The sequence below is a fragment of the Procambarus clarkii genome, chromosome 50, assembly GCF_040958095.1.
Source record: "Procambarus clarkii isolate CNS0578487 chromosome 50, FALCON_Pclarkii_2.0, whole genome shotgun sequence".
NCBI classification, from domain to species: domain Eukaryota; kingdom Metazoa; phylum Arthropoda; class Malacostraca; order Decapoda; family Cambaridae; genus Procambarus; species Procambarus clarkii.
In genome coordinates this window covers 17,065,884-17,210,062 of record NC_091199.1, presented here as the reverse complement: position 1 = coordinate 17,210,062, position 144,179 = coordinate 17,065,884, and the positions used below count along the sequence as shown (strand labels likewise).

Genomic DNA, 144,179 nt, shown 5'->3' with positions numbered 1-144,179 from the left:
AATATCAAAACTGTATTTATTTCTGGTGTGATGCTCATGGGTTCTGATACAACCTTCTATGAAGCTTTTGAGATCAGGATTGGCATTATAGTTTAGCGTTTTATATATGTATAATACACATGAGAGAATGTGCAGTGACTTAATGTCTAACATATTCAGAGATTTAAGTAGGGGTACCGAGTGGTGTCTGGGGCCAGAATTGGATACTGTCCTAATAGCAGCTTTGTGTTGAGTAATTAGAGGACGTAAGTGATTTTGGGTAGTAGAGCCCCAAGCACAAATACCATAGTTGAGATATGGATAGATAAGGGAGTAATAGAGAGTCACCAGGGCAGGGCGTGGTACATAATATCTGATCTTAGAAAGAATGCCCACAGTTTTTGAAACTTTTTTTGATATGTTTAGAATGTGTCCCTGGAAATTAAGCTTGTGGTCAATGAGAATGCCAAGGAATTTGCCATCTAATTTGTTACAAATTTGGGTATTGTTTATTTTGAGATTTATTTGATTAGAGGATTTATTGCCAAACAGAATATAAAAGGTTTTGTCAATGTTAAGGGTGAGTTTGTTGGCAGTTAGCCACAGATGGACTTTATTTAGCTCAGTATTTACTGTGGCATTTAGAGCAAGGGGATCAGGACTGGAGTAAATGAAGGTTGTGTCGTCAGCAAATAGAATTGGTTTGAGGTGTTGGGAGGCATTTGGAAGGTCATTAATGTAGATGAGAAAGAGGAGAGGGCCAAGTATGCTGCCCTGGGGAACACCAATGTTGATGGGTAGGGTGGGAGAAATTGTATTATTCACAGAAACATATTGGAGCCTGTCAGTAAGGTAGGATTTGAGGTATTGTAGGGAGTGTCCTCTGACTCCATAATGATGTAATTTAAGAAGAAGGTTTTGGTGGTTGACAGTGTCAAAAGCTTTACGCAGGTCCACAAACAACCCAACAGAGAACTCATTTTTATCAAGAGCTGTATGAATCAAGTTAAGCATACTAATAAGTGCATCGTTAGTGCTTTTTTTGGGTCTGAAGCCATATTGGCAAGGGCTAAGTATATTGAGTTTGGCTAGATATGAGTAAAGCTGCTTATAGATTAGTTTTTCAAAAATTTTTGACAAGTTTGGCAGGATAGATATAGGTCTGTAGTTGTTAACATCTGTGAGATTACCACATTTGTGGACAGGCGTTACTCTCGCTTTTTTTAGAATATCTGGGAAGGTTTGGAGTTCAAGTGACTTGTTGAAGAGCAAAGCAATAGCAGGGGCTAAAGATCTGGAGGCTTTTTTGTAAATTAAAGTTGGTATCTCCTCAAGGGCACCAGACTTGGTTTTAAGGGAAAGGATTATCTCATTGACGTCAGTGGAATTAATAGGCTTTAGGTACAGAGACTGTGGATAGTTACCTGAAAGATAGTCATTAATGTCTGTACTGGAAGATGGAATATCATTTGCAAGGGATGAACCAATGGAAGAGAATAACCTATTGAACTCAGTAGCAGAATCAGAGGCTGAAAGCTGACCATCGTTATTAGACAGGAGAGTCGGTTTGTTATTTAAAGACTTCTTTGATCCCAATATTTGAGAAATTGTTCTCCAAGTTTGTTTAATGTTGCTCTTTATTTGGGTAAATTTATCTTCATAGTATTTAGTTTTGGCTCGTCTAATTATCTTAGACAGCAATAATGAGTAATTCTTTGAGAATTCTTTGGAGACAATTCCTAACCTATACTTCTTCTCAAGGTCATGTTTTTTATTAATAGATTTAAGTATTCCCTTTGTAAGCCAGGGATTGTTAAGCCTTTTGGTTGTGACTTGTTTTGTAAGCATAGGACAGTGGGTATTATAAAGAATGTGTGGAGGGAGTTAATATTTAGCAAGTTTAGGGATTTAAACAAGGGAGATGAGTGTTGTCTGAAAGCAGAGTTAGTTATTATTCTGATAGCAGATTTTTGCTGTGTGATGATGGGCTTAAGGTGGTTTGCAGTGGCAGACCCCCATGCACAGATACCCTAATTAAGATAGGGGTAGATTAGTGCATAATATAGTGAGAGGAGAGCAGAGTTAGGAACACAATATCTGATTTTGGAGACTATTCCAACTGTTTTAGAGACTTTCTTAGTTATGTGTTGAATGTGGGTGCTGAAGTTGAGTCTCTTGTCTAGGAATAAGCCAAGAAACTTTCCGTCATTTTTATTACTGATGTTAATGTTGTCTATCTGTAGCTGAATTGCATTCGATGATTTGCTTCCAAATAAGATGTAGTAGGTAATTTCTATGTTAAGTGTTAGTTTGTTAGTTGATATCCATAAGTGGATTTTTTTAATTCATTATTCGCAACATTATTTAGTGTATGTGTGTTGGGGTCTGAATAGATGAGGGTAGTATCATCAGCAAACAATATAGGTTTAAGAATATTAGAGACATTAGGCAGATCATTGATATATATAAGAAATAGAAAAGGTCCTAAGATGCCACTACTACTAAGTTACTGCTACTTCTACTCTTGGCCCACCCATCATCATGGTGCCTGTAATGTAGTCTCTTAACCCCGCACAGCCCAAGATAACCATCTTGCCATAATGTAATTGCCTTTTTTGCCTTGTTTTCCTACAACAAGCCCTCTTATGCAAACAAGTATAGACCCAGAACTAAATCTCTTATCCAGTATCTATGACAATCATCACTTTAATAATCAAAATTGCAGATATTATACAGCACATGATGTAAACAATGTATTAACACTTTTATATTAATTAACATTAACTTTCGGCCTCTCAGCAAACGAAAAAAAACTTGCCCCATGTGCGCGCGGCGTTTCGGGCGACCGAGCGGCAACACTGAAAAGTGTATATTCTTTTCACTGTCCTGACCTTAATTTTCAATGTACGTATTTAATTTTTGTACCAATATGTTCGCAATAGAAAGTTCTAAAAGAACATAAGTATAAAATGTCCACAAAGATGGGTTAGATCGGCACCAAATAAAAAACTACGTCGATTACACGCGTCGTGTCAACAATACAATAATCTTACCACGATGATGCAATGCAATGCCATTCTCTCAAACAGGCTATGCGGCTAGTAAAGAAAACGAAAATTTCATGGCAAACAATTGTAAACTATCCCCAAGTCAATTGGATAAAAATTGGATTTTATAAAAATATTTTTTCTCATGTCGCTTGAGCGCGATATTATTGTGACTTCAAGAGCAAAAAAATGTCGCTCTCAAGTAAGTATATAATTATCAAAAAGAAGGCACCACACCGGGAAGGCTATGTAGCACCATCAAATGCGCAGAATAATCAGAGGGCGCTAAATATCACCAAGGATGCCAATACGAGAACAAAAACGCATAAGGCGAACGATATCAAAAGTATCCGAGTCACCAAGAATTCTTTTGAGGGACAGGTGACCGCGAGGGGTCACCTGTCCCTCAAAGCAAGGAAAGCAAGACACACGCTCGTCCTGGAAGTCAGGACATTCAAGAAGGACATGCACGACCGTAAGAGGGACAATGCAACTAGGACAATAAGGAGCCGGGCGGCGCTCCATCAAGTGACCATGGGTTAAGCGAGTATGGCCAATACGCAACCTCGCCAGAGCTGTTTCCCATCGTCGGTTACGGTGGTAGGAGGAAGGCCACGAGGAAACACAACATTTAAGAGTACGTAGTTTGTTACCAGTAACAAACGACCAAGAAGCCTGCCAACGGGTAAGGAAGGAGGAATGGATAACCGGGTAAAAGTTGGAATATGGAATACCTTTACGAGAGATGGGACAAGAGCGGACAGCTTCCTTGGCGGCAGCATCCGCACGCTCATTTAAAGACACACCAATATGGCTGGGAAGTTACCTTACCTTGAGGTTACCTTGAGGTGCTTCCGGGGCTTAGCGTCCCCATGGCCCGGTCGTCGACCCGGCCTCCTGGTTGCTGGACTGATCAACCAGGCTGTTGGACGCGGCTGCTCGCAGCCTGACATATGAGTCACAGCCTGGTTGATCAGGTATCCTTTGGAGGTGCCTATCCAGTTCTCTCTTGAACACTGCATGTGAGGGGTCGGCCAGTTATGCCCCTTATGTGTAGCGGAAGCGTGTTGAACAGTCTCGGGCCTCTAAAGTTGATAGAGTTCTCTCTCACAGTACCTGTTGCACCTCCGCTTTTCAACGGGGGTATTCTGCACATCCTGCCATGTCTTCTGGTCTCATGTGATGTTATTTCTGTGTGCAGGTTTGGGACCAGCCCCTCTAACATTTTCCACGTGTAAATTATTATATATCTCTCTCCAGCCTGCGCTCAAGGGAGTACAGATTTAGGCTCTTATAGTCGGTCCCAATAGTTTAGGTGTTTTACTGAGTGAATTCTAGCAGTATATAGGATCTCTGCACGCTCTCCAGGTCGGCAATTTCTCCAGCTTTGAAAGGGGCTGTCATTGTGCAGCAGTACTCTAGTCTAGAGAGCACAAGCGTTTTGAAAAGTGTCATCACCGGTATAGCATCTCTAGTGTGAAAAGTTCTTGTTATCCAACCTGTCATTTTTCTTGCAGTTGTGACGGCTACTTTATTGTGTTCTTTAAAGGTAAGGTCTTCCGACATGAGTACACCCAGATCCTTTACATTGCCTTTTCGTTCTATGTCATGATTTGCCTGAGTTTTGTACGTGGTTTCCGTTTTTATATTTTCATTTTTTCCATAGCGCATGAGCTGGAACTTATCTTCGTTAAACACCATATTATTTTCTGTAGCCCATAGAAAGACCTGATCTACATCTGACAGGAGGTTTGCCGTGTCCTCTATGTTGCCTACTCTCATGAAGATCCTAGTGCCATCTGCAAAGGATGATACAGTGCTATAGGTTGTCTTCTTGTCTATGTCCGATATGAGGATGAGAAAAAGTATTGGAGCAAGCACAGTACCCTGTGGGACTGAGCTCTTCACGGTTGATGGGCTGGATTTTATTTTGTTGACTATTACACATTGGGTTCTGTTGGTCAGGAAATTGTAGATCCATCTGCCTATTTTTCCGGTAATTCCTTTTGAACGCATTTTATGTGCAATAACGCCATAATCACATTTATCAAAAGCTTTTGCGAAATCTGTGTAAATTACATCAGCGTTTTGTTTGTCTTCCATAGCATCTAATGCCATATCATAGTGGTCCAGCAACTGCGACAGGGAAGAGCGCCCTGTTCTGAAACTGTGTTGTCCGGGGTTATGGAGATGCTGTGATTCCATGAATTTTGTGATCTTACTTCTTAGCACTCTCTCAAAAATTTTTATAATGTGCGATGTTAGTGCTATGGGTCTGTAATTTTTTGCCTCTGCCTTATTTCCTCCTTTATGAAGTGGTGCTATCTCTGCTGTTTTTATAATAATAATAATAATAATAATAATATTTATTTAGGTAAAGGTACATACATAAAGAGATTTTACAAAGTTTGTTGGCTTTATAGATAGAGCTAGTACATACAATGCCTAAAGCCACTATTACGCAAAGCGTTTCGGGCAGGAAAAAACACTAATGACTAAAGCTTAAAACTAATGGGTAAAAAGAACAAAATGTGTTGAGTACAAATAAAAATAGAGGTAAAAGAGGGGGGAACATTGTTGAAAAAGCAGCACAAATACAATTACAAATTATTACAGAAAATTACATTCAAACAGCGTTGATATGAAAAACAAGAAAAAACAAAAAACATACATGGGTTGACAACAGAGGGGTAAGGTAGGTTACAGGGAATTTATTAGGTATAGCTTCGTTTTTAACTTAAACTGGTTGAGAGAGGTACAGTCTTTAACATGGTTGGGAAGGTCATTCCACATTCTGGGCCCCTTGATTTGTAGAGCATTTCTAGTTTGATTAAGTCGTACTCTAGGAATATCAAAACTGTATTTATTTCTGGTGTGATGCTCATGGGTTCTGTTACAACCTTCTATGAAGCTTTTGAGATCAGGATTGGCATTTTATTTTATTTTATTTTATTTTATTTATGCATATACAAGAATGTACATAAGGAATGTGAGGATACAAATATGGTAATTACAGTCTTGTAAAGCCACTAGCACGCGCAGCGTTTCGGGCAGGTCCTTAATCTAAGAAAATTTTAAGGAGGTAAATACTTGCAAAATTATAGACAAAAAATGATAACAGATTACATGAAATGAAAAAAAAGATGAGAGAAAATTGTAGGTACAGTATATTAAAGCACATAGGTAGCTAAGATTGATTGCAATGACAGCTTGAATGGTAGTTGACAAAAATTGGTAGTCACAATACAGCATATGGCTAGCACATAAAAGAAGACAGCAATGAACACAATGATAAGGTTGTTTGAAATTACATAAAAATTAGGAGATTGGGTAACACTAGGTACAGAGCAAATTTAAAGCTCAGTGTAGGAAACTAAGAAGATGAAGTTAGGTACTTTTTGGTTTTGCTTTTAAATAAGGCAAAAGTTTTACAGTTTTTCAATTCACTAGGGAGTGAGTTCCATAAACTAGGTCCCTTAATTTGCATAGAGTGTTTACACAGATTAAGTTTGACCCTGGGGATATCAAAGAGATATTTATTTCTGGTGTGGTGATAATGGGTCCTATTACATCTGTCCAGGGAGAGTTTCAGAGCATGGTTTGCATTTAAGAACAGGGTTTTGTAAATGTAGTTGACACAAGAGAATGTGTGGAGGGAGTTAATATTTAGCAAGTTTAGGGATTTAAACAAGGGAGCTGAGTGTTGTCTGAAAGCTGAGTTAGTTATCATTCTGATAGCAGATTTTTGCTGTGTGATGATGGGCTTAAGGTGGTTTGCAGTGGTAGACCCCCATGCACAGATACCATAATTAAGATAGGGGTAAATTAGTGCATAATATAGTGAGAGGAGAGCAGAGTTAGGAACATAATATCTGATTTTGGAGAGTATACCAACTGTCTTAGAGACTTTCTTAGTTATGTGTTGAATGTGGGTGCTGAAGTTGAGTCTCTTGTCTAGGAATAGGCCAAGAAACTTGCCATCATCTTTATTACTGATGTTAATGTTGTCTATCTGTAGCTGAATTGCATTTGATGATTTGCTTCCAAATAAGATGTAGTAAGTCTTTTCGATGTTTAATGTTAGTTTGTTCGTTGACATCCATAAGTGGACTTTTTTTAATTCATTATTCACAACATTATTTAGTGTATGTGGGTTGAGGTTTGAATAGATAAGAGTAGTATCGTCAGCAAACAGTATAGGTTTGAGAATATTAGAGACATTAGGCAGATCGTTTATATATATAAGAAATAGAAGAGGTCCTAAGATGCTGCCCTGTGGCACTCCAACGGTAATTGGTAGAGTGGACGAAGTTGTATCATTGATGGTTACATATTGGTGTCTGTCACTAAGATAGGATCGGATGTAGTCAAGGGCAAGGCCTCGGATTCCATAATGCTGGAGTTTAAGTAAGAGGTAGTTGTGATTAACAGTGTCAAAGGCTTTTCTTAGGTCAATGAAGAGTCCAATCGGAAACTCATTTTTGTCAAGGGCTGAGTAGATAACGTCAAGGAGACTAATGATTGCATCGTTGGTGCTCTTTTGGGACCGGAAGCCAAACTGGCAGGGGCTGAGTATGTCGAATTTTACGAGGTAGGAATAGAGCTGTTTGTTGCATTATAGTTTAGCTCGAATTTACTACTAAATTACGAATTTACTAATTAGTTTAGCTATATACTCGAATTTTACGAGGTAGGAATAGAGCTGTTTGTTGCATTATAGTTTAGCGTCTTATATATGTATAATACACATGAGAGAATGTGCAGTGACTTAATGTCTAACATATTCAGAGATTTGAGTAGGGGTACCGAGTGATGTCTGGGGCCAGAATTGGATATTGTCCTAATAGCAGCTTTGTGTTGAGTAATTAGAGGACGTAAGTGATTTTGGGTAGTAGAGCCCCAAGCACAAATACCATAGTTGAGATATGGATAGATAAGGGAGTAATAGAGAGTCACCAGGGCAGGGCGTGGTACATAATATCTGATCTTAGAAAGAATGCCCACAGTTTTTTAAACTTTTTTTGATATGTTTAGAATGTGTCCCTGGAAATTCAGCTTGTGGTCAATGAGAATGCCAAGGAATTTGCCATCTAATTTGTTACAAATTTGGGTATTGTTTATTTTGAGGTTTATTTGATTAGAGGATTTATTGCCAAACAGAATATAGAAAGTTTTGTCAATGTTAAGGGTGAGTTTGTTGGCAGTTAGCCACAGATGGACTTTATTTAGCTCAGTATTTACTGTGGCATTTAGAGCAAGGGGATCAGGACTGGAGTAAATGAAGGTTGTGTCGTCAGCAAATAGAATTGGTTTGAGGTGTTGGGAGGCATTTTGAAGGTCATTAATGTAGATGAGAAAGAGGAGAGGGCCAAGTATGCTGCCCTGTGGAACACCAATGTTGATGGGTAGGGTGGGAGAAATTGTATTATTCACAGAAACACATTGGAGCCTGTCAGTAAGGTAGGATTTGAGGTATTGTAGGGAGTGTCCTCTGACACCATAATGATGTAATTTAAGAAGAAGGTTTTGGTGGTTGACAGTATCGAAAGCTTTACGCAGGTCCACAAATAAGCCAACAGGGAACTCATTTTTATCAAGAGCTGTATGAATCGAGTTAAGCATACTAATAAGTGCATCGTTAGTGCTTTTTTTGGGCCTGAAGCCATATTGGCAAGGGCTAAGTATATTGAGTTTGGCTAGATATGAGTAAAGCTGCTTATAGATTAGTTTTTCAAAAATTTTTGACAAGTTTGGCAATATTGATATAGGTCTGTAGTTGTTAACATCTGTGAGATCACCACATTTGTGGACAGGCGTTACTCTCGCTTTTTTTAGAATATCTGGAAAGGTTTGGAGTTCAAGTGACTTGTTGAAGAGCAAAGCAATAGCAGGGGCTAAAGATCTGGAGGCTTTTTTGTAGATTAAAGTTGGTATCTCCTCAAGGGCACCAGACTTGGTTTTAAGGGAAAGGATTATCTCATTGACGTCAGTGGAATTAATAGGTTTTAGGTACTGAGACTGGGGATAGTTCCCTGTAAGATAGTCCTTAATGTCAGTACTGGAAGATGGAATATCATTAGCAAGGCATGAACCAATGGAAGAGAAGAACCTATTGAACTCAATAGCAGAATCAGAGGCTGAAAGCTGACCATCGTTATTAGACAGGAGAGTCGGTTTGTTATTTAAAGACTTCTTTGATCCCAATATTTGTGAAATTGTTCTCCAAGTTTGTTTAATGTTGCTCTTTATTTGGGTAAATTTATCTTCGTAGTATTTAGTTTTGGCTCGTCTAATTATCTTAGATAGGAATAATGAGTAATTCTTTGAGAATTCTTTGGAGACAATTCCTAACCTATACTTCTTCTCAAGGTCATGTTTTTTATTAATAGATTTAAGTATTCCCTTTGTAAGCCAGGGATTGTTAAGCCTTTTGGTTGTGACTTGTTTTGTAGGCATAGGACAGTAGGTATTATAAAGGCTAAGAGTTTTTTGAAGAAAAGATTGAACTGCTAGGTATCAGGAATCAGGTATCAGAATAGGTATCAGTTATATCAGGAATAACGCCAGTATCTAGGCTTTGTCTCCACAGAATCTGGAGGGCCTGCGATAGTGGTTTTTTACAGTTCTTGATGAATATGGAGTTCCAAGAATCCGGGCCTGGTGCAGAGTGCATAGGCATACTGTTTATGGCTTCTTCAAAATCTAGCGGGGATAGGGTGACGTCTGATATATGATTTGATGTTGGTATCATATCCATGAAAAATTCATTTGGGTTATCAAACTTTAGTACGTTTAATGACTCACTGAAAACAGAGTCGTACTGCTTCCTCAGTAGCTCGCTCATTTCTTTGTTGTCATCGGTGAAAGTTTCATCTCCCTTTCGCAGGGGCCCGATGCTAGATGTGGTTTTTTATCTTGATTTTGCATAGGAGAAAAAATATTTCGAATTTCTCTCTATTTCACTGATGGCCTTTTGCTCTCTTTGCCTCTCCTGGGTTTTGTATGATTCTTGTAGCTTGAGTTCAATTGTTTCTATTTCTCTACCTAACCTTTTTCGCCGTTCTTGAGATAAGGTGCGACTCTCAAGTTGTTCCGCGATTCGTTTTCTTCGCCTATATAGGGGACGACGTTCCCGTTCCTATCTGCATCTATTTCTCTTTTTTCTTAGTGGTATGCGATTTGAACATATTTCTAGTGCTCCTGAGCTTATTTTTTCCAGGCACTGGTTCAGGTTTGCATTTTCTAGCTGTTCTTCCCAGTTTATTTCTGTGAAGTCCTGGTTTATTTGCTCCCAGTTTATCTGTTTATTATTGAAGTTGAATTTGCTGAAATCTCCTCCACCGGGAATCTGGACTGGTTTTGAAGGTCTACTCCCCATGGTTGTCATAACTTCAATTAAGTTGTGATCTGAGTAACAGGTATTTGTAATCATTATGTTCCTGATCAATTCATCATTATTAGTGAAAATGAGGTCCAGCGTGTTCTCCTTCCTAGTTGGTTCTACTATTTGCTGGTTTAAGGCAAACCTGTCACACATCCGTAGCAGGTCATTTGCATGTGCATGTTCATTTAGGCTACTTCCTGGTATTCTTTCTGATATTACTGCATTAGCCAGGTGCTTCCATTTCAGGTGCCGTAGGTTAAAGTCCCCAAGCAGGATGATGTTCGGAGCTGGATTAGTGAGGTTTTCCAAGCAGTGTTCTATTTTCATTAGTTGGTCTTTAAACTGCTGAGGGTTTGCCTCCGGTGACTTATATACAAGGACAATAACTACATTTAGAATCTCTATTTTGATTATCAGCACTTCCACCATATCATTTGAGGTGTTTAGCAGCTCAGTACAGATGAGTGTGTCTTTGATGTAGAGGCTGACCCCACCCTGAAGCCGGTGTTTTCCATTCACATCTGAAAAGATTGTACTCTGAGATCCATATTTCACCATCAAGGTAGTCCTTTGTGTGGGTTTCTGTTAGGGCTGCAAACACTGCATTTGCCTCATAAAGGAGACCATCAATAAAGTGAACTTTGTTGGATTTGCGTGTTTTTATACCCTGGATGTTGGCAAATATAAATGATGTTATCGTATTAGTGGAAGTGCTGAATGCCTTACTTGGTGTTAATATCTGAGGCTCTGGTAAGGAGGCCACTGTGTTTGCGTCCAGGGTGTGTTGTTTTGGAAGTGATTCGTCCAGTTTTGGTAGTAGGACGGGTGTTGTGTGGTGTAGTACCTGTGTGCTTGTTGATAATTTGTATTCCAGTCTTGTGGGTATCTCCCTTCCCCTCTGTAATCCTGTAGTGGTTCCATCCGACTGTTCCTCTCTCTTATATTTACTACTATGTTTCTGCCTTCCTCTAAAAAATTTCCAGTAGTGTCATATTGATCTTCCCGTCTATAACGCTGTGTACCTCTCACGTGGAATTCCGGACACTGAAGATTGTAGCATTTTTTGTCCGTAATTAAAAATTGACATAATTTAGGGTGAAAGTATCTACACCCTGTTCCAAAACGGCATGTACCCCTCTCAAACATGTTCCTGCATTTTCGAGGATGCAGAAAATGGCATTTTGCTCCTAATTTTCCATATTTGCATATTCCTTTAGCGTAGAATTTGCAAATATGTTCCGGTTTTACGTTTTTCAAGGTATTTATATCTCTGTCTGTCTTGTCTACCTCTTTATTGGAACCATCTCCGTTTTTCGTCCCAATTCCTTCATCTATGCACTCTGTCTCACTGTTGCTCTCATCGTTTGTATAACCTGGCTCTGCAATATTGCTGTTATTTTGTACCACAATACCCTATTCCTCCACACTACTGCTGCGGTTCTCTAAACTATTTGTTCCTGAGTTTTGGTCGTTATCCAATGTTGTTTTTTCCCAGTCCGCATATATCAATGGTAGCTTTTCTGTGAATGATAATCTCTCTGACTCGGGAATGTTTTTCATCAGATGGGGGGAACCCAACAAAACTCAACCGACTTAAATTTACTGTGAACAAGAAACAGCCAATGCTGGATCTCGACAACTACTGGATGAACCGGATTAAAGGACCCGAGAGCCATGAGGGCACTACGAGAGTCAACAACAACTACAAAGGAAGACTGACAATGAGAAAGCAGGAGACGAAGAGCATAGAGAATAGCATAAAGTTCCGCTGTAAAGATGCTAGTCTCCGGAGGTAAGCGACACATATAAGTGCGATCAGGAAAAACAACACAGTAGCCAACACCGTCCACCGACTTAGACCCATCGGTGAAGACAGAAACGGAGCGGGAGTGGGAAGAAAAGTGCTCAAGGAAAAGGCGTTTTAGAACTGTAGGAGGGGTAAAAGCTTTAGTGATACGGGTCAAGGAAGTACAACACCGCGGAAGAGGGACTCTCCATGGGGGCAAAGAAGGAACAACACGAGAAGAAACATTAGAAATACGAACGGAAAGAGAATCCTGGAGGCGAGATAACCGGACAGAAAGAGGGAGGTGGTGAAGAGGAACAGGAACCGCAGGAGGGGTAAAAGTTAAAGCACGACAGAGGCGAGAGGAAGGATGTTGTAAGGACCGCGCAAGATAGCGAAGACAGTAGCGATCATGGCGGTCCTGGAGAGACAGGAAGCCAGTGTCAACATACAAGCTAAGGACGGGAGTCGAACGAAAGGCACCAGAACTGAGGCACAACCCAGAATGGTGCAAAGCATCAAGACGGCGAAGAGTAGAAGGAGAAGCAGACGAGTAAGCAGGGCAACCATAATCGAGCTTAGACAGGACAAGAGAGGAATGTAAAGCAAGGAGAGTGCGCCTATCTGCCCCCCAGGAAGTATGGGACAAGACCCGAAGGAGGGTAAGGGCCTTAGAGCACTCAACACGGAGGTAAGAGATATGGGGAGACCAAGACAAACGAGTGTCAAGGAATAACCCCAAAAGCTTCGCGGAATCTTTGTATTCAAGGGGATGACCATAAAGTGACAAAGAGGGACGAAGAACAACCCGTTTCTGCGTAAAAGTCATGGCACAAGTCTTAGAAGTAGAGAACTTGAAGCCATGATCGGTGGCCCAAGACGACACGGCATCTATTGCAAGTTGAAGCCGGCGTTGAAGGAGAGGCGAATCATCACCCTGACAGCAAAGGGTAAGATCATCGACATAGAGAGCGGAGAAGACACCAGAAGGAAGAGAGGAAAGAAGATAGAAAAAAGAGTAGTGCTCAGAACACTACCCTGGGGCACACCTTCGTATTGCTGAAAAGAGGCAGATAGAGCGGTACCAAGGCGCACCCGAAAGGAACGACGGGAGAGGAAGCTGCGGAGAAAGAGAGGGAGATGACCACGAAGGCCAAAAGAATGAAGTTGAGATAGAATATGATATCGCAAAGTGGTGTCGTACGCCTTTTCCAGGTCAAAAAGGACGGCAACAACGGAGGTCTTCGCAGCAAAAGCAGTACGAATATAGACCTCCAAGTTCACCAGGACATCTGTCGTGCTGCGGCACTTGCGGAAACCAAATTGAGAAGGGGAGAGGAGGTGATGGTGTTCCAGGAACCACATCAGACGAACGTTAACCATATGTTCAAAGAGTTTGCAGACACAACTTGTGAGAGCAATAGGGCAAAAGTCCTTAGGGGAAGTACCCAGAGACCCCGGTTTGCGAACAGGGAGGACAACGGCATCGAGCCAGTCCTCAGGAACTGACGACGACTCCCAGATCCGATTATACAGACTCAGTAAATACTGAGACGTGCACGGAGGGAGATGGCGAAGCATCTCATAATGAATACCATCGGAGCCCGCCGCCATAGAACCGCAGAGGGCCAGGGCAGAACGAAGTTCAGAGAGAGAGAAGGGATCATTATAGGGAAGCTGAAGATGAGTGCAGAAATCTAAAGGACGAGACTCAAGGACAGGTTTACGAAGAAGAAAAGATTGGGGAAGATGAAGACCAGAGCTAACAGAAGAAAAGTGGGAACCCAGTTCAGAAGCGACCTGCAATGGGTCCGCCACAAGAGTATCATGGAGGTGAAGGACCGGTGAAACATCGGGAACGAACTTACCCGCTATCTTGCGGATACGCTTCCAGATCTGGACCAGAGGAGTTTCGGACGTAATTGTCGAGACATAAGATGCCCAACATTCACGTTTAGCCATACGGATGGCCCTACGGGCCACCGCACTCGCTTTCCGAAAGAAAAGAAAAGAATCGGTCGTCTGCCTACGGCGGTGCCTCTTCCAGGCTGCACGCTTACAGTGGACAGCCCGAGCACAGTCCGCATTCCACTAGGGAACGCACTTCCGTGGACCCAGAGAGGAAGAGCGAGGGATAGAGAGGAGGGCAGCGTTGAAGACAGTGTCATGAAAAAGGAGGAGAGCGCGAGAGAGAGGCAGAAGGGAGAGGTCAGAGAGAGTAGCACTGAGGGTAAATAGGGTCCAGTCCGCCTTAGCAAACTGCCACCTAGGGAAAGAGAGGGAAGGGCGAAAAGAGAAAAAGGAAACAAGGATGGGGAAATGATCACTCCCATGGAGGTCATCAAGAACCTGCCACTTGAAATCTAAGTAAAGAGAAGAAGAGCAGAGAGAAAGATCAAGACAAGAAAGGGTGCGAGTCCGAGAGTCCAAATGAGTGGGTTCACCAGAATTCAGAAGAGACAGGGAAGAAGAGAGGAGAAACGGCTCAAGAAGGCGACCCCGGGTATTCGTCAGAACGTCACCCCAAAGAGAATGACGACAATTAAAGTCACCCAGCAGGAGTACAGGCTCCGGCAAGGAGTCAAGGTGGTGTTTCAAATCAGGAAGAGAAAGCGGGACACTCGGGGGGAGATAAATGGAACAAACTGTGTACCATTTCCCCACAAAGATACGAGCAGCAGAACAATGGAGAAGTGAAGGAAAAAGTAAAGGAACAAAGGGAACATCAGCACGAATCAAGAAAGCAGAAGAATTAGAAGCCCCAGCAACGGCTGGGGGGGGGGGGGGGGGAGGGAGAGAAAGGAATAGCCACGAAAACGACCAGGACGAGCACCAAGCATCGACTCCTGGAGACAGACACAAAGGGGCAAAAACCGCAAAATCAGAAGTTGGAGTTCAAGGAAATTGGCGTAATAACCTCGAACGTTCTATTGAAGAATGGACAACGACGAGAAGAGAAAGGACAAAAACATAGAACAAGGAAGAAACAAAGGCGAAAGAGCAACAGAGCACGTTAAAGAATATCAGGGTCGGGATCAGGGTCAGCAAAGTCAGGGTTAGGGGGCATGGGTAAACTGAGCAAAGACGGAGGGAAGGAAACGGGAGAACAGATCAGAGGTGGGCGGGCGGGGTCCGGAGGAGGAGGAGGAAGAGGAGGAGGAGACAACGGAGAGGAGCAGTCAAGGACAGCAGCAGGAAGAGGGGGGGGGGGGTAGAAAGAGGGGAGCGAACCTCAGCGAGGGGAGCGAACCTCAGCGAGGGGAGCGAACCTCAGCAAGGGCAGCAACCGAGAGGGAAGCGGGGTCTAAAGAAACCTCCATAGCAGGAACAGGGGGCGCAACCACCGAAATGGGAGGGGAAGGAGCGAGAGAGGCAGAAGTAGGGGCCGAGGAAGAAAGCGAAACCTTCTTACCCGCCGGGAAGGAGGAAGGAGAGGAGCCAGGCTTACGCTTCTGACTTAAAGAGACAGGTGTCCCAGCAACCACGTACTGGGCAACGGATTCTAGCGTCTCAGCAGGAGAAGCCGAACGAGAGCACACATGATGGCCGTTTGGAGAGCGATGGACATCAGCCCGCACTGACAGGCGGCGGGGAGTGTCAAGAGATGGAGGGGAAGGATGGGAAGGAGGAACGGAGGGAGACGAGGAAGAAGACACAGGAGACACGACAGACCGGATAGAAAGAAGGGGAACCCCAGACAGAGGACCAGGAGGTGGATCCTTCGGGAGAGAACCCAAAGGAACAGAGGAGGGGGCAGTGGGCGTATCAGGGTCCAAGGCCCGGAGACGGTTGTGAGTCTGAGGAAGGCGGGAAGGACGAGGAGAGGAAGAGCGCAACACGCGAGCATAAGAGATATTAGCATAAGGCGGGAGCCGGCGAACCTGGCGTCTCGCCTCAGGAAAAGATAAACGCTCCCGGTGCTTCAAGTTGAGGACGGCTGCCTCAAGCTTGTAATGGACACATGCACGGGAGAAGGTAGGATGGGCCTCACCGCAGTTGAGGCAACGAGCCTGGGGAGAAGTGCACTCCGACTTAGAGTGACCTTCGCCACCACACAATGGACAGAGAGAGACAGTCGCAGAGCAGCGGAGGGCACCATGCCCAAACCTCCAGCACTTGTTACAAAGTCGAGGAGAAGGAATATACTCCTGGACAGAGCACCTAGCACCAGCAAGAATGACAGAGGATGGAAGGGTCCTACCATCAATGGAAATCTTCACAACCCGTAGGGGTTGACGGCGACTACCACGAGGTGGACGAGTAAACGTGTCCACCTGGAGAATAGAATGGCCCTGGGCAGCAAGGATATGTCGAATATCGTCGTGGCAGTTGCGCAGGTCCCGAACACCGGTCGCAACATGGGGCGGGAGCAGAATAGTGCCAACACTGGCATTCAACTGAGCGTTCTTCGAGACCCGTACAGGGGTCTCGCCAAGGCAGGATAAGGCAGCCAAGTGGGAAGCAGCATCCTGAGAAGGAGCAGCAACGACACGTGTACCAAGACGAGTGGGGTTGAAAGTAATGGAGGCATCCACGGAATCAACGAGATGTCGACGGAGGGAGAAATCGTCAGGAGGCGCAGAATCAAGAGGGAGGAGATCAAAATATTTGGCCCACGAAGTGGGACCAAACAAGGCTTGATAGGTAGCAGAACTGGAAGGAATCGAGCGAGGGCGGCCGTGACGAGGACAGCGGTGAGAACCCCCAGAGAGAGAGGGGTTAAAAGGTGCAATAGTTACAACTAGAGAAGGAGCCGTGCCAGGGGACGAGGTAGTCACCACTGGGGGCTTGGGGCTCGACCCAACCACAGAGGAGGGAGGGGAGCCAGGGGAAGGAGTCAGAGAGGCCAAAGGAGGAGCAAGGTCGGGGCCCAATGCAGCTGAGGCTACAGAGCCCGGTCTTCCAACACGGACCGACTCGGGGGCTTGGTCGCCCACCCCACGAGCCTGAGAAGGTAAACCAGAAACAGCCGAAACAGCGGTCATCATCATTACGAAAAAGAAAATTCATTCACGAATGTGCCCCCACACCCACCATGGAGCCACAATTAGAGGCAGGACACCCAACAAGAAGCTATCGCCGATCTTGCCCGGGCCTCCTAGGGGTGCGTCGTGAGTATACGCCCCACAAACGCCACCTTAAGAAACCGACACTCCGTCAAGATCGGGTTCAGTGACGAAAGGGGGATTGACAAGAAAAGGTTCCCCTCGCTCTCGACGTCGGGTACTACAGTTCTACGGGTGCAAGAGTATGCCTCCTCAAGCACCCGGGCGTCAAAATAGAAGAAGTTCAAAGAAATAATCCAAAACAAGCAAAAGGTCGGCAGGAAACGACAAGCAGATAGAAGAAGAGGGGGGAGAAAAACGAAACATAAGGCAAATTAAAAGCGATCCGGCACAATTAGAGAAGACAGCAGCAGGAGTGCAAGGCCAGAAAAGGACAGAGGACTGCCCCACGGAGCATCACACTCCGGCAGCCGTCCACCAAGCCCCCTCACGACGCCAACGGGCCGGATGGGGAGGGCCGCTCACTGAAAGAAACACCAATATGGCTGGGAACCCAGCAAAACTCTACTGATTTAAATTTACTAGAAATAAGAAACAGCCAATGTTGAATCTCGATGACCACCGGATGGACAGGATTAAAGGACCCTAGAGCCATGAGGGCACTACGAGAGTCAACTACAACCACAAAGGAGGAATAAGAATGAGAAAGCAAGAGACGAAGAGCATAGAGAAAAGCATAAAGTTTTGCCGTAAAGATGCTAGCCTCCGAAGGGAGGCGACACATATAAGTACGGTCAGGAAAAACAACAAAGTAGCCCACACCGTCCGCAGACTTAGACCCATCGGTGAAGATGGAAATAGAGTGGGAGTGCAAAGAAAAGTGCTCAAGGAAGAAGCTTTTCAGAATTGTAGGAGGGGTAAAGGCTTTAGGAATACAAGTCAAGGACGTGCAAAACTTGGGAAGGGGGACTCTCCACGGAGGTAAGGAAGGAACAATACGAGGAGATACATTAGAAATATGAACAGAAAGAGAATCCTGTAAGCGAGATAACTAAACAGAAAGTGGGAGACAATGAAGAGGAACAGGAACTACAGGAGGAGGAAAAGTCAATGCACGACAGAGGCGAGAGGAAGGCTGTTGGAAGGACTGCGCAAGATAGCAAAGACAGTAGCGATCATGGCGGTCCTGAAGAGAGAGAAAGCCAGTGTCAATATACAAACTGAGGGCGGGAGTCGAATGAAAGGCACCAGAGCCGAGACGCAACCCAGTATGGTGCAAAGCATCAAGACAGCGAAGAGTAGGAGGAGAAGCAGAAGAGTATGCAGGGCAACCATAATCGAGTTTAGACAGGACAAGAGAGGAGTGCAAATAGAGAAGCGTGCGCCTATCCGCTCCGCAAAAAGTATGGGGACAAAACCTTAAGGAGGTTAAGGGCCTTAGAGCATTCAACTCGGAGGTAAGAGATATGGGTTGAACAAGACAAACGAGTGTCAAAGACTAACCCCAAAAGCTTTGCGGAATCCCTGTACACAATGGGATGACCATAAAGCGACAAAGAGGGACAAAGAACGACATGCTTTCAAGTAAAAGTCATAGCACAAGTCTTAGACGCAGAGAACTTGAAGCCATGATCGGTGGCCCAAGACGACACGGCATCAATCGCAAGTTGAAGCCGCCGTTGAAGGAGAGATGAATCATCACCCCGACAGCAAAGGGTAAGATCATCAACATAGAAGAAAAGACGCCAGAAGGAAGAGAGGAAAGAAGACCGTTCAGGGCAACTGGAAAAAGAGTAGTGCTCAGAACACTACCCTGGGGTACACCCTCATACTGCTGAAAAGGGGCAGAGAGAGCAGTACCAAGCCGCACACGAAAGGAACGACGAGAGAGGAAGCTCTGGAGGAAGAGAGGGAGGTTCCCACGCAGGCCAAAAGAATGAAGTTGAGACAGAATATGATACTGCCAGGTAGTGTCGTAAACCTTTTCCAGGTCAAAAAGGACGGCAACAACGGAGGTCTTCGCAGCAAAAGCAGTACGAATATAGACCTCTAAGTTCACCAGGACATCCGTTGTGCTGCGGCACTTGCGAAAACCAAATTGAGAAGGGGAGAGGTGGTGATAGTGTTCTAAGAACCACATCAAACGAACGTTAACCATACGTTCAAAGAGCTTGCAGACACAACTCGTGAGGGCAATAGGGCGTAAGTCCTTGATGGATGACCCGAGAGACCCTGGTTTCCGAACAGGGAGGACAACAGCATCGAGCCAATCTTCAGGGATTGACGACGACTCCCAGACCCGATTGTACAGACTCAGTAAATACTGAGACGTGCACGGAGGGAGATGGCGAAGCATTTCATAATGAATGCCATCGGAGCCCGCTGCCGTAGAACCACAAAGGACTAGGGCAGATTGAAGTTCAGAGAGAGAGAAGGGATCATTATAGGGAAGGTGAAGATAAGTACAGAAATTTAAAGTACGAGATTCAAGGAGAGGCTTGCGAAGAAGGAAGGATTGGGGGAGATGAGAACCAGAACTAACAGAGGAGAAATGGGAACCCAGTTCGGTCACAACCTGCAATGGGTCCGCCACAAGAGCACCATGGAGGCGAAGGACCAGTGAGACATCGGGAACGAACTTACCCGCAATCTAGCGGATACGCTTCCAGACCAGTGGGAGAGGAGTTTCGGACGTAACGGTGGAGACATAAGACGCCCAGCAAGCACGTTTAGCCGCACAGATGGTCCTACGGGAAACCGCACTCACCCTCCGAAACAAAAGAAAAGACTCAACCATCTGCCGGCGGCGATGTCTCTTCCAGGCTGCACGCTTACAGCGGACAGCACGAGCACAGTCCATACTCCACCAAGGAACGCACTTCGTTCCCCGAGAGGAAGAGCGAGGAACAGAGTGGAGGGCAGCGTCAAAGACAGTGTCATGAAAAAGGAGGAGAGCGCGAGGGAGAGGCAGAACGGAGAGGTCGGAAATAGTAGCACGGAGAGTAAAAGAGGCGCCAGTCAGCCTCGGCAAACCGCCACCTAGGGAAGGAGAGAGGAGGGCGAAAAAGAGAAAAAAGTGACAAGGATAGGAAAATGGTCACTGCCATGGAGGTCATCAAGGACTCGCCACCCGAAATGTAAGGAAAGGGATGACGAGCACAGAGAAAGATCGAGACAAGAAAGGGAGCGAGTCCGAGAGTCCAAATGAGTGGGCTCACCAGAATTAAGAAGGGACAGGGAAGAACAGAGGATGAAAGGTTCAAGGAGGCGACCCCGGGTGTTTGTCAGCACATCACCCCAAAGGGCATGACGACAATTGAAATCACCCAGCAGGAGCACCGGCTCCGGCAAGGAGTCTAGGTGGTGTTTAAGATCGGGAAGAGAAAGTGAGACAGTGGGGGGGAGATAAATGGAACAAACCGTGTACCATTAACGCACAAAAACACGGGCGGCAGAACAGTGGAGAGGCGAGGAAAAAAGTAAGGGGACAAAGGGAACATCAGAGCGAATCAAGAGAGCAGAAGAATTATGGACCCCAGACAAAGCTGGGGGAGGGGAGAGAAAAGAATAGCCACGGAAGCGACCAGGACGAGCACCAAGCATCGGCTCCTGGAGACAGACACAAAGGGGCGAAAACTGTGAGATGAGAAGTTGGAGGTCAAGGAAATTGGCGTAAAATCCACGGATGTTCCATTGAAGAAAAGACATCAGCAAAGAGAGAGAGGAGAGCAACAGAGAGCAAAGAAGAAACAAAGGTGAAGAAGGAACACAGAACGCTAAAAAAGCACAGAGTCAGGATCAGGGTCAGCGAAGTCAGGGTTAGGGGGCATGGGTAAACTGAGTAAAGGAGGGAAAGAAGCGGGAGGACGGGCCAGAGGTGGACGGGCCAGAGGTGGACGAGCAGGGTCTGGAGGAGAAGGAAGAGGAGGAGGGGGGTGCAGAAAGAGGGGAGCGCACCTCATCAAGGGCAGTAACAGAGATGGAACCGGGGGCTAAAGAAACCCCCACAGTAGGAACAGGGGGCACCACCACCGAAGCGAGAGGGGAAGGAACGATAGAATCAGAGATAGGGGGTGAAGAAGAAAGCGAAGCTTTCTTACCGACAGGGGAGGAGGAAAGAGAGGAGCCAGGTTTCCACTTCTGACTCAAAGATACGGGCGTCCCAGCAGCAACGTACTGGGCAACAGACTCCAGTGTCTCGATAGGAGAAGAAGAGCGAGAGCGAACAACACAACTATCAGGAGAGCGATGGACGTCGGCCCGCACAGTCAGGCAGTGTGGAGAGCCAAGAGACGGAGGAGAAGGATGGGAAGGAGGACTAGAGGGAGAGGAAATAGAAGACACAGGAGACGTGACAGACTGGGTAGAAAGAAGGGGAGCCCTAGACAGAGAACCAGGAGGGGGACCCCTTCAGGACAGAATGGAGGGAAACAGGGGAGGTGGTGGTGGGCGTGTCCGGGTCTAAGGCTCGGAAACGGTTGTGAGACTGAGGAAGGCGAGAAGGACAAGGAGAGGAAGAGCGTACCACGCGAGCATAGGAGACACCGGCAAAAGAAGGGAGACGATGAACTTGGCGCCGAGCCTCAGGAAAAGACAAACGGTCCCGGTGCTTCAAGTTGAGGACAGCCGCGTCAAGTTTGTAACGAATACATGCACGGGAGAAGGTAGGGTGGGCCTCACCGCAATTGAGGCAGCGGGCCTGGGAAGAAGTGCACTCCAACTTAGAGTGACCCTCGCTTCCACACAGGGGACAGAGAGAGACAGGACAAGAGCATTTGAGGGTACCATGCCCAAACTTCCAGCACTTACTGCAGAGCCGAGGAGATGGAATATACACCTGAACGGAGCACCTGGCACCAGCAAGAATGACAGAGGATGGAAGGGTCCTACCATCAAAGGTAACCTTCACAACCCGAAGGGGCAAACGGCAATGACCACGAGGGGGACGAGTAAATGTATCCACTTGGAGGACAGAATGGCCTTGGGCCTCGAGGATATGCTTGATATCCTCGTGGCAGTCCTTGAGATCCCTAACACCGGTCGCAACATGGTGCGGGAGAACAGTGCCAACACTGGCATTAAACCGAGCGTTCTTCGAGACCCGAACAGGGGTTTCGCCAAGGCAGGATAAGGCGGCCAAGCGAGTGGCCGCATCCTGAGAAGGAGCAGCAACGACACAGGAACCAAGACGAGTGGGGTTGAAGGTGACAGAGGCATCCACGGAATCGACAAGATGCCTATGAAGGGAAAAATTGTCAGGAGGAGTTGAATCCAAAGGTTGGAGGTCAAAGTACTTAGTCCACGTAGCAGGACTAAACAAAGCATGGAACGAAGTAGGATGGGAAGGGAGCATACGAGAGCGGCCGTGGCGGGGACAGTGATGAGAACCCGTAGAGAGAAACAGGTCAAAAGGTGCAGTAGTCACAAGAAGAGATGGAGCCGTGCAAGGGGACGAGACGGTCACCACCGCAGGCTTGGGGCTCGACCCAACCACAGAGGAGGGAGGGGAGCAGGGAGAAAGAGTCCGGTCTGGGCCTAAACCGGGCCCTGTAGCGGAGGCCACAGATCCCGGTCTTCCAGGACGGTCCGACTTAGGGGCCTGGTTGCCCACCCCATGAGCCTGGTTAGGAGTAGTCAAGTTGTCATCCATACAGCAAACCAATATATAAGGGATGGGACCCGGAGCCAAGGGATACCACCTACCAGGGTAGCCAGGGAGGCCGAGCGCGGGCCAGTGCAGGGTGTGTTGTCCCCAGCAGTGCTCCCCTTTTTCAACAGGGGAGTCCTACTACTTTGTTCATTCTCCCACACTGGTGCCAAGACTCCAGTCCCCCTATCTTGCTAGCCTGGACACCCAACCATCCACTCAGGGCGGCCTCTCACAAGCGACCCCTCCAGCGGGTGGTCCGATGGCTCACAAGGCCCCTACATGGTGCCCTTCAGCACGTACACCACCCAAAGAGGGGCCAGGAGAGGGGGGGCAGGAGAGGGGGCACAGGCAACCCACACCTGTCCCAGGGAGGTGTACGTGAGCCCCTCACCATGGGAAGGAGGCACCACGGAAGGGTGGCTGCTTGAAAACTGTGCATGACACCTCTGGGATGCACATTGCATGAGCGTGCATGTTGGGTGTGACGTCATCGCTCATCTTGTCGGCTCATTTACGTCATTGGTAATTCAATTTTTTTCTCGTAGTCAGGGAACACACATTAACAGAATTATAACAAAATTTTATTTTTTATTTTTTTTGTGTCTGTGGGTGTTCAAGACCAAATAGCCCAGAGCAGCTTAGGGGTTAAAGGACATAGTGGCACGTGTTTTGATATATGACACTATTTTGTGCAGTCTTAGTGTTAGGTACGAGACTGAAAGCCGTACCCTAGATTATAAATAACAAAACCCATTCTTACTTTCTTATAAATAATGGAAGATTATATATATATATATATATATATATATATATATATATATATATATATATATATATATATATATATATATATATATATATATATATATATATATATATATTGTGACGATAATTTCCCTCAAGAGATTGAGCCTGCTGTTCCCTCCTAAGTTCGTCACTATACATCCCTATACAACTAATATGGAAGAAATATCAACAAGTACAACTCCAAGGTTTGCCAGAGAGCAAACGTATTCAGCACCAGGAACACCTGCTCCGCCTCCACCACTCGAACCACCAAACTACCTGTCCGTCGCCTGCTCATCGCTGATTGGCTGGTGGTCAGTTGCACCCGCTCCTCCACCGCCACACTACCTGATGTCTGGGGCCGCCACGACCTGCAGACCTCAGAATATCCAGTGCTTTCAACAAGTTAACACGTCTCGTTGGTAGACTAAGCTCTGGCTTACGTGTACTAAGAGAGGTGGCAGCTTAAAGCCAATATTCCTGCACCCATATTTTGCATTGTATATTGTTCACTTGTTATTACTCACTTGTCTTAACGTAACTTTTCATTTTGCCATTTGATTATTCTTATTCTTTTGATTGATTGATTTTATGTTCCAATTTGTATGTCCATTTTATTCATGTTTTGCTTTTCTAATGTAATTAAAATCTCATTGTTAAATTTACTTGTGTTTTGTGTGTCTTCCCATTACCTTACCACAGACGAAGTTCCAGATTTTCTCTTTTTTGTTTCTATATGTGACGAGGCCATACCCCTAGCTTTTGAAACAGCCGAACACCAACGCGTTACCGTCACAATATATATATATATATATATATATATATATATATATATATATATATATATATATATATATATATATATATATATATATATATATATATATATATATATATATATATATATATATAGATGTCGTACCTAATAGCCAGAACGCACTTCTCAGCCTACTATGCAAGGCCCAATTTGCCTAATAAGCCAAGTTTTCCTGAATTAATATATTTTCTCTAATTTTTTTCTTATGAAATGATAAAACTACCATTTCATTATGTATGAGGTCAATTTTTTTTATTGGAGTTAAAATTAACGTAGATATATGACCAAACCTAACCAACCCTACCTAACCTAACCTAACCTATCTTTAAAGGTTAGGTGGCCGAAAAAGTTAGGTTGGTTAGGTAGTCGAAAAACAATTAATTCATGAAAACTTGGCTTATTAGGCAAATCGGGCCTTGCATAGTAGGCTGAAAAGTGCGTTCTGGCTACTAGGTACGACATATATATATATATATATATATATATATATATATATATATATATATATATATATATATATATATATATATATATATATATATATATATATATATTATATAAAATATATATATATACACACACACACACACCTGTACAATGGAACCTCAACTTATAAATGCCCCTACTAACAAATTCTTTGAGTTATGACCCCAATTTTGTCGGAAAATTCTATTCGACCTACTGCCTTGATCTCTACTTGCGACTTTGTTGATACAAGTATGGGTCGAGCGAGCGCGTTATTCCTGGTGGCAGAGGCGACCGCACTTCAATTTACCATTGTCACCAGCCTAGTGACGATCACACTTGAATATTGTATTTGGGAAGACAACGGGATGGAAGGATGGTGGGGGGACCGGATGGATGTAGGGGGAACTGGATGGATGGTGGGGGGACCAGATGGATGGCAGGTGAGTGGGACAGGGAGGCTGATTAAGGAAAGAAAATCTTTTAGAAACATCAGCACTAGAATCGTGTAAGGGAAGAACACGTGGAGGGCGAGTGTGTGGGCAGGTGATAGTGGATGGATGAGTAGCAGGGCGGGCAGAACAGAACAAGTTGGTGGCAGATGGAACTGCCACCTCCTTCGTCTATAATAGACTACCATGGTGACTGATGGTAGACTAAGAAGATGGGTGGCAGATGATAGACTAAGGAGGTAGGTGACTGATGGTAGACTAAGGTGGTGGGTGGCAGATGGTAGACTAAGGTGGTGGGTGACTGATGGTAGACTAAGAAGGTGGGTGGCAGATGGTAGACTAAGGTGGTGGGTGACTGATGGTAGACTATGGAGGTAGGTGACTAATGGTAGACTAAGGTGGTGGGTGGCTGATGGTAGACTAAGAAGGTGGGTGGCAGATGGTAGACTAAGGTGGTGGGTGACTGATGGTAGACTAAGAAGGTGGGTGGCAGATGGTAGACTAAGGTGGGGGGTGACTGACGGTAGACTATGGTGGTGGGTGACTGATGGTAGACTATAGAGGTGGGTGGCTGATGGTAGACTAAGGTGGTGGGTGGCTGATGGTAGACTAAGGAGGTGGGTGGCTGATGGTAGACTAAGGTGGTGGGTGGCTGATGGTAGACTAAGGTGGCAGGTAGCTGATGGTAGAGTAAGGTGGTGGGTGGTTGATGGTAGACTAAGGAGGTTGGTGGCTGATGGTAGACTAAGGAGGAGGATGGTAGGGTGGGCACAGAGCGGGTTGATAGCAGGGCAGTCAGGAGACAGTGGGGCGGCAGGTGAGTAGCAGGACAGGTGGTCAGAGTGGGTGGGTGGGTGGTGGCATGAGTGGACCAGCTTCTGGCAGGGACTAATGCAGGAGCTGGTCACCCCCGGTCCCGCCTTGCTACCTCCATCTCCTCATCCCCCACACTGCCCCCCATCCCCCTAAGCTGTTCCTCCTCTCAGCCATATGAACGGTATTAATAAAAAGGGCTTCCTTGTTACTGGCTTATAGATCGGGAGGCAGACTACCTGAGCACCTGACATTAAACTTATTGTTTGCTGATTACTTACGACTGTGAAAGCCTGATTGACTGTGAATGTCTGATTAACTGTGAATGCCGGATTGACTGTGAATGCATAACTGGTTGCTACTACAACTGTGAGTGCTTGACTGCCTGTGACTGATCTTGACTGAATGCTTGATTGACATGTTGTGACTGACTGGTTCTGACTGGCTGCCACATAACAGAGGCAGTGAAATGTGTGAAAGGAAAATCTGGAACAAGTGATGCAGATATGAAAGTGTTTAAGGCAAGCAGGGGATGGATGCAGAGATCCTTTACTTCTAGAATCCACTCTGTAAATTATCTAAACTATTAAGAACGACTAAAATGCTTAAATCTGTATTCTCTTGAGCGCAGGTGAGAAAGATACATAATAATTTACACGTGGAAAACAGTAGAGGGGCTGGTCCCAAAGCTGCACACAGAAATAACACCACATGAGACCAGGAGGCAAGGCAGGATGTGCAGAATACCCCTAGTTGAAAAGCGGAGGTGCAATAGGTACTCTGACAGAGAACTCCATCAACATCAGAGGCCCGAGACTGTTCAACACACTTCCACTACACATAAGGGGCATAACTGGCCGACCCCTCACAGTGTTCAAGAGAGAACTTGACAAGCTCCTACAAAGGATACCTGATCAACCAGGCTGTGACTCATACTTCAGGCTGCGAGCAGCTGCGTCAAACAGCCTGGATGACCAGTCCAGCAACGAGGTGGTCTGGTCGATGACCGGGCCGTGGGGACGCTAAGCCCCGAAAACACCTCATGGTATGGTCTTGCCGCCTCCTCCTTCCTCCTCACCCTCACCTCACACCAACACCGCTCCTCCCTCCCTCCTCCCTGTCTCCCATGCGCTAACAAGAGTCATCAGTAAAGGTAGAGTACAGTTAAATGTTCACTTATTTTATTTATGGTTTATATTTACACATGAATGTTTTCTGTATGGAAAAATATGAGTAGTATTCTGTACAAAATGTATTTTAAAGTTAATATTTTTGGGTGTGTGGAATGGATTAATTCAATGTACATTATTTCTTTTGGGAAAATTTGTTTCGAGTTACGAACTTTCGAGTTACAACCCATCTCTGGAAATTGATTAAATTCGTAAATGGAGCTACCACTGTACAGTATATGTACTCAGCAAAAGCGCTGAAGCTGAAACCATCAATCTTATTGTATATAGGACAAGAAATACACCATGGGGTACAATTTCACAACAGGGTTTTATTGGACAACACAGGATTATTTTACACTATATAGATATGGAGGGGGGAGTGGGGGTTACTTTGTTAGGTCACAGGATTGTTGAAAACAAGAGTGATACCTTCCAGCAAACATAAGCCTTAGGGATGACTTGTCTATTGGACCCACACAAACTGGGACTTAAGGTCATCACCCTACTCCACACTTCCTTGGTAACTACATAGGTAGCATGGGTTTTAACAGTACAAGGTCCTGACCCTTAAGACACAAATGGGGATCACAGTTGATGGGGTATAGACCACGTGTTACAGGAATTTGAGGGAAACAATCAACGTAACACAAACACCACCTACACACAGGGTTCTATAAATATAGTGGCAACTTGGTTTACAAATTTAATCTGTTCCAAGAGATGGTTCGTACACCAAAAATTTCTAAACTGAAATCGTACACCAAAAATTTCTAAACTGAAATCGTACACCAAAAATTTCTAAACTGAAATTAATTTTCCCCAAAGAAATAATGTAAATTTAATTAATCTGTTCCAAACACCCAAAAATATTAACATAAAAATACATTTTGTACAGAATACTACAATATTTTTTACTATACCTTACCTTTACTGAGGACTCTTGTTGACGTAAGAAAGACAGGGAGGAGAGGGGGAGGGGTGGTGTTAGTGTTTGGAAGGGGCGTCCCCTTCCATTGTAACATCAGGCAGTGATGACATTTCCGGGGTACGTTTCTTTCTTTCTTTCTTTCTCTCTCTCTTTCTTTCTCTCTCTCTTTCTTTCTCTCTCTTTCTTTCTCTCTCTCTTTCTCTCTCTCTCTCTTTCTCTCTCTCTCTTTCTCTCTCTCTCTTTCTCTCTCTCTCTCTTTCTCTCTCTCTTTCTTTCTCTCTCTCTTTCTCTCTTTCTTTCTCTCTCTCTTTCTTTCTCTCTCTCTTTCTCTCTTTCTCTCTCTCTCTCTTTCTCTCTCTCTTTCTTTCTCTCTCTCTCTCTCTCTCTCTCTCTCTCTCTCTCTCTCTTACAGTTTGCAGGCATACCACTAGGACCTAGTTATTTGTCTATAGACACTTGTTTTTCCCGATGTTTTTAACACTTGTCTGTAGTGAGACAGACATCACAGTGTCATTACCAAGGTTAACACAACGCCCTGCTACAGCTTTATCTGGGTGAGTCTTTTCAGCAAAACTTTGCAGTTTTTACCATACTGCACACATTTTCTTAATTAGGAATGGACATTCTCTACTGCCTCGTCTTCCCCTGAAAAAATTTCAGAGGCTGTCTCTTATTGTTGCTCTTTGTAAAGGGTAGAAGTTCTTCAGTAGTCAGTTCTTCGCTGTGTTCCTCCAACTCCTCCTCTGCGTGATATATAATAAAAACTTTTATGTTCAGAAACCAAAAAAGCAGAAAACAAAATATTCTGTATTGTACTTCACAAATAATTTAAACGCAGTCGTCACTAGGCGGGATACATTGGAAAACTGAGAGTGCCTCGCCCCGCGCCTAGTAGAACCCACGTGCTCGACCTATACATGTAAGTATCAACAAAAACTCGTATTCCGAGGCAAACTTTGTACACCGAGTTAAATTTTACGAGGAAATTGAATCAGCCATCCGGTTCCACACCTCACATCTCCCAATAGTTCATTTATATGTCTTATAAAGTTCCAGGCTGATTTTCAACATTTAACACTGCTGTTTCTATATTGCTCTATTGCATTATACCCTCCACAAGGGTCTCTGTCTTACATTAGTCCCCTTCCTTTATCGTCTTCACCTTTAACACTTGATCCTGAAAAACATAAACAATTAAAAAAATACAGGTCTCATGATGACTCTTTCAGTATCATAAAATATAAAACAACCCTTATGATAATTGCTGCAATGCAATTTTGATTACCATTATGACAATTATAACTATCATGTGAAAGATGTGGAAAGTTTGTCTGTGAATCATAAAACTGAGATTGGTTATTATGGTGAAGAGTGAGCAAGTGAGTGAAAAAACCAGCGTTGAATGTAATGAAACGCCATTTTCTGGGCGAGTCCCGGAGGCTCCCCGGAGCTATCCAGGCTGAATGGATATGTATAACTTTCTGGCATCAGTCAAAGTGCTAGGAGTTCTTGCCTACCGGGGACCACAAGCCAGAACCTGGCCCCCTCAGAGAGGCACGAGGAGCAATGGCCTATAGAAACCCCCTTGTGATTGGGAGCATTCTATGTCTGCCATCGACCGGGACAGGCACCCAGAAAGGTAGGCGCCCCAAAACAAACCCCTATTCTGGTGAAATTATTGCTACCGAAAGCCGAACGAGAGGACAGAACTCCCCAAACAAAATTATCAAACTAGCATGACGTCATCACGTCGCCGCGCCACCGTCTGCACAACCCCCCCTCCCCGAGATGGGGAAGGGGGAGCCCCAGACCCTCCACGCCGGCAATCCAACTGGCAGTTCTTAGGCTGGATGTCAAAATACGTGAAAAACGCCGCCAACCGGAGGGAGGGAGGGAGGGATGCCGGGGAGCCTCCGGGACTCACCCAGAAAATGGCGTTTCATTACATTCAACGCTGGTTTTCTGGGGGGAGCCCCGTCAGCTCCCTGGAGCTACCTCACCAAAGATAAATAAAACAGGGAAGGAACCGGGAGGTGGATACCACACGTCCTAACTGAACAACCAAAACCACAGACAAAACAAAGACCAAAATGAGAAGAAAAAGACCACCCAGGCCAACGATCAGGACGGCCCCAAAACTCAAGAGCAGGCCAGAGGGGAAAAACGCCCAGGACAGCAAGTGGAAAGGAGCAGACGGAACCGCAACACTGAACACAAGCAGGAGCGGCTCTGCCAGCACCATCAAACATGAGGTGACAGAACAATCCCAGACAGTCCTAGAACAACCCCGAAGGGAAGACAAGCCAACCCTATCAAAGACCGAAGGACCCTTCGCAGTGATAGGAAAACCACACACCGCCCCCGAGACGAAACACACAGGTGGGAGACCAATAACGAACCCACCTGTGCCGACACAAACGACGAGAAACGAACACCACGATCGAAAGCGCAAAACGCGAATCTAAAAACAGCGACCCCGCAACCCAAAGGAGGAACATAACCAGCTCCAGCAGGGAAGAATGATACACGCATCCCCGAGGCATCCAAGAGGAGAACTACCGAGGACGAGAACCGCAGGAAAGCAAACACACCCAGTCCGGAAAAGGAACAAAGAAAAACCGAAACCAGGACCGGAACCCGGCAAATCCGGTTCCAAGAAAAGGAACCAGGAAGGCAGGAGTGGCAGACCGAAAAGTCCACACCCCCCCCCCCCACAGACAGCGCAACCCGAAGCTCTTGAAAACCACCCAGAAATCGCAGGAACTAGGTACCAAAACGGAACACCGGAGCAGTCCAAAAGCAGGACGTGGAACATGGACAGAGGCCCACCGGAGCACCAAACAGGATAATCAAGAAGGACTGACCCAGATACACAAAAAAGTGTAGCATGGGGGAGGAAAAACGGAAATAGGTAAGGAAACCACGAATACGGCCCAAGGAGCGGCCGGGACACGACCAACCACAAAATGTGTAGAGGAGCACGTACATACCTGAGGGACCTTAAGGACAGCAGATTGCAGTCAGGCACCGAAGATAGGCAAGGAAAGTGTCCAGACAGGGAAAAGACCCAGGGGTCGACAACGAAAACAAAAGCACCGAAATGCAGTGCAGAGCCCCACAGGACAACAAAGAACAAAAGATGGAAAAAAAAAAGGCACTAAAGACACATGCAAGGTGACCAAACACCCCAGTCAGGAGCCATCGACGCAATCCCGCCAAGCGCGGAAGAGTAAACAAGGATGGAACAGTGAACAAGGGTGGCAGAGTGAGTAGAGTATCCCAAGAAGATACTCACTCCAAATGCATGAGCCTAACTAGAGAAGCAAAGCTCTCCAAAGTACCAACAATGGAACTCAAACCGTTCCGTACGTCCAAGGAAAAGTCCTGCCCACCTGTGGAGAACTGAGGCGGCGCCCAAGCATATAACCAGCAGAGTAGCGAATAATAACTAGTCTACCTGCAAGTGAGGTCTAGAACAGACATGCAAGACACCGTACCGACACTCAGTGCGCCCAACCCGCACCATTGCCTGCCAAAATATCACCCGCAACTACTGTATACACAACAAAAGATAAGTAGTTCCTTAGTGTTTGTGTTTATTGACCAATCTCCACGAAACAATAGAAACTGGGATAGTGGCACACGCCATCCTTGCGGCACATTGTGGGCACGAAGCAATGGGCATAAAAGGGAGAAGCGCAGAATCAGGAAAGACCGGAGGAATGACCGGCATGGTAACAGGCCCGGTGATGCGCGGAACCAATTACCACGTAATGTGGTGGTGGGGCCCCACGATTGTTGGACATGTATGTGAGTGGGAATGGATGGTAAGAAACAGTAGCTCCCTCGCACGGGCCAATAGGCCCTCCGCAGGTCCACTGTACTCATGTCCGTATGTTTGTACGCACAAGGGGACACAGGAGGTAGTGAGCACCCAAAGAAGCCACAGACACTAAAAAGAACCTGATTAATGTCAGAGGGGAAAGGAAGCGAAAAGCACCAAAAAGCCACGTGGAGGAGGCAGACGCCCCCCACAGGAGCAAACGTGAAGACAGAGCCCAGAAGGCTCAGGAAACTGCACAACCGTCAACTGACAGGAAAGACGGGGCCCAAGAGCCAGAGCTCAACCCCCGCAAGCACAACTAGTTAAGCACCCCACCAAAAGTGAGAACCAGCACTAGGCCGACAGAAGCGCCAGACAAAGACAACCTCACCTGCAGAACAGACACACGACCGTGCCACAACACAGGCGAGCCAAGTAACATACTAAGAGCAGCGCTAAAGGTGTGCCTGAAAGCCATGCATACTCGAGGCAGTAGGCAGAGTATGTACCGTTACCTGAATAAAATGCGAAGTCGAAGGAGAAATACGGCCAGAGGCGCGAACCCTGCAGAAGATGAAGCAGTACAGAGAGTGAGGCGGCGCCACGCCAAACCATCCCACACCAAGAAGCAGAGGAAGAACAAAGTGACACCCCCAGATATAAATCCAAAACATCCTCAGCATCCAGAGGGCCACGACTGGAGGGAGAAACAAGCAAGAAGCCGTAGAAAACCACGAGAAATGGCGCGAACACACGAGCACACCACCCGTAAACAAAACGCACACCGCGGCCCCAGCACACGAGGTACGAAACGCACCACCCATCCACCAGGAGGCGTGGCTCGTACACCAGGCAGACACACAAATCGTACACACAACGTACAGAGATCGTACAAACACCAGGAAGGCGTGCGGAACGAAGACAAAAAACGCCGAAACTGTAAGTAGAGACGACGTGAAAACAAAACAAGGCGAAAACGAAGCAAAAGAAAACAGATGATGGAAGGGAACCAACAAGGCCGACAAAAGACCTGAGGGAAACCACATCGAAAATCAACAGACATCCCAATAATATTGGAAGGTACGAAGAGACTCGCGAACCAACGAGAATCACGACAAGCACCCCTGACCAAGGATCATGCATGGACAACGATACGAAGCGGTTTAGGCACTATGTACTAGGTCAATATATAAATTCATCAATGTTTGTTTCACACCTTGTATGGATGTACCTTACCTGAACACTTTTTATTTTTTTTTGTGAACAGCATCGCGACGTAAGTGCGAAAAGGGTAAGGAAAAGAGGGTGAAACACACCCCCAGGAACGATGGGACCGACGAACTTGAAGGAACACGGAACCGAAACCAGGGAGGGGTATACTCAAAAACAACAGGAACACAGAGGGAAGTAACAACCCCACTGAGGAACTACCAGCCCCACACCAAAGGTACAACGACCCAAGAGGGGCAAACGGGGCCGAGGCCCCCCCAGGCAACCCCTCCCTAACCCCGGGAACCTCTATGGCATGACCCAGGGCCGAGCCGCACCCCCAAAGCCCCAGCATTAACAAGGAAAAGCCGGGGCAGCCGTGCAAACACTAATGAAGGGAGCCCACTGGTCAGACCCATACGGCACGGCTGGAGGAACCGACTCGAATGCCTCCGCCACCATCCCGGAAGAGGAAAATCCCCGAGACCGCCCGAGTCTCAACCTAACCAGACCCCGCCCCAACCCCAAAACCCGCCTATGGTTCGGAGCAGGAAGCAAGGGAGGAAGTGAGTAGAACAGAAGGGGAAGAACAAGAAGCGGAAGGAGCCAGAGCCGAAGCGACCCCCACCCCAAAGTCCAGACCCCAACCACCAAAACGGGGCAGCCTCAGGGCATCCTGGGCCGCAAACAACCAAAAGCATTGCAGCAACATACACCCAGCAAGCAACGCCGCAGCCGCCTGCACCCGATTATCAAGACCAGTGGCCTGGGTGAAGGAGAGCACGTACCGACAAAAATCATCGGACAACTCCGGGTCACAAGAACAAGGACCCAACAGGCAGCATGGCGGAGGCACAACCGGTGAGTGTCACCCTGAGACAAGGGGACAGATCAACCGTCAAACTCGCAGGACGTGAGGGGGACTCCGGGGACACACCTAGAGGACCATGGAGCCCCATGGGGATTCCCAGGGCCCTTAGCCTTTGGTACACGCTAAGGGAAGCCCAGGCAGGGTACTGCGAACCGGCGCCCAAATCTACCAACAAACTGCTAAAGCTGAACCCCCGGGACGTGTCCACTCATGGGGGCCAAGCAGGGAGTACTGCCAACAGAAGAATTCGAAAGAAAATCACCTAGAACAGGAAAGGGGGGGGGGGGCCATAGGAAAGGCAGACCCCCACCAGGCAAAAACAAAAGAAAAAGCCCGCAAGAGGACAACGTACCCAGGCGGAACAGAGCTGGCCGCTGTTAATGGTGAAAACTAGCTGTGCAGTACCCCGCGCCCCTACCAGTGACGAAAACTACCACCTACCCAGAGACAAACCAGGGCAACAAAACCCCAGCCGACTCCAAGGGCGGCCCAGTACCGAGCAGAAAAGGACACAACGGAGGTAGAACCCAAGGCGACTTGTGGAAGGTGGCCCCAAGCCCCAAGGGCAGTACTTACAGGGCACCTTGGGAAGATAGCCCTAGGCACATGCAGCCCGAATACCGTGGAATCTTACTCCTGTCTCACACCCCACCGGTAGAGACAGTCCACACCACAAGGCACAGAACTGAAACAAAAACCGGAGCCAGAGGCACTCGACCAGCCAGTAATACCATCAGCCAAGAACTGATCGCTGGCTGGTTGGATCGCTGGCGTGGAGGGTCTGGGGCTCCCCCTTCCCCCTCTCGGGGAGGGGGGGGTTGTGCAGACGGTGGCGCGGCGACGTGATGACGTCATGCTAGTTTGATAATTTTGTTTGGAGAGTTCTGTCCACTCGTTCGGCTTTCGGTAGCAATAATTTCACCAGAATAGGGGTTTGTTTTGGGGCGCCTACCTTTCTGGGTGCCTGTCACGGTCGATGGCAGACATAGAATGCTCCCAATCACAAGGGGGTTTCTATAGGCCATTGCTCCTCATGCCTCTCTGAGGGGGCCAGGTTCTGGCTTGTGGTCCCCAGTAGGCAAGAACTCCTAGCACTTTGACTGATGCCAGAAAGTTATACATATCCATTCAGCCTGGATAGCTCCGGGGAGCCGACGGGGCTCCCTCCAGAAATGGAATACAATGGACAAATCAAAAGAGAATACGAGTGCACCAAAACATGCATCTGCCTGGACAACATTTTAACTATGTACATGCTCATTTTCTAGTTGGCATCACTCCCCCATCAATACTGGATCTATTATTCACCAGGAAAGAAGAAGAAGAAGAGATATTTGACATCCAATACCTTCTTCCCTTGAAAAATAGTGATCATGCCCTGTTGAAAATTAAATATGCTTTGCGATATAATCTGGAAGAGAATGGGGACATTGGAACAGTTGATAAACTCTATTTCATGAGAGGACACTATGAAGAACTTGGAAAATTCTTTAATGAGTTTAATTGGACAGACTTGTTGCTAGGCAAGGAAGCAAATGCTAAATTTTGTGAAATATACGATGAAGGTACAAAACATTCATACCAAAACAGAGATGCAGGACCAGAAAACAGGACTGGTTCAACAGAAATTGTGAGAGGGCAATAGAGAATGAAACAAGAAAATGGGTTCAATTTCAGAAGAGGTCTAACATGCACGCAAACATAGTAGCACTACAAGCAAGCAAGAAATATTACACTGCGGTGAGGAGAGGGGCAGAAAGGAACTTTGAGAAAGGTATAGCGGACAAATGTAAAACAGATCCAGGCCTTTTCTTAAAATTCATTAAAAGCAAGCTGTATGTAAAGGATAAAATCCAGAGGTTGAGAACAGGGAACAGGACTACTGAGAATGAGAGAGAAATATGTGAAATGCTACATGAACGGTTTCAAAGTGTGTGTGTACAAAATTAGGATTTCAGAGAGCCGGACCAAATACCATTTCCAATACATAGATGTATCTCAAGACGAACTGAAAAAATTACTCATGGGGCTTGGAAGAAATAAAGCAGTTGGACTTGATGGAGTTTCACCTTAGGTGCTGCAAGAATGTGCAACTGAGCTGAGCATTCCATTCCAGTTAATATTCCAGATATTCTTGTGCACAGGAATCTTAGCAGATATATGGAAAAAGGCCAACATAGTACCAATCTATAAAAATGGTAGTCGAGAGTAACCTCTAAATTATAGACCCGTATCATTAACAAGTGTGGTAGTCAAAACACTAGAAAAAGTAATTAAAGCTGAATGGATTGAACACCTAGAGGATAATGACATAATAACAGACAAACAGTATGGCTTTTAAACAGGAAGATCCTGTGTAACAAATCTTAGTTTTTATGATAGAGCCACAGAGATACTACAGGAAGAGGTGGTTGGGTTGACTGTGTCTATCTGAATCTAAAAAAGGCTTTTGATAGAGTCCCCACACACGAGGCTGTTATGGAAACTGGAACACGCTGGAGGGGTGACAGAAAGACTTATGACGTGGATGAATAATTCTCTAACTGACAGATAGATGAGGGCAGTAATCAGAGACAATGTATCTTACTGGAGTAGTATTACTAGTGGAGTACCACAGGTTCAGTTCTTGCACCAGTAATGTTCATCGTCTACATAAACGATCTATCAGATGGAATACAGAATTATATGAAAAATGTTTGTGGATGATGCTAAGATACTGGGAAAGATAGGAGACACAGACGATTGTAATGCCCTTCAAATTGATCTAGATAAAATAAGTGCTTGGAGCGACAAGTGACAAATGGAATTCAATGTGAATAAATGCAATGTTATGAAATGTGGAATTGGAGAAAATAGACCACACACACAACTTACAATGCAGGCGATGAGTCACAATAACATGGCTAAAGTATGTTGACCAGACCACACACTAGAAGGTGAAGGGACGATGACGTTTCTGTCCGTCCTGGACCATTCTCACAATCGACTTGAGAATGGTCCAGGACGGACCGAAATGTCGTCGTCCCTTCACCTTCTAGTGTGTGGTCTGGTCAACACAACTTACAAATTATGTGGAAATGAAATTACAGAATTCTGGTAATGAGCGAGACCTAGGGGTGGTTTTGGATAGTAAGCTGTCGCCAGAGGAACACACAAAGAACATTGTGAGAGGAGCGTATGCGTCGCTTTCCAACTTTAGACTTGTTTTTAATTGTACGGCTGGTGAAATACTAAAGAAACTGTTCATGACTTTTGTTAGACCAAAATTGGAATATGCAGCAGTTTTATGGTGCTCAAATCTAAAGGACATAAATAAACTGGAAAAGTTACAACAGCATGCTAAAAATGGCTTCTGAAACAAAAAAAAAACAAGAGTTACAAAGAGTGACTAGAGGCATTAAACATGCTAAAACTAGAATATAAAAGAAAAAGAGATGATATGATCACCACTTACAAAATACTAACAAGAATCGACCAAATTGTCATGGAAATTCCTGAAAACAGCATCTTCACGAACAAGAGGATACAGACTGATGCTAAGGAAACTAAGGTCCCCCCCCCCCCCCCCCAAAAAAAAACAGCATTGAATGTAATAAAACGCCATTTTCTGGGTGAGACCCGGAGGCTACCTGGAGCTTACTAGGCTGATATGCTAATGTCAGACTTTGGCATCAGTCATGTGTATGGTGTTCTTTGAGCCTACCAGGGACCACGAGCCAGAACCTGGCCCCCTCTAGAGAGGCAAGGGGAGCAATGGCCTATTGAAACCCGCGTGTAGTTGGAAGCATTCTATGTCTGCTATCGACTGGGTCAAGCATCCAGAAAGGTAAGCGTCCCAAAACAAACCCCTATTCTGGTTAAAATTGCTACCAAAAGCCGAACTAGTGGATAGAACTCCCCCAACAGAAAGAAGCAAACTAGAATGACGTCACACGTCACTGCGCCATTGTCTGCGCAGCTCCCCCCTCTCTGGGAGGGGAAAGAGGGAGCCCCAGACCTCTCACGCCGGCTATCCACCCATCAGTTCTGAGGCTGAATGTCAAAACACGCGAAAAAAACGCCGACCGGAGGGAGGGAGGGTTGCCGGGGAGCCTCTGGGTTTCACCAAGAAAATGGCGTTTCATTACATTCAACGCTGGTTTTTTGGGGGAAGCCCCATCGGCTCCCCGGAGCTAACTCCCCACAGAGGAAGAATAGGGACAAACCCAGGAGGCGGTCACTGCTCACTCCCGACCCGAAGCCGAGACAACTGGCTGCATCCACTGACCCAAGCGATACAGGCCCGACCTGGCCCAGGGACGTGAACAAGGCAACGAGCAGCCAGGACCCTGTTCGACCGCCAAAATCCCCAGACCCAAAAAACTGCCCAAGACACAGTCCCAGAGAACAGCAGCAAGAGCATCGAACTTGCGAACGTCACGGGCACGGGAAGAGACCACAGGCTGGCCAGCCTTAATAACCCTGCGGATGACTTGGGAGACCTGCACCTGCGAACAGGGAAGAAGTTAGCCGGATCAACCCAAAGCGCGACGACAGACACAGAAGCTGTGGCGCGCCAGTAACGGCAGAGAACCGCAACCGGGCACGAAACATGATGCACCCCTGGCCTAACCAACAAAACAACAACCAAGGGACCCCTCTGGAAAGCAGCAGTCTCATTATTCGCCAGAAAAGAAGGAGAAGGCTGCAGAGGAACAAAACGATCGCCATGACAGAAACAGAAGCAGAAACCCCAGCACCGGAGGAGAGCATGAAGCTCACCAACCCAGAATAGGATTTCTGAATAGGATGACTAATACGAATAGGTCCAGTATTGGACCTATATGTATTAGTGAAGGTTCATACACTGAGGATGACAAAGAAATCAGTGAAATCCTAAAAAGCAGTATGAGGACATGTTTAGCACTCCGATACACAGCATGAAAGTGGAAGATTCGGACAATTTCTTTATGAGTGATATCCAAACACCTGCAAATATAACTGATATCAACACGAGCGTGGCAGATTTTGAAAGAGAAATTGACAATATGCCCATGCACTCAGCCCCAGGTTCAGACTCATAGAATTCAATATCTATAAAGAAATGCAAAGTGCCAGTAGCACAGGCACTCAGTATAGTGTGGAGGAAGAGCTTGGACACGGGGAAGATACCAGATGCACTGAAAGCAGCAGACATAGCCCCTCTACACAAGGGAGGTAGCAAAGCATTGGCAAAGAATTATAGACCAGTTGCACTAACATCCCACATAATAAAAGTATTTGAGAGAGTGATCAGGAGTCAGGTCACTAGATTCATGGAGACCAATGACCTCCACAATCCAGGCCAACATGGATTTAAAGCAGGAAGATCATGCCTCTCACAGCTACTTGACCATTATGACAAAATCACTAAGGCATTAGAAGAAAAACAGAATGCAGATATTGTATACACAGATTTTGCAAAGGCATTCAACAAATGTGACCATGGAGTGATTGCACACAAAATGAGGTCAATGAGTATAACTGGTAAAGTAGGATGCTGGATACTCAATTTCCTATTGAACAGAACACAAAGAGTAACAGTCAATCAAATAAAATCGAGTCCGAGCGCAGTTAAAAGCTCTATACCTCAAGGTACAGTCCTTGCACCACTGCTGGAACAGCAGTCTCTTATTCTCATATCAATGACAGTCAGCAGTCCTATTCTCATATCAGATATCGACAAAAACACAAGTCACAGCTTCGTGTCATGCTTTGCAGATGATACAAAAATCAGCATGAAAATTACCTCTGCTGAAGACATTGAAAAACTACAAACAGACATTAACAAAGTTTTCAATTGGGCAGCAGAAAATAACATGATGTTTAACGGTGATAAATTCCAGGTACTCAGATATGGCAAAATTGAGGATCTGAAACATATTACAGGGTACAAAACACAATCGAATCTGCCCATAGTAGGAAAACAGCATGTCAAGGATTTGGGAATAATGATGCCCGACGACCTAACGTTTAGAGAGCATAACCAAGTATTGCGTCAGCCAGAAAAGTGATACGATGGATTGAGAGAACCTTCAAGTCCAGAGATTTTCACCAAGAAAAGCCCCCACAAAGTCAGCAAAGCTTTATAGACAACTGGAAGCTTCACAGAGAATGAAGCGTTGAAACCGTCAAGCAACTCTACACACTATTCACACAAAACAAGCCATTCATTCAAAACATGTTAGTACTGATTACCCCCCCCCCCACCAGGCAGACCAGTGCCAGCCCTCAGCTGACGCCCCATCTCAGTTCTAGAGCTGATGAACAACCCCAAGACAAACCCTCCTTTGAGGGGGGGGGGGAATCAGGGAGCCACTGGGCCTTCTCCAGAAACAAGCATCTCACTACGTTCAATGCTTGGTTCCCTGAAGCTAACTAACCACAGAGAACAAAAATGGAACTCACCTGGGAGGAGAAGTAGCAGGTACAGTACTAGGATGAAGAAGAGAACCCAGGCCGGGAGACTCTTGCCCAAAGAAACACACGATTGACCAGGAACATTGACTAAATACTGGGTCACCAAAACCCTGTTAGAATGCCAAAATCCCCTAGCCTGAATATTAGCACAAGACATGTTGGAGAAAACTGCAGCCAAAGCCACATACTGTTCTCTAATTGCAGACATCATGAGCCCGAGAGTAGACTACAGGCTGGCTAGACCTGACAACACTGTAGATGACCTGAGAAATGCAAGCCTTGGGAACAGGGGGCCAAGGAAATAGGGTCAACCAGCAAAGACTCCACCGAGGCAGAATCAGTGGTGGCCTGTAGATAGTTGCAAAGAGCCACCAATGGACACAACAAGTGATGTACCCCCGGCCTAACCAACAAGCATCAATCACCAAAGGACTCATCCGGAGGCCTGCCATTTCATTCTTTACAAGACAAGAAGGAGAAGGCTGCAAACAACAAACTGCCCACCATGGTCAAAACAACAGAACTCCCACCTCCAGAGAAAAGCCTGAAGCTCCCTAATCCTGCAGCCAGAGGTGAGAGCCAACAAAAACACAGCCTTGACAAAATATCACAAACTGATGGGAAACCATAAACCAAGGTGAAGAGATCAGGATGGCTCAGGAGGAGCATGAGCAGGCTAGAGGTGAAAAAAGCAACATTGAATGTAATGAAATGCAATTTTTTAGGTAGAGCCCCGGAGGCTTCCTGGAGCTATTGGATTGATATTACCTACTATCAGTCCAGGGCTTCAATCATATGGAGTTGTCATGCCTGCCGGGGACCACTGGCCAGAACATGGTCCCCCTCAGAGAGGTGCAGGGAGCAATGGCCTAAGAAATTCCCCTTGAATGAAAGTTTTAATGTCTGCCATCGACTGGGGTTAGATACCCAGAAAAGTAGGCGCCCAATACAGACCCCAACTGGTAGGAAAATTGCAGCCTAAGAGGAACTTACCCGGGAGGCGGCTGCACCCCATGCCTCACGTCGAGGATGAGACAACTGGCTGCAACCGCCGACCCAAGGCGACAAGACTGATGAGGGCCCGGCACATTAACCAGATATCGGGCAGCCAGAACCCTGTTTGACCTCCGACACTCTGCACCCAAATGTCAGCAAAAGACATGTTCCCAAAAACAGCAGTCAAAGCCGCAAAAGTCTGAACATCATGGGCACAAGGATAGACCGCAGGATGGTTAGACTTAATAACCCTGTGGACGACCCGAGAGACCTGAGGCCCTGGAACAGGGAATGAGGGATACCGGGTCAACCTACAGCGCACCCCCAGACACATAAGCCGAGGAGCATAGGTGACGATGTAAAGCCGCAACCGGACACAACATACAATGCACTTCCGGCCTGACCAACCAAGCATCAATAACCCACGGACCCCTCCAGAAGCCCGCCGTCTCATTCTTCGCCAGAAAAGAAGAATAAAACTAACATTCCTGTAACAACAAACCCCACGCTGAGGGTACCAACACCCAAGCGGGGTCAAACAAGGCCCAACTTTTCCACAAGTCAACTCCTTCCCAGCCCCGGGATACACCATGTCAGGATCCAGGGCAGAGCCGTCCTCCAAACTCTCTGCCTCTGGAGAAAAGGCAGAGTCCACCGGAAAAGCAAGGAAAAGGAAGGGTCTGATGGCATGACCCGGAAGCCCCGGCAGGAGGAACAGGCTTGAATGCCTCCACTGCGACCCGGATGGGGCAATCCCAAAGCCACTCGAGTCTCAACACCAAGAAAGCCGTGCCCCGACTCCGAAACCCTCAGACGTTTGGGAGAAGGGGAAGGGGAGAGGAGAAGGATGACCTACAGTAGGGGAAAGGACCAGGGGGTGCGGACGAAACCAAAGTTGAGGTGACTAATGCCCCTCAAGTCCGGGTCCCTATAACCAAAGCAGGGAAGGTCTCAGGGAATCCAGAAAGGTAACCAACCTAGCGTGATGCAGCAACCTAAACCTTGCATGCAACGCTGAAGCTGCATGCTCCCGAATATCAATAGCAGTGAACTGGGTGGACTGTGTGAACTGGAGAACAAGCAAGGAACACACCACTCGCAGAACTCCAGGTCAAAGGAGTCATTGATCCAACAGGCAGCATGGCAGAGGCAAAACGGTGAGTGTCACCCTGAGACAAAGGGACAGAGCAACCTTCAAGCTCGCACGAAGTGAGATGGGACTCAGAGGACACATCCATTGGATCAATGCACCCCTAATGGGGGGTATCCAGGGCCCTTAGGCTGACTGCTAAGGGAAGCCCAGGCAAGGTACAGATAACCGGTTATCCCAACACTACTAAAGAAACAAACAAAATAATGAACCTCTGTGACCACTGGGAGATGGCAGAGCCACCCAAATAATATAAGTGGTCCTACAGCCACACCAGGCAGAAACCCCACCAGGCAAAACAAAACGAAAGAAAATAAACACCCCACAAAAGCACAACGTCTCCAGAAGGAATAGAACCGGCCGCTATGTGTATTTTAAGATAGCTGCATAGTACCTTGTTGCGCCTGCCAGCGACAATACTACCTCCTACCCAAGACCAGTGGTAGGACAAACCCTAGCTGACCCCAAGGGCAGGCAATCGCCAAGCACCAAGCAGCAAAAGAACCCTGTGGAGGCAGTTCCCGAACATTTTGTGGAAGGTAACCCCAAACTGCAAGGGAAGTACTTACAGGGCACTTAGGAAAGTTGACCCTTAGCACATGCAGCCCCAGTACTCCTGGAATGACACCTGGCTCGCACACCACCAAATCGCAGCAAGGGGAAGGAACCCATTCCTTCTCCCATTGTAAAGGGGAAGGAAACGAGACAGGCCATCCATCAGGACGTTGGACACCCCCTGGACATGAACTTCCAGGAGAGCCAAACCCTCGAGAACTCAGCAGACGAGTCACCCAAACCAACCAGCCCCAAAGAGCCAAGGACCGCATCGAAACCCCTTGGTTCAAGCAATGAACCACCAGGGAGCAGTCCAAATGGAGCCAGATCGTCGATCCGCGAGCGACTCGAACCCTCCGGAGCGACATTCACACCGCCGCGAACAATCGGACCGTGCTGTGAGCCCGACGGAAGGATGGACCCCACCTCCCCCAGGCTGGCCTAGTGAGCACTGGTCCCAAAACCCCAGCCAAGACACGACGGGTCCGTTTACACATCAAGCGAGGGCTCGGGTAGGCGCCAAGGCACTGAACCCCGAAAACCCGAAGAGGAAGCTGGCGACACAGCAATCAACGCAAAGCCCCTGGAGGCACAAACCCAACGATCGCGAGAGAGGCGGAAGGGCCGTCCCTGAAGGAACCAGAACACCTGTTGAAGCCATACCCGACCCGTCGGGTAGACCATCATGGCAAAGTTCAGGATCCCACACAAACTCTCGAGCAACCGCCGCATGACCCTGGGAACCCCTCAGAAACAGGCGAAGGCGGGAGCACAGGTGAAGCAGAGCCGCCGGAGGCAGAGACAAGGAAGCGGTGCAAGCGTCCCAAATCAGACCCAGCCAAGACCGAACCTGAGAGGGAACTAGATGGGACTTCCTCCAGTTCACCAAGAAACTGAGCCCGGCAAGCTGGGAAAGAACTAAATCCCTGGCGAGCTGACACGTGGACTGGCTGGGAGCCCAAACCAGCCAGTCATTGAGGTAGGCAAGAACCCAAACACCTAACAGACGCAGGTGGGACACCACAACTCGAGTAAGGCATGTGAAAACGCGAGGCACCAGATTCAACCCGAAGGGAAGACAACGAAAGCGGTAACCTTGACGCCCCACAACAAAACCAAGCCAGTCGCTGAACCTTGGGTGAACCGGGACATGCCAATATGCATCCTTGAAGTCCAGGGACACCATCCAAGTGCCCACCCCCAACGGAAAACGGACCTGGGATAGAGTAGCCATCCTGAAGAAGGGGCAATAAGCCCATGGGTTCAGACAGGACAAGTCCAGAATGAAGCAAACAATAACGGACAAAAAGGCGAAGACAACCGAAGAGCCAGGGCCCAAGCGGAATCTAAGGAAGAAGCCAGCACTGCCTGCCGACACGCGAGGCAAGAAGCATAGAACCGCAAAACCGCATCATGCAGGAATGGCGCGAAGAGCTTCAGCAAGGCAGACAACACCTGCACTCTGGAAGGAAGCGCATCGGACCCGGCAGCGGCCCCAAGCGCCCCCACATCCAGCTCAAGCCAGTCCGAGGACAACTCAAGGAGGGAAAAGAAACGCAGGGCTGAAGCAAGCAGGCCACAAGTACGCAAATCCTCCGCAATCAAGGCAGCCGAAAGGAAAGGAACCTACACGTGAAGCTGCATGACACCAACATCCCGAGGAAGGGCAGGGGCGAACAAACGAGCATTGAGATGCTTGAAGTCGCTCCCCAAGGAAAACCCGAAACGCCGACCAAGTCTCTCACCACTCAAGCGCACGGGAACGACAGAACGTGTGCCAAGCCTACAACGAGAAAAAGAGGACAGTCTGCCAACCAAGACGACTCCAGAACTTCATAACGAACCCAGTACGAACTAGAAGAGCTATACACGAAGGAGCACGGATCCATCATGAAGGCATAATCCGGGTCACGCAGGAGGTAAGCCGCCAAGGCCTCCCGCACCTCAGAAGACGAGACACGGGAAGCCGGAAACCTCCGGAAAGACGGAACCGAAGAACCCGCAGGATAACGGAACCGAACCCGGGGAGGGGTGGACGCTAAATCCACCTCGTACGCGGAGGGAGAGAAAGAAAACCCCTCTCCTTGTAACACCATGTCCCGATTGGAGGGTAGAAAAACCCAGACGGGGTCCAACAGGCCCCAAGGCCCCCAAGTCAACCACTCTCCAACCCCTGAGGACCCGGGGCCGAGCCGACCTCCAAACCCCCCCACCTCCAAAGAAATGGGCGGGAGCTGCCGAAAAAGCAGGAATGAAGGGGTCCCTCTGGCCAGACACAGAAGCTCTGGCAGAAGGACCAGGCTCGAATGCCTCCGGCGCAACCCCAGAAGGGGACACCCCTGAGACTGCCCGAGTCTTCACACCAACTAGACCCTGCCCTGACTCAGAAACCCTCAGATGCTTCGGAGCCAGAAGCAAGGGAGGGGGGGTGACCAAATGAATTACAAAAGGGAAAGGACTAGGAGGGGCGGATGGAACCAGGGGTGAAGCAACTCCCACCCCCAAATCTGGGTCCCTATAACCAAATCGGTGCAGTCTCGGGGTATCCGGGACCACAACTGTTACGGACCCGAGTCCAGCGTCCGAGCTCGGAGCAGTGACGACCACGCCATCTGTGGGTCAGCTCCTGAAACCCCCTCCAAATGGACGACGCCATCTAATGAGGACGAGATATACCGGCCACAAGGGCTAGTTTCCCGTCCTAATCAGCTCATGACGTAGCCGCTGCTGACCTCTGGTGAGGTGGCGCTTAGACAGCAACGCCATCTATGGAGTGGATAGGTGGGCGTTTGTGTCTAAGCCTGTAAATGAGGTACCCTAGAGTGTAACTAGTACTGATGACGTGTCTGATTACAGAGTCGACCTGGGACTGCTGTAATGGACGGTGGATCAGTCTACCCAAGGCAGCCGTAGAACCTCCACGCATTTGCTGCTGAAGCTGTGTCACCCCCCTGGATGAACACTGTTGTGTTAGCCTGCCTGTGAGGTGGCAGAGCCAGGGATTGTCATACCCGGGGCTGACTGGTGGAGAAGACTAGCCACTGGGGTGTTGTGGTGAGGAGAGTGATCTGTGGAATCACACGAGGCTCCTGCCTAGGGCTCGCAACCCTAGTATCGGTCGTGGAGTGGCCTACGCAGCGTTGCTGATTGGAACCTGCCAGCTATAGGCTGGATTTGTGGTTGACGGCCTCCACGACGGTGCACCCAGTGGGACTGTGATTTGGCTGGCCTGTGGCCGGGGTAGACTCGCCGAGAGAATCTACGGATTCGTCGTGAGGCCACGAGAAGGGAACCAGGGCCCTTCATCTTGAGCACCGTGGAACACTCTGCGTCTTCAGAGGAAGACCAGATTGTACATTATAGTGTTTATACCCCCCCACCCCGTGTGATAATTTATATATTTATTTATTGGTGATGGTAATTATATATTAAGTTTAGTTAGTTTGTATCCCTTCCCCTTTAATTTACTTGCGTTACGGAACACACCTCTTGAAAGCCACTACTAACTTGGGGCCGGATACCCAAACTCTACTAACATCAGAGAAAGAACCCAGTTGCGACCCAATAGGGCCGTAACAACAACCAACCGAGAGCGTTGCAGCAACCTAAATCTAGCATGCAACGCCATAGCTGCCTGCACCTGCATATCATTATCAGTGGCTTGGGTGAACTAGAGTACATATAGACAGCACACATTGCACGACTCAGGGTCTACACAATCACTGACCCAACAGGCAGCATGGCGGAGCTAAAATCACTGAGTGTCACCCCGAGACAAAGGGACAGAGCAACCTTCAAACTCACAAGACGCGAGAGGGGACTCAGGGGGTCACATCCATCGGACCACGTAGCCCCCCTGGGGTTTTCCAGGGCCCTTAGCCTTGGTAACACGCTAAAGGAAGCCCAGGCAGGGTACTGCGAACCAGCGCTCAAGTCTACCAATCAAACTCCTAAAGCTGAACCCCTTGGGAGTGTCTACTCACAGGGGCCAAGCGGGGAGGACCACCAACACAAAGAAAGATATATATATATATACCCCAAGAACAGCAATGAGGGACTACAATGGCAGACCCCCCTCCCACCAGGCAGAAAACAAAAACAAAAGAAAACCCCCGCAAGAGGACAGCGTACCCAGGCGGAATAGAGCCAGCTGCTGTTAATGGTGAAAACTAGCTGTGCAGTACCCTGCGCCCCTGCCAGTGATGATAACTACCCCCTACCCAGAGACAAACAACGGTAAGAAAAAACCCAGCTGACCCCAAGGGCGGCCAAATACCGAGCAGTAAATGGCACAGCAGAGGTAAATCCCGAGGTGACTTGTGGAAGGTGGCCCCAAGCCCCTAGGGCAGTACTTACAGGGCACCTAGGGAAGGAGAGCCAAAGTACATGCAGCCCGAGTACCGTGGAATATCACTCCCGGCTCATGCACCACCTGAAGGGACAGCCTACACCACAAGGCACAGAACTGTAATAAAAACTGGAGTCAGAGCCACGACTGCACCAGACTCCCTTCAGCCAAAAACTGTAGGTTGGGTCACTGGCGGATGGGTTTGGGACTCCCCCTTCCCCCTCCCAGGGATGGGGGGGGGGAGTTGCGCAGACAGCGGCGCGGCGACATCATGATGTCACGCTAGTTTGCTAATTTTTGTTTGGGGATTCTGTCCACCTGTTCAGCTTTTAGTCGTGATAATTTTACCAGAATAGGAGTTTGTTTTGGGGTGCCTACCTTTCTGGGTGCCTGTCCTGGTCGATGGCAGACAAAGAATGCTCCCAACCACAGGAGGGTCTCTATAGGCCATTGCTCCTCGTGCCTCTCTAGAGGGGGCCAGGTCCTGGCTCGCGGTCCCCGGTAGGCAAGAACTCCATGCATTGACTGATGCCAGACAGATATGCATATCCATCCAGCCTGGATAGCTCTGGGGAGCCAACGGGGCTCCCCCAAAAAACTTAACTTGTTCTACACTGAAAGGTCAACAATGAATCAAGGTTTGGATATTTTATACCACCTATATCTTTACTGAGGGAGGCGGGGGGGGGGGGAGAAGGGGACAGATTCTGGTCCTGAACTCCAGTATGTGCACGTGATTCCTTGGAGACTGGTGTGGTACCTAGGATTTTGAAGGTTCAAAGTGGGAAGCTCAGGGAGCCACCCTGGGAAGCCTCAAGGACAGTACCAGAGAACAGGCACAACAACAGTAGCTCAGGGAGCCACCCTAGGAAGTCTCAAGGACAGTACCAGAGAACAGGCACATCAACAACAGTAGCTCAGGGAGCCACCCTGGGAAGCCTCAAGGACAGTACTAGAGAACAGGCACAACAACAACAGTAGCTCAGGGAGCCACCCTGGGAAGCCTCAAGGACAGTACCAGAGAACAGGCACAACAACAACAGTAGCTCAGGGAGCCACCCTGGGAAGCCTCAAGGACAGTACCAGAGAACAGGCACAACAACAACAACAGTAGCTCAGGGAGCCACCCTGGGAAGTCTCAAGGACAGTACCAGAGAACAGGCACAACAACAACAGTAGCTCAGGGAGCCACCCTGGGAAGCCTCAAGGACAGTACCAGAGAACACAGGCACAACAACAACAGTAGCTCAGGGAGCCACCCTGGGAAGCCTCAAGGACAGTACCAGAGAACACAGGCACAACAACAACAGTAGCTCAGGGAGCCACCCTGGGAAGTCTCAAGGACAGTACCAGAGAACAGGCACAACAACAACAGTAGCTCAGGGAGCCACCCTGGGAAGTCTCAAGGACAGTACCAGAGAACAGGCACAACAACAACAGTAGCTCAGGGAGCCACCCTGGGAAGCCTCAAGGACAGTACCAGAGAACACAGGCACAACAACAACAGTAGCTCAGGGAGCCACCCTGGGAAGCCTCAAGGACAGTACCAGAGAACACAGGCACAACAACAACAGTAGCTCAGGGAGCCACCCTGGGAAGTCTCAAGGACAGTACCAGAGAACAGGCACAACAACAACAGTAGCTCAGGGAGCCACCCTGGGAAGCCTCAAGGACAGTACCAGAGAACAGGCACAACAAAGCAAGCAACTACTTGATGGATAATAGGCACCCCAGAGTAAGCACAACAAACGATTATTGCCACAGGGTATATATTCTAACTGTGATCTGCCCAACCATCACCAAGCAGCAATCCAGGTCACACGAGTACTCGGCCAGCCTCCCATTCCCCTCCTCCCGCCCCTGAGCCATGTGTGCCAAACCCCCAACCCCACGGGAAGAGAAAGGAACCGAGCAGGAATGGGGAACCATGTGGAGCCCATCAGAAAAAGTAGTTTAATTACATCCAATACTTGATTTCTGGGAAACCCCATCAGTAACTACCCAAGCTCACAGTGGCACCTACATAGAGACCAGGTTTTATGGAAAGGAAAATAATTAGTAAAACAGAAAAGATTGACTGGGTTTATCTGTGGGAGAAGAAGAGCATGGTAAGAGGGCCCAGGACAAAAGAACATCAGCGGTGTGCCAAATGACACAGCACAACACAGTTAGGGTTAGGATGTTTACTGTGTGGAAGGCATCATTTGTTTTGTTATCTTTAAGTACCTAATTTTCTTCAAGCAATTGTTCAAGCTACTGAGAGGCCCCTCCCAGATATGCTTGACCTATTGAGAGGGGCCCTCCCAGATATGCTTGACCTATTGAGAGGGGCCCTCCCAGATATGCTTGAGCTACTGAGGAACATATCTGAACATATGCTTCAATGAACATAACATTGAAGCATATCTGGGAACAAAGTTCCCAGATATGCTTGAGCTACTGAGAGGGGCCTCTCCCAGATATGCTTGAGCTACTGAGAGGGCCTTCCCAGATATGCTTGAGCTACTGAGAGGGGCCCTCCCAGATATGCCTGAGCTACTGAGAGGGGCCCTCCCAGATATGCTTGAGCTACTGAGAGGGCCTCTCCCAGATATGCTTGAGCTGCTGAGAGGGCCTCTCCCAGATATGCTTGAGCTACTGAGAGGGCCCTTCCAGATATGCTTGAGCTGCTGAGAGGGCCTCTCCCAGATATGCTTGAGCTACTGAGAGGGCCTCTCCCAGATATGCTTGAGCTGCTGAGAGGGCCTCTCCCAGATATGCTTGAGCTACTGAGAGGGCCCTTCCAGATATGCTTGAGCTGCTGAGAGGGCCTCTCCCAGATATGCTTAAGCTACTGAGAGGGCCCTTCCAGATATGCTTGAGCTACTGAGAGGGGCCCTTCCAGTAATGACTAAATATACCATTTCTAAGAAAGCCTATGTCAGAGTGGTAACAATTTATTTCATGTTATTTAAGTATCTTATTGAACAAATCAATGGCACCAACCTTGTGTTTCATGTATGACAGGAAAACATCCCATATAACCGTTATGACGTTTACATACAGCACTCTGTATGGTGCGGGAATGAAGTAGAAATTTATCGTCTGGGTGGGAGGCCATATGAGCCAGTCAAACTGAAAATTTATATCTATGATTAGAACAGTCATAAAACTAAATTAAAATTTTACCCTCACAATGTGGCTATGACCAAAATTATCCCCTTACCTGTGGGCAAAAAACCATCATTGAATGTAATGTAACGCTATTTTCTGGGTGAGACCCGGAGGCTCCCCGGAGCTACCCAGGCTGATATGGATATATTAGACTTTGGCATCAGTCAATGTGAATGGAGTTCTAGGCCTACCGGAGACCACGAGCCAGACCCTGGTCCCCTCAGAAAGGCATGAAGAGCAATGGCCTATAGAAATGCACATGTGATTATGGAGCATTCTGTGTCTGCCATCGACCAGGTCAGGCACCCAGAAAGGTAAGCATCCCAAACCAAACCTCCTATTCTGGTTGAAACTATTGCTGAAAGTCAAACGAGTGGACAGAACTCCCCAAATGGAAACGAGCATGATGTCACCACATGCCACACTGCCATCAGTGCAGATCCCTCCTCCCCAGGAGGGGAAAGGGAAAACCCCCAGACCCCTCACACCAGCTACCCACACCTCAGTTCTGAGGTTGGATGTCAAAACACACAAAAACCACCGACCGGAAGGAGGGAGAGATGCCAGGGAGCCTCCAGGTCTCACCCAGAAAATGGCATTTCATTACATTCAATGCTGGTTTTCTGGAGGGAAGTCCCTTTGGCTCCCTGAAGATAAGGTACTTAGCCAAAGATAAAATACAAAAAAGGGACTTACCCGGGAGGCCGTCAGCACTCGCTCCTCAACTCGAAGTCGAGACAACTGGCTGTAACCACCGACCCAATGCAACACAGGCCCGATGGGGCCCTGGAACACTGACCAGGTAGCGCGCAGCCAGAACCCTGATCGACAGCCAAAAACCTCACACCCTAATGTCAGCCCAAGACATGTTACCGAGTTACCGAAGATGGCACCAAGCGCAGCAACTTTACGAACATCATGGGCACAGGGATAGACCACAGGCTAGCTGGACCAAATAACCCTGCAGACGACCTGGGAGACCCGAACCCTAGAACAGGGAAGAAGGGAAACCGGATCAACCCAATGCGCATCCCCGGTCATAGAGGCTGAGGCACGTAAATAATGGGGAGAGCCACAACCGGACACAACACATGATGCACCCCCGGCCTAACCAATCAAGCATCAACAACCCAAGGACCCCTCCTGAAAGCAGACGTCTCATTCTTCACCAGAAAAGAAGGAGACGGCTGCAAACGAACAAAGTTATCACCATACCTGCTTGATGGGGTTCTGGGAGTTGTTCTACTCCCCCCCAAGCCCAGCCTGAGGCCAGGCTTGAATTGTGAGAGTTTTTGGTCCACCAGGCTGTTGCTTGGAGTGGCCAGAAGGCCCACATATTCACCACAGCCCGGTTGGTCCGGCACTCCTTGAAGAAAACAATCTAGTTTTCTCTTGAAGATGTCCACGGTTGTTCCGGCAATATTTCTGATGCTCACTGGTAGGACGTTGAACAACCGCAGACCTCTGATGTTTATACAGAGCCTGATTAGCCAAAAAGAGCAGAAACGCATAGCCAAAAGAGCAGAAACCCCTGTGCCAGAGGAGATCATGAAGCTCTACGACCCAACCCCCAGAGGCCAACGCCAACAAGAAAAAGAGCCTTAGAGAACCAATTCTGAACCGAAGGGGCCACTACAAACTGAGGGGAAGAGAGATAAGAGAGCACCCTGTCTAAAGAACAGGACAGCTCAGGTGGCGCATGAGCAGGCCGGAGATGAAACAATGCACTAGACAGCTTGCGAAACGGTGCAGAAATAACATCAATGCCGAAAGCTACCTGCAGTGGCCCCACCAGCACAGCACGATACGAGGTGCCAGTATTCAGCATAAGATGACGGTCCTAAAAATGCCACGAGAGAAAGGACAAGACAACTTAACAGAAAGCAAAGTACACCTACGAAGAGACAGAAAGAAATGGAAGGACCACCAGGAAACTTCATACTGCCGCCGAGATGAAGCACGCAGGTGGGACACTATTAATGAAACCACCTGATCACCATACAGATGGTGATAGTCTCTAGTTATAAATACCAGATGCGAAGATTCGAGGAGAAGATCGAACCAGCCACGTGATTGATCGAACCTATCTGCTGAAAAAGGCGGAGCCGTGGAAACATCCCTGGGTTCGGACACCAAGCAAGCAGTGCTTGAAACCAAGGCTGGGCCGGCCAGCCACCATGGGGGCCAAGAGGACTACTCTCCCCTGGTAAGTCTCCAAGCGAGCTAGGACCTGGAGCAACAGCGGAACAAGGAGGGGAAGAGGTGCAGATAACCCCCACCTCGACCAGTCCTGCCGAAAAGCAACGACCCTGATGGCCTCACAGTCGGGGAAGGGCACCGCATATACCGGGAGATGCCTCGACTAAGCCAACACAAAGAGGTCCACCTCCGGGAGCCCATACGTCTGGCAAACCCAATCAAACGACTCGGAGTAGACAGTCTATTCTGTGGACAGGGACATGAACCGAGACATGCTGTTTGCCAGGACGTTACACACACCCCAAACGTGAACCGCCAGGAGGGCCAAACCCCGAGAACTCAGCAGATGAGTCACCCGAAGCGACCAGCCCCAAAGAGTCAAGGACCGAATCAAACCCCCACGGTTCAAGCAATGAACCACCGGGAAGCAGTTTGAATGGAGCCGGATCATCAATCCGTGAGCGACCCGAACCCTCTGAAGTGACATCCACACTGTCGCGAACTCCCACACAGTACTGTGGGCCCAATAGAAGGACGGACCCCACCGCCCCTGGCCGGCCTGGTGAACACTGGTCACAAAGCCCCAACCAGAAGACAACACATCTGTGAATACATTGAGCGAGGGCTCGGATAGGCCCCAAGACACCGAACCTCGAAAAACCCGAAGAGGAAGCCGGCGATGCAGCAACTGACGCAAGGCTCCTGGAGGCCGAACCTAGTGATCGCACGTGCAAGACGTCGAAGGAGCGCCCTTCAAAGGAACCAGAACAGCCGAAGAAGCCAAACCCAACCCAGTGGGTAGATCATCACTGCAAAGTTCAGGCTCCCGCATAAACCCTCGAGCAACCGCCAAGTGCCTTGGGAGCTCCCCAAAAACATGCAAAGGTGGGACCCCAACTGAAGCAGAGACTCCGGAGGGAGAGACAAGGAAGCGGTCTGAGAGTCCCCACCCAAGACCCATCCAAGTCCGAACCTGAGACGGAACCAGATGGGACTTCCTCCTGTTCACCAGGAACCCAAACCTGGCGAGCTGGGAAAGAATCAAATCCTTGGTGTGCAGACACGCAGACTGGTTGGGAGTTCACACCTGACAGCTGTTAAGGAAAACCAGCACCTGAACCCCTAACAGACACAGCCGGGCCACCACGACCTTGGTAAAGCTTGTAAACATGCAAGGTTCCAGGTTCAAGTGGAAAGGAAGGCAACGACAGCGGTAACCGAGACACCCCACAACAAAACCAAGCCAGTCCCTGAATCCTGAATGAATAGGGACGTGCCAATACATGTCCCAGAGGTCCAGGGATACCATCCAAGCACTTGGCTCCATGAGAGACTGGACCTGGGACAGAGTAATCATCTGAAAGGAGGCGCAAAAGACCCCGGGGTTCAGATGGAACAAGTCCAAAATGAACCTCAGGTCTGCGCAGTCGTGTTTCAGGACTGGGAACAGATGAGAAACCCACCTGAGGGACATCGTCATTTCAACCACGTCCAATCGTACCCACTTATTTAGCTCAAGGAGCTAAATAAGAACAAAGCAGTTGGTCCAGATGGAGTTTCACTATGGGTTCTGAGTGAATGTGCACCTGACCTCAGCATTCCTCTTCAACTGATTTTTCAGGCATCCCTGTTTACAGGAGTTGTAGCTGATGTGTGGAAAAAGGCTAACATAGTTCCAATCTACAAAAGTGGAAGCAGGAACGACCCCCTTAATTATAGACCGGTATCATTGACAAGTGTAATAGTCAAAATATTGGAAAAAATAATTAAAACTAAATGGGTATAACACCTGGAGAGAAATGATATAATATCAGACAGACAGTATGGTTTTCGATCTGGAAGATCCTGTGTATCGAATTTACTTAGTTTCTATGATCGAGCTACAGAGATATTACAGGAAAGAGATGGTTGGGTTGACTGCATCTATCTGGACCTAAAAAAGGCTTTTGACAGAGTTCCACATAAGAGGTTGTTCTGGAAACTGGAAAATATTGGAGGGGTGACAGGTAGGCTACTAACATATATGAAAAATTTTCTGACTCATAGAAAAATGAGGGCAGTGATCAGAGGCAATGTGTCGGACTGGAGAAATGTCACAAGTGGAGTACCACAGGGTTCAGTTCTTGCACACGTGATGTTTATTGTGTACATAAATGATCTACCAGTTGGTATACAGAATTATATGAACATGTTTGCTGATGATGCTAAGATAATAGGAAGGATAAGAAACTTAGATGATTGTCATGCCCTTCAAGATGACCTGGACAAAATAAGTATCTGGAGCACCACTTGGCAAATGGAATTTAATGTTAATAAATGCCATCTTGAGGTTATCTTGAGATGATTTTGGGGCTTTTTAGTGTCCCCGCGGCCCAGTCCTCGACCAGGCCTCCACCCCCAGGAAGCAGCCCGTGACAGCTGGCTAACACCCAGGTACCTATTTTACTGCTAGGTAACAGGGGCATAGGGTGAAAGAAACTCTGCCCATTATTTCTCGCCGGCGCCTGGGATCGAACCCAGGACCACAGGATCACAAGTCATGCGTGCTGTCTGCTCAGCCGACCGGCTCCCGGTCGGCCGAGCGGGAGCCGGTCCACCTAGAGTCCATGTTATTGAAAGTGGAATAGGAGAACATAGACCCCACACAACCTATATATTATGTGAGAAATCTTTAAAGAATTCTGATAAAGAAAGAGATCTAGGGGTGGTTCTAGATAGAAAACTATCACTTGAGGACCACATAAAGAATATTGTGCGAGGAGCCTATGCCACGCTTTCTAACTTCAGAATTGCTTTTAAATACATGGATGGCGATATACTAAAGAAATTGTTCACAATTTTTGTTAGGCCAAAGCTAGAATATGCAGCGGTTGTGTGGTGCCCATATCTTAAGAAGCACATCAACAAACTGGAAAAGGTGCAAAGACATGCTACTAAGTGGCTCCCAGAACTGAAGGGCAAGAGCTACGAGGAGAGGTTAGAGGCATTAAATATGCCAAAACTAGAAGACAGAAGAAAAAGAGGTGATATGATCACTACATACAAAATAGTAACAGGAATTGATAAAATCGATAGGAAAGATTTCCTGAGACCTGGAACTTTAAGAACAAGAGGTCATAGATATAAACTAGCTAAACACAGATGCCGAAGAAATATAAGAAAATTCACTTTTGCAAACAGAGTGGTAGACGGTTGGAACAAGTTAGGTGAGAAGGTGGTGGAGGCCAAGACCGTCAGTAGTTTCAAAGCGTTATATGACAAAGAGTGCTGGGAAGACGGGATACCACGAGCGTAGCTCTCATTCTGTAACTACACTTAGGTAATTACACTTAGGTAATTACTGCTAGATGATCCGATAGAGCGCAGGAGAAGAGGCATGCCCTGCCAGCCCCGAACCCCCCGAAGGAGGAGGAGGAGTCACCCAACGTGACCGCAGGTCATCGGAACCTACCCTGAAAAGCTCACAAATCATGAGACAAGGCGTAAGAGAACAGCACAAGCTTCTCCCCCATTGCCCCGTCAACGGGGTGAGCTGCAAATGGGCTGACGTCCCTTGCGAGAACCTGACAGACGAGCAGAGTGATCACTGCGCCGACCCGATGCCGACGGGTCCGAAAGTGGGGCCGGCTCTGAAACTGTCACCACCGGCCCATCACGACGAGAGGAACCCTAACCCTGGCACGATTCCTCCGAGAAGAACTCCCCCCCCCCCCCCCCCGGGCCCCCTGGAGAATCATCAAACCCGACAACGAACGGCAATTAGAAGCAGCTGCCTGCAGATACTGCCTGACCGCAGATTCTGCAAACAGCAAGGGACAAAAAGGCAACGAAAACCTAAGAGCCAGGGCTCAAGCAAATTCCAAGGAGAAAGCGAGCACCACCTGCTGACACGTGAGACACAAAGCCAAAAACAGAGAGACAGCATCCCATAGGATTGGCACAAACAGCTTCAAAAGAGCAGGCGATGCACGTGCCGCTAAGACCAGGGCACCAGACCCAGGAATGGCCCCAAGTGCCTCCACATCCTCTGCAAGCCAATCCGAGGACAGCTCCGGGAGGGAAAAAGAACTGCAAGACCGAAGCCAACAGGCCACAAGGGCGCAAGTCCTCAGCAGCCAGTGCAGCCGAAAGGGAGGGAACCTGCACATGAAGCTGCACCACGCCAACATTCCAAGATAGGGCAGGGGCGAACAAGCATGCACTGAGGTGCTCAAACTCTCCCCCAGGAAAACCTGTACCACCATAAGCGCCTCGCGCCCCAAAAGCATACGGGAATCACAGAATACATGCCAAGCCTCCAACAAAAACATAGGATAGTCCGCTAGATGACTCCAGAACCTCACAACGAACCCAGTAGGGAGACGAAGACCCAAACCTGAAAGAAGACAAATTCATGATAGAGGCATAATCTGGGTAGTGCAGGAGGTAAGCCCAATGGCTTCCTGCACCTGATCAATACTCTTCAAGACACTAGTGCTCTCTAGAGTGGAGTACTGCTGCACAATGACGGCCCCTTTCAAAGCTGGAGAAATTGCTGACCTGGAGAGCGTGCAAAGATCCTTTACTGCTTGAATCCACTCAGTAAAGCATCTAAACTACTAGGACCGACTAAAGAGCCTAAATCTGTAATTTCTTGAGCGCAGGCAGGAGAGATACATAATAATCTACACGTGGAAAATAGTAGAGGGGCTGGTCCCAAACCTGCACACAGAAATAACACCACATGAGACCAAAAGGCATGGCAGGATGTGCAGAATACCCCCGTTGAAAAGCAGAGGTGCAAAAGGTACTCTGAGAGAGAACTCTATCAACATCAGAGGCCCGAGACTGTTCAACACGCTTCCATTACACATAAGGGACATAACTGGCCGATCTCTCACAATGTTCAAGAGAGAATTGGATAAACGCCTTCAAAGGATATCTGATCAACCAGGCTGATTCGTACGTCAGGCTGAGAGCAGCAGCGTCCAACAGCCTGGTTGACCAGTCCAGCAACCAGGAGGCTTGGTCAACGACCAGGCCGCAGGAACGCTAAGCCCCGGAAGCACCTCAAGGTAACCTCAAGGCACCTCATGAGGCAGGATGTGGAAAGCCAAAAACCTCCGGAAGGACGGGACCGAACCTGGGAAGAGGCAGACACCAAATCCAACTTGTACGCGGAGGGGGAAAAGAAAACCCCACTCCTAGTAACAGAAAACCCTGCTCCGAGGGTAGAAAAACCTAAGAGGGGTCCAACAAGGGCCCCAAGGTCCCAAGTCAACCCCTCTCCTAGCCCCCGGGAACCTCCACATCCGGACCCGGGACCGAGTCATCCTCCAAAGCCCCAGCCCCTAAAGAAAAAGCCGGAGCGGCCGGAAAGGCAAGAAGAGAGGGGGCCCACTGGTCTGACCCAGATGCCACGGCTGGAGAAACCGACTCGAATGCCTCCGTCGCCACCCCGGAAGGATCGTTCCCCGAAACTGAGACATCTCTCTGAAACTGCCCGAGTCTCAAATCCAGTTAAATCATGCTCCGACCCCAAAACCCTCAGATGCTTCGGAGCTGGAAGCGGGAGGGGGAGGGGGTCCCAGAATGAACCACAGAAGGGGGAGGATGAGGAGGCATGGACTGAACCAGAGTCAAGGTGACTACCACCCACAAGTCCGGGTTCCTATAACCAAACCGGGGCAGTCTCAGGGCTTCCGGGACAGCATCCAGCCTAGTGCATTGCAACAACCTAAACCTAGCATGCAACACCTGAGCTGCCTGCACCCAAATAGAATCATCAGTGAACTGGGTAAACCGAGTCACCAGCATGCAACAAAACTCGCAGGACTCTGGTTCGAAGGTGTCACTGACCCAACAGGCAGCATGACGGAGGCAAAAACCATGAGTCACCCTGAGACAAGGGGACAGAGCAACCCTCAAACTTGCACAGAGTGAGAATGGACCCAGGGGTAGCATCCATCGGACCTATGCACTCCCACGGGGATTCCCAGGGCCCTTAGACTGGTATCGCTAAGGGAAGCCCAGGCAGGGTACTACTAACTGGTGCCCAAGTCTACCAAGAGATCCACTAAAAGCTGAACCTCCGGGATGTGCCCACTCACGAGGAGGAACCACCAAAACAATGGTAACAACCTAACACAAGTGGGGCAGACCACCCCCAAGCAGGGGAAAAAAAAAAAAAAAAAAAACTGCAAAAGATAATGTACCCAGGTGGAACAGATCCGGCCGCTATAAGAGGCGATATCTAGCTGTGCAGTACTCCATGCCCCTACCAGTGCAAACTACCCTTTCCCAAAGGCAAACAAGGGTGCAGAAAACACCCCAGCACACTAAGAGCAGTCAATCACCGAGCAGGAAAAGACCAAGCAGAGGTAGATCCCACGGTGATTTATGGAAGGTGGCCCCAAGCCCCAAGGGTAGTACTTATAGGGTACCTAGGGAAGGTGACCCTAGGTGCATGCAGCCCGAGTACTTGTGAGATTACTCCTGGCTCGTGCACCACCAGAGAAGACTTGCACCATACCACAAAGCACAGAGGAGAGGACAGAAGCCAGAGTCACACGACCTATGCCATTCACATCAGCTGAAGAACTGAGGTGTGGGAAGCTGGCATGAGGGGTCTGGGGCTCCCCTTTTCCCCTCCCGGGAAGGAGGGAGCTGCGCAGAAGTCGGCGCTGCATGTGGTGATGTCATGCTCGTTTCCATTTGGGGAGTTCTGTCCACTCGTTTGACTTTCAGTAATAGTTTCAACCAAAAAAGGGTTTGTTTTGGGATGCTTATCTTTCTGTGTGCCTGATCCGGTCAATGGCAGACAACCACATGTGCATTTCAATTGGCCATTGCTCCTCGTGCCTCTCTGAGGGGGGGCCAGGTTCTGGCTCGTGGTCCCCGGTAGGCCAAGAACTCCATTCACATTGATGCCAAAGTCTAATATATATATCCATATCAGCCTGGATAGCTCCAGGGAGTCGAAGGGGTTCCCCACAAGAAAAATACTAATACTAATAATTTGATAATAATTTGGTACAGCTACAGTATCTATTATGAAGATAATTTCACTTGCACAAGTGTCATTAACAATAAGATACTGTACTACTGTGAATACAGTGGAACCTCGGTTGCCTAACGTCCCTCTTCACAAATTTTTTGGGTTACGACCTCAATTTCTTGGTAAAATTCAAATTGGTTTACGATCTTTGCCTCATTTTGTGAGTTTATTGATACACGTATGGGTCGACCAAGCTCGTGGTTCCTGGTGGCACGGGCGACTGCGCTTCGGTTTACCAGTGCCTTCTGCCTAGTGACGATCGCACTTGAATTCTTTGTAAAGAATTTCATTCTTTTCTGCTTTTTTGGCTTCTAAACATAAAAGTAATTATTATATACCATGCCATGGGTGACAAGAAAGTCAGTGGTAAGGTTCAGCCTAAGAAAACACATGTGAGGATGACCATGGAGGAAAAACATGAGATCATTCGTAAACATGACAATGGTATGCAGGTTGTTGAACTAGCTAGGCAGTACAACAAATCTATGTCAACGACAGATTTGTCATTTGTACTTGCCAAGAAAAAGGACATGATGAAAAACTTTATGAATTATGAACACAGCAAAGAGCTGACGTCACACTGAAGAACTCCTAGTCCTTCACTAGGAGCAGCAACAAGAGACAACCAAGAACATTTCTTCAGGGAAGGAGGTGGCAGTACAAAATGTCCCTTCCTCCACATTTAAGAAGTGGTGTAGACTATGTGAAGAAGTGGTGTAGACTATGTGATGAAATGTAAACTTTTGTTGAAATGACTCACCCAAATCAAGCTACAGTAGGCCGTTGCCTTAACCATCGTGCTGCGCTGCTTTTAAATATGATATTTCCGCTGTGCGCATAAAAATAATTCTTTGCAAAAAAAATTTGTTTCCTTCCAAAAGTGTTCAATACCCTCCCCTGATCACATACATGTTGAAAATATTGCACAAATGTATTTACTTTGGCCGCAGTGGTGTCCAGAAAATGTGCGACATCACGGCTCGATGGTCAACCGTGCTATAGACTCCCGGAGGCAGTTGCGCGACAGCTTCAACAAGCGCGAGTTGCCACATATTTTTTGTTCATTGTTTCTGCCCAATTACAAATGCATTTCTTTTGTTTTTTCTAACTGATCCTATGTATATTGAGCACGTTTAATATATTCAGGCAGTAGAACATCTGTACTGTTCAAAGAAACTATGTTACATGTATCATAAATGTGTCCACAAACATTGTTCATATTTTCTATATTACATGTTCAATTATTTAAATTTGCAACTTATATACACACTGAACACTATCACAGACTATATACATCATTATCAACACACTTAGAACTGCACGAGTGTGTGATAATCACTGAAGCAGTCAATGGGGAACAAGGAAACTTTGCACTCAACGCACCAAGTGCAGATGGATCTTCACTTCTGTTCTCTACGCTGGGTGTTCTTGCACACAATGCAGACACGTTTACCCTTTTCTTGTGTGCCTGTGCTTGGCATATAACCAAGCTTATGTACAGCAGAGTGTTCTATACCCCTGAGTCTGTCAGGAACTGAGGCATTGTTGCTAGCACCCCACGCTCACAACACTGCACACCACCCCCATACTTCACGAGTAGTTGTGACACTAGAGCAACACTGAATGTATGGATAAGGGGTCTCTTGCCAGATTTCATGAGACACATGTTGAAACAGTTCAGCACTGCAACGTCAGCGGGGTGGAAAAACAATTTCTTCATCCACTTCACAGATTTTTGCATGCACTCGATGACACCAACCATCATGTTACATTCATCTACTAACCGCATACAGTATTTACAGTGTAGTCAATGACACAGTCAGGTTTTTACATTGGCAACCTTGTTGCAAAGTTCACTTTGCCACTGTCCAACATGGCACCAGTGTGAATAGTTGTCAACATATTTACCTCGCGTCTGTCCCTCCAGCGCACGGATAACATTTTATCAAACTTTCACAACTGGCATTCACCCACTGCAATACTAATGCCAAACACTGGCATTTCCCTCTTGTGGGCCTTGACAGTGCCACATACACCAGTGTTGTGGTCAAGGACGAATCTGGTCAGCAAGGAACTGTATAGTATTTGTCCATGTACAGGATATGCCCCTTGTTCAGCAATGGTTCCATGAGTGTTTTCATGACACAGCCTGAGAACCCGTGTGGATCTTGACCTGGTATGTCAATGTCTGTACCTGAATACAATATCATGTCCATGATCATACCAGTTTCAGTCGCATAACACGAAGAACTTTAGTCCAAACCTGTGCTGCTATGATGGTATGTATTGCTTGAATGTCAGTCGTCTCTTGAACAGAACTAGCGATTCATCAATCATAACATTCTGTGCTGGTACAAAATAGTCACGGAACTTTCCTCTCAGTTCACTAAATATCTTCCGCACTTTCCACAGTCTGTCGTGTCTGTCTTCATTATCATTGTTCTCAAAATGCAGGCACCTGCAGGAACCTATCACATGACATGTACCTGTTGAACACAGGGGTTGGAACACGGGGGACTTTGTTCCAATAATCCTGGATAACGTGATTATCTGCAGGCCTCATCATCATGCACAATGCTAAAAGCACAGACATTTCCTCATTAGTCATGTCTTTTCAACGTGTCAATCGAGAGGCAGGTAAAATTCCAGAGTCAATTAGTTCCAGAGCGCATCGGTTTATCTCTGCAACGAGATGGTCCATGAATGGCTGATCGAAATATGCTATAAAATAATAAATTTCAGGCATATCATCACCAGTATAGGGGAATACAGGTGTCACCAACATGGGTATCATCAAATGCCAGAATTTGTGGGACAAAATCCTCACAATCCTGCGACACAAGTACACCCGTGTGTTTGGTTTTGGCGCCAACACCACGGCTCCGTCGTCTTGTGCTAGAGCTGCGTATGGGTATGCCAGGAGATAACACTGTTCTGCATAGTATAGGCCTACCACTAACACCTGATATCGAGGGCGCACTGTCGTCATTGTCCTCAGGCTGCGTGACACGCTGGCGCTTGCCTTGGTGTAGTGCTGGGGCAGCAAAACTCTGCCTAGTAACATCATAGCTGCTTGCACTTGGTTCATCAACACTGCTTGTATACGAGCCTATGTCACTGAACCCAGAACATGACTTATCCCATGTAGTACAGTGCAACCTTGTATCGTCGAGCCGCGGTTCGGTGAATCTCCGGCTCGGTCGCACACTTTTCAGGCCAGATTTACTCACCCATTTCGGTGAACTCTGGACTGCCAAAGCAGGGGATGTGCACATTTGCTTACGATGTTGGGACAGAGTTCACAGAGTGGTGGAAAACTTTTCCATTCTATCACAGGTTACAATTAATAATTCCTCATATGACACATTGATCATACAAGTGGACAAGTGGACCACACAACAAGTGAACCATATTAACCAGCCAGAGTGGTCCACACAACTGAATGACTGAGTTTCCGTGATTTTCATTCACTGATTTGTGGCACATCTATCTTTGCAAATTAATTTAAAGGCTGAAGCGTGAATAGCTAGCTACATGTGTTGAAATCTTCTTATAGACATTTTGTGATGAAACAAGATGATTGAGGGTGGACAGATACAGGAATACTGTACTCTGTGCACCAGTTCTGAATACTCCAGTTCTGTGCACCTACTCCCAAAGCGATATGAAAAGGCTTGAAAGCATTCAAAATGAAGCCATGACAATCATTCTTGGAGTTCCAAGAACTGCCAAAACGTCTAATCTACGAGAGGAGTTGTCCCTTCCCAGTGTTAAAAGCAGAATTCAGGAGCTGAATACTAAGCTTGCAATTAGGATAGCCAGAGATCCCCATTACAATGATATTGCTAAGAGAAAACTGAGCTCTGTGCTACTTTCAGGGGGAAACAAGAGAAGCAAAAAATGGCATCACAGATCAGTCTGCTACCTTGAAGAGCTTCACCTGCTTGAGCAAGCCCGTGAGCTCCTGCCTGAAGAGAGGTTACCTCCCTGGGAGGATGACTCATGCAAGATTATCATCAATGAAATGGCAACGAAAAAATCCAACATGATACCACAAGAAATGAGGCACAAGTATCTCGAGGAAATTTATAAAGAAGTCGGAGATGAACTAGATCAAATCTACACTGACGGGTCATCTAATCCTGTCAATGGTAGGGCTGGTGCAGCATACACGGTAATCAAGGATAATACTTTCCAACGCAGAAATGAAGAAAAAGCGTGTATTGAGAACTATGCCTCTTCAACGCAAGCAAAGCTAACTGCCATTGTTATGGCGTTAAGGTTTCTTGAACGGAACACTAATGGTGCAGTGATTTGCATCGATTCAAAAGCAGCACTTCAAAGCCTAAGTAAAAATCAGGCAGAAAATCTTGCAATAGTCGCTGAAATTAAGAGAGCTGTGAGAGTACTTACCAATCAGGAAAGAGTCATCAAGTTTCTGTGGATCCCCTCCCATGTTGGAATATGTGGGAATGAACAAGCAGATGTGCTGGCTGCTGAAGGCGCTGAAGGAGACCATATTGAATACTTCATACCCAAGACTCAACTACAAATTAGAGGTATTATCAGGCAACATCACCATGACAAGGTAACTGAGGAAAGGAGGATAGAAGCACAAACCAGTGAATCTGTACGATGGTACAACATGGTTGCAGCTGGCAATCCCAGTCATTATGGCCGAAGAGGAGGATGAGGGAGAGAATCAGTAATAGCAAGAATCTGTCTTGGATACAAATATCCATGGAGATTTGGAATGGAAACAACAGCTGATCAGCGAAGTTGCAGAATCTGTGGTGAGAGTGATGGATACCGCCTTGACCACTATCTACGTGAATGTGAACACCTGAGAGACATTAGGAATATGTGTAGAATAATAAACCCCACATTGTTTGAGTTAGGAAAACACTATTTGTCAAATATCGATACTATTCTTAAAAGATTTCCTCATTTTGCACCCGCAAGATAACGTAAGCTTTTAAGGGTTGATAGATGTTAATCTTCTTGTTTGAGGAGCTGTTCACTTGAGACAGTTAAGCAGCTGTGTCTGGGTACAAGTGACAGGATGAACAACCCAGCGGGTTTTCTTCCTATTGGGGAGTGTTGTACATGCTGCTATGGCGGTGTGCAACCCGTTCTCGCAAATTTAATAAGTCAATATTGACTTATTAAATATGTGCATATGTGACATACTTAACATAATAGATACCCTTAAAAAGATTCATAGAAAACACCGACCTTACCTAACCTTGTTAGTATCTTAAGATAAGCATCTTATTGCTTCGTAATTACAATTATTACTTAACCTATACCTATTATAGGTTAGGTAATAATTGTAATTACGAAGCAATAAGATGCTTATCTTAACATACTAACAAGGTTAGGTAAGGTCGGTGTTTTCTATGGATCTTTTTAAGGGTATCTATAATGTTAAGTATGTCACATATGCACATATTTAATAAGTCAATATTGACTTATTAAATTTGCGAGAACGGGTTGCGGTGTGTCCACTCACAAGATGAGTGGCGCTGCCCAATAAACTCGCCCCTCGGGGGGAAGTTTAAAAAAAAATTTAAATTAATCAATCTTTTCTAAAATAATTATTTTTATAGCTCTTATTATTCTAATAATGTTACTAAACCCCCCACCGCCCGCCTGAATAGCTGCCCACCCACACCACCCGCTCAAATAACCGCCCATCCACCAGCCCAAATCTGCCCACCCAAACAGCCACATACCCACATCGCCCATCAAAATGGCTGCCCATCCACCTGTCCAAATCCACCCACCCCACCCGAATAGCTGCCCACGCACACCGCCCGCCCAAATAGCCACCCACCCACACTGCCTACCCAAACAGCTGCCCATCTGCCTGCCCAAATCGACCCACCCTGCCTGAATAGCCACCCATATGCCTGCCCAAACCCACCCACACTGCACGCTCAAATAGCTACCCAAATCCACCTACCCCACTTGAATAGCTTCCCACCCACACTGCCCACTGCCCATCCACCAATCCACCTGCCTAAATCCACCCACCTCACCTGAATAACTGCCCACCCATACCGCCTGCCCAAATAGACGGCCATCCGCCTTCCCAAATCCACCCACAAAGCCGACCACACGTACCCGACCCCGAACCCACAGACGGTGAGGATCCGAATGCAGGGAGGAAGAGGGAGTGCCAGACTAAACCACAGCAGGGGAAAGACAAGGGGGCGCAGATAGAAACAAAATCGACAAACACCCCCAAGCCCCGTCAAAACAACCAAAACAGGGCAGCCTCAGGACTTCCGGGGAACAAAACAACCTAGTGTGTTGCAACCACCTGAAACCAACGTGCAAAGCCCATGCTGCCTGAAACCGTATAGTCAGCATAAGACTGGGTAATGGAGTCAAAACAAGCAACAAAACTCGCAGGACTCCGGGTCAAAGGTGCCAGCGACCCAACAGGCAGCAGACAGAGGCAAAACAGTGAGAGTCACCCTGAGACAAGGGGACAGAGCAATCCTCGAACTTGCACAAAGCGAGAGGGGACTCAGGGGTCACATCCATCGGATCTACGCGCCATCTACAAGGATTCCTAGGATCCTGAGATGGAACTCACGCTCAGGGAAGCCCAGGCAGGGTACTGCTAACCAGCACTAAATTCTAATAAACAACTTTCTAAGAACTGATCCCCCAGGATGTGTACACTCACAGGGACCAAGCAGGAGGTACCACCTGAAGATAATTTAGTACCAGGAACAGTACTTGGGGGATAACCCAGACAGGCCCCCACCAGGCAGGAAAAGAAAAAGAAAATCCCACAAGAGGACAGCATACCCAGGTGGAACAAAGCTGGCCGCTATGAATCATGAAAACAAGCTGCACAGTGCCCTGTGCCCCGTACCAGTGCAAACTGCCCCTTACCCTAAGGTAAACAAGAGACAAAACACCCCAGCACACAAAAGGCAGCCGAAAACTGAGCAGTAAACTGCCTAGCAGAGGCAGAACCCAAGGAACTTGTGGAAGGTGGCCCCAAGCCCCAAGGGCAGTACTTACAGGGCACCTAGGGAAGGGAGCCCTAGGCACATGCAGCCCGAGTACTGAAGAATCACTCCTGGCTCACGCACCACCTAAAAGACAGACACCACACACAAGGCACAGTGCTGAAACATTCACTGGAGCCAGAGCACACAACCACAGCCTATAGCATCAGCCTCAGAACTGGGGTGTGGATGGTTGGTGCAGGGGTCTGGGGCTTCCCCTTCCCCCTCCCGGGAAGGAGAGAGCTGTGCAGACGGCGGCGCGATGACGTGTGATGTCATACTCGTTTGCTTGTTTCTGTTTGGGGAGTTCTATTCATTTGTTCAGCTTTTTGTAGCAATTTTCACCCGAATTGGGGATAGTTTTGGGGTGCCTACCTTACTGGGTGCCTAACCTGGTCGATGGCAGACATAGAAAGCTTCTAACTACACGGGGTTTCTATAGGCCATTGCTCCTTGTGCTTCTGTGATGGGGGGGTGGTGGAGGGGGGGGGGTCAGGTTCTGGCCCGTGGTCCCCAGTAGCCCCACAAAACTCCATACACATGACTGATGCCAAAGTCTGACATGAGCATATCAGCCTGGATAGCTCCTGGGAGCCAACGGGCTCCCCCCAGAAAAAACACGAAAACCGCAGACCGGGGAGAGGGAGGGTTGCCGGGGAGCCTCCGGAACTCACCCAGAAAATGGCGTTTCATTACAGTCAGAGCTGGTTTTCTAGGGGAAGCCCCCTCGGCTCTCCAAAGCTACCTACCGAAAGATGAAAACAAGAGGGACCTAACCCAAGAGGCGGAAGTCGCCCACTTCCCAACGCAAAGTGGAGACAAAAGACTGCAACTGCCAACCCAAAGCCACACAGGCCCGACAAGGCCCAGGAACTTCAACGAAGGAACACATAGCCAACCTATGAACGATGTGGGCATGGGGACAGACAGCAGTCTGGCAGGACCGAATTACCCCGCGGATGACCCGAGAGAACCCGCACCCTGGAACAGGGAAGTAGGGAAACCGGAACAACCCAAAGCGTGACCCCAGTCACGGCAGCCATGGCATGCAAAGAACGGCGAATTGCCGCAACCGAACACAACACATGATGCACCCCCGGCCAGACCAACTAAGCATCAACAATCCAAGGACCCCTCTGGAAAGCAGCCGCGTCAGTCTTCGCCAGAAAAGAAGGAGATGGCTGCATGCAAACGAAGCTATCAGGAGAACCAACAGAGCCGAACCCAGGCACTGGAGGAGAGCATGAACCACCCCGACCTGACCCCCAGAGGCCAACACCAACAAGAAAAGGGCCTCAGAAAACAATCCAGAACCGAAGGGGTCACAACAAACCGAGAAGAGAAGAGAGCACTCTGGGGAGCCGACGGAGATCCCCCCCCCCCCCCCCAGAAAAACATTAGAAAGCATTGAAAATACATAGAAAAAATATTTGTAAATATAATTGTAGCAACTCACGGGTCTTGAACGGACCGCGCAACCATGTCTGGGGAGCTTCATGCATGGGCGACCAGCCTGTGATGACGTCACAGCGCACCTTGTCCACGTCCCCACAGCCAAAGTAAGTGGAATTTGATATTTATTTTTATATATACATGTTCAGGAAAGGGAATTTATTATTTTACAAAGAAAAAATAATTTTAGGGGAACACTTGATTTTCTTGCGCACAGGGGGGAATGTCACAATAAACTCGGTACATCACAGTAGTTAAAAACGTTAACACAACAGCCTGCTACAGCTTAATTTGGGTGACACTTTTCAGCAAAACTTTGCAATTCTTCCCATACTGCAGACATTTTCTTAATAAATGAGAAAGGGACATCCTCTACTTTACATCAACAAACCTCATATCATTTTCAGGTTTATGAATGATCTCTTGTTTTTCTTCTATGGTCATCCTCAAATGTGTTTTCTTAGGTTGAACCTTACCACTGACTTTCTAGGGGGCCCATAGCGTGATATATAATAATTAGTTTTATGTTCAAAAAACAAAAAAGCACCAAAATAATGGAATTCTTTACAAGCACAATCGTCACTAAGCAGGCGGCTCTGGTAAAATGAGGTGGGTAGGCCAATGCCACCAGGAACCATGTGCTCAGTCGACCCAAATGCATATCAACAAAGGTCGTTAGTTGAGGACACGGTCGTAAGTAGAGTCGCATTTTCCGATGAAATTTAGGTCGTAACTAGAAAAATTCGTAAGTAGGGGCAGCCGTAAGTCAAGATGTCACTGTATCTATATATGGATATCTATATATGAAGGCAGTATATTTATTGCCTTCTTACCAGTATGCAAGAAGGAGGATTATTTGTGTGGATCAGCGTATTAAAGTGTTTTCACAGATTCATATTTGTAACTTTTGGTGAGGTGACTAATATTAGTACTTGAGCCGTTTGGAGACTTTGTCATATTCTGGTGCCTGCGTGGACTTACCCTTGGAGAAAAGATTCAGGACTTCGTCAAATTTCATGGTTTGTGGACTTAAACTTTTGAGATGAGATTCCTGACTTTGCCATATTTTCCAATCATTGTAACTAATGTTTGAAGACGAGTACAGAGCACCACTTGGTTTCCGAACTTTAATTATCCGAAACTTCCAGTTTCCCGATTGGAGAGTCATGTTACCCAAACAAAGTTCGGGTAGGAAGGGGTCTGCCAAGCGTCACGCCGGCCTGTGGTGGTGGGTGGGAGATGGTCCAGTTTGCCCACTGTGACTTCACAGATTCACGGCCTATTATTCCTATTATTTTGAATTGCCATAAGGCTGGAATGTTCATTTTGTGCTTTTGTTTTACATATCTGCACAATCAAGAAACATCTGTGCACCATGTCGACTCCAAATGCACGCATTGTGTCAGTGATGGCTGACTGGTGGGTGGATGGATGGGGGAGCTTAGGTGGGAGGCAGTATGAGAGAGGGGGGAGAATCAGTGAGAGAGGGGGAGAATTAGTCAGAAAGGGAGGGAGGGTGAGATGCTAGGAAAGAGGGGGAGGTAGGGAGAGATGCTAGGAGGTAGGCAGGAAGGGAGGGAAGTAGTGAGAATTAGGGAGGGAGGGAGGGAGAGGCAGGCAGGCAGAGAGGGAGGCAGGCTGGCAAGCAGGGAGGTTATCTTGAGGTTATCTTGAGATGATTTCGGGGCTTTTAGTGTCCCCGCGGCCCGGTCCTCGACCAGGCCTCCACCCCCAGGAAGCAGCCCGTGACAGCTGACTAACACCCAGGTACCTATTTTACTGCTAGGTAACAGGGGCATAGGGTGAAAGAAACTCTGCCCATTGTTTCTCGCCAGCGCCTGGGATCGAACCCAGGACCACAGGATCACAAGTCCAGCGTGCTGTCCGCTCGGCCAACCGGCTACCGGAACAGGGAGGGAGGGATAGTCACGCGGTTGAACCGCATGACCTTTGAGAGAGAGAGTATGGGATGTAGACGGGGAGGGGGGGGGGGATTTGTCGGTGGTGGGGGAGAGATCGGCTCACTCCCAAAGATAAGCCTAACACACTCGACCCGTTAGCATGATAGCAGGGGAGGGAGGCAGGCTGGCTGGCTGGCAGGATGTGCCTGCAGGCTGGCTGGCAGGATGTGCCTGCACGCTGGCTGGCAGGATGTGCCTGCAGGCTGGCTGGCAGGATGTGCCTGCAGGCTGGCTGGCAGGATGTGCCTGCAGGCTGGCTGGCAGGATGTGCCTGGAGGCTGGCTGGCAGGATGTGCCTGCAGGCTGGCTGGCACGATGTGCCTGCAGGCTGGCTGGCACGATGTGCCTGCAGGCTGGCTGGCACGATGTGCCTGCAGGCTGGCTGGCACGATGTGCCTGCAGGCTGGCTGGCAGGATGTGCCTGCAGGCTGGCTGGCAGGATGTGCCTGCAGGCTGGCTGGCAGGATGTGCCTGCAGGCTGGCTGGCAGGATGTGCCTGAAGGCTGGTAGGCAGGCTGGCTGGCAGGCAGGACACATCCAGAGGACGTTTGCCAGACGTCTTAATAATCAGCTAGGAACAATTAAGGACTTTTATAAAGCGGATCAGGACTTCACTTATTGCTGAGTACAAACAAAATACAGTCGCATTTACGCTATGAACCTGTTGATTTCTTCCCTAGAGTTTTTTCTTAAATTTTTCGGACACATTTCTTTTTACGTTTCTAGTTTATTTTTTCCCTCTATTTCTCGTTTACGAACTTACATGTTAACCGATGGGTCTCGTCCCCAAGGGGTTCGGAAACCAAGTGGTGCTCTGTAATTGACTTTACCCTTTGGCATGGCACTGTAGACTTTAACTTCCATAAAATTCTTGACTGTCATATATACAGTCATTGTGAACTCTGACTAATTTGAGAAGAGTTTAGACTTTGCCATTTGCAAATCCCGTTGGGACTTAAGTTTTTCTGAAGGCAAAGTGATAGTTCACCGACTTGTGTTATTGATGTTCTTGCAGACATATTATCCCCCACTCTGGTTATGTAACGTCACTATCAACCATGATCATGCTGAGACATTACCCTTCACTCTGGTTATGCAACTTCACTACCCACCATGATCATGCCGAGACATTACCCCCCACTCTGGTTATGTAACATCACTACCCACCATGATCATGCCGAGACATTACCCCCCCCTCTGGTTATGTAACATCACTACCCACCATGATCATGCAGAGACATTACCCCCCCCCCACTCTGGTTATGTAACATCACTACCCACCATGATCATGCCGACACATTACCCCTCACTCTGGTTATGTAACATCACTACCCACCATGATCATGCCGAGACATTACCCCTCACTCTGGTTATGTAACATCACTACCCACCATGATCATGCCGAGACATTACCCCTCACTCTGGTTATGTAACATCACTACCCACCATGATCATGCCGAGACATTACCCCTCACTCTGGTTATGTAACATCACTACCCACCATGATCATGCCGAGACATTACCCCTCACTCTGGTTATGTAACATCACTACCCACCATGATCATGCCGAGACATTACCCCCCCCCCTCTGGTTATGTAACATCACTACCCACCATGATCATGCCGAGACATTACCCCTCACTCTGGTTATGTAACATCACTACCCACCATGATCATGCCGAGACATTACCCCTCACTCTGGTTATGTAACATCACTACCCACCATGATCATGCCGAGACATTACCCCTCACTCTGGTTATGTAACATCACTACCCACCATGATCATGCCGAGACATTACCCCCCCCCACTCTGGTTATGTAACATCACTACCCACCATGATCATGCAGAGACATTACCCCCCCCCACTCTGGTTATGTAACATCACTACCCACCATGATCATGCCGACACATTACCCCTCACTCTGGTTATGTAACATCACTACCCACCATGATCATGCCGAGACATTACCCCTCACTCTGGTTATGTAACATCACTACCCACCATGATCATGCCGAGACATTACCCCTCACTCTGGTTATGTAACATCACTACCCACCATGATCATGCCGAGACATTACCCCTCACTCTGGTTATGTAACATCACTACCCACCATGATCATGCCGAGACATTACCCCTCACTCTGGTTATGTAACATCACTACCCACCATGATCATGCCGAGACATTACCCCCCCCCCTCTGGTTATGTAACATCACTACCCACCATGATCATGCCGAGACATTACCCCTCACTCTGGTTATGTAACATCACTACCCACCATGATCATGCCGAGACATTACCCCTCACTCTGGTTATGTAACATCACTACCCACCATGATCATGCCGAGACATTACCCCTCACTCTGGTTATGTAACATCACTACCCACCATGATCATGCCGAGACATTACCCCCCCCCACTCTGGTTATGTAACATCACTACCCACCATGATCATGCAGAGACATTACCCCCCCCCCACTCTGGTTATGTAACATCACTACCCACCATGATCATGCCGACACATTACCCCTCACTCTGGTTATGTAACATCACTACCCACCATGATCATGCCGAGACATTACCCCTCACTCTGGTTATGTAACATCACTACCCACCATGATCATGCCGAGACATTACCCCTCACTCTGGTTATGTAACATCACTACCCACCATGATCATGCCGAGACATTACCCCTCACTCTGGTTATGTAACATCACTACCCACCATGATCATGCCGAGACATTACCCCTCACCCTGGTTATGTAACATCACTACCCACCATGATCATGCCGAGACATTACCCCTCACTCTGGTTATGTAACATCACTACCCACCATGATCATGCCGAGACATTACCCCTCACTCTGGTTATGTAACATCACTACCCACCATGATCATGCCGAGACATTACCCCTCACTCTGGTTATGTAACATCACTACCCACCATGATCATGCCGAGACATTACCCCTCACTCTGGTTATGTAACATCACTACCCACCATGATCATGCCGAGACATTACCCCCCCCCCCCTCCTCTGGTTATGTAACATCACTACCCACCATGATCATGCCGAGACATTACCCCCCCCCACTCTGGTTATGCAACATCACTACCCACCATGATCATGCCGAGACATTACCCCTCACTCTGGTTATGTAACATCACTACCCACCATGATCATGCCGAGACATTACCCCCCCCCCACTCTGGTTATGCAACATCACTACCCACCATGATCATGCCGAGACATTACCCCCCCCCCCACTCTGGTTATGTAACATCACTACCCACCATGATCATGCCGAGACATTACCCCTCACTCTGGTTATGTAACATCACTACCCACCATGATCATGCCGAGACATTACCCCTCACTCTGGTTATGTAACATCACTACCCACCATGATCATGCCGAGACATTACCCCTCACTCTGGTTATGTAACATCACTACCCACCATGATCATGCCGAGACATTACCCCTCACTCTGGTTATGTAACATCACTACCCACCATGATCATGCCGAGACATTACCCCTCACTCTGGTTATGTAACATCACTACCCACCATGATCATGCCGAGACATTACCCCTCACTCTGGTTATGTAACATCACTACCCACCATGATCATGCCGAGACATTACCCCTCACTCTGGTTATGTAACATCACTACCCACCATGATCATGCCGAGACATTACCCCTCACTCTGGTTATGTAACATCACTACCCACCATGATCATGCCGAGACATTACCCCTCACTCTGGTTATGTAACATCACTACCCACCATGATCATGCCGAGACATTACCCCTCACTCTGGTTATGTAACATCACTACCCACCATGATCATGCCGAGACATTACCCCTCACTCTGGTTATGTAACATCACTACCCACCATGATCATGCCGAGACATTACCCCTCACTCTGGTTATGTAACATCACTACCCACCATGATCATGCCGAGACATTACCCCTCACTCTGGTTATGTAACATCACTACCCACCATGATCATGCCGAGACATTACCCCTCACTCTGGTTATGTAACATCACTACCCACCATGATCATGCCGAGACATTACCCCTCACTCTGGTTATGTAACATCACTACCCACCATGATCACACTTTTTCAGCCATTCTTGAGTGGACTAGTGTACAAATGTTGTTAGGTGATTTTGCCTAGTGATATCTAGATGCTATGACTTGTGCTTTGTCTTAGTGTACTTCATTGCTAATGGTTGTGAGTATGCATAGAGAGATTTGTGTATATAAGAAGCAGTGTCATGTAGATTAGCTGGCCCCAGTAAACTGGTGGATGTTACTTTGACTCTACCCAAGACCAACTTCAACTAAACAGTTTGAGGCCAAGTGGCTCAATGATTTATAAGGGAAAATTCTATTCCGTGAGCCTTGCTGTGGATTATGACACGACAATCCTCAAACGTGTTCAGTATTTTAAAAAGCTTCAATGAAATCTGCCCTGTCATGCCTGATTTGCTGTGTTGTTAGCCCAGTGGCCATCAACCATTCCTGATACAAGACAAAACTCAGCTCTGGAATGATTTTTGTTGCCTGGTGTTGCACTTTCTCCATAGCAGCTATGTCATTCTGAAGATGAAATCTCCATGCTTTGATACAGTAGTACAAATGGGAGCACACCAGAGATTTATACAGTTGAATCACTACCTTCTTTTCCTTAAAGTTAAAAGTACGCTTTATAACTATTGTAATTACTAGTAACTGCAGTTACTACTAGTTTCCATCAAATGGTATAATGTTCTTGGAAATCTTTTTTTTTTTTTTTTTTTTTTTTTTAGTATTTTGTAAAAGAAAAATGAGAAAAATAGTAACATAACTTACAGCATAGACTGCAGGAAACTTGATTTTAAATTCTTGCCAAGATGAATTAAGCGATTTTCCTTCTAAAATTCCAGCACCAAGGAAAAAGGTCACAGCAAAAAATGGTGCTGCAATGAACTGATCTGCCATAATCTTTTGGAAAATGACTTTAGCAGTTCTTTTTGGTAAAACCTGAAACAAAAAAAGACAGTGTTGAATGTAATGAAAAGCTATTTTCTGGGTGAGTCCCGGAGGCTTCCCCGAGCTATCCAGGCTGAATGGATATGTATATCTTTCTGGCATCAGTCAATACATGGAGTTCTTGCCTACCGGGGACCACGAGCCAGAACCTGGCTTCCCTTTAGAGAGACATGAGGAGCAATGGCCTATAGAGACCCCCCCCCTGTGGTTGGGAGCATTCTAGGCAGAGATGTGCACAGATCGGGATAGGCATCCAGAAAGGTAGGCACCCCAAAACAAACCCCAATTCTGGTAAAACTATTGCGACCGAAGGCTGAACAAGTGGACAGAACTCCCCCAAATGAAAATTAGCAAACGAGCATGACGTCATCATGTCGCCGAGCTGCTGTCTGCGCAACTCCCCTCTCCCCAGGAGGGGGAAGAGGGAGCCCCAGACCCACCCACCAGCGACCCAACCTTCAGTTCTTAGGCTGGATGTCAAAAAGCGCGAAAAACACCGCCAACCAGCGGGAGGGAGGGATGCCGGAGGAGCCTCCGGGACTCACCCAGAAAATGGTGTTTCATTACATTCAATGCTTGTTTTCTGGGGGGAGCCCCGTCGGCTCCTGAGTCGGCTCCCCGTCGGCTCCTTGTAGGGCGCCTGACAGCTGGGTGGACAGCGCTCCGGATTCGTAGTCCTGAGGTTCCGTGTTCGGTCCCCGGTGGAGGTGGAGACAAATGGGCAAAATGTTTCTTTCACCCTGATGCTCCTGTTACCTAGCAATAAATAGGTACCTGGGAGTTAGACAGCTGCTACGGGCTGCTTCCTGGGGGGGTGGAGGCCTGGTCGAGGACCGGGCCGTGGGGACACTAAGCCCCGAAATCATCTCAAGATAACCTCAAGATAACCTCCCTGGAGCTAACTACCCCAAAGATAAGGAAAAAATACTGACGCACCCGGGAGGTGGTCCGTCCTCACTCCTCAACGCAAAGTCGAGACAACTGGCTGCAACTGCCGACCCAATGCAACGCAGGCCCTACCTGGCCCAGGAACATTTACCAGGTAGCAAACTGACAGGACCCTGTTCCACTTCCAAAAACTCCATGCTCGAATGTCAACCCAAGAGATGTTGCCAAAGACGGCAGCCAAAGCAGCAAACTTACGCACATCGCGGGCACGGGAATAAACCGCAGGCAGGCTAGACTTAATAACCCTGCGGACAACCTGAGGGACTCGAGCCCGGGAACAGAGAAGAAGGGAAACCGGGTCAACCCAAAGCACATCCCATGGCGCGCAAATAACGGCGGAGAGCCGCAACCGGACACAGCACATGATGCACCCCCCGGCCTCACCAATCAAGCATCAACAACCCATGGCCCCATCCAAAACACAGCCGTCTCATTCTTCGCCAGAAAAGATGGAGACGGCTGCAACTGAACAAAACAACCACCAGAACTGAAAGAGCAGAAACCCCTGCACCAGAGGAGAGCATGAAGCTCCGAGACCAGACCCCCAGAGGCCAATGCCAACAGGAAAAGAGCTTTAGAAAAACAATCCTGAACGGAAGAGGCCACAACAAACTGAGGAGTAGAAAGAAACGAGAGCTCCTGGTCCAAAGACCAGGACAGCTCAGGAGGTGCATGAGCAGGCCAGAGGTGAAACAACACCAGAGACAGCTTGCGAAATGGGGCAGAAGTAACATCAACACCGAAAGCAAGCTGAAGCGGCTCTGCCAGCACCGCACGATACGAGGCGACAGTATTGGGCATAAGATGACAATCCTGGAAGAACCAAGAGAGAGAGAGAGAGAGGACAAAACAACCCTATCAGAGACCGAAGAATACCTACACAGTAATAAGAAGAACTGGAAGGACCGCCAGGAAACTTCATACTGTCACCAAGATGATGCACGCAGGTGGGAGACCAACAACAAAGCCACCTGTGCACCATCCAAGTGATGATCAACTCGTGTCAAAAACTCCAGACGTGAAGACTTGAGGAGAAGACCGAAGACTCGATAGGTTGGACCGACGGTCCAGCCTTGTACCGGGCTGGACCGATCTGCTAAAGGAGGCAAAGCCATGGGACGACCCTAGGGTTCGGACACCGAGCAAGCAGCTCCTGAAATCAAGGCTGGGCCAGCCACCAAGGAGCCAGAAAGACAACTCTTCCCTGGTAAGTCTCTAAGCAAGCCCGGACCTGGAGCAACAGCCAAACTGGGGAAAAGAGGTACGGGTAACCCCACCTGGCCCTGTCCAGCCAAAATTCATTGACCCCGTACCGGAAGATGCCTCGACCATGCCGACACGAAAAGTTCCACATCCAGAGTCCCGAATGACTGGCACAACTAACGGAAGGAGTCAGCGTCGACCATCCATTCCGTGAAAAGGGGAGGAAAACAGGACAGGCCATCCGCCAGGACGTTACACACACCCTGAACGTGAACCGCCAGGGAAGCCAAACCCCGAGAACTCAGCAGACGAGTCACCCGAAGCGACCAGCCCCAAAGAGCCAAGGACCGCATCGAACCCCCTCGGTTCAGGCAATGAACCACCAGGCAGCAGTTCGAACGGAGCCAGATCGCTGATCCACGAGCAACTCGAACCCTCCGGAGTGGCATCCACACCCCCACGAACTCCCTGACCATGCTGTGAGCCAGACGGAAGGACGGACCCCACCGCCTCTGGCCGGCCTGGTGAGCACTGGTCACAAAGCCCCAGTCAAGAGACGATGCATCCGTGAACACATAGAGCGAGGGCTCGGGTAGGTGCTAAGGCACTGAACCCCGAAAAACCCGAAGAGGAAGCCGGCGACGCAGCAACCGACGCAAAACCCCCGGAGGCCGAACCCAACTATTGCGAGAGAGGTGGAAGGGCCATCCCTGAAAGAACCAGAACAGCTGACAAAGCCACACCCGATCTGGCAGGTAGACCATCATGGCAATGTTCAGGCTCCTGCACAATCTCTCGAGCAACCGCCTCATGACCCGGGAATCCCTCAGGAACAGACGAAGGAGGAAACGCAGACAGAGCAGAGCCGCCAGAGGAAGAGGTACGAGCGTCCCAAACCAGACCCAGCCAAGACCGAACCTGAGAGGGAACCAGATGGGACTTTCTCCAGTTCACCAAGAACCCGAACCCGGGGAGCTGGGATAAACCAAATCCCTGGCGAGCAGACACGCGGACTGGCTGGGAGCCCAAACCAGCCAGTCGTCGAGGTAGGCCAGAACCCGAACCAGCCAGTTGTCAAGGAAGGCTAGAACCAGAACACGTAACAGAAGAAGATGGGCCACCACGACCCGAGTAAGGTGCGTGAAAACGCGAGGCGTCAGATTCAACCTGAAGGGAAGATAACAAAAGCGGTAACCCTGATGCCCCACAACAAAACCGAGCCAGTCTCTGAACATGACAAACGGTACACAAAGGAACGCGGATCCATCACTAAAGCATAATCCAGGTCATGCAGGAGGTAAGCCGCGAGGGCTTCCCAACCGGCGCCCAAGTCTACCAAACAAACTTCTAAAGCTGAACCCCCGGCATGTGTCCACTCATGGGGGCCAAGCGGGGAGGACTACCAAACATAAAATATAGATATATATACCTAAAGAACAGTGATGGGGGACCACACAGGCAGACCCCCACCAGGCAGAAAACAAAAACAAAAGAAAAACCCCCACAAGAGAACAACATACCTAGGCAGAACAGAGCCAGCCACTTTTATTGGTAAACTAGCTGTGCAGTACCCAGTGCCGCTGCCAGTGACGAAAGCTTCCCCCTACCCAGAGACAAACAAGGGTAAGAAAAACCCCAGCTGACTTCAACGGCGGCCAAATACTGAGCAGTAAACGGCACAGCGGAGGTAGATCCTGAGGTGACTTGTGGAAGGAGGCCCCAAGCTCCAAGGGCAATACTTACAGGGAACCTAGGGAAGGAAACCCTAGGAGCATGCAGCCCGAGTACCGTGGATTATGTCTCCTGGCTCACACACCACCTGAAGGGACAGCCCATACCACAAGGCACAGAACTGAAACAAAAACTGCAGCCAGAGGCACAACCGCAGCAGGCTCCCATCAGTCAAGAACTGAAGGTTGGGTCGCTGGCAGTTGGGTCTGGGGCTCCCCCCTTCCCCCTCCTGGGGAGGAGGGGGGGGGGGGTTCTGCACAGACAGCAGAGCGGCAACATGATGTCATGCTCGTTTGCTAATTTTCGTTTGGGGGAGTTCTGTCCACCTGTTCGGCCTTCGGTCGCAATAGTTTTACCAGAATAGGGGTTTGTTTTGGGGCGCCTACCTTTCTGGGAGCCTATTCCGGTCGATGGTTATCTTGAGGTTATCTTGAGATGATTTCGGGGCTTTTAGTGTCCCCTCGGCCCGGTCCTCGACCAGGCCTCCACCCACAGGAAGCAGCCCGTTACAGCTGACTAACTCCCAGGTACCTATTTTACTGCTAGGTAACAGGGGCATAGGGTGAAAGAAACCCTGCCCATTGTCTCTCGCCGGTGCCTGGGATCGAACCCGGGACCACAGGATCATGTGTCCAGCATGCTGTCTGCTCGGCCGACCGACTCCCGGATGGCAGACATAGAATGATCTCATCCACAAGGGGGGTCGCTACAGGCCATTGCTCCTCGTGCCTCTCTAGAGGGAAGCCAGGTTCTGGCTCGTGGTCCCCGGTAGGCAAGAACTCCATGCATTAACTGATGCCCGAAAGATATACATATCCATTCAGCCTTGAGCTCCGCTGAGTCGACGAGGCTCCCCCTAGAAATTACCTTGTTTTATGGTGAAATGTCTGTCAAGGCTTACAGTTTTAAGCTACAGTATTTAAATTTCACAAATTATACAAAAATGGACAGAAGGATATGTATGACAATCAACTACATGTAAAATACCAATATACAATAGTTGGTGTTTAGTATTGACTGTAACAAATCTCAATATACAACACTAAGCATCCTATAATGGCTGTAGATCACACTATGGAACACTGGGTGTCTCATACTGGCTGTAGTAGATCACACTATGGAACACTGGGTGTCTCATACTGGCTGTAGTAGATCACACTATGGAACACTGGGTGTCTCATACTGGCTGTAGTAGATCACACTATGGAACACTGGATGTCTCATACTGGCTGTAGTAGATCACACTATGGAACACTGGATGTCTCATACTGGCTGTAGTAGATCACACTATGGAACACTGGATGTCTCATACTGGCTGTAGTAGATCACACTATGGAACACTGGATGTCTCATACTGGCTGTAGTAGATCACACTATGGAACACTGGATGTCTCATACTGGCTGTAGTAGATCACACTATGGAACACTGGATGTCTCATACTGGCTGTAGTAGATCACACTATGGAACACTGGATGTCTCATACTGGCTGTAGTAGATCACACTATGGAACACTGGATGTCTCATACTGGCTGTAGTAGATCACACTATGGAACACTGGATGTCTCATACTGGCTGTAGTAGATCACACTGTGGAACACTGGGTGTCTCATACTGGCTGTAGTAAATTATACTATGGAACACTGGATGTCTCATACTGGCTGTAGTAAATTATACTATGGAACACTGGATGTTTCATACTGGCTGTAGTAAATTATACTATGGAACACTGGATGTCTCAACCTGGAGCATGCCTGGAGAGGGTTCTAGGAGTTCTACTCCCTGAGCCCAGCCTTAGGCCAGGCTCCACTTGTTATAACTTGGTCCAACAGGCTGTTGCTTGGAGCGGCCCACAGGCCCACATATCCATTATAGCCTGGTTGGTCTGGCACTTCTTGCAAGACTTATTTAACACTATCGTCCGCGCCACAAGAGCATCGCAGACTTTGACGCCATGGGGCTAATGGTTCAGGCGAGTGTGTGGCGACGCCTAAATGTAAATACTCGTTTCAGTTTTCTCGCCTAAATTCTCGTGCTACGTCGTTTGTTTTGGTATCATTGTGTTCGCAATTAAATTCCCTGCAGATGCATATGCATATAATGTCCAAAAGCCTGGAAAGACTCCCCACACCAAAGCCTAAAGTCGGAAAAGTTACCCATGAGCATGTTACGTACTCCTAGCTGGATACGTATATAAATTTAAATAAACTTATTTTGTTCCATTATATCATTACCTGTATATGTACATATATTATATTTTTGTAAATTATCATGTGGTGTGGCAATATCAGTGGGGGCAGGAGCGCGGTTGCTCTTCACACGTCTAATACCTGTTAGATTCGGGAAATTAGAATTGCTGGACCTATTCAGTTATGGGAGTTCCAGATGTCACTTTTAAATTATCATATAATTGTGTTAATTTACTGTAATTATGCAGGTGGCATTGTAACTTATATATTTTGAAAGTAACTATTATATTAAATTTGCATTCTTATGTGTTTTGAGAACAAGTGGTTGTTCAATTAGTTTTAAATATTAAAAAGTCTGTATTTTCCATCCCTCATCCTGGATTAGGCAGAGGAGGAGAGAATTATGAGAGACGGTGCGCGAGTAGTCAGTAGCTTCAAGGGACCAGAAGGAATAACATGTGGGAGATAAGTCTGTTTACTTCTTGTTGTTATCATGTAGTAGATCTTTATTCTGGGAGAGACAATATTTTGATGTTTGCTTTAATAGTGACCCTCTGTTCATATATATATTATTGAGATGTACTGTATATTGAATATATATATATTAACACTTTCGCGCTCTCGGCGCTCAAAAAAAACAATACCCCAGATGCTTTCGGCACTTCGCGCGCCTACCCGGTAAGACCGAAAAAGTGTACACTCTTTTGACTGTCCTGACAATAATTAAAGGCGCACGTATTTAAATTTGGTATCACTGTGTTCGCAATGAAATTGACTATAAGAGCATACCTATAAAATGCCGCCCAAGCATAAGGAGTATCAACACCAAATAAAAAACTATGCAGATCACTCGCCGAGAGCGCCAAACAGCAACAAAATGTTTCCACTCTCTTAATGGTTGCGAAGCCTACAGTTGTCCTACATCGCTAATTTTGGTATCATTGGAATCGCAATAACATTCTCTACACGGACATATGCATATGAATGTTTAATATAGGTAATTGCTCACCCGCAAGAGTGTGTGAAGTGGAGAGTAGTTAGCCGCGAGCGCACTGGCGAAAACACAGGGGGAAAATCATGCTTGGAAAGTTTATACGTTTCCTGACCCTACTTTTCTATGTACGTATTTCTGTTTTATACCAATGTGTTCGCAATAAAATTTTCTATAAGATGAACTGTATAACATTTGTACAAAGCATGTGTAAGAGAAGCGCCAAATATAGAACCACGTCGCTCAGTATGCGTTCGCGGCAGAAACGAACGCATTGTTTTCATTCGTTTGATGTTTGTCATGTTTATACTTGTTGAAACATTTTATAATTTGTATGACAGTGATTGCAGTAAAATTCCCTACACAGACATATACATAACACACAAATATTTCCCACGTGTTGGATATATCAACGGCTAAAGGGAACCCACTGCCACACGCTCGCCACACCCCCAAACATACTTTGTGTATTTTTTTTTTTACTCATAGAAGTTTATGTGATATAATATTCATTCTGGTACCAAAAAATTCGCAAATAAATTCTCTACAAACAAAAGTATCCCCATCCATTTCGGTTAAAAAATGGAATTTATAGAAATATTTTTTCGATGGACGAGAAAAGTAGGCTGTTATGTGGAATCGTAAGAAAAAAACCAGCGTTGAATGTAATGAAACGCCATTTTCTGGGTGAGTCCCGGAGGCTCCCCGGAGCTATCCCAGGCTGATATGCTAATGTCAGACTTTGGCATCAGTCATGTGTATGGAGTTCTTAGGCCTACCGGGGACCACGGCCAGAACCGGGCCCCCTCAGAGAGGCAAGGGGAGCAATGGCCTATAGAAGCCCCCGTGTTAGTGGAAGCATTCTATGTCTGCCATCGACCGGAACAGGCACCCAGAAAGGTAAGCGCCCCAAAACAAACCCCTATTCTGGTTAAAATTGCTACCTAAAACCGAACTAGTGGATAGAACTCCCCAACCGAAAACAAGCAAACTAGTGTGACGTCACACACTGCCGCGCCGCTGTCTGCGCAGCTCCCCCCTCCCCGGGAGGGGGAAGGGGGAGCCCCAGACCCCCCGCGCCGGCTACCCACACCTCAGTTCTTGAGGCTGGATGTCAAAAACGCGAAAAACCGCCGACCGGAGGGAGGGAGGGATGCCGGGGAGCCTCCGGGACTCACCCAGAAAATGGCGTTTCATTACATTCAACGCTGGTTTTCTGGGGGGAGCCCCGTCGGCTCCCCGGAGCTAACTACCCACAGACAGAAAAAGAGGGACTTACCCGGGAGGCGGTCGTCGCTCACCCCTCAACTCGAAGCCGAGACAACTGGCTGCAACCGCCGATCACAAAACATGATGCACCCCCGGCCAGACCAACCAAGCATCAACCACCCATGGACCCCTCCGGAACGCAGCAGTCTCATTCTTCGCCAGAAAAGAAGGAGACGGCTGCAAACGAACAAAACTATCACCACGACCAAAAGAGCAGAAACCCCTGCGCCGGAGGAGAGCATGAAGCTCCCCTACCCGACCCCCAGAGGCCAAAGCCAACAAGAAAAGTGCCTTGGAAAAACAATCCTGGACCGAAGGGGCCACAACGAAACGAGGAGATGAAAGGAAAGCGAGCACTCTGTCCAAAGACCAGGACGGCTCAGGCGACGCATGAGCAGGCCGGAGGTGAAACAATGCACGAGACAGCTTGCGAAACGGCGCAGACGTAACATCGATACCGAAAGCAAGCTGAAGCGGCTCCGCCAGCGCCGCACGATACGAAGCGACAGTGTTAGGCATAAGATGACGGTCCTGAAACAACCACGAGAGGAAGGACAAGACCACCCGAACAGACAAGGAGCTAACACGACGAAGACGCAAAAAGAAACGGAAGGACCGCCAGGAAAACTGCATACTGCCGCCGAGAAGAAGCCCTCAGGTGGGACACCAACAAGGAGGCCACCTGATCACCATAGAGATGATGATAGACTCGAGTCAAAAAAACCATACGCGAAGACTCGAGGAGAAGATCGAACCAGCTACGTGACGTACCGGCCCGATCTGCTGAAAAAGGCGGAGCCGCGGGAAAAACCCTCGGGTTCGGACACCGAGCAACCAGCGCCTGAAACCAAGGCTGGGCCGGCCACCAAGGGGCCAGAAGGACAACTCTCCCCCGGTAAGTCTCTAAGCGAGTCAGGACCTGGAGCAACAGCCGAACCGGGGGAAAGAGATACAGGAACCCCCACCTCGTCCAGTCGAGCCGAAAGGCATCGACCCCGACGGCCTCGCAATCGGGGAAGGGCGCCGCATAAACGGGAAGACGCCGCGACCACGCCGACGCGAAGAGGTCCACCTCGGGGCGCCCGAACGTCTGGCAAAGCCAAAGGAAGGACTCGTCGTCGACCGTCCACTCCGTGGAGAGAGGAACGAAGCGAGACAGGGCGTCGGCCAAGACGTTGGACACGCCCCGTACGTGAACCGCCAGGAGAGCCAAACCCCGAGAACTCAGCAGACGAGTCACCCGAAGCGACCAACCCCAAAGAGACAAGGACCGCATCGAACCCCCGCGGTTCAGGCAATGAACCACCGGAGAGCAGTCCGAATGGAGCCGAATCGTCGATCCGCGGGCCACCCGAATCCTCCCCAGAGCAAACCACACTGCCGCGAACTCCCGCACCGTACTGTGAGCTCGACGGAAGGACGGATCCCAACGCCCCTGGCCGGCCTGGTGAGCACTGGTCACAAAACCCCAGCCGAGACGACGCATCCGTGTACACATCGAGCGAGGGCTCGGGTAGGCGCCAAGGCACTGAACCCCGAAAAACCCGAAGAGGAAACCGGTGACGCAGCAACCGACGCAAGTCCCCCGGGGGTCGAACTCTGCGATCGCGAGAGAGGCGGAAGGGGGAACCCCGAAGGAACCAGAACAGCCGTCGAAGCCAAACCCGACCCGGCGGGTAGACCACCATCGCGAAGTTCAGGCTCCCGCACAGCCCCTCGAGCAACCGCCGGGTGACCCGAGGGCCCTCCAGAAACAGACGAAGGCGGGACTGCAGCCGCAGGAGAGACTCCGGAGGGAGAGACAAGGAGGCGGTTCGAGAGTCCCACACGAGACCCAGCCATGTCCGAACCTGAGAGGGAACCAGATGGGACTTCCTCCAGTTCACCAAGAACCCGAACCCGGCGAGCTGGGAAAGAACCAAATCCCTGGCTAGCAAGCAAGCTGACTGGCTGGGAGCCCAAACCAGCCAGTCGTCGAGGTAGGCCAACACTCGAACACCTAGGAGACGCAAACGAGCCACCACAACCCGTGTAAGGCGTGTGAACACGCGAGGTGCCAGGTTCAACCCGAACGGGAGACAACGAAAGCGGTAACTCAGACGCCCCACTACAAAACCGAGCCAGTCCCTGAACCGTGGATGAATCGGGACATGCCAATAAGCGTCCCGGAGGTCCAGGGACACCATCCAAGCTCCCGGCTCCAAGAGGAGCCGAACCTGAGACAGCGTAGTCATCCGAAAGGAGGGGCAATGAACCCAGGGGTTCAGACGGGACAAGTCCAGAATGAACCGCAGGTCCGCGCAGTCCCGAGCGCAGGGGAAGAAGCCTGCCCTGCCAGCCCCGACCCCCCAAAGAGGGGAGGGGCCACCCAACGCCACCGCAGGCCGCGAGACACGACCCGAAAGGCCCACGAATCGTGGGACCAGGCGCGGGCGAACAGCGCAAGCCGCCCCCCCCATCGCCCCGTCAAAGGGGCAAACCGCGAAAGGGCCGGCGACCCCTACGAGACCCAGAACCCCGCACAGCGCGAACACCGCGCCGACCAGACGAGGGAGGGTCCGCAGGAGGAGCCAACCCCAAACCTGACACCAGAGGCCTACCACGACGAGAGGAACCCCGAGCCCTGGCACGACCTTTCCGGGAAGACCCACCCCGGGACCCCCGGAAAACCAACAAGTCCGACATCGGACGACAAGCCGCCGACGCAGCCTGAATAAACTGCGCCACGGCCGACTCCCCAAACAGGAGAGGACAAAAAGGTGAAGAACGCCTAAGAGCCAGAGCCCAAGCAGATCCCATGGAGGAACCCAGCACCGCCTGCCGACACGCGAGACGGGAAGCATAGAACAGGGAAACCGCATCCCGCAAAATCGGCGTGAACAGCTTCAACAAGGCAGCCGACGAACGCGCAGCCGAGGACAAGGTGCCGGACCCCGGGACGGACCCAAGCGTCCCCACATCCTCCACGAGCCAATCCGAAGACAGCTCCAGGAGGGAAAAGAACCGCAAGGCCGAACACAAAAGGCCCCGAGCGCGCAAGTCCTCCGCCACGAGCGCCGCCGAAAGGGAGGGAACCTGCACATGGAGCTGAATAACGCCCACATCGCGGGGAAGGGCAGGGGCAAACAAGCACTCATTCAGGTACTCAAGTTCACCCCCCAGGAAAACCTGAAGCACCGTGGAAGCTTCCCGCCACTCCAGCGTGCGGGAACGACAGAAGGAATGCCAGGAATCCAGACCAAACAAGGGGCAGTCTGCTAGCCAGGACGACTCCGGAACCTCGTAACGGAGCCAGAAAGGGAACGAAGTCCCAACCTTGACGTGGACGGATCCATTTCCGAGGCATAATCCGGGTCACGCAGGAGGTAAGCTGCAAAGGCCGCTCGCACCACACCAGGTTGGATGCGATAAGCCGAAAACCTCCGGAAGGACGGAACCGACGTACCCAGGGGAACACGGAACCATACCCGGGGAGGGGCCTACACCAAATCCAACTCGTACGCAGAGGGGGGGAAAGAAAACCCCACTCCTTGTAACAATAAGCCCCGCTCAGTGGGAAGAAAAACCCCGGCGGGGTCCAGCGGGGCCCAAGGCCCCCAAGTCAGCCCCTCCCCAGCCTCGAGGTCCGTCACCACAGGACCCGAGGCCGAGTCCTCTCCCCAAGCCCCGACCCCACAAGACAAGGACGGAGCAGCCGGAAAAGCTGGAGGAAGAGGGGCCCACTGGTCAGACCCTGAAGCTTCGGCCGGGAGACAAGACTCGAATGCCTCTGCCGCCCCCCCGGAAGGGGCAACCCCCGAAGCTGCCCGAGTCTCGAGATCAAGTAACCCCTGCTCCGACCCCGAAACCCTCAGACGCTTCGGGGCCGGAAGCAGGGGCGGGGGACCAGAACGAACAGAAGGGGAAGGACGAGGAGGTGCGGACTGAACCAGGATCGAAGCGACCCCCACCCCCAAGTCCGGGTCTCGAAAAGCAAAGCGGGGCAGCCCCGGGGCATCCGGGGAAGCAACCAACCGAGCGCATTGCAACAGATGAAACCTAGACTGCAACGCACGTGCCGCCTGTACCCGAATAGAATCAGAGGATTGGGTAAATTGAGTCACAAGCAAGCAGCAACACTCACAGGACTCAGGGTCGAAAGTATCACCGACCCAACAGGCAGCGTGGCAGAGGCAAAAACAATGAGGGTCACCCTGAGACAAGGGGACCGAGCAACCCTCAAACTCGCACACAGCGAGTGGGGACTCCGGGGTCACATCCATCGGACCCACGCGCCCCCTAGGGGATTCCCAGGGTCCTGAGCGTTTACTTTAAGAGGACTCGCGCTCAGGTAGTCCCAGGCAGGGTGCTGCAAACCGGCGCCCAAAACTACCAAGCAAACTTCTAAAGCTGAACCCCAGGGACGTGTACACTCACGGGGACCTAGCAGGGGGCGCCACCGATGAGAACAGTGGAAGGGCAAAAACAAACTGAATAAAATGACAGAACCCCCCACCAGGCAAAAACAAAAAGAAAAACAAAACCCCGCAAGAGGACAGCGAACCCCAAGGAACAGAGCCGGCCGCGATGTCGGGAAATACAAGCTGAGCAGCACCCTGCGCCCCTACCAGTGCAAATTGCCTCTTACCTGCCGGTAACAAGGGAGAACAGAACACCCAAGAGCCCAACAGGCGGCCGAAAAACCGAAAGGTAAAACGGACCAGCAGAGGCAGACCCCGAGGAGCCTGTGGAAGGTGGCCCCAAGCCCCAAGGGCAGTACTTACAGGGCACCTAGGGAAGGCAGCCCTAGGCGCATGCAGCCCGAGTACTGAAGATAACTCCTGGCTCTCGCACCCACAAAACTAACACCACACGCAAAGCACAGTGCAGTAGCGACACCGGAGCCAGAGCACACGACCATCGCCTATAGCATCAGCCTCAAGAACTGAGGTGTGGGTAGCCGGCGCGGGGGGTCTGGGGCTCCCCCTTCCCCCTCCCGGGGAGGGGGGAGCTGCGCAGACAGCGGCGCGGCAGTGTGTGACGTCACACTAGTTTGCTTGTTTTCGGTTGGGGAGTTCTATCCACTAGTTCGGTTTTAGGTAGCAATTTTAACCAGAATAGGGGTTTGTTTTGGGGCGCTTACCTTTCTGGGTGCCTGTTCCGGTCGATGGCAGACATAGAATGCTTCCACTAACACGGGGGCTTCTATAGGCCATTGCTCCCCTTGCCTCTCTGAGGGGGCCCGGTTCTGGCCGTGGTCCCCGGTAGGCCTAAGAACTCCATACACATGACTGATGCCAAAGTCTGACATTAGCATATCAGCCTGGGATAGCTCCGGGGAGCCGACTGGGCTCCCCCCAGAAACGGCGATGAGTTATCTCTAATCTAAAGCGCGAAAGTGTTAAAATGCATACGTATATTTCTCAGTCCTAAGGGAGATATACTTGTAATTCTGTGCCTGTTATCATTCATGGGGTTACACTGGTGACCCGCTTTAGAGAACAGCAGTTGTAGTATCCCTAGACATAATTAAAGCTTGGCTGTTGTAGGGTCACGAGCCGTAACGAACGATAGGTAACAAGAGTTATGGGGGCCTGTGCCGGGAAATATTGTTCCCACTTAAACTTAACTGTGCTAATCTAACCTTGCCTTCCTAGGTACCAGTGTGCTAGGTGTCTGTGTTTCCTAAGAACTATTCTATGTGCCAAGCAAGCCTTCCTGTGTGTCAAGTAACAACGTTTCACGATTTTGAAGTAAGTCATCCTATATATTTTGTGTATGCAGTGAGGCCCAGCGAATTTTCAGTGTTGTATCAATTTTACAGTGAAGTGTAGTGCAGTGCCATTGTTTTAATTATTGTTGTGAATCAAGTGCCAAGTGTTAGTAATGATGGAGAGTCAAGTGTTGTTGTTGGCTCATCCAGACTTTGAGGGAATTAAGAGCCTAAAAAAGTCTGAGTTAGTACAAATGGCAAATCAGTTGGATTTGACCGCCAACAATAGAATGGTTAAAGCCCAACTTGTGAAAGTCATTGTGACGCATTTTGTTGAGAATGGAGAGTTAGACGAAGAAATTCTGGAGGAGTTAAGAGAGGAGTCGAGTGATCAGATGACGTTAAAGCGTCTTGAGTTGGAAGCTCGTCAAAGAGAGCTTGATGCTCAAAAGGAACAGAAACAATTAGAGCTTGAAGCTCAAAAGGAACAGAAAATATTAGAGGCTGAAGCTCGTCAAAGAGAGATTGAAGCTCAACAGCAACAGCAAATATTAGAGGCTGAAGCTCAGCAGAGGGAGCTTGAGACTAGGCGTTTAGAAATTGCGGCACAAAACCACAGAGGTTTAATTGAGTTGCAACTAGAAGCCACAAAGAAGCAACAATTAGAGATTCAACAACAAATGGCTGACACTAACTATAGGCTTGAATCACAGCGTATGGCTGCTGGGCATGGAAATACTAATAATGTTTCAATAAATAGTGATAATAATCCCATAAGGATGAATAAGTATATAGAGTTACCCAAGTTTAATGAGGAGGATCCTGAGGTTTTCTTTGCACATTTTTATAAGATTGCCATCAGTATGAACTGGCCAAGGGATCAATGGGTAGCAACCATGCAGTCTCAGTTTAAAGGGCGTAGTCAGGAGGTTTTTACATCCCTACCTGACGCTCATAGCTTTGATTATGAATTTGTAAAGAAAAGCATCTTAACTGCATATCAATTAAATCCAGAGGCACACAGGCAGAAGTTTCGGAACCTAAGGAGGGTAAGCGATCAGACAATAGGTGATTTTGCTTGTCAGAAGACGAATTTTTGCAACAGATGGTTAAAGTCACTTTCAGTAACTGAGTATGATGCTCTAAAGAATCTTCTTATCATGGAAGAAGTATTGTCATGTCTCCCAGACAAGTTGTCTACTTTTATGGCAGAACAAAAGAATGTAACAGACATTTATGAGCTGTCAAAGTTCGCGGATGAGCATGAGTTGTTGACTAAGGCCCAGTTTACGGCCACTTCACCTAAGTCTAGTCGTAGAGTATATTATAATGCTCACCGAACTCCTTATCAGAATCCATCCAGTCCTAGTGCTCCAGTTACTCCCATGAGCTCTTCTCTTACAAAACCTAACCCTGCTACTTCATTGTCAGGAATGTCAAATAATAATAAAGTTACTTCTAAACCTACAGTTGGTTCCACAGGTGTGTCCACTGTAAGGTCCTGTTCCCATTGTAAGAGAAAAGGCCATGGAATTAATTCCTGTTTTATATTGCACCCTGAGTTACGACCAACTGGTCTCATTTATTGTAGAGGTGTGCAAAATAAATTTACTAATAAACATGTAACTGTAAACCCCCAATTGGGTGAAACAGTATTCACCATATATGTCTTCAGGTGAAGTTTTGTGTATTAATGGGAAGTGGAAGCCAGTGGTTATTCTTCGTGATACAGGTGCTTCCCAAACCATAATTTCATCCAGTATTCTTTCTGATGTTGAAAAGAGAGAGACTGGAAAGTTTGTAGTTCTTCAGAGTGTTGCAGGATGTAAGACTGTACCTCTAATAGACATTAATTTCAGATCCACCATTACACCACGTTTATGCACTGTGGGTGTTAGTACACAGTTGCCCATCCCAGGTGTGGATGTTATATTGGGTAATGATGTGGCCATAAATCATGTTGTGGGTGAGAATGATCCCCGTTTGTGTAAACAGCCAGTTGCAGACCATGTTGTTTATTCTGCCTGTGCTGAAATTAGTTCTATGAATGAACAACCTGTTGTAGAAGAGGGTTTTGTCCATTCTACCTGTGCTGATGTCAGTACTATTATAAATCCAGTTGTCAGTTCTAATGTTGTTACTCAAGCATTTGTTCCAGTAACCAGTACCCCTTCAGTGGAGAAGTGGGATGTGGTTGTTCCAGATTCATGTGTGGTCGACCTAGTTGTTGAGAGTAAGCCTGATACTATGACTCTGCTTTATTCCAATAAATTGGGAAAGGATGTCCATGTACCATTGTCTTGCCCGCTCACTACGAACGTTGTGCCAGGAGTTGAGAGAAACTTAAAAGCCACGACTCTATTGTATTTCAGCCAAGTGAATGGTTTAGGACAAGATGTCGGGTTGGCAGAAGTATTCCCGCTCACTCCAAGTTTAGAATCAGTTGTCGAGAGTAAGTCTGTTGTAGAGGCCCCGCCTCACCCTAGTCAAGGTGATAGTATAGGGGAGGAGGTCAAACTACCTGTTACTTGCCCGCTCGTTTCAGATTCCCTTAATTTATGTGCATTGAGTAGAACTGACCCTAAGATTTCAGAGAGAAGCAAGGAGACAGTCTGTACTGTAGATCCAGTTCTGGAGAGTGTGGGAAAGCAGCCAGAGGATCAGCTTCTGTTGAGTAGATGGAGACCCATTGAGCCTCCCTCTTCAGTTGTCTGTGAGGATGTGACCCAGCTTGGTAGTGTTATTATTGATTGTGAGCAGACAGTACTCCGAGCAGCTCCAGAAGTCATGGGAGGAAATTTTGGTAAAACCATTGAGAGTGGTAAAGTATCATTTGGATCTAAGTTGCGGAGTTTTATGGGTTGTGATTCTTATTCCATGTGGAGTAATTATTTGTCATTGTGTACAATGAGTCAGAGTGTGTGTAGGATGTTGAAATCTACTTTTATTCTGCAGGAGCCATTCTCTTGTGAAGTAATGGACTGTGGGATATCTTTGTCCAGCCTTGGGGTTGAGCAGAGAGTGTTTACTCAAGTAGGTTGTGCATCCAGTTGTTCTGAGGAAGTGGTGAGTTATACTAGAGCAGTGTCTCTATATTCAGATCCAGGTTATTTTGATGCACGAGTGATGAAAGTGTATGTTCCACTCAAGTGTGGTGTTGACTTTCAGTCATATTGGAGTTGACTTTCAGCGTCATAGTGATGGTGAAGGATTTAATCATACTGGGGAGCAGATGTTTGAGGCTCCAGGTGTGTATTTCAAGTTGGGGGCTAAGGTTATCCTACCTAGTGTTAATCATTGTGAAGGGTTTCAGATTGTCCTTGGGTGTTTCCCAGGTAATCTGCTGTGCATCTTCAAGATGTTAAGACCCTTAAACCTCTTGGTTGATTGTCATCAAACGTAAATTACTTGGGAAGTGATGGTGAGGTTTGTCAAGTTTTTGGCATGTTTTATTTAGTCTTTTGGAAGACTAGAAGGTTGATGAAAGTGTGTGTTGGGTTCAAGTTCACCATCAGGTGTGAACTTGTCTTGAGAGCTATGATTGAGATATGGTGCCTAGGCATATGCCTGTTTTCTTTCACTGATCGTTATGACAGAGTTATGAGGAAATTGATTTCTGTGTTCCTTATGGATCATCTGAGTCAGTTCGATCAGGTAGTCTTTGCACTTATCTTGGGTTGTATTTATTGGTTTGGAGGTAAAAAGTTTGCTAAGTCGGTGTGTTGTGTTTCTGAAGGTTCTATGAATGGGAAAGTTTTATACATAATTGTGAGGTTTAATGTTAATTTCTCTAATTTTAGTATCCATTGGGCGAGAGTATGTGTTCCACAGAGGATCAAGAGTGATGAGGAGCAGATGTCTTTGTCAGGGCATACCCAGGAGAAGTCCCAAATCTACTGTACATCCAGTCAGCTTCAATTAAGCAGTTCAGCTCCAGAAAAAGGGAGTAATGGAAAATGGAGTCTGTCTTGGAAAAATTCACCATGTGGAAAAGGGATCACGTGGAAATACGGGACTGATCTTAGAGAAATAGTAGAAACAGATAGAAAGATAAATTGCCGTGATAACTGTGTGAAAGCAGCTACCTTTATTGACACTTCTATTCATGATAATGTTGTTGATAGGTGTATGAAAAATGATCTGAAACAAAGTGAAATAAATGAGATAGTACCCTGGAGAGATAAATTTGCATACTCCAGTGAAACATATGTAGAACACAGTCATAAGACTGAAATTTCTGAGTTTCCTGTAAGACTATATTTGGAGTGTTTTCATTTTTGTCCAGAAATGTGTTCTTATTACTTTTACATGTTTGGTGTAATTAATACCATAAATCTCAAGTGTCATACATTTTACTTCGGAAAAAATGCCATTGATCTTCAATCTATTGCATTTTTTTTCTTGGAGGTGGAAATGTTATGTACTCCTAGCTGGATACGTATATAAATTTAAATAAACTTATTTTGTTCCATTATATCATTACCTGTATATGTACACATATTATATTTTTGTAAATTATCGTGTGGTGTGGCAATATCAGTGGGGGCAGGAGCGCGGTTGCTCTTCACACGTCTAATACCTGTTAGATTCGGGAAATTAGAATTGCTAGACCTGTTCAGTTATGGGAGTTCCAGATGTCACTTTTAAATTATCATATAATTGTGTTAATTTACTGTAATTATGCAGGTGGCATTGTAACTTATATATTTTGAAAGTAACTATTATATTAAATTTGCATTCTTATGTGTTTTGAGAACAAGTGGTTGTTCAATTAGTTTTAAATATTAAAACGTCTGTATTTTCCATCCCTCATCTTGGATGAGGCAGAGGGGGAGAGAATTATGAGAGACGGTGCGCGAGTAGTCAGTAGCTTCAAGTAGCAAGAACCCCTACAGGAGCGGTTCCCGAACGCCCCAGAGAAGATAGCCCTGACATGCAAGGACAGTACTCACAGGGCGCCTAGGGAAGGAAGCCCCAAAGCGCACGCAGCCCCGGCACTGATGAAGTACTCCTAACCACCGCACACCACACAAAAACAGCAGAGAACGCCACACGAGGCAAACACCGCCCGGTCGTGTTTGCCTCGCCCGGGAGTTCGCCCGGGAGTTCGCCCAGGAGCCGGTCGGCCGAGCGGACAGCATGCTGGACTTGTGATCCTGTGGTCCCGGGTTCGATCCCGGGCACCGGCGAGAAACAATGGGCAAAGTTTCTTCCACCCTATGCCCCTGTTACCTAGCAGTAAAATAGGTACCTGGGTGTTAGTCACCTGTCACGGGCTGCTTCCTGGGGGTGGAGACTTGGTCGAGGACCGGGCCGCCGTGACACCTAAAGCCCCGAAATCATCTCAAGATAACCGCCCAGGAATTTGAGGCCAGAGAAGCGTCTATCCCGGTTGACACTTGCTTACGAACTGAAGGCAGCTGGCGTGGTGAGGTCTGGGGCCCCCCTCCCCCTCCCGCGGAGGGGAGGGCTGCACGGACGACCGGCGCGGCAGTAAGTTAATTGTTTGATTGTTTTCTTGGGATTGTAGGGAATTTCTACCTCTCTGTTTGGTTTTTGTTGTAGTTTCTTACCACGTGGGGTTTGTTTTGTTATGCCTACCTTTCTGGGTGCCTAACCCCGGTCGATGGCAGACAAGGAAAAACCCCAACCATAATGGGGTTTTCCAGGGCCATTGCTCCCTGAAACCTCTCTGAAGGGGCCAGGTTCTGGCGCTGGTCCCTGGTAGGTCTGAATTCCATAGCTAATGTCCCGGTCTAACATAACATTAGACCGGGAAAGATAACATTAGACCGGGAAAGATAACATTAGACCGGGAAAGATAACATTAGACCTGGAAAGATAACATTAGACCGGGAAAGATAACATACATTAGCATGATAAGCTCCAGGGATCCATAGGGGCTCCCGACAGAAAAGATAACATCTGGTACTGAGTTTGCTATGTTATCAAGGATATTCTCTATTTTGTGAATCTGCTCAGTGAATTCCTCAACTGTTGCATCTGGCAGTTTATATATTAGAAAAATAATTAATTTATATTTTCTATCTTGAATTCAAGTACCTCTACCACCTCATTGGTCGAGTTCAGAAGCTCTGTGCATGCCAGTTCCTCTTTAACCACTGTGCTGCGCTGAGTTTATTGTAAAATTCCCTCCGTGCGCATGAAATACAGTGTTCCAAAAATTTTTTTTATCTTCGTAAAATGATAAATTCCCCTCCCTGAACATGACTATGTAAAAATAAATACCAAATTCTACATACTTTGGCTGTGGGGACGTGGACACGGTGCACTGTGATGTCATCAGGGCCTGGTCGCCCGTGCATGAATCGCCCAGACACGGTCGCGCATGCCATTCAAGCACCAGGTGTTGCCACAAATATATTTTCAATTATTTGTTCTATGTATTTCCAATGTGGTTTTATTTGTATATTTATCGTATATGATGCATATTTGTGTCCTTTACAATATGTATACAGTAGAACGTTCATAATGTTCCATGGAACTGTGATACATGTGTCAGTAATGTGTCCACAATAAATGTTTATTGTCGCAATATTACTTGTTAAAAATTCACTAAAATTACAATATGCACAGTTTCACACACTATTTACACAGTAACACACTGTATTACACACTCAGTACTTCAGAATTGAGTAATAATCAACGAAGTAGCCCATGGTACACAGTGCGACTTCGCTCTCGTTGCACCAGGTACAGATAAATTTTCGCTTCCTGTTTCTTCATTCTATGTGCTTGCAAATAACGCACTCACGTACACCCTTGGCTTTAGTACTTGTATGATGTATGTAGCCAAGCGTGTAAAGCATAAGGTAGTATTTTAAAGATTATAGGAAAAGATCAATGTGTAAGGTAGTCGTGAAAAGATCGCTTTGTATGGTCCCACACAGGAAGAGATTCGGCTTGCCTCAAAGAGTGTCCATCAGTCAGGAAGAGATTCAGGTATTGTATTCTTGAAAATATCTATGGAAAACACCACCATGGAAGCCACTAACACTGTTCATCTATGCTACTTATATCAGATGCATCATCACTGAACGCAGAAAACGATTCATCTAAGTATCATCTAAATAAATAGCATAGGATTGCAAGGGTGACGCTCAGAGCTACAACTGGATATGCTCGCTGTATCGTCCAAATAGGTGCTGTATCACTTGCATCCGACCTTTGTGTTAGGTCTTTATTGCGCTTAGCTTCACCAATATTATGACCCTTATGTTCTTCAAAGAATAAGGTTTGAATTTCACCGGCAGAGCGCGATCTTTCAACATCGCGCGTCGGACAGGTGTTTGGGAGCCAGAGGGGTGTGCGCCACCCATGGTTGCTCATTCAGTACTAACCCAGCCAGCAGCCCTGGGGCATTCTGGGAATTTTTTCCAAGATGGCTGCCTCTCACTGGAGGTCCTAAGAGTCCATTTCGTACACAACCTACCTCATACACATTTAGAATTCGTACCGAAAAATAAAAAAGAGTTTTCTCGGTTGGCGCAGTTTCCCGCCGACCGAGAATCCTTGTCTGGCGCAGTTAAGTGATTAATATACAGATCTACTCCTCCACTTTACCAAATTACTCTGTCACATCTATATAGATAATAATTTGAGATTCATATTTCACTATCCATGTAGTCTTTCGTGTGGGTTTCTATAAATGCACCAAATATTGAGTTAGATTCAATTAGAAGGTCATTTAAGAACTTAACTTTATTCCTTGATTTTGACTTTAGGCCTTGTATGTTTGCAAATATGAATGATTTCCCATATTGTGTCTCACTTCTGGTGGCCTTTGGTAGTTTTTCTCCCTCTCCATCCTGGTCCAGGGCGTGCTGTTTTGGTAGTGGTTTGTTCAGTGTTGGTAGTAGTACGGGTGTTGTGTGGTGTACAGAGCACCACTTGGTTTCCGAACTTTAGTTATCCGAAACTTCCAGTTTCCCGATTGGGGTTGGGGAGTCATGCTACCCGAACAAAGTTCGGGTAGGAAGGGGTCCGCCAAGCGTCACGCCGGCTTGTTGTGGTGGGTGGGAGATGGTCCAGTTTGCCCACTGTGACTTCACAGATTCACGGCCTATTATTCCTATTATTTTGAATTGCCATAAGGCTGGAATGTTCATTCTGTGCTTTTGTTTTACATATCTGCACAATCAAGAAACATCTGTGCACCATGTTGGCTCCAAATGCACGCATTGCGTCAGTGATGGTTGACTGGTGGGTGGATGGACGATGGAGCTCAGGTGGGAGGCAGTATGAATGAGGGGGGGGGAGAGAATCAGTGAGAGAGGGGGAGAGAGAGATGCTAGGAGGGAGGGGGAGGTAGGGAGAGATGTTAGGAGGTAGGGAGAGATGCTAAGAGGGAGGGGGAGGTAGGGAGAGATGCTAGGAGGTAGGCAGGAAGGGATGGAAGTAGTGAGAATTAGGGAGGGAAAGGCAGGCTGGCAGGCACAGGCTGGCAGGCACAGGCAGGCAGGCACAGGCAGGCAGGCACAGGCAGGCAGGCAGGCGCAGCAGGGAGTGAGTGGTAGTCACGCGGTTGAACCGCGTGACCTTGAGAGATGGGATGTAGGGGGGCGGGTGGTTTGTTGGTGGTGGGGGTGAGACCGGCTCATTCCCGAAGATAAGCCTAACACACACTACCCGTTAGCATGATGGCAGGGAGGGAGGCAGGCTGGCTGGAAAGGAAGCAGGCTTGCAGGCTGGGAAGGAGGCAGGCTGGGAAGGAGGCAGGCAGGCTTGCAGGCTGGGAAGGAGGCAGGCAGGCTTGCAGGCTGGGAAGGAGGCAGGCAGGCAGGCAGGCTTGCAGGCTGAGAAGGAGGCAGGCAAGCAGGCAGGCTTGCAGGCTGGGAAGGAGGCAGGCAGGCAGGCAGGCTTGCAGGCAGGCAGGCTTGCAGGCTGGGAAGGAGGCAGGCAGGCAGGCAGGCTGGGAAGGAGGCAGGCAGGCAGGCTTGCAGGCTGGGAAGGAGGCAGGCAGGCAGGCAGGCTTGCAGGCTGGGAAGGAGGCAGGCAGGCTTGCAGGCTGGGAAGGAGGCAGGCAGGCTTGCAGGCTGGGAAGGAGGCAGGCAGGCAGGCAGGCTTGCAGGCTGGGATGGAGGCAGGCAGGCTCTCAGGCTGGGAAGGAGGCAGGCAGGCAGGCAGGCTTGCAGGCTGGGAAGGAGGCAGGCAGGCAGGCAGGCTTGCAGGCTGGGAAGGAGGCAGGCAGGCAGGCAGGCTTGCAGGCTGGGAAGGAGGCAGGCAGGCTTGCAGGCTGGGAAGGAGGCAGGCAGGCTTGCAGGCTGGGAAGGAGGCAGGCAGGTTTGCAGGCTGGGAAGGAGGCAGGCAGGCAGGCAGGCAGGCAGGCTTGCAGGCTGGGAAGGAGGCAGGCAGGCAGGAAGCGATATATGGGTGTTGAAGTGAACCATGAACCACGTGACCTTTGAGTGTGTGTGTGTGTGTATGGGTTTGGGGTGGGGGGAGAGGGAGAGGTGTATCGGTGGTGGGGGAGGGACCGGCTGACTCCGTAAGCCTAACCACACTCCACAGACCTGTGACCCAGATTTGTTTCTTAAATGTACAGTACATCATCGTATATTTTAGGCAGGATGTGCCTGCAGGCTGGCAGGAAACATCCAGAGGATGTTTGCCAGACGTCTTAATAATCAGTTAGGAACAATTAAGGACTTTTATAAAGCGGATCAGGACTTCACTTATTGGTGAGTACAAACAAAACACAGTCGCATTTACGCTATGAACCTGTCGATTTTGTCCCCTAGAGTTTTTCGTGAATTTTTTCGGAAAAATTTCTTTTTACATTTCTAGTTTATTTTTTCCCCTCTATTTCTCGTATACGAACTTACATGTTAACCGACGGGTCTCGTCCCCAAGGGGTTCGGAAACCAAGTGGTGCTCTGTAGTACCCACGTGCTTGTTGATGACTTGTATTCCAGTCTTGTGGGTATCTCCCGTGCCCTCCGTAATCCTGCAGTCATTCTATCTGACTGTTCCTCTCTCTTGTATGTTCTACTCTGTTTCTGCCTTCCTCTAAAAAAATTCCAGAACTATCATATTGATCTTCCCATCTATAACACTGTATCTCTCACATGAAATTTCAGGAACTGAAGATTGTAACATTTTTTTTGTGTAGTTCACTATTTTCCATAAAACTAGAAATTTGATTCCTAATCACTCTTCCAAAAACATTTATTATGTGTGATGTTAGTGCAACTAATCTACAAATTTTTGCCAAAGCTTTACTACCTCCCTTGTGTAAGAGGAGCTATATCTGCTGATTTTAGTGCTGCTGGTATCTCCCCTGTATCCAGGCTTGATATAATAAGCAGGCTGGCATAATCTAGTTAACACAGCTGTGAGGGCCAACCTCGACATGCCATATGAACGAGCGTATAGACCACCCGCGCGCCCCAACCAGCCAACAATCACTAACCAGGGGACCTAGACAGAGAGGCAGCAAGACTTCTGACTTACCTAAAGTGTGGCTGCCACCCCTCCCCCCTGTGGTCCACCCTTTGATAGAGCAAAGTCTCGAACCCACCAGAGAAGAGAACTTTGTAAGTGCAGGGGCAGTGCTAGATATTAAACTTGAATGGAGTTCTGGTAGTTCTTCTACTCCCCAAGCCCAGCCTGAGGCCAGGCATGACTTGAGAGAGCTTCATCCAACAGGCTGTTTTCCTTTCTTTAACCTTTACGCTGCTAAGGGGTCCTGAGGAGATTTACACCCCTGTGCGCAAGAAAAAAAATCTACAAAAAATTTTGTCTGCTAAAAATGTTAATATGTGTTCCCTGAGCACGGGGGGGAAAAAATCGTAGGTGACATACTCTGGGCGCAATAGGTCGAGGAAGTCTGGCAAAATGTAGACGTTGACAGACCAGTCGTCAGAGGCGGTCAGCGTCACCCAAGCTGTCGGGTGGGAGTTGCCACAAAGATATTATTACCTAATTATTTCAATGTCTCTGATTGATTTTTTCTTAGTTTTTTGCAGTAATATTATTCAATAGTGTGTATTGTGATATATTTATATAATAAAATGCATGAATCATCGCTATACTCAAAAGTATTTTGTTCATATTAGTGATTCAATTATTACGTTCATAAAACAATAAACAAATAGTTTTGCTGTTATTACACTATATACACACATTATACATAAGTACCTTTATCTACATGTTTTGTTTACCACAACTGTACAACTAAGCTGATATAGTTAGTTCAGGCACTAAGAGACATCGCTACACACACACAGCTGGCAGCTGCCTCCCTCACTCATTCAAGGTCATGCGCACTAAAATTTCTCTCCCCAACAATACTGTTTGTAGTGTTATTACACTATATACACATATACACACATTATATACAAGTATCTACATGTTGTATGCACCGTAACTGTACACCTAAGCTTGTAGGGTGCTCAAAGGGCATAGTGGCCACCCTCTACACAGCTAGACAAGTCATGCAGACGACACCACCTCCGTCACCCAAATGGGTCCTCCCTACATAATCTGTTTGCTTTTATTACACAAATACACATATTATATACAAGTATCTACATTTGTGTTCACCATAGAGAACCACTGAGCTGGTATGGTGAATGCAGACAATAACAGGTGGCTACACAGTAAAAGATGCTATCTTCCTCCCTCCCTCCCTCCCTCAGCATTATGCCTCCCACACAGCGCTAATTATCACAACAATCCTGCTATTATCACAATCCTGGTCAATTTTATCACAGTCAGGGATCATCTGTAATACTGTCATCGCTAAATAACAGTTACATATTTATTTTGACATTTTTAGGCAATGCTGTGGTCACAGGTTGAACAGCAATGCTGTTAGCTAATGCTGCGTGTGCCAGCCTTGGTTGCTCCCATAGTACTGTGGCTCTCACACCGGAGAATATTGCCCACAATTTTTTTTAAACATGGAGTCTGTTTACAAGAGCTCCCCTGAGGAAGCTGATGTGAACCCTGTGTAGCCGCGAGACATTTGAATCGTGCCCGACACCCAATGACATATATATACGCCATGCGCACGGTGGGACATGTTACTCATGGCGTATATATACGCCATGGGCAGTTTAAGGGTTAAGACTTCTACTTATGTTCTGGCCATATTTCTTTATACTTGCTGGGAGGATATTGAACAACTGTGGGCCTCTGATGTTCATATAGTGTTCTCTGAATGTACCAATGGAACCTTTACTCTTCACTGGCTCTACTCTGCATTTCCTTCCATATTGTTCACTCTTAGTACAATGGGGCCTCGACTTACGATGCTAATCCGTTCCCAGAGATGGATCGTAAGTCGAAATATCTTAAGTCGAAGCGATTTTTCCCATAAGAAATAAAGTGATTTGAATTAATCCGTCCCCCACCCTCCAAAATATTAACATACAAATACTTTTTATACTGAATACAATGTTTTTTTCTAACTACAATACAGTACCTAAGTTTATCTTACCTTTATGAAGGGCTCTTGATGGCATATGGAAGATGGTGATGAAGGGGAAGGAGGAGAGTTGTTACTGTTTGGAAGGGGAGTCCCCATCCACTATCACATCAGGCAGTGATGTTTTCTCTGGGGTACTCTCTCTCTCTCCTACGTTTTGCCTGAATACCACTAGGACCTGGTTGTGGTTCAGTGCTTGTTTGTCTCACTACAAATTTGTCAAGAGACATTTGTTTTTCCCTTCGTTTTAACATTTGTCTGTAATGATGCATCACTTTTGCACCCGTAATGTCCTTTTTCTTAGCCAGTATGGTGGATATCGTTGACTGAGATTTGTTGTACTGCCTAGCCAGTTCAACAACCCGCACACCATCTTCATATTTACGAATGATCTCTTGTTTCTGCTCTATGGTCATCCTTACATGGGCTCTCATATGTTGAGCCTTACCACTGACTTTCTCTGGGACTCATGGCATTATGTATAATAATTACTTTAATGTTCAAAATGCAAAAAATCACCACAAAAGCGAAATTTCTAATAGGCGCGATTGTCACTAAGCGGGCAGCTGTAGTAAACTGAGGCAGGTCAGCCACGTGACCGGGAACCACGCGCTCGGTCGACCCGAACGTGTACCAACAAATATCGTAAGTCAACGACACCATCGGATGTCAAGTCGCATTTTTCGACGAAATTTACACTGTAACTCGAAATTATCGTAAGTAGGGGCAATCCTAAGTCGAGGTGCCACTGTATGTTGTAATTTTACTATGTAAATTTGCCAATATTTTCCATGTATATTATTTGATACCACACATCTCCTTTCTAGAGAGTACATTTTGAGAGCTTTGAGATATGCCCAATAGTCTTTAGTTTTATTTTGTCTGTGTATGCCATATATATTCTGTTACCCTGTATTTCAGTGCCATATGTGTTCTCTGTATACCCTCTACAGTGGCCCCCTCCGTTTACGAATTTAACACTTTGGCGTACCCCGCGCAACACCCCTCAACTGTGCGATTTGGGTACCAGGGTTTCACGGGAGCGCGTGTTAATTCTGAAAAGTGTATACAGTACTCTCTTCAACTTTGTCACCTTAATTCTCATCCTACGAGATTAAATTTGGTATCATAGTGTTCGCAATAGAATTCTCTACAGCACTAAATGCATATAAACTCCAAAAGCCCGGCTAATTACCCACAGCAAACAGAGAAAGTGCGAACGAGTTACCCAGGAGCGCGCAAAAGCGATAAAATGTGTTCACTCTTTTCACTCTAGTCACCTCAATTTTCGTCCTAGGTCTTTTATTTTGGTATCAATGGGTTCGCAATAAAATTCTCTAGAGGAACATTAGCATATAAAATAAAAAACCTGGTTACGCTCCACTCGCCGACGAGTTGAAGACGGGCCACGCGTTAACCGCGAGTGAGCGCCCAGACGCCTTCCAGCTACACTCCCAATTCCTGCCCACAAATGTTTAGTATTTAGCATTTTAGTATATGTAGTATTATATTTTAGTATTTTTTGTGTAGTAGTTGTACATCACATAAGCATTGTAGATAGCCATTTGCACAAAATAGATGGTCATTTTCTTCATCCATTTTTGAGTTTTCCTTATGAAGTGATAATATTTGATCATTTGGTCAAAGTGATCAACACCTTTCATGTTTGTATTGTAGTCACAGATTGCATTCGGCTTGTTGACAGTTACCAAACAGTTCCAAAAAAATCGGATAAAAACCTGATTTTTGGAAATTATTTTAGTGGATGACGCAATGCTGCGTCATCCCCGAGATTACCGACAGTAAACGGATGACGCAATGCTGCGTCATGCCCGGGCGAAAGTGTTAATCCATTTCCAGAGACGGTTCATAAGGCAAAAATTCGCAACCCAAACAAAATTTTCCATAAGAAATAATGTAAATTGAATTAATCCGTTCCACACTCCCAAAAATATTAACTTCAAAATACATTTCATACCTAATTCACACAAATATTTAGTATTATAGTGTGTACAAGTTATAGCTTACCTTTAGGGGCCATGGTAACCGAAAACCCGAAGAAAAATGGAATATTTACGAAAAATTACGAAAAATACTACAACGTTCTGGCAACACTGTGGTGCAAACCGTTTTATCTTATGTTGAAAAATAACGTAATTAGAGTCAAATTTCCCGCTGCAACTTTCGTGAATCTGGTCCTCGCGGCGTTGGTGCGCCGCGGGGTATTGTATCTTACGTTGTAGAAGTCTTATTTTTCGTAATAGCGTTGAAAATAACATGTTATGCATAAAATGAATATAAACTCGCTCATTGGCAACAGTATCGTGTGAGAGAGAGGTGGTACGTGGCTCAGCCCCTCAGTCACTGTGTGTGTTTCAAAGGGAGTGGATGTATCGCTGACGCGCTCTCACAATATCTCCCAGAACTCATGCTATTTTTGCTATTTGTACTGCAATATGACTTACCAAACGAACAAGAGAAAAGCATTGAAAGCTAGATGCATGCGAGCTCTCCATAGAAGGTACGAGCTGGCCGCAATGCGTAAATCACGCATTGTCACGAGTGACCGCGAGTATGAGTATCTTGTCGCGGCGCGTTACGCAACTCCAACTTTTACAACTAGATCTGCTCTCACAGCCTTTATTTATTATTCAATTTACATGAAACTTGCACATTATATGTAGAGTTTACGCCTCTATAAACGGATGTCATTATTCTTATCTACGTAGATTTATTGATTTTATAAATAATGATACACTTCATTTTGTTGCATACGTTTTTGGGAAACTTTTATAAATCTGTATTATTGCATTAAATACATCTGGGATAATGATGTGGCATGCAAATCTTTATTATATAGTAAGGTCATAGCTGAGTGTCGTAGAAATGATTTTGGTTCACAATTGTGGGCTGTGAGAGCAATTGAACATTGTTGAAAAATCTTTTTTTTTTTTTTTTTTTTTCTCCTTCTCTATTTAGGCTGAGATGCTGAAACTTGGCCTAGGTGCAGCACCTTTCACATGTATCAGGATAATAAATTATGAATACCCTACAACACTTTCTTATATCCTATGAGGATATAAGAAAGGGCCCTTTATTGATGACGTTTGTTGGCGCATGGAAGATGGTGAGGAGGGGGGGGAGGAGTAGGAGAGGTGTTATTGTTTGGAAGGGGAGTCCCTTTCCATTATAACATTAGGCAGTGATGACTTCTCTGGGGTACTCTCTCTCCTGTTTTGCAGGCATACAACTAGGACCTGGTTGTGGCTCACTGCTTGCTTGTCTTACTAAGAATCTGTCTAAAGACACATGTTTTTTCCCCTACATTTTAACACTTGTCTGTAGTGAAACATCACATCACTTAAAAGGTCAATGCAACAGCCTGCTACAGCTTTATCTGGGCGAGTTTTTACAACAAACATTGCCGTTCTTCTCATACTTCACATATTTTCCTAATGTGGAAGGGACATCCTCTACCTCCTCTACTCACAACTATTTTCTTAGGTTGAACCATACCACTTACTTTCTTGGGACCCATGGCATGATATATAATAATTACTTTTATGTTCACAACCCAAAAAAACAGCGTTGAATGTAATGAAACGCCATTTTCTGGGCGAGACCCGGAGGCTCCCCGGAGCTTTACCGGCTGATATGCTAATGTCAGACTTTGGCATCAGTCATGTGTGTGGAGTTCTAGGGCCTACCGGGGACCACAGCCAGAGCCTGGCCCCCTCAGAGAGGCAAGGGGAGCAATGGCCTATAGAAACCCCCGTGTGGTTGGAAGCATTCTATGTCTGCCATCGACCGGGTCAAGCATCCAGAAAGGTAAGCATTCCAAAACAAACCCCTATTCTGGTGAAAATTGCTACCTAAAGCCGAACTAGTGGATAGAACTCTTCAACAGAAAACAAGGAAACTAGTATGACGTCATATGTCACCGCGCCGCTGTCTGCGCAGCTCCCCCCTCCCCGGGAGGGGGAAGGGGGAGCCCCAGACCTCCCACGCCGGCTATCCACCCATCAGTTCTGAGGCTGGATGTCAAAACACGCGAAAAACCGCCGACCGGAGGGAGGGAGGGTTGCCGGGGAGCCTCCGGGTCTCACCCAGAAAATGGCGTTTCATTACATTCAACGCTGGTTTTCTGGGGGGAGCCCCGTCGGCTCCCCGGAGCTAACTACCCACAGAGGAAGGTCAAAGGGACAGAACCGGGAGGCGGACACCACGCACCCCCCAAGGAGGCGAGACAACCGGCAGCAAACGCCAACCCAAGGCGCCACAGCCCCGAAAAATCCCGGGAACAACACGAGAACAACGAGCAGCAAGGCCCCTGCAAGAACACCAAAAATCCATGCCCGAAAGACTGCAAGGCCATGTTGTCCATACGGCAGCGAGAGCAGCGAAGCCACGAACGCCACAGGCATGAGGGAAGAACACAGGCCGCGTAGCCGCAAGAACACGGCTGACCACCCGGGACACTATCATCCGCGAACCGGGAAGAACGGAACCGGATCAACGCAAAACGCGCTCCGGACCCAAACGCCGTGGCACGCAAACAACAGCGGAGGGCCGCTACTGAACACAAAAACGACACACCCCCGGCCTGACCAACGAAGCACCAACAAACCCTGGACCCCTCCAGAATGCAGCAGCCCCACCCCGCGCCAGAAAAGATGGAGACTGCTGCCACCGAACAACCAAAACGCTAAAACCGAAGGAGCAAGAAAACTCAGCAACTCGACCCCCAGAGGCAAAGGCCAAAAGGAAAGAGCCGACGAAAAACACATCGGAACCGAAGGGGCACTACCAACTGAGGAGAAGACAGAGCACGCTGACCAGAGACCAGGATGGTGCAAGCGGTGCACGAACAGGCCGGAGATGAAACGACGCACAAGACAGCTGACTAACGGTGCAGAAGCAACACCAAGACCGAAAGCAAGCTGAAGCGGCTCCGCTCGCGCCGCACGAAAAGAGGCGACAGTATGTGGCAAGACGACGGCCCCCAACCCCCACCAGAAAACCAAGCCGAGAGTAAACCAAGCTAACAAGAGTAACCACCTAAGAAGGGACAGGAAAAGGAAGGACCGCCAAAATACCCCATACTGCCGCCAAGAGAAGCACGCAGGTGGGACACCTACCACGAAGCCACCCGACCACCAACCAGAGGCGAGACCGCGAGGCAGAACATAAGCAGCCCCGACATGGCCCCTCCAAGCCCAGGAAAAGGCGGAGCCGTGGGAAGATCTCGGGTGCGACCACCGAAACCCAGGCGGCACAAGGAGATGGAACGTCTGCCGAACAGAAAAACTCCCCAAAGTATGCAAGCCCGCCAGGAGTTCAAAATGACGGGTCCGACGCAAGACATCACAAGACCCCAAAAAAAACAACCGGCAGGGCAAGCTAGGAAACCAAAGAAGGCGGAAGGGTCGCTGCCAGAACAGTACCCGAACCAAGGGGTACGAACAACTGCAATAGACCGAGATAAAGAAGCACATCACAGGACACAGGCTGACAAACGCCTAAGAACACACGCAGAACATCCCTGCTGCAGAGGAGGCAGGAAGAAAGAGCAGAAGCACAAAAACCCCAGGAGAACAACCAGGGGTGGACAATCAGGCAGGGACAGAAAAAAACCCATGCAATCCCCAGGCACAAAACGGCAGCAAAGTGCCACTCCACAACCGGACACAGGAACAAGGACACGCCACCGTGAAACACGGTACCAATGCACACGTGCAGCAGCAGCAACAGGCACCACTGCAACATGTAAATAGCAACTCCCTTCTGCAAAGGCAGAGAACGGAGCAGGCAGACCCCAGACAGGGCCAACGGAGACACGACAAAACCCCGCAGGCCCAGAAACCTGCACCAGGCGACCGACGGTGGAGAAACCCCGCTCGATACATGCTGGAAGAGGTACTGGGAGCTCTTATACACCTGAAGCCCGGCCCAAGGCCAGGCTAGACTGGCCAGAGGGTGGCCCACCAGGCAGCTGCCAGGAGCAGTCCACCGGCCCACATACCCCCACAACCAGGACGGGCCGGAACTGCCATACGAAAACAGGCTAGTGTGCCCTGGAAGTCCACGGACGAACCAGCATGAAGGCTTATGCTCGCAAGTAGGTCGTGTAACAAGCACAGACCTCTGATGGTAATACAGTGTTCCCCAAATGTGCCAATAGCACCACTGCACTCCACTGGTACTATCCCGCAAGTTCTACCAGATAGGCGGGACACAAGAGCCAGAGCTCAAATCCTGCAAGCACAGCCAGGAGCCTAACCAGGTGAGTACAGAACCAACCCTACAACCCCCACACCTCACAACATTAAAAAAGGAGGGTCCCCTGAATGACTCCAGCATGGGTTGGACATGCACGTGAGGGGGACAGGAAGGGTTGAAAAAGGGACAGTCACTGGTGTGCGAACGGTCTCAGTCATACAAAAATATACCTAAACAAAGACAGGTATATAAACAACTCCGCATCCAGCGCCCGGCCAAAAGACGCCAGACCGCAGAAACTCACCTGGCGAACGGTGGCACGAACTTGACACGACTCAACCGTGCCCAGAAGAACCTGGGAGCACCGCCAGGTGAAGACGCCAGAGCCGGACCCTGCCGGGCCCGCAGGAGAGCAGGGAGAGGCGAAGGAGGCGGTCCACCCCCATGACAAAGGGAAAACCGCGGTGTCCTCCCCACAACTGGGAACCAGGACACCCCCGGCGCGAAGGGGCACATTCCGCAGCCAGGGAGAAGAACGAGAGGCGAAGCACTGTAGCAAAAAGGGCGCAAAACACCAGCACTGAAACACCGCCCAGACCAAAACAAACTCCACGGCGCATGCGCATAACACGCTGGCCGAACCGCAAACCCTCTCTGCGGGAAGGCGCCAGCCAGAACTACTGCACGAGAAAAGTAGCCAAAAGAGGAAGCAGGAACAATAAAACCGGCCAAAGAAGCAAAGAGCCCAAAAAGTAGCCCGACCGGGCAACAAGTAGCCCAACCGGGCGACAAGTAGCCCAACCGGGCGACAAGTAGCCCAACCGGGCGACAAGTAGCCCAACCGGGCGACAAGTAGCCCAACCGGGCGACAAGTAGCCAAACCGGGCGACAAGCAGCCCAACCGGGCGACAAGCAGCCCTACCGGGCGACAAGCAGCCCTACCGGGCGACAAGCAGCCCAACCGGGCGACAAGTAGCCCAACCGGGTGACAAGCACCCCAACCGGGCGACAAGCAGCCCAACCGGGCGACAAGTAGCCCAACCGGGCGACAAGTAGCCCAACAGGGCGACAAGTAGCCCAACCGGGCGACAAGTAGCCCAACCGGGCGACAAGCAGCCCAACCGGGCGACAAGGACGAGGAGCCGACAGACGTTCCAATAATGCGGGAAGTAGCGAAAAAACCTTCCCGTACCCTCGAGAACACAGAAGCCAACACTAGTCCCGAAGGCACACGAAGGCGCAGGCGCACCCGAGATCAGAAGTCACGCAGAACCCCATCGAACGGGGAAACATGACGAAAACACCGTCCCAAAAAGGGGTGGGAGGAAACATCCACCCACAGGACGGAACCAACCGACTCAAAGGCCAAGGAACCGAGCCCGGGGAGAGGCCGACGCCCAACAGCACGTACGGCGAGTGGGGAGGAAAGACCCCACTCCGCGTAACCACAAGCCCCGCCTAGAGGGGGATAAAAAACCCCACGGGGTCCAACGGGGCCAAGGCCCCCCAAGTCAGCCCCTTCCCAGCCCCGGAAACCTACACGACAGGCCCCGGGGCCGAGCCGTTCCCCCAAAGCCCCGGCCGTACCAGAAAACCGGGGCAGCCGTGAAAACACTAAGGAAGGGAGCCCACTGGCAGACTCATACAACACGGCTGGAGGAACAGGCTCAAATGCCCCCATCACTACCCCGGAAGGGGAATTCCCCGAGACTGCCCGAGTCTCAACACCATCAAAAACCCCGCCCCGAACCTACAAACGGTAAGGAACCGGATGCAGGCAGGAAGGGTGATCCAGGGGAAAGACAAGGGGGCGTGGATGGAACCGAAGCAACCAACACCCCCAAGTCCCAAAACGAACTACAACGGGGCAGCCCCGGGGCTTCTGGGAAGGAAACCACGAGAACGTTGCCACCACCAAGGCTCAAGTGCAACGCCCCTGCTGCCCGCACCCGCTTTGTTAGCACAACTGGGTAACCGAGCCACAACGAGCAACCAAGCTCGCAGGACTCCGGGTCGAAGGTGTCACCGACCCCACAGGCAGCAGACGGAGGCAAAACAGAGAGTCACCCAGAGACAAAGGGTGAGAGCAACCCTCAAACTCGCTGGAAGCGAGGGGGGGGGGGACTCTGGGGTCACATCCATTGGACCCGCGCGCCCCCAGGGGTTTCCCAGGGTCCCGAGCGTTTACTATAAGAGGACTCGCGCTCAGGTAATCCCAGGCAGGGTACTGCTAACCGGCACCCAAAGCTACCAAACAACTTTCTAAGAGCTGAACCCCCGGGACGTGTACACTCACGGGGACCTAGCAGGGGGTACCACCAGAAAATACTCAGAACACAAGGGACACAAGGGGCAAGAACGAAGGCAGACCCCCCCCACCAGGTAGATAACAAAAAGAAAAAGAAAACCCCGCAAGAGGACAGCGTACCCAAGCGGAACAGAGCCGGCCGCTATGATTGGTAAAGACAAGCTGCACAGTACCCTGCGCCCCACGAGTGCAAAAACTGCCCCATACTCTAAGGCGAACAAGGGAGACAGAACACCCGAGCACACAAAGAGCGGCCGAAAACCATGCAGTAAACGGCCAAGCAGGGGCAGGACCCAAGGAACTTGTGGAAGGTGGCCCAAAGCCCCAAGGGCAGTACTTACAGGACACCTAGGGAAGGGAACCCTAGGCGCATGCAGCCCGAGTACTGGAGAATCACTCCTGGCTCACGCACCACCTAGAAAACAGACACCACACTCTAGGTACAGTGCTGAAACAACCACTGGAGTCAGAGCACATAACCGGTGCCTATAGCATCAGCCGAAGAACTGATGGGTGGATAGCCGGCGTGGGAGGTCTGGGGCTCCCCCTTCCCCCTCCCGGGGAGGGGGGAGCTGCGCAGACAGCGGCGCGGTGACATATGACATCATACTAGTTTCCTTGTTTTCTGTTGAAGAGTTCTATCCACTAGTTCGGCTTTAGGTAGCAATTTTCACCAGAATAGGGGTTTGTTTTGGAATGCTTACCTTTCTGGATGCTTGACCCGGTCGATGGCAGACATAAAATGCTTCCAACCACACGGGGGTTTCTATAGGCCATTGCTCCCCTTGCCTCTCTGAGGGGGGCCAGGTTCTGGCCGTGGTCCCCGGTAGGCCCTAGAACTCCATACACATGACTGATGCCAAAGTCTGACATTAGCATATCAGCCAGTAAAGCTCCGGGGAGCCGACGGGGCTCCCCCCAGAAAAGCCGAAATACAACAAAATTCTTTGCAAGGAATTCAAGTGCGATCGTCATTAAGCGGGAGATCTGGTAAGCTAAAGTGGGGTCACCCGTGCTACCAGAAACCACACGCTTAGTCAACCGATACATGTATCAATAAAGTCGCAAGTTGAGGCAAAGGTCGTGAGTCGAGTAAAATTTTACAAAATTGGGGTCGTAACTCGAAAAATTTGTAAGTAGGGCATTTGTAAGTCGAGGTTCCACTGTATGTTCTCTGTATATCCTTTATTTCAGTGCTCTATATGTTCTCTGTATTCCCTGTATTTCAGTGCCATATATGTTCTCTGTATTCCCTGTATTTCAGTGTCATATATGTTCTCTGTATACCCTTTATTTCAATGCCATATATGTTCTCTGTATTCCCTGTATTTCAGTGTCATATGTTCTCTGTATACCCTGTATTTCAATGCCATGTTCTCTGTATATCCTGTATTTCAGTGTCATATACTGTATATTCTCTGTATACCCTGTATTTCAATGCCATGTTTTCTGTATACCCTGTATTTCAGTATCATATATGTTCTCTGTATACCCTGTATTTCAATGCCATGTTCTCTGTATAGCCTGTATTTCAGTGTCATATATGTTCTCTGTATACCCTGTATTTCAATGCCATGTTCTCTGTATACCCTGTATTTCAGTGTCGTATGTGTTCCCTGTACACCCTCTATTTCAGCAATCTTTCCTGCTGTGAAGGGACAGGCGAGTATCGAGCAGAACTGGACAGTACAAGTGACTGGAATACGATAAGCATTGTGATGGGATTGAGGGAAGGTAATCCTGAGCACAAGCAGCTCCAAGCTCCCAATGAGCCAGATCCACACAACACAAACCAGACAAAAAACACAACCATGAAGCACAACTAAAATGAATTACAATACCAAGCAAACAGCCCTCTCGGAACAAAGTACAAGGATGGGGCAGCATTTAGGTGAGCTGCAGTGGGACCTGCGCAGGTCAATAACATTCCAGGAGCTTAACAGTTGACCTTCACACATGTCCACATCAGCATCTCAACTGGTGTAAGAGAGCTGGAGGGGACTAGGAGTTCTGGGGCCACCCTCCCAACTGGCACGAAGGGTTAAAACAATTGAGTTCATCTTAGTTCTAAGAAATTCAATCATTTGTTTACATTGTCGAGGGAGAATTCATTTGGTGATTTTGAGACTTCGGTCTCTTTGAATCCAGCAGTGGTCTGTATTGATTCCTCGACTTTCTGGATGATTTCCCAGTGGGGTGGCAGAGTGCCATTTGCCTTCTATGCCTGTGAAGGCTCTGGTCCCCCTGTAGGCCAAACAACAACTCCACGAATGTTGTGACCTAGTAGTTGGGAGTCATATCAGTAACATAGATAGCTTTAGGGAGCCACAAGGGGCTCCCTAAAATTAGAGGACTGCAGTGCTAGCTGAATGCTTGTAGGTTAGTCCTCCATAAACCATGTAGCCTTCTATAATTATTGGTGATGGCTATGAAGGGAAAAATAAAAATACTGTACTGTAAATGAGGGATGCTCCTTCCCCATGATGGACAATAGCTGACTAACGACATTGTTCTAAACCTTGAAAATGATATACAGTACAACAAAATGCATTCACCCTAGTGACAACTTATCTGAACCATCCTTATTAGTCTGCAAGTATTTATTGTCAAGGGGTATACATTTATAATAAATATATACACTAATACTAGTTTGCCAAGAAGTTAGTATCAGTTATATACTGTAGTTCTTTCATGATTTGAAGCACATTTAGTAACTAGAATTTTTACTTCATTAAATAACTTAAATAGTTACACTATAAAGCATTAACAATTTGTGTATAGAGGGTGCCACATAAGTATGGAACAATGGCCCATAAATCTGGAACTCTTGGATGAACTGATGAAAAATATTTTGAGTGTAATTTGTTATTATTTTATGAACAGCTTTGTTCAATGTGTCCACCATTATGATTGATATGCAGATATAATATCCAGTCAACAATCACTCTGCTATAAGTATCAAGAGGGATGGTTCCATACTTATGGAACAAGGTTCCTGGTGTATGGGACCCCCCTTAATTGTAACCTAATTAATTTTAACTTAAAACTAACTATTGCACTATAAAGCATACCTTGTCCAACCAGAGGTAGAATATATGATGAGGAGGCCCTTGACTGAGGCCCACAAGAAAGAGCCTTCCAGTTCGTCCCCAGTCATAGCCAGGGGTAGTGCGGACACCTCGTACACGTTCTATATTTTGTTGAATGCCATCCCCTATGGCTAGAAGTCCTCCACAAGTGACAGTATTGGTCACCCACAGGTAACGTCCAAACAGCTTGGACCAAACATATCGAGCTTGGTTGAGCATAGCACTGTATCTGCATACCGTACCTGTTTGGAAATAAAAACTATTTGGAAAAGCAAATAGTAATTACAGTAATTGCTGTAATTACAGTAATTACTGTAATTACAATTCCAGTAATTGCCCCAACTGCAAAATTAACCTTAATGATAAAGCAAGTTAATCGATCTGACTATTCCAACACCTTTCTTCGGGAAATATATGTCCCGAGACAGATTTCAGATACTCCTCAGGTGTCTGTATTTTGCAAGTAATCAGGACCGGACAGAGGATGATAGACTTTGGCGAGTGAGGCACTATATGAATGAAGTAATTGGAAAGTTTAGAGATTTTTACGTACCAGCACAGAAGCTGGTGATTGATGAATCCCTTGTACTTTTCAAAGGACGTGTTTCATTCAAGCAGTATATTCCCTCCAAACGAAACAGATTTGGATTGAAATTCTTTGTACTGTATGACTGTGAAACCGGATACGTGTTACACATGATTCTGTATTCAGCTAGCAATGTAGACATTCCCCGTAACGACGAACATGGTTTCTCGGGTAGTGTAGTGAAGTCAATGATGGCACCATGGATTTACAAGGGCCACATTTTATACACGGATACAAGTCCATTGCTAGCTAGGTTCTTGATTGAAAATAGAACCGGATTGCTTGGCACAGTAAAGGCACGAAGAAGGGAAATACCAGGTGGACTTGCAGTTGGTGAGTGCCAGCTTCGGAAATGTGAACAAATACTCTCGGTACGGTGGAAAGACAAGAGAGAAGTGAACCTGCTGACAACCGTTCATGAGGGTACAATGTTGAACAGTGGCAAGGTGCACCGTGTAATGAAAGAACCAGTATATAAGCCAGATTGTGTTCTTGACTACAATATCAACATGCGTTTGATTGATAAGTCTGACATGATGGTTGGCACTATCAAGTGTGTGCGGAAAACATTGAAATGGACGAAAAAAGTGTTTTTCCATCTTGTTCGCATGACATGTTGAACTGCTATAATATGTATCTGGTGAAAACTGGACGTAAACCTAGTTTCCATGCATTTGCTTTTACACTTGCAACAGTTATTAGCAAAGTTTGGTAAAGATGTCCCTGGCATACAAAGACCAATCATGAACTCAGTGTTGCAACATGCTGCAACACCCAGGCTCGCTCACATGGATGCCTTTCAGCAACACAGACTAAAAAATTTGCCACCAGCTGGAAAGTGTGCAATAGGCCAACGTGAATGTCTAGTATGTAAAACAACAAACAGGAGAGAACAGAAACGTATGGTGCAAACATGGTGTGAAGGGTGTGCAGTTCCATTGTGTGCTGTCGACTGCTTCAACGACCACCACTCACTCCAAGAATTTTAAATTTGCAGTAAAAGTGCAAAAACCTGTATATAGTGCGTGCTTGTGTGTACATATAATAATGAACATTGTGATTACATAATATAATGATGTTGTGGAAAACATTTATGTGCGCATGTGTATACTCGATGTATGCAACCTTTATTGACAATAACTGTGATGCAACATTATGTGCAATACAATTAGTGACTAATATTGCAAATAAAATAGGCCTAGACACTTTAAATAATGACGTGAAAATAAATTCGTGGCAACTCTGGCTGCTTGAAGACCGTGCGCGATGCCTCCGGGACGCACCGTGCATAAGCAAACATGCAAACAGTGACGTCATCGCCCATCTTGTCGGCTCAATTACGTCGCCGGTAAGTACAATTGATTTTTTTTTCTCGTGGTTAGGGAACACGACTTAACAGGTTAGGAAGAAAAAATAATTTTTTTTTTTAATTTTTTTTTGGTATGCGCCTGTGGGTGATAAATCCTAAATAACCCGGAGCCACACAAGGGTTAATGCTCACAGCTTTAGTTCTAAGTGAGTGAATCATGGATATAATGTCTGTTAGGTTGAATGGTAAAAGGAATAGATATTCAGGATAGCTGCCAGTGAGATATGTAGTAATTTGTGTTTGGGTCTCTGGGATTTTTCTAGGAGACATAAATAAAAAAAAAGCAAGGTATAAAAACATTTCCCCATATGTTTCTGGAGGGCTACCCTCATAGCACAATGCACATGGCTACATGCAATTATATGCAAGAGGACTAGGCCTATATGCAAAACAGTAAATCAACAATCCTTCAGCTAGCTTGGACAGAGGTTCATTATCCCCATGAAGCAGTGGTAAAACACTCATCCCACGCTTCGCGAGTGATTTGGCCTGGGTTCATATCCTGACCGGGGAGTATTGACTGGGTGCCAATCGTTAACTGTAGCCTCTGTTCACTCAGCAGTGAATGGGTACCAGGTTGTTATACGATTTGGCGGGTCGTATTCCAGGGAAAATTAGGATTAAGGACCTACAGGAAACACTATACGTGCTAGTGGCTTTACAAGAATGTAACAACTCTTGTGTATATAAATAAAAAAATAAGTAAATAAAAAAAATATTTGAAGTATTCAGCACTTCAGTGAGAGAGTACTTGGCACTGACTGAGGTGGTTAACTTTCAACATAGCATGGACCAGATATATGTGCAAAGTGATCATGTCATGCCGGTACAATACCGAGAGCTGTGGCTAACCATTCACTCTTATCCATCCTAAAATAATCTGAAAATGACCTAACTTACCCTAATCAAATATCTTACCCTAACCAAATATATCTTACCCTAACCAAATATATCTTACCCTAACCAATTACTTTTTTATCCTAACTAAATACTTTTTTACCCTAACTAAATATATCTTCATAAGGAAAATCCATAGTGAACCTCATATAACAAATTGTCCTGGGATTCCCCCCTCCCCCCCCAAAAAAAAAGTGAACCTGACAGACCTGAATGACCTCGTTTCATTCTGACCCTTCACTTACACCCATCAACTTGTCCACCTTACTATGGATTTAGTAAAGCGCCACAAGAAATTTCAAGAGACAACTGAAATAAAAACATCATCTCAAAACAACAGAGGCCAACATTTTGATACACATTACCTACTTCAAATCCTCATTTAGGTTAAGGACCTGCCCGAAATGCTATGAGTGTTATTGGCTTTACAAGAATGCAACATCATCATTCAAATTCAAATTCAAATTCAAATGTTTATTCACGTAAAGTACATACAAGGGGTGATACAAATATTGCTGAATTTATAGAGAGCTAGTACATACAATGCCTAAAGCCACTATTACGCAAAGCGTTTCGGGCAGGAAAAACACTAAAAACTAAAACTTAATACTAATTGAGATTAGAGTATAAAATGTGCTGAGACAATATAAAAATAAAAAAAGGGGGAACATGGCAGAAAAACAGCATGAATACAATTTGGTCGACAAACAGCATTGTTTAAAAATAACAGACATGAGTTGACATTATAGGGGTAAGGTAGGTTACAGGGAGTTAATTAGGTAGTGTTTAGTTTTTATCTTAAACTGGTTGAGAGAGGTACAGTCTTTAACATAATTGAAAAGGTCATTCCACATTCTGGGTATGTGGAATTCTACCTATCTATCTATATATTATATATATATATACAGTGTGTGTGTATGTATGTATGTATGTATGTATGTATGTATGTATGTATGTATGTATGTATGTATGTATGTATGTATATATGTATGTATGTATGTATGTATGTATGTATGTATATATGTATGTATGTATGTATGTATGTATGTATATATGTATATATGTATATATGTATGTATGTATGTATGTATGTATATATGTATATATATGTCGTACCTAGTAGCCAGAACTCACTTCTCAGCCTACTATGCAAGGCCCGATTTGCCTAATAAGCCAAGTTTTACTGAATTAATATATTTTCTCAAATTTTTTTCTTATGAAATGATAAAGCTACCCATTTCATTATGTATGAGGTCAATTTTTTTTTATTGGAGTTAAAATTAACGTAGATATATGACCGAACCTAACCAACCCTACCTAACCTAACCTAACCTATCTTTATAGGTTAGGTTAGGTTAGGTAGCCGAAAACGTTAGGTTAGGTTAGGTTAGGTAGGTTAGGTAGTCGAAAAAACATTAATTCATGAAAACTAGGCTTATTAGGCAAATCGGGCCTTGCATAGTAGGCTGAGAAGTGAGTTCTGGCTACTAGGTACGACATATATATATATATATATATATATATATATATATATATATATATATATATATATATATATATATATATATATATATATATATATATATGTCGTACCTAGTAGCCAGAACGCACTTCTCAGCCTACTATGCAAGGCCCGATTTGCCTAATAAGCCAAGTTTTCATGAATTAATTATTTTTCCACTACCTAACCTACCTAACCTAACCTAACCTAACTTTTTCGGCTACCTAACCCAACCTAACCTATTGAGATAGGTTAGGTTAGGTTAGGTAGGGTTGGTTAGGTTCGGTCATATATCTACGTTAATTTTAACTCCAGTAAAATAAAATTGACTTCATACATAAGGAAATTGGTAGCTTTATCATTTCATAAGAAAAAAATTAGAGAAAATATATTAATTCAGGAAAACTTGGCTTATTAGGCAAATCGGGCCTTGCATAGTAGGCTGAGAAGTGCGTTCTGGCTACTAGGTACGACATATATATATACATATATATATATATATATATATATATATATATATATATATATATATATATATATATATATATATATATATATAAAGTACACATGAGAGGATGTGCAGTGACTTAATATCTAACATGTTCAGAAATTTGAATAGGGGTACTGAGTGATATCTGGGGCCAGAGTTGGATATTGTCCTAATAGCAGCTTTGTGTTGAGTAATTAGAAAACGTAAATGATTTTGGGTAGTGGAACCCCCAAGCACAAACACCATAGTTGAGATAATGATAGATGAAGGAGTAATAGAGCGTCACCTGGGCAGGGCGAGGTACATAATATCTGATCTTAGAAAGAATACCAACAGTTTTTGAAACTTTTTTTATATACAGTGGAACCTCTATTAACGAGTTTAATCAGTTCTGGCACCGAGCTCGTTACCTGGAAAACTCGTCTTTGGAAACAAATTTCCCCATTTAAAATAAAGGAAATAAATTTAATCCGTTCCACTTCCAAAAACATCCATACTTGTATGACATTTTTTAATGTCAATATAATACTGCACATGTAATTATAAATGTTTTGTTGTACTGTTTTAACATTTACTTTACCTTATGAAGAGTCGTTGCTGGCTTGAGGGAGATGATGGGTAGGTGGGAAGGAGGAGAGGGGTTATGGTGTGGAAGGAGAATCCACCTCTGAGTCAGGTGGGCTCTCTCTTCTTGGGATTTTCACCCCACTGGGACCGGGTTGTGGTTCACTATCACTGGCTCTTCGTTTCTCTACTTTTGGAAAGAACTTTTCTATTGACAATTGCTTTTGTCTTTGTTTTAGGATGTCCCTAAAACGTGACAGTAAATTGTCATTAAACATGTTCACACATCGGGTTGTCACTGCTTGATCAGGGTGATGTTTTTCTAAGAATGCGGTCACCTTTTCAAACATTCCTAACACTTCCCTGATCTCACTTGAAGAGGCAGCAGCATCCTCCCGTACCTCCTCCTCCCCTGATGAGAACTCTTGTGCCTCCTCTTGATTAATCTCCTTCTGAAGTTCCAGGAGTTCCTCAGTGGTCAGTTCCTCACTGTGCTCCTCCACTAACTCCTGCACATCAGCAGCATCCAACTCCAGACCCAAAGTTTGCCCCAGAGCAACAATATCATCCACTAGATGCACTTCCAGGTCTTCCACAGGTGCAGGACCGAAACCTTCAAAGTCTCGCTCAGGGACACCCTCAGGCCACAGGTTACGCCATGCAGAGTTAAGGGTCCTCCTTGTCACTCCTTCCCAGGCCTTATCGATCAAACGTAAGGCACCCAGGATATTGAAGTGGTTCTTCCAGAATTCTTTGAGGGTCAGCCCTGTATTGTCGGTCACATCAACACACCTCTCCAACAAGGCCTTCATGTAGAGTTTCTTAAAGTTTGCAATTACTTTCTGGTCCATAGGTTGGAGGAGTGGAGTGGTATTGGGAGGAAGGAACTTGATGGTGATGAACTGATTTTCAGGATACAATTCATCTCGCATCTGTGGAGGATGTGCAGGAGCATTATCAAGCACAACCAAGGCCTTGAGTGGCAACTGTTTCTCTTCAAGATATTTCCTCACTGAGGGGCCAAAAACATCATTGATCCATTCAGTGAAGAATATCCGCGTGACCCAGGACTTCTTATTGGACCTCCACATCACATTCAGTCGCGCCTTATACACTTTACATGCCTTGAACACGCGTGGATTTTCTGAGTGGTAGACTAGCAGCGGCTTGACCTTGCAATCGCCACTTGCATTGGCGCAGAGGACGAGAGTAAGCCGATCCTTCATCGGTTTGTGGCCAGGCAAAGATTGTTCCTCCTGTGTGATGTAGGTCCTCCTCGTCATTTTCTTCCAAAACAGGCCAGTCTCGTCACAATTAAAAACTTGTTGGGGCAAGAACTCCTTTTCAGCAACAAATTCCTGGAACTCTGGTACAAATTTCTCAGCAGCAGCTTTATCAGAGCTGGCAGCCTCCCCATGTCGCACAACACTGGATACCGCTTCTCTTCCTAAATTTCTCAAACCATCCACGGCTTGCCTTAAATATCTCCTCCTCTTCAGACGACGCACCTGGTGTCTTCCTGACAAGGTCCACATACAACTTCTTGGCCTTTGCACAGACAAGAGCTTCAGAGACACTATCGCCATGCAATTGCCTTTCATTCATCCAGACTAGCAGTAGCTTTTCAACCTCTTCTAGGATTTGTGGACGTTTCTTGGTAACCTTGGTAACTCCTTTAGCCACCTCAAGCGTCTTAAATTGTTCCTTCCTCTTCAGAATGGTACAAATCGTTGATGAGGTCCTGCCATACTCCCTGACGAGATCAACCACACGCACACCACGCTCGTGCTTTGCTATTATTTCCTTCTTCACTTCAACAGTAATTGTCGCTTTCTTCCCCTTGCCAACACTGTCATTAGCAACCAGCTTCTTTGGCGACATCGTGCGTTACAAATTGCAGTCACCAAACCACAAAAAAACAGAGAAAAGCGCAAATAAATCCAGAGGGATGCTTGTCGTGTGAGATACAACAACAACACTGGCGTCGGAGGCGTCTGAGAATTTGCGAGAACCCGCGAGACGCTAGGAAGCGCCATGTGGTTTCACTCGTTAATAGAGGCGAGTCGTCAATAGAGATAAATTTGCTGCGAGTGGCTTGCTCGTTACTGGAAAAACTCGTTAATAGAGCCACTCGTTAATAGAGGTTCCACTGTATTTAGAATGTGTCTCTGGAAATTCAGCTTGTGGTCAATGAGAACGCCAAGGAATTTGCCTATTTTGTTACAAATTTGGGTATTATTTATCATGAGATTTATTTGATTTGAGGATTTATTTCCAAACAAAATATAGAAATTTTTGTCAATGTTGAGGGTGAGTTTATTGGCAGTTAGCCAAAGATGGACTTTATTTAGCTCAGTATGCTCACTGTGACATTTAGAGCAAGGGGGTCAGGACTGGAGTAAATGAAGGTTGTGTCGTCAGCAAATAGAATTGGTTTGAGGTGTTGGGAGGCATTTGGAAGGGGTCCGTCTAATTACCACAAGCTACACAAGCTTCACAAAGCTTCCTGGCAATACGTTAGTAATGAATAAATATGATATGTTTGGTTAGGCTGACCTGACCTTACCTGACCTGACCTAACCTAACCTAACCTAACCTGACCTAACCTGACCTAACCTGACCTAACCTAACCTAACCGACGCTTGGATTGTCGACTTGATTTGGCGTCACCAGCTCTTTATTTTTGTCTAATTTCTTTATAGAAAGATACTTTTTCAGATTAAAATTATGTTTTTTCGTGTTGTACATTCAGCACCAACATTATAATGAGTAAATATATCATATTTATTCATTACTAACGTATTGCCAGGAAGCTTTGTGAAGCTTGTGTAGCTTGTGGTAGCTTGCGGTAATTAGACGGACCGTTTGGAAGGTCATTAATGTAGATGAGAAAGAGGAGAGGGCCAACTATGCTGCCCTGAGGAACACCAATGTTAATCACCAATGTTGATCATTGCTATGTACCCTCATAAACCTAATGTACCTTCCTGTATAAAGACATACAAATAAAACATTACCTTGAGTGTGAGAGACACCTCAGCTGACTGATAATGTTGTGGTCGCTTACTACACCAGACCATTCAACCAAGCTCGTTTTCTCTTGGTTAAAACCCTGTATTTATTTATTTATTTATTTATTTATTTATTTATTTATTTATTTATTTATTTATGCATATACAAGAATGTACATAAGGAATGTGAGGATACAAATATGGTAATTACAGTCTTGTAAAGCCACTAGCACGCGCAGCGTTTCGGGCAGGTCCTTAATCTAAGAAAATTTTAAGGAGGTAAATACTTGCAAAATTTATAGACAAAAAAATGATAACAGTTACATGAAATGAAAAAAAAGAAGATGAGAGAAAATTGTAGGTACAGTATATTAAAGCACATAGGTAGCTAAGATTGATTGCAATGACAGCTTGAATGGTACGAATGAAACATACGTAATGAATGAAACGTATATTGCTATGCCTGGATGTATTGACTTAGGTTAGACTGTAATTAGCTGGGTTGGGTTAGGTTGAGCTAAATAAAGTTAGTAAGGTTTCCATATCCATTGGGGGTTGGTCTTGAGTAGTTTGTGTCTTGTATAGTCCCCGTCCAGCTGGACTTGTCCACGTCCAGAGGGTCTGCACCTTCTCCTACTTGGTCCAGTCTCCAAACACGGCGCACAATGTTTATATTTTCCCGCTCTTCTCAACTATTAAAAAAAATCATTATTCTTATTTGTAATACAAAATATACTTTGCTGATGTACTTACCACACAATATTTGTTTACAAATGCAAACCCGCCAATGAAAGTAAAATCTAAAGATGTACATGACTATATTATGATGCATCTGGGATATATTTTGTACTTTACTGAGAGAGACCCATGCATGGTAAGACGAGAGGTCGTGCTTCAGTTCCCGTCCTCTTCTCCCCTCAGGCATGGCTTCTGAGAATATAGGAGTCGTAGGCGGAGCCAAGAGGAACATGGATGAGTGCCACATCAACTATGGTCACAAGAAAAGACAAAAATACGAAGACAGAGAACGAGGCTATGAAATCAGCGATAACGGTGAGGTATTAACGATATATCTTCTTCATTCCCCTATCATCTCTAACCCGCCGTCACTAGAGGGTATGGAGGAGGTTGCTCTAGAGGGTCATAACCACCTCCAAGTAACTATAAATGGACAAAAGTCCACTATGTTTGTTGATAGCGGGACGTCAAGCAACTTAATAGAACACCGAGAAGCGAGAAAACTTGGATTAGATAAGACTGCATCCGAGAGCCGCTCCATCAAATTAGATCTTTTTGGAGGAACAAAAAAGCTCAGTTTGAAGACAATCACCAATGTTAAAATCAAACTACCAAATGGCAAAGAAGTGTTCGCAGGAGTTGACATTTTTCCTCCGGAAATGGACCACTATTACGACCCGGACCCAATCCCAACTTTTTATTTTAGCTTTCCACTAATGACCGAGTACCACGCAGTGCATTAGTTTCATCGTAATAAATCAACCCTCTACTTCAAGAGACTAAGATAGTTTAAGTATAAAGGGTTTGGATTGGCCTCCTCAAGATAGGCGTATGTTAGAATAAAGGTACCGCCCAATGCACCAAATACATTGACGGATAAAATATTGGTTGATACCGGAGCAGTATAAACCTTTGTTTCAAACTTGTTTTTGAAAACTATTGGTCTAGAAAATACTCCACCCAAAACAGTTCGGATCCATATGGGGGGCGACACCTACCTTGAAGACCGTCTACACGTCCTCCCTGGTGAAATATACCCCGTAATCATTGGTAAAGTTCTCCTGAAAAAGTATCGTTGCACATTGGATGCGTCTTCTTTTCATTTATATTTCAATGTTAACAATAAAACTTATTTGGCTTTACTTTATTGATAAAACATAGCAGCCTAACCCTCCTTATATTTAACTTTCATACACTCAGCAATTTTGAAAGATATTCTTGTGCTGTACCCAGATTTTGCTTGTGGAGGATAATAGATCAGCCTCACACTTTCTGTTCAGAGTTGGTTTCTTTTGTATTGAGGCTGGTATTTTCTCCCCTGATTCCATGTATGACTAACCATCCTGTCAGATGGTTAGATGAACTTATAGCTAGTTGTTGATCTACACTGTGTAATAATATTTCGTATAGAATAGGGTAGTAGCACATTGCAGTGTATACCTCAGCTTCTTAATAAATATATATATATATAAAGAAATTTATTTGCTTTACCTTATATCTATTAACTAGCAAGTTTACACTTTTTTTAATTTAGCAAAATTAGGTATACGCAGGTTTACACCTATCAACAACAACAACAATACAATACAATTTTATTTAGGTAAGGTACATACATACAATAAATATTTACAAGGATTGTTTGACTTATAGGTAGAGCTAGTACATACAATGCTTAAAGCCACTATTACGCAAAGCGTTTCGGGCATGATAAACTTAAATGACAAGCTTAATACTAATTGAGCATAATGAGTAGAATGAAAACAAGAAATGAAAACATAGATGAAAAAGCAGCACAAATACAATTATGTCGACAAACAGCGCTCTTTAAAGAAAAAAACAGACATTGGTTGACAATAGAAGGGTAAGGTAGGTTACAGGGAATTTATTAGGTATAGCTTCGCTTTTAACTTAAACTGGTTGAGAGAGGTACAGTCTTTAACATGGTCGGGAAGGTCATTCCACATTCTGGGCCCCTTGATTTGTAGAGCATTTCTAGTTTGATTAAGTCGTACTCTAGGAATATCAAAACTGTATTTATTTCTGGTGTGGTGCTCATGGGTTCTGTTACAACCTTCTATGAAGCTTTTGAGATCAGGATTGGCATTATATCTAGCAAGTTTACACTTTTTTTAATTTAGCAAAATTAGGTATACGCAGGTTTACACCTATCATGTGTAAACAAAATATAAATGTGTGTGTGTACAGGTCTCTCACGTCCAGTGGTATGTATTATAAATAATAAATTAACAAATATTAATAATAATAATTAAAATAAATAATAATGCGGGCTTAACTGGGTGACATGATGACTGGTGCTTACACACCGGTGCACAATAAACTATGACTCAGAGATGAGTATGGGGTGCACAATAAAATATGACTCAAAGATGAGTATTGGGTGCACAATAAAATTATGACTCAAAGATGAGTATGGGGTGCACAATAAACTATGACTCACACGATGTGTATGGGGTGCACAGTAAACTATGACTGCACGATGAGTATGGGGTGCACAATAAACTATGACTCACACCATGTGTATGGGGTGCACAATAAACTATTTTTGTTCCGGGAATTTCCTGCGCGGGCCCTAAGCCTCTGGCTGGCCCACTGGGCGGGCTCTAAGCCTCTGGCTGGCCCACTGCGCGGGCCCTAAGCCTCTGGCTGGCCCACTGGGCGGGCTCTAAGCCTCTGGCTGGCCCACTGCGCGGGCCCTAAGCCTCTGGCTGGCCCACTGGGCGGGCCCTAAGCCTCTGGCTGGCCCACTGGGCGGGCTCTAAGCCTCTGGCTGGCCCACTGCGCGGGCCCTAAGCCTCTGGCTGGCCCACTGCGCGGGCCCTAAGCCTCTGGCTGGCCCACTGTGCGGGCCCTAAGCCTCTGGCTGGCCCACTGGGCGGGCTCTAAGCCTCTGGCTGGCCCACTGCGCGGGCCCTAAGCCTCTGGCTGGCCCACTGGGCGGGCCCTAAGCCTCTGGCTGGCCCACTGCGCGGGCCCTAAGCCTCTGGCTGGCCCACTGGGCGGGCCCTAAGCCTCTGGCTGGCCCACTAAGTGTTGCTTGTTTCTGTTTTACTTGGGCGGAGTATGAGTATTTATGACTCGTATGGTCGCTTCAGTAAGATTTTGCCATATGTGTTTAACAACTTCTGCTCTGTTGAATCTAAGTTGAAATCTTAATGGGTTTGTAACTGTGCACTGTGTTATATAATGATCCAGTGGTCTGTTGTGGTTGTAACTGTACACTGTGTTAGGTAATGTTCCAGTGGTCTGTTGTGGTTGTTACTATACAGTGTTAGGTAATGTTACAGTGGTCTGTTGTGGTTGTAACTGTGCACTGTGTTAGATAATGTTCCAGTGATCTGTTGTGGTTGTAACTGTGCACTGTGTTAGATAATGTTCCAGTGGTCTGTTGTGGTTGTAACTGTGTACTGTGTTAGATAATGTTCCAGTGGTCTGTTGTGGTTGTAACTGTGCACTGTGTTAGATAATGTTCCAGTGGTCTGTTGTGGTTGTAACTGTGTACTGTGTTAGATAATGTTCCAGTGGTCTGTTGTGGTTGTTACTGTGCACTGTGTTAGATAATGTTCCAGTGGTCTGTTGTGGTTGTAACTGTGTACTGTGTTAGATAATGTTCCAGTGGTCTGTTGTGGTTGTAACTGTGTACTGTGTTAGATAATGTTCCAGTGGTCTGTTGTGGTTGTAACTGTGCACTGTGTTAGATAATGTTCCAGTGGTCTGTCGGGCATTTCTCCACAGTGTTGACATTTCCTCTCATCTTCTGGAACCTGTAAGCATATCTCCCATGCACATGGGTATCCAAGCCTGATGCGATGTAAGTGTACTTCTGTTGCTCTACTGTTCCCTTTCATCAAACTAAGGAGTTCGTAGTTTGGTGAATTCTTGTACCAACCCGCAGATCCTGATGTTGCAACTGCTGTGTTGTGGTCACTGTACATCTTCTGCATTGCTCTATTTCTAATTACTTTCTTAATCTGTGATAGACTCTGTGGTATGTTAATTTTTACATTTCTTCTCTTAGTTGCAAGTTTTGCAGCTTCGTCTGAAATGTCGTTTCCTATTATTCCCACATTGTTTGGCACCCAATTGATAAGTACTCGACGGCCTTGACGTTTGACTGTTTGCATTAATAATATAACATTTGTTATCAGATTTATGTTGTCATGCATGTGTTCTTGTTGCAGGGTTTCAGTGGCAGTTCTCGTATCTGTATGTTTGATAACATGTTGTCAGTGTTCAGCAAGAGCAAGTTCCAAAGCCTTTTGAATGGGTAGCATCTCTGTAAAGTCGAACACCCATTTGAGAGTCTCCAACTATTTACAGAGTTTCCTGCTTTAACTGCAGCTCCGGTTTCTTGTCCCTGCTGGTCTACTGATCCATCTGTGAAGTAAGTGAAGCTGTCAGATACCAAGTTGGCTTCTATTTGCATCTGTGCAACATTACGTAGCAGATGAGGATTAGTCTGGCTTTTTTTTCCCTCAAGAACCCATAATCTTAAAGTCTGCCTGCAGCTATTCCCAAGGGGCTTGCATAATGAGGTCTGCATGTATTTCGTCGACATCCCTCTCAGTGACTGTATTTATTATATCTAATGTATTGATGGTGTTTATCGCACAACTGGTCCACCTGTTGCTATTGGAGGCTCTTCTGTCCCGAGTTAGTGCCCAGTGATTATATCTTTAAGTGAACTGATTCTAGGTCTAGTCAATATCTTGGTCAGCATGCACGCAGCAATCCCTTTTACCCTTATTTCAATCAACATTAGCTTAGTTTCTAGTCAAGGGGTCAGTATTTTAGTCCATCTGAGAGCCCCAGTTATGACTCGCATTGCATCATTTTGAATAACCTCAACGTTTGCCCACTGACCAGGAGAAAGAGCGAGTAAGGCAGGCGCTGCATAATCAACCAGGGAACGAACGGCGTGTATGTAAAACATTCTTAACACTTTGTATCCCGCTCCTAGACGGGGCCCTGTGATTGCTCTCATTATATTTAGTGTTAAATTTGCTTTCTCCTTCGGATATTAAATTTGCTTGTTGAATGTCATTTCAGAATCTATCCACACTCCGAGATGTTAATATTGTGTAACCCACTGAAGGTTAATGTCTTGAATGCTTAGGTTCCTGTCTGGAGTGTTGCCACCTAGTCTCATATTATCTTGAGGTTATCTTGAGATGATTTCGGAGCTTTAGTGTCCCCGCGACCCGGTCCTCGACCAGGCCTCCACCCCCAGGAAGCAGCCCGTGACAGTTGAATAACACCCAGGTACCTATTTTACTGCTAGGTAACAGGGGCATAGGGTGAAAGAAACTCTGCCCACTGTTTCTCGCCGGCGCCCGGGATCGAACCCGGGACCACAGGATCACAAGTCCAGCGTGCTGTCCGCTCGGCCGACCGGCTCCCTTGTTGAAGAGCCTTAGAAATTATTGCCTTAGACTTCGGTGCAGATATCTTTAGCCCTAAAACGCTGCATTCAGATGTTACTTTATCTAATGCACCTAGTGTTTTATTTAGAACTGAAGGACCTGTAATGACTAATGCTATATCATCAGCATAGCTTAGCAATGTAACCCCTTCTGCAAATGTCATGGTAACAAGGGTTTCCATTAGGATGTTAAAAAGACTAGGACTGAGGACTCCTTGTGGAGTCCCATTCTCATGCAAGTGGTAGTCTGCCACTTGTCCTTGCAACTTTACTCTGGCATACCTGTGACTCAGGTAATCTTGAATCCATCCTAGCATATTTCATTTTCCATTTTTCAGATACCTGGGTATGATATTTTTTATGATATATTCAATATGATATTTTCATATTTCAGATACCTGGGATATGAAGCTGTTCTTTCTATAGTCTCCGTGGCGTAGCGGTATGACCCTCGCCTGACGTTCCGTACTCACCTAATTGTGCTTGCGGGGGTTGAGCTTTGTCTCTTTGGTCCTGCCTCTCAACTGTCAATCAACTGATGTACAGATTCCTGAGCCTACTGGGCTCTATCATATCTACATTTGAAACTGTGTATGGAGTCAGCCTCCACCACATCACTGTCTATTGCATTCTATTTATTAACTACTCTGACACTGAAAAAAATCTTTCTAACGTCTCTGTGGCTCATCTGGGTACTAAGTTTCCACCTGTGTCCCCTTGTTCGTGTCTCACCCGTACTGAAGAGTTTTTCTTTGTCCACCCTGTCAATTCCCCTGAGAATTTTGTAGGTAATTATCATGTCTCCCCATACTCTTCTGTTTTCCAGGGACGTGAGGTTCAGCTCCTTTAGCCTTTCCTCGTAGCTCATACCTCTCAGTTCCGGGACGAGCCTGGTAGCATACCGCTGAATCTTCTCTAATTTTGTCTTATGTTTAACTAGGTATGGACTCCAGGCTGGAGCTGCATATTCCAGGATTGGAATAGGATCCGTGAGCGCTTTGTCCTGGGTTCGCATCCTGGCCGGTGAGGATTTACTGGGCGCAAATCCTCAACTGTAGCCTCTGTTTAACTCAACAGTAAAATGGGTATTTGATTGTAAAAACGATTCATCGCGGGGGATTGTATTCCAGGGACCATAGGATTAAGGACTTGCCCGAAACGCTACGCATACTAGTGGCTGTACAAGAATGTAAGAACTCTTGTATATATATAAATAATAACAATAACAAAATACATCTTTTTTAACTAAGGTGTGTAATATTGCTTGCGGGCTTGCAAGTTTGAATGCTTTTTCTAGATCAAGGAAGATCACTATAGTTACCTGAGTTAACTGAGTTGCTGAGCTGAGTTGAGACCTGAGTTGAGATCACCTGAGTTAACTGTTCCTAGTAATGTTGGTATGCAGTTGGCAGTACCTACTCCTCTAGTGAAGCCAAATATATGTTTATGAAGGTCTCCAGTCTTCCACAGTAGCCTATTTAAGACCATCCGTTCTGCAGTTTTACTAATGCATGATGTTAATGAAATGGGTCTGTAATTGCCAGTTTTTTTCGGCTTAGGAATTGGAATGATGTCTGCCTTCTTCCAAGAGGTTGGCAGTTTGCCTTGCTGCCAAGATACATTGATGACGTCCAATATCCCTTGTTCTCCAGCAGGACCTGCGAGTACGATCACTGAGTATGTAACGTTATCAGCACCTGGTGCAGTGTCCTTATCACCTTTTTTTGCTCTGATAGTTCTTGTTTGGTGAAGGGACAGTCACATTCGTCATTTGTAGCTATGCTCTCATCGATGGCTGTCAACCTCTGTTGTTTTCATTGTTCTTGTTTCCTTCTGATCATTGCAGGAAGCTGATATGAAGCTGTTCTTTCTGCAAATTGGAGAGCAAGTCTCTCAGCCTCTTGCAATACAAATACAAATATTTATTCAGGTAAAGTACATACATACAAGGTGAAATACAAAAGTTGATGGATTTATAGATAGAACTCGTATATACAATGCCTAAAGCCACTATAACGCAAAGCGTTTCGGGCAGGAAAAACACTAAAAGTAGTATAAGTATAGGTTAGGAATTGTCTCCAAAGAATTCTCAAAGAATTACTCATTATTGCTATCTAAGATAATTAGACGAGCCAAAACTAAATACTCCGAAGATAAATTTACCCAAATAAAGAGCAACATTAAACAAACTTGGAGAACAATTTCTCAAATATTGGGATCAAAGAAGTCTTTAAATAACAAACCGACTCTCCTGTCTAATAACGATGGTCAGCTTTCAGCCTCTGATTCTGCTATTGAGTTCAATAGGTTCTTCTCTTCCATTGGTTCATCCCTTGCAAATGATATTCCATCTTCCAGTACAGACATTAATGACTATCTTTCAGGTAACTATCCACAGTCTCTGTACCTAAAGCCTATTAATTCCACTGACGTCAATGAGATAATCCTTTCCCTTAAAACCAAGTCTGGTGCCCTTGAGGAGATACCAACTTTAATTTACAAAAAAGCCTCTAGATCTTTAGCCCCTGCTATTGCTTTGCTCTTCAACAAGTCACTTGAACTCCAAACCTTCTCAGATATTCTAAAAAAAGCGAGAGTAACGCCTGTCCACAAATGTGGTAATCTCACAGATGTTAACAACTACAGACCTATATCTATCCTGCCAAACTTGTCAAAAATTTTTGAAAAACTAATCTATAAGCAGCTTTACTCATATCTAGCCAAACTCAATATACTTAGCCCTTGCCAATATGGCTTCAGACCCAAAAAAAGCACTAACGATGCACTTATTAGTATGCTTAACTCGATTCATACAGCTCTTGATAAAAATGAGTTCCCTGTTGGGTTGTTTGTGGACCTGCGTAAAGCTTTTGACACTGTCAACCACCAAAACCTTCTTCTTAAATTACATCATTATGGAGTCAGAGGACACTCCCTACAATACCTCAAATCCTACCTTACTGACAGGCTCCAATATGTTTCTGTGAATAATACAATTTCTCCCACCCTACCCATCAACATTGGTGTTCCCCAGGGCAGCATACTTGGCCCTTTCCTCTTTCTCATCTACATTAATGACCTTCCAAATGCCTCCCAACACCTCAAACCAATTCTATTTGCTGACGACACAACCTTCATTTACTCCAGTCCTGATCCCCTTGCTCTAAATGCCACAGTAAATACTGAGCTAAATAAAGTCCATCTGTGGCTAACTGCCAACAAACTCACCCTTAACATTGACAAAACCTTTTATATTCTGTTTGGCAATAAATCCTCTAATCAAATAAATCTCAAAATAAACAATACCCAAATTTGTAACAAATTAGATGGCAAATTCCTTGGCATTCTCATTGACCACAAGCTGAATTTCCAGGGACACATTCTAAACATATCAAAAAAAGTTTCAAAAACTGTGGGCATTCTTTCTAAGATCAGATATTATGTACCACGCCCTGCCCTGGTGACTCTCTATTACTCCCTTATCTATCCATATCTCAACTATGGTATTTGTGCTTGGGGCTCTACTACCCAAAATCACTTACGTCCTCTAATTACTCAACACAAAGCTGCTATTAGGACAATATCCAATTCTGGCCCCAGACATCACTCGGTACCCCTACCTAAATCTCTGAATATGTTAGACATTAAGTCACTGCACATTCTCTCATGTGTATTATACATATATAAAACGCTAAACTATAATGCCAATCCTGATCTCAAAAGCTTCATAGAAGGTTGTATCAGAACCCATGAGCATCACACCAGAAATAAATACAGTTTTGATATTCCTAGAGTACGACTTAATCAAACTAGAAATGCTCTACAAATCAAGGGGCCCAGAATGTGGAATGACCTTCCCAACCATGTTAAAGACTGAACCTCTCTCAACCAGTTTAAGTTAAAAGCGAAGCTATACCTAATAAATTCCCTGTAACCTACCTTAACCTTCTATTGTCAACCAATGTCTGTTTTTTTCTTTAAAGAGCGCTGTTTGTCGACATATTTGTATTTGTGCTGCTTTTTCATCTATGTTTTCATTTCTTGTTTTCATTCTACTCATTATGCTCAATTAGTATTAAGCTTGTCATTTAAGTTTATCATGCCCGAAACGCTTTGCGTAATAGTGGCTTTAGGCATTGTATGTACTAGCTCTACCTATAAGTCAAACAATCCTTGTAAATATTTATTGTATGTATGTACCTTACCTAAATAAAATTGTATTGTATTGTATTGTAATTGTAAAACTAAAACTTAATACTAATTGAGATTAAAGTATAAATTGTGTTGAAAAAATCAGAAAAAATGAAAAAGGGGGGGGGGGGGAAACATGGCAGAAAAAAACAAAAATACAATTTGGTCAACAAACAGCATTGTTTAAAATCGTAGACATGGGTTGACATTTAGGGGTTACCTGGTTGATGGGGTTCTGGGAGTTCTTCTACTCCCCAAGCCCGGCCCGAGGCCAGACTTGACTTGTGAGAGTTTGGTCCACCAGGCTGTTGCTTGGAGCGGCCCGCAGGCCCACATACCCACCACAGCCCGGTTGGTCCGGTACTCCTTGGAGGAATAAAGAGATTTTACAAAGTTTGTTGGCTTAATAGATAGAGCTAGTACATACAATGCCTAAAGCCACTATTACGCAAAGCGTTTCGGGCAGGAAAAACATTAATGGCTAAAGCTTAAAACTAATGGGTAAAAAGAATAAAATGTGTTGAGAACAAATAAAAATAGAGGTAAAAGAGGGGGGAACATGGTTGAAAAAGCAGCACAAATACAATTACAAATTATTACAGAAAATTACATTCAAACAGCGTTGATTTGAAAAACAAAAAAAACAAAACAAAAAACATACATGGGTTGACAACAGATGGGTAAGGTAGGTTACAGGGAATTTATTAGGTAGTGCTTCGTTTTTATCTTAAACTGGTTGAGAGAGGTACAGTCTTTAACATGGTTGGGAAGGTCATTCCACATTCTGGGTCCCTTGATTTGTAGAGCATTTCTAGTTTGATTAAGTCGTACTCTTGGAATATCAAAACTGTATTTATTTCTGGTGTGGTGCTCATGGGTTCTGTTACAACCTTCTATGAAGCTTTTGAGGTCAGGATTGGCATTACAGTTCAGCGTTTTATATATGTATAATACACATGAGAGAATGTGCAATGACTTAATATCTAACATATTCAGAGATTTGAGTAGGGGTACCGAGTGATGTCTGGGGCCAGAGTTGGATATTGTCCTAATAGCAGCTTTGTGTTGAGTAATTAGAGGACGTAAATGATTTTGGGTAGTAGAACCCAATGTAGAAAGAGAACGCAGACGTCATTACAAAAGAAGGAAGAAATTAACGGAAATGCTTAAGCAGACAAGACTCTCCATACAGAGAAGAAATAATTTAAACAGGGAGATTGAAGAAATCGAACAGAGACTGAAGCATTCCTATCAGACTGAAGAAAGGCAACTAGAACAGAAAGCAATTCAAGAAATAAAGAAAAACCCAAAATATTTCTTTACATATGCCAAATCAAAAGCGAAAACCACTGCCAGTATTGGTCCTATTTGTATTAGTGAAGGTTCATACACTGAGGATGACAAAGAAATTGGTGAAATCCTAAAAAAGCAGTATGAGGACCTGTTTAGCACTCCGATACTCAGCATGAAAATGGAAGATTCGGACAATTTCTTTATGAATGATACTCAAATACCTGTAAATATAACTGATATCAACACGAGCGTGGCAGATTTTGAAAGAGAAATTGACAATATGCCCATGCACTCAACCCCGGGTCCAGACTCATGGAATTCAATATTTATAAAGAAATGCAAAGTGCCAGTAGCACAGGCACTCAGTATAGTGTGGAGGAAGAGCTTGGACACAGGGGAGATACCAGATGCGCTTAAAGCAGCAGACATTGCCCCTCTACACAAGGGTGGTAGCAAAGCATTGGCAAAGAATTATAGACCAGTTGCACTAACGTCCCACATAATAAAAGTCTTTGAGAGAGTGATCAGGAGTCAGGTCACTAGATTCATGGAAACCAATGACCTCCACAATCCAGGCCAATATGGATTTAGAGCAGGAAGATCATGCCTCTCACAGCTACTTGACCACTATGACAAAATCACTGAGGCATTAGAGGAAAAACATAATGCAGATGTCGTATACACAGGATTTGCAAAGGCATTCGATAAATGTGACCATGGAGTGATTGCACACAGAATGAGGTCAATGGGTATAACTGTTAAAGTAGGACGCTGGATACTCAATTTCCTGTCGAACAGAACACAAAGAGTAACAGTCACTGCAATCAGCTTTTTTTTATGCAGTCAAGTATAGACCCAGAACTTAACCTCTTATCCACTATGACAATAATCACTTTAATGATCTAAATTCCAAATATTTTGCAGCACATGATGTAAACAATGTATTAACTCATAATCACAATATCTCTGTAATCAATTTGAACGTTAGATCCCTAGGTAAACACTTCGATGATGTTAGTGCCTTGATTGAAACTATTGACAACAAATTCTCTTTTATTATACTTACTGAAACATGGTTGAAAGAGGATACTACTCAACTCTTTAACATGCCTAACTACTCAGCAATTCACAACTGTCGTCAACTTCAGAGAGGTGGTGGCACTGCTCTTTACTACCACCATGAACTAACATGCTTAAAAGAAATTAGAACTAGAGACTGCTATGGGGAGTATATCTTCGCCAGCTTCAGAGTCAAGGGTGCCGAGTCTGTCCTGTCTGTGGGTGCAGTTTATAGAATTCCTAACACTGATGTGTCCGAATTCAACTCAAACCTTAGAAATCTAATACTTGATAACAGACTGAACAAAAACCACCTAATTATTGCAGGGGACTTTAATATTGACCTCTGCGAGCCAGAACACCCTACTGCTGTTAGCTTCCTCAACTGTATGAATTCCTGCTTCCTCATACCCTTAATCACTAGACCTACTAGAATCACTGATAGCACTGCCACGACTCTAGATCACATCTGGACAAACATAACCTCTCCGCTTACTTCAGGTATAATCACCGATAGCACTACAGACCATTACCCCACATTTCTCTTAACTAACATTAGCAAACCACCTCTTGAGTCAAGAGAGGTACGTTTTAGACTGCACAATGAAACTGCTATAGACAATTTTATAACTGCTGCTGATAATGTCAACTGGGAGTCCGAGTTCGGTAACATAGAGGACATCAACCTAGCAGTGCAATCTTTTCTTCAAAAAACTCTTAGCCTTTATAATACCCACTGTCCTATGCTTACAAAACAAGTCACAACCAAAAGGCTTAACAATCCCTGGCTTACAAAGGGAATACTTAAATCTATTAATAAAAAACATGACCTTGAGAAGAAGTATAGGTTAGGAATTGTCTCCAAAGAATTATCAAAGAATTACTCATTATTGCTATCTAAGATAATTAGACGAGCCAAAACTAAATACTACGAAGATAAATTTACCCAAATAAAGAGCAACATTAAACAAACTTGGAGCACAATTTCACAAATATTGGGATCAAAGAAGTCTTTAAATAACAAACCGACTCTCCTGTCTAATAACGATGGTCAGCTTTCAGCCTCTGATTCTGCTATTGAGTTCAATAGGTTCTTCTCTTCCATTGGTTCATCCCTTGCAAATGATATTCCATCTTCCAGTACTGACATTAAGGACTATCTTACAGGTAACTATCCACAGTCTCTGTACCTAAAGCCTATTAATTCCACTGACGTCAATGAGATAATCCTTTCCCTTAAAACCAAGTCTAGTGCCCTTGAGGAGATACCAACTTTAATTTACAAAAAAGCCTCCAGATCTTTAGCCCCTGCTATTGCTTTGCTCTTCAACAAGTCACTTGAACTCCAAACCTTTCCAGATATTCTAAAAAAAGCGAGAGTAACGCCTGTCCACAAATGTGGTGATCTCACAGATGTTAACAACTACAGACCTATATCAATCCTGCCAAACTTGTCAAAAATTTTTGAAAAACTAATCTATAAGCAGCTTTACTCATATCTAGCCAAACTCAATATACTTAGCCCTTGCCAATATGGCTTCAGACCCAAAAAAAGCACTAACGATGCACTTATTAGTATGCTTAACTCGATTCATACAGCTCTTGATAATAATGAGTTCCCTGTTGGGTTATTTGTGGACCTGCGTAAAGCTTTTGATACTGTCAACCACCAAAACCTTCTTTATTTATTTATTTATTTATGCATATACAAGAATGTACATAAGGAATGTGAGGATACAATTATGGTAATTACAGTCTTGTAAAGCCACTAGCACGCGCAGCGTTTCGGGCAGGTCCTTAATCTAAGAAAATTTTAAGGAGGTAAATACTTGCAAAATTTATAGACAAAAAAATGATAACAGATTACATGGAATGAAAAAAAAAAGATGAGAGAAAATTATAGGTACAGTATATTAAAGCACATAGGTAGCTATGATTGATTGCAATGACATCTTAAAATGGTAGTTGACAACAAATTGGTAGGCACAATACAGCAGAAACAATATAAGATTGATTGCAATGACAGCTTGAATGGTAGTTGACAAAAATTGGTAGTCACAATACAGCATATGGCTAGCACATAAAAGAAGACAGCAATGAACACGATGATAAGGTTGTTTGATATTACATAAAAATTAGGAGATTGGGTACCACTAGGTACAGAGCAAATTTAAAGCTCAGTGTAGGAAACTAAATAGATGAAGTTAGGTACTTTTTGGTTTTGCTTTTAAATAAGGCAAAAGTTTTACAGTTTTTCAATTCACTAGGGAGTGAGTTCCATAGACTAGGTCCCTTAATTTGCATAGAGTGTTTACACAGATTAAGTTTGACCCTGGGGATATCAAAGAGATATTTATTTCTGGTGTGGTGATAATGGGTCCTATTACATCTGTCCAGGGAGAGTTTCAGAGCATGGTTTGCATTTAAGAACAGGGTTTTGTAAATGTAGTTGACACAAGAGAATGTGTGGAGGGAGTTAATATTTAGCAAGTTTAGAGATTTAAACAAGGGAGCTGAGTGTTGTCTGAAAGCAGAGTTAGTTATTATTCTGATAGCAGATATCAAAGATATCTTCAGATATCAAATATCAGATATTCTTCTTAAATTACATCATTATGGAGTCAGAGGACACTCCCTACAATACCTCAAATCCTACCTTACCGACAGGCTCCAATATGTTTCTGTGAATAATACAATTTCTCCCACCCTACCCATCAACATTGGTGTTCCCCAGGGCAGCATACTTGGCCCTCTCCTCTTTCTCATCTACATTAATGACCTTCCAAATACCTCCCAACACCTCAAACCAATTCTATTTGCTGACGACACAACCTTCATTTACTCCAGTCCTGATCCCCTTGCTCTAAATGCCACAGTAAATACTGAGCTTAATAAAGTCCATCTTTGGCTAACTGCCAACAAACTCACCCTTAACATTGACAAAACTTTCTATATTCTGTTTGGCAATAAATCCTCTAATCAAATAAATCTCAAAATAAACAATACCCAAATTTGTAACAAATTAGATGGCAAATTCCTCGCCATTCTCATTGACCACAAGCTGAATTTCCAGGGACACATTCTAAATATATCAAAAAAAGTTTCAAAAACTGTGGGCATTCTTTCTAAGATCAGATATTATGTACCACGCCCTGTCCTGGTGACTCTCTATTACTCCCTTATCTATCCATATCTCAAATATGGGATTTGTGCTTGGGGCTCTACTACCCAAAATCACTTACGTCCTCTAATTACTCAACACAAAGCTGCTATTAGGACAATATCCAACTCTGGCCCCAGACATCACTCGGTACCCCTTCTCAAATCTCTGAATATGTTAGACATTAAGTCTCTGCACATTCTCTCATGTGTATTATACATATATAAAACGCTAAACTATAATGCCAATCCTGATCTCAAAAGCTTCATAGAAGGTTGTAACAGAACCCATGAGCACCACACCAGAAATAAATACAGTTTTGATATTCCTAGAGTACGACTTAATCAAACTAGAAATGCTCTACAAATCAAGGGGCCCAGAATGTGGAATGACCTTCCCGACCATGTTAAAGACTGTACCTCTCTCAACCAGTTTAAGTTAAAAACGAAGCTATACCTAATAAATTCCCTGTAACCTACCTTACCCTTCTATTGTCAACCAATGTCTGTTTTTCTTTAAAGAGCGCTGTTTGTCGACATATTTGTATTTGTGCTGCTTTTTCATTTATGTTTTCATTTCTTGTTTTCATCTACTCATTATGCTCAATTAGTATTAAGCTTGTCATTTAAGTTTATCATGCCCGAAACGCTTTGCGTAATAGTGGCTTTAGGCATTGTATGTACTAGCTCTACCTATAAGTCAACCAATCTTTGTAAAAATTTATTGTATGTATGTACCTTACCTAAATAAAATATTATTATTATTATTATTATTATTATTATTATTATTATTATTATTAACAGTCAATCAAGTAAAATCGAGTCCGAGCGAAGTTAAAAGCTCTGTACCTCAAGGTACAGTCCTTACACCATTGCTGTTCCTTATTCTCATATCAGATATAGACAAAAACACAAGTCACAGCTTCGTGTCATCCTTTGCAGATGATACAAAAATCAGCATGAAAATTACCTCTGCTGAAGACATTGATAAACTACAAACAGATATTAACAAAGTTTTCGATTGGGCAGCAGAAAATAACATGATAAATTCCAGGTACTCAGATACGGCAAAAATAAGGATCTTAAACATAATACAGGGTACAAAACACAATCGAATCTGCCCATAGTAGGAAAACAGCATGTCAAGGATTTGGGAATATTGATGTCCGACGACCTAACGTTTAGGGAGCATAACCAAGCAAGTATTGCGTCAGCCAGAAAAATGATAGGATGGATTACGAGAACCTTCAAGTCCAGAGATCCCATCACAATGGTTGTACTCTTCAAATCACTTGTGTTGTCCCGTCTTGAGTACTGCTCAGTACTCACTTCCCCCTTTAGAGCAGGAGAGATTGCTGAAATTGAGGGAATACAGAGAACATATACGGCACGCATAGACGAGATTAAGCACCTAAATTATTGGGATCGTCTCAAAGCTCTCCAAATGTACTCACTAGAAAGGAGATGAGAGAGATACCAAATAATATACACATGGAAAATAGTGGAGGGACAGGTCCCAAATCTGCTCAGTAAAATAACAACGTACTGGATTGAACGACATGGAAGAAAATGCAGAATAGAACCAGTGAAGAGCAGAGGTGTCATGGGCACAATCAGAGAACACTGTATGAACATCAGAGGTCCACGGTTGTTCAACGTCCTACCAGCGAGCATCAGAAATATTACAGGAACAACCGTGGACATCTTCAAGAGGAAACTAGATCGTTTCCTTCAAGGAGTGCCGGACCAACCGGGCTGTGGTGGGTATGTGGGCCTGCGGGCCGCTCCAAGCAACAGCCTGGTGGACCAAACTCTCACAAGTCAAGTCTGGCCTCGGGCCGGGCTTGGGGAGTAGAACTCCCAGAACCCCATCAACCAGGTATCAACCAGGTAACCCCTAAATGTCAACCCATGTCTACGATTTTAAACAATGCTGTTTGTTGACCAAATTGTATTTTTGTTTTTTCTGCCATGTTTCCCCCCCCCCTTTTTTCATTTTTTCTGATTTTTTTCAACACAATTTATACTTTAATCTCAATTAGTATTAAGTTTTAGTTTTAGTGTTTTTCCTGCCCGAAACGCTTTGCGTTATAGTGGCTTTAGCCCTTAAACTGCGCAACGCGCCTGCAGGCTCGCGTCTGGTTTGCGCAACGCGCCTCCAGGTATTTTGATTTTTCACGTTCCATTCAAAACTGGCGCGCGGTGACGCGGGTATGGTATGGGTGGGTGGGGGCCCCAGTGATCGTCTGCCATCTTAAAAAAAAATCCCAGCATGCCCTGCGGCCGTGGGGAGCCTCAGTTTCACGGCAGCAACCATGTCTGACGCATCCTCTACGAGCTCCCGCTCCACGGTGACCCGCGGTCATGGAAAACGACTCTCTGAGGAGGAAATACGCGATATTTTGTATGATGACGGTGCTCTGGATGATGACCTGGACTATGATCCAGATAAAGACCTAACTCAGAGATCTGATACGAGTGAGGAAGAGACAGAATTGGAAGATGTGGCAAGTGTGTGGGGTACTCGTGCCTCGCCCGGCCTGCCTCGCCGCCCTGGGTCAACACCGTTATCATCACCACCATCATGTATGTCCCCAGACGCTAGTAGTTTATTCAGTGATAGTACATGTGACGAATCTTTCTCGGGCTTCAGTGACATTGGCTCCGATACGAGTAGTGTGGACGACCCGAGTACGAGCAGTGGTGGTGTTACCAGGCGGGGTTTTGCTACCTCAGCAACACGCCGCGGCAGGCGGCAGCGTGCCTCACAGCATGTGGACAACGACAGTGGTCCCTCAACATCATTTATTCGTGGTAGGTCTACAGTACGTAAATCTGCCTCAGCGCCTAGCATACCCTCACGCAGCTCCAGCAGAAGCAGCGGACGACGTAGCCGTAGTTTTGGTGCTCGTGGTGGTGTTGGCCGTGGTGTTGGCGCCAACACCAAACCCCCTGGTGTACTTGTGTGGGAGGATTGCACCACATTTGCCCCTCAAATACCAACATTTGATGATAGAGATTTTGGTGTTACACCATTATTCCCATATACTGGTGGTGATATGGCAGACATGGAATATTTTCAGGCATATTTTGACAATGTATTCATGACGCATCTTGTGACTGAGACAAACAGGTTCGCTCACAGCCTCATAGACGAAGGCATTTTACCTGCCTCACGGCTCACACGATGGAAGGACACGACAATCGACGAAATGTACGTGTTTCTGGCGCTCACCATGATGATGAAGCACTCTGAGAAAGCTGTCATCCAGGAATATTGGAGCAAAGACAGCCTTGTTCCAACGCCTGTGTTCAACCGGTACATGTCGCGTGATAGGTATCTCTTGATTCTCAGGTGCCTGCATTTCGAGAATAATGCAAATGAGGACAGACACGACAGACTGTGGAAAGTACGGAAGATGTTCAGTGACATGGGAGGGAAGTTCAGGGATTATTTTGTACCTGGACAGAATGTGGTTATTGACGAGTCGCTTGTACTGTTCAAGGGGCGACTGGCATTCAAGCAGTACATTCCATCAAAGCGGCACCGATTTGGACTGAAGTTTTTTGTGCTATGCGACTGTGAGACTGGTATTGTCTTGGACATGATATTATATTCTGGTACAGACGTCGACATACCGGCTCAAGATGAACACGGGTTCTCTGGCAGTGTTGTAAAAACCCTGATGGAACCGTTGCTGAACAAGGGGCATGTACTGTACACCGACAACTATTACACCAGCCCCTTATTGACCAGATACCTCCTTGCCCACAACACCGGCGTATGTGGCACTGTGAAGAGCCACAGGTAGGAAATGCCAGTGTTCGGTATAGCTATAGCCGTGGGTGAGTGCCAGCTGCGCAAGTGTGACAATACGCTGTCAGTGCGGTGGAAGGACAGACGCGAGGTGAATATGCTGAGTACGATTCACATCGGTGCCATGTTGGACAGTGGGAAAGTCCACTTTCAGACACGCAACACCGTGTATAAGCCAGACTGTGTCATAGACTATAACGTGAACATGCGCCTCGTCGATAAGTGTGACATGATGCTTGGTGGAGTGGAGTGCGTGCGCAAGTCTGTGAAGTGGACTAAAAAGTTCTTCTTCCACCTGATGGATGTTGCAGTGCTCAACTGCTTCAATATGTACTTAGTAAAATCTGGCAGGAGACCGTCTATACGTACATTCAGTGCTGGTGTTGTGTCACAGCTGCTAGTAAAGTATGGCAAGGAGGGTTCTGTTGTACCGCGCGGAGTGCAAGCAACAATGCCACATGCAGCTCCAGACAGATTGACGGGTAATGAGAACTTCGGAGTACATATGCTCGAGTATATGCCAGGCACAGCATCACGGGAGAAGGGTAAACGTGCGTGTATAGTATGCAGGAACACTACCCGCAGAGAACAGAAACGAAGAATTCTGAATTCAATAATACCCATGATATAAATTCATTAGCTAACCTCTTCCTCTCCAAAACTTTAAGCCTCTACAACCTTCATTGTCCCCTTCTTACCAAGCAAGTAACTGACAACAGATTAAACAATCCATGGCTCACAAGTGGCATTCTCAACTCAATCAACAAGAAACATGAATATGAAAAGAAAGTTAGGATTGGCCTAGTTTCAAAGGAAGTAGCTAAAAGGTACTCATCAATGCTTACCAGTATCATAAGAAAGGCAAAACTTGCATATTATGTGAATAGATTCAATGAAGCAAAAGGCAACATGAAAAGCACTTGGAAAACTATCTCTAGTATCCTAGGAACTAAACAACACTCACATAACCAAATAAAACTCTACAAGGATGGGGATATACCGTCAACTGATTTAGAAATGGCAAATGAATTTAATAGTTTCTTTTCATCGGTTGGTGCTAATCTTGCCAGTAAAATCCCACAGACTCAGACACATATTAACACATATCTCTCAGGCAGCTATCCAAACTCTCTTCTCCTTTCACCAATCAGCCCGACAGATGTTGTGTCCATCATACACTCTCTAAAAACCAAGGCAGGGAACACCAGTGAAATTCCGTCCATTGTGTACAAGAGAGCCTCCCATGCCCTTGCCCCACCCATAGCACTACTGTTCAACAAATCTATAGAGTGTCACACTTTCCCTGATATCCTTAAAAAAGCAAGAGTAACGCCAGTCCATAAAGGAGGCAATCCGGCGGACATAAACAATTATAGACCAATATCAAATCTACCCATTCTATCAAAAATATTTGAACAAATTATTTACAAACAGCTCTATTCCTACCTCGTAAAATTCGACATACTCAGCCCCTGCCAGTTTGGCTTCCGGTCCCAAAAGAGCACCAATGATGCAATCATTAGTCTCCTTGACATTATCTACTCAGCCCTTGACAAAAATGAGTTTCCGATTGGACTCTTCATTGACCTAAGAAAAGCCTTTGATACTGTTAATCACAACTACCTCTTACTTAAACTCCAGCATTATGGAATCCGAGGCCTTGCCCTTGACTACATCCGATCCTATCTTAGTGACAGACACCAATATGTAACCATCAATGATACAACTACTTCCACTCTACCAATTACCGTTGGAGTGCCACAGGGCAGCATCTTAGGACCTCTTCTATTTCTTATATATATAAACGATCTGCCTAATGTCTCTAATATTCTCAAACCTATATTGTTTGCTGACGATACTACCCTTATCTACTCAAACCTCAACCCATATACACTAAATAATGTTGTGAATAATGAATTAAAAAAAGTCCACTTATGGATGTCAACGAACAAACTAACATTAAACATCGAAAAGACTTACTACATCTTATTTGGAAGCAAATCATCAAATGCAATTCAGCTACAGATAGACAACATTAACATCAGTAATAAAAATGATGGCAAGTTTCTTGGCCTATTCCTAGACAAGAGACTCAACTTCAGCACCCACATTCAACACATAACTAAGAAAGTCTCTAAGACAGTTGGTATACTCTCCAAAATCAGATATTATGTTCCTAACTCTGCTCTCCTCTCACTATATTATGCACTAATCTACCCCTATCTTAATTATGGTATCTGTGCATGGGGGTCTACCACTGCAAACCACCTTAAGCCCATCATCACACAGCAAAAATCTGCTATCAGAATAATAACTAACTCTGCTTTCAGACAACACTCAGCTCCCTTGTTTAAATCCCTAAACTTGCTAAATATTAACTCCCTCCACACATTCTCTTGTGTCAACTACATTTACAAAACCCTG

At 46.4% G+C, this 144,179-nt stretch overlaps 3 protein-coding genes across 4 annotated transcripts; all 3 read right to left on the bottom strand.

Moving 5' to 3' along the window:
- Positions 1-29,073: 29,073 nt before the first annotated feature.
- On the bottom strand, positions 29,074-122,616 carry LOC123772734 (mpv17-like protein 2). 2 transcript variants are annotated; one of them, XM_069303617.1, is made up of 5 exons: positions 122,494-122,616; positions 113,623-113,882; positions 75,373-75,543; positions 50,661-50,789; positions 29,074-29,462 (listed from the first exon to the last, which is right to left on the bottom strand). In XM_069303617.1, the coding sequence occupies exons 2-5, from the start codon at positions 113,857-113,859 to the stop codon at positions 29,421-29,423; spliced, it is 579 nt and encodes a 192-aa protein (XP_069159718.1). In that variant the 5' UTR covers positions 113,860-113,882; positions 122,494-122,616; the 3' UTR covers positions 29,074-29,420. The 2 variants fall into 2 exon arrangements, with proteins under 2 accessions (XP_069159718.1, XP_069159717.1); XM_069303616.1 differs by lacking the exon at positions 122,494-122,616 and adding an exon at positions 122,065-122,142.
- On the bottom strand, positions 119,216-120,330 carry LOC138351669 (tigger transposable element-derived protein 1-like). Its single transcript, XM_069303684.1, has 2 exons — positions 119,386-120,330; positions 119,216-119,293 (listed from the first exon to the last, which is right to left on the bottom strand). Exons 1-2 carry the CDS (start codon positions 120,328-120,330, stop codon positions 119,216-119,218), a joined length of 1,023 nt encoding a protein of 340 aa, XP_069159785.1.
- On the bottom strand, positions 120,443-120,928 carry LOC138351668 (tigger transposable element-derived protein 2-like). Its single transcript, XM_069303683.1, has one exon. The coding sequence runs from the start codon at positions 120,926-120,928 to the stop codon at positions 120,443-120,445; it is 486 nt and encodes a 161-aa protein (XP_069159784.1).
- Positions 122,617-144,179: the final 21,563 nt, after the last annotated feature.

Excerpts from the sequence above, each read along its gene's own strand:
- LOC123772734 (XM_069303617.1), bottom strand. The coding sequence starts at position 113,859 with ATGCTCAACCAAGCTCGATATGTTTGGTCCAAGCTGTTTGGACGTTAC. Across the intron at positions 50,790-75,372 it reads AGTTTCCTGCAGTCTATGCT|TTTGACTGGCTCATATGGCC; the intron begins GTAAGTTATGTT and ends ATAAATTTTCAG. Across the intron at positions 29,463-50,660 it reads TGTCATACATGAAACACAAG|GATCAAGTGTTAAAGGTGAA; the intron begins GTTGGTGCCATT and ends TATGTTTTTCAG.
- LOC138351669 (XM_069303684.1), bottom strand. The coding sequence starts at position 120,330 with ATGACGAGGAGGACCTACATCACACAGGAGGAACAATCTTTGCCTGGC. Across the intron at positions 119,294-119,385 it reads TGTTAGGAATGTTTGAAAAG|GGACATCCTAAAACAAAGAC; the intron begins GTGACCGCATTC and ends GTCACGTTTTAG.
- LOC138351668 (XM_069303683.1), bottom strand. The coding sequence starts at position 120,928 with ATGTCGCCAAAGAAGCTGGTTGCTAATGACAGTGTTGGCAAGGGGAAG.